This window comes from Lutra lutra, chromosome 8, assembly GCF_902655055.1.
Source record: "Lutra lutra chromosome 8, mLutLut1.2, whole genome shotgun sequence".
In the NCBI taxonomy this organism is placed as follows: domain Eukaryota; kingdom Metazoa; phylum Chordata; class Mammalia; order Carnivora; family Mustelidae; genus Lutra; species Lutra lutra.
In genome coordinates, this window is record NC_062285.1 from 96,600,201 (window position 1) to 96,744,379 (window position 144,179).

At 38.4% G+C, this 144,179-nt stretch overlaps 3 protein-coding genes, 2 long non-coding RNA genes and 2 pseudogenes across 10 annotated transcripts in view; 4 read left to right on the forward strand and 3 right to left on the reverse strand.

Annotated features, from left to right (window-relative positions):
- The first annotated feature begins 418 nt into the window (after positions 1 to 418).
- Positions 419 to 22,843, forward strand: LOC125106975 (mitochondrial import inner membrane translocase subunit TIM14-like; annotated as a pseudogene).
- A 12,424-nt stretch (positions 22,844 to 35,267) lies between these two features.
- LOC125106352 (uncharacterized) lies at positions 35,268 to 38,495 on the reverse strand. The gene is made up of 3 exons (XR_007129311.1): positions 38,198 to 38,495; positions 37,786 to 38,056; positions 35,268 to 35,407 (listed from the first exon to the last, which is right to left on the reverse strand). It is a non-coding gene; the product is annotated as an uncharacterized LOC125106352 (long non-coding RNA).
- A 455-nt stretch (positions 38,496 to 38,950) lies between these two features.
- On the forward strand, positions 38,951 to 69,510 carry CPSF6 (cleavage and polyadenylation specific factor 6). Of its 5 annotated transcripts, none has more exons than XM_047740246.1 (11): positions 38,951 to 39,104; positions 46,868 to 47,077; positions 48,599 to 48,702; positions 52,254 to 52,399; positions 53,278 to 53,451; positions 53,582 to 53,692; positions 54,169 to 54,673; positions 57,069 to 57,184; positions 57,715 to 57,868; positions 62,002 to 62,197; positions 62,278 to 69,510. In XM_047740246.1, exons 1-10 carry the CDS (start codon positions 39,045 to 39,047, stop codon positions 62,189 to 62,191), a joined length of 1,770 nt encoding a protein of 589 aa, XP_047596202.1. In that variant the 5' UTR covers positions 38,951 to 39,044; the 3' UTR covers positions 62,192 to 62,197; positions 62,278 to 69,510. The 5 variants fall into 5 exon arrangements, with proteins under 5 accessions (XP_047596202.1, XP_047596201.1, XP_047596203.1 ...); XM_047740245.1 differs by having other exon boundaries at positions 68,893 to 69,510; XM_047740247.1 differs by having other exon boundaries at positions 62,005 to 62,197; positions 68,893 to 69,510.
- Positions 69,511 to 110,828: 41,318 nt separating this feature from the next.
- On the reverse strand, positions 110,829 to 112,619 carry LOC125106976 (RNA transcription, translation and transport factor protein-like; annotated as a pseudogene).
- A 14,279-nt stretch (positions 112,620 to 126,898) lies between these two features.
- On the reverse strand, positions 126,899 to 128,403 carry LOC125107534 (uncharacterized). Its single transcript, XR_007129583.1, has 2 exons — positions 128,276 to 128,403; positions 126,899 to 127,178 (listed from the first exon to the last, which is right to left on the reverse strand). It is a non-coding gene; the product is annotated as an uncharacterized LOC125107534 (long non-coding RNA).
- On the forward strand, positions 128,276 to 132,736 carry LYZ (lysozyme). Its single transcript, XM_047742720.1, has 4 exons — positions 128,276 to 128,460; positions 130,194 to 130,358; positions 131,359 to 131,437; positions 132,218 to 132,736. The coding sequence occupies exons 1-4, from the start codon at positions 128,325 to 128,327 to the stop codon at positions 132,282 to 132,284; spliced, it is 447 nt and encodes a 148-aa protein (XP_047598676.1). The 5' UTR covers positions 128,276 to 128,324; the 3' UTR covers positions 132,285 to 132,736.
- A 9,513-nt stretch (positions 132,737 to 142,249) lies between these two features.
- The window catches only part of YEATS4 (YEATS domain containing 4), a 19,230-nt gene continuing 17,300 nt past the window's right edge, over positions 142,250 to 144,179 (forward strand). The window contains exon 1 of one of the 2 annotated variants that reach the window (XM_047742247.1): positions 142,250 to 142,529. In XM_047742247.1, the coding sequence (XP_047598203.1) occupies positions 142,479 to 142,529 (51 nt within the window). In that variant the 5' untranslated portion in view covers positions 142,250 to 142,478. The remainder of the gene's footprint in view (positions 142,530 to 144,179) is intronic. The other variant, XM_047742246.1, reaches the window with a different exon arrangement.

The window sequence follows — 144,179 nt, forward strand, 5'->3', positions numbered from 1 at the left end:
TGTTTCTCTTTGGAGAACCCAGACTAATACAATACTCAGCAATGAATGTCAGGGATTGACATTTTCACAGTTCAATAGTGAGAAGGCCCCAGACTTGTGAATTCCAGCATCCTGGAACTGAGTCCTGATTCTGACTCATGTGTTTTCCACAGAGCCACGTAAGCCATCTGAATCTCAGTCCTCCAGTTGTAAAATAGAAAAAGGAAATGGGGCTTGGTGTAGCTGCACGGAAGACCACATTGGGGAAAATGGCAGGAGAGGAGAAGCCTGAGAAGCCTCAGCAAGCTGGAGCAACCAAAGTAATGGAGGGGAAAGTTCCAGTCACAACACTGAGAAGCGATCCACTGAAGAAGAAGCTGCAGAACTCCCAAAAAAGCCTACAAAGGTCTACAAGTTTGGATTTGCCGTAGGCAGTCACATGGTAAAGAAAGCCTTGGCCATACCCATCAAACTCGGATCAAATAAGCCTAAAGAAATTGTTCCAATTCTTGCCCCAAAAACCCTGTCAGTAGAAGCAGCTTTTAATGAAGATGAAGATAGTGAACCAGAGGAAACGCCTCCAGAAGCAAAGATGAAGATGAAGGGATTGGAAGGGATACACAAACTTCAGCAGAACCAAACTCCTTCAGGAAAGGAAAGCATGGTTTTTCTGAAAGCCAGAAGGTATGGGAGCACAATATAAAATCTCATCTTGGAAATGTCCATGACCAAGACAATTAAATGATATGTTTTGAAAATGAGGTGTGGGGTGAGTGTAAAGTTAAAAGAAACAGTTTCCTTTTTTAAAGAATGGTAGAAAACTATATTTGGAGCCACCTTTTTTTTTTTTCCTTTAAGATTGAGTGGTTGGGGTACCTGGGTGGCTCAGTTGGTGAAGCATCTGATTTTGGCTCTGGTCATGATCCCAGGGTCCTGAGATCAAGCCATGCATCAGGCTCTGCATTCAGTGGGGTGTCTGCTTACCCCTTTGTCCCTCTCTTTCCTTCTGCCCCTCCCTGCTCTTTGCCCCTCCCCCTGCTCATGCGCACACAAGTGTTCTCTCTCTCTCAAATAAATAAATAAATAAATAAATAAAATCTTTTAAAAAAAAGATTGAGTGGTGCACTAATAAATGAGAGCTTGAAATTAAAAAAAAAGAAAGAAAGAAAAAGGAGATGGGACTAGACATACATTCCTTGCTCCTTGCCAGGTTGGTATCAGCCTCCAAAGAGATAAAGGATATAAAGGTATTTTGCACTTAAAAATTACTAAGATGTTGTAGGCTTTTCTGAGTGACTTTTAAAATATCACGGGAAATAACAACATAAATGCTGTTGGCAGCAAATACAAATCAGATTTGTGGGTCTAAAAAATACTCTGGTAGCTTGCTTTTTCCATTTATCTTCCTTCAGGAGGAGCACCTTGAAGCCATTTAAGGTCTTAAATGGCAGAAAGAAAGGAAGAAAGAAAGAAAGACAGACAAGGAAAGAAAGAAAGAAAGAAAAAGAAAGAAAGAAAGAAAAAGAAAGAAAGAAAGAAAGAAAGAAAGAAAGAAAGAAAGAAAGAAAGAAAGAAAGAAAAGAGAGGGAGGAATTTAGAGCCTTTTGTGTATAGTAGAATTCTCTTGTCTTGGGGAGGAATATCCACAAATGCTTGGGATAGTTGCCTAAGTGCAGAGATAAGCTTTTAGAAAGGGCTGATGGTAAGTTTTCTGCTAGGGTTTTCCTTGTTATTTTAAAGAGATAAGACATTTTTGTAGCGACTGTTTTCATTCTAGTTTATGACATTCTAAGGCATCTCTAAAATCTCTAAACCAATTACTTTTTACTTACTTGATGGTTAAAAAAGAAGTAGAGCTCACAGAGTATTTTTAGCAAACAGGTAAGATCACAGGGTCTCAAGGTCAAACAAATCATTTGATTCCAAGAACCCTGAGAATTACAGCTTGATATTGACTGAATAGCCGGGGCAATAGAGTGCATGCAGAACAGAAACAGCAGGCAGCAGAAATCACCAGAGTGGAGTCAGAGTTTGGGGAAGGACTGGACTAAGGTCCACGACCTCTGTGGCCAATAGAAGTAAAGAGTAGGTGAAGGTTTCCTAACTGTAGATAATCCAGACTTGGCTGGAGAGCGCAGTTCTCAGAAACTACCAAGTGAATTTCCAGGAATCAAGTGGCAATAAAGAATGCCATCACCAGAGAAACGGGTGGTGGATAAGGAACATGTAGGGCAGTGATTCTCAATTCTGGCTATACAGTGAGCCACTGGGGAAGATTTTTTCTTAATCATAGTATCAGTCTATCACCCCTTTAGACTCTTATTTATTTATTTTTTAAAGATTTTATTTATTTATTCGACAGACAGAGATCACAAGTAGGCAGAGAGGCAAGCAGAGAGAGAGAGAGAGGAGGAAGCAGGCTCCCTGCCAAGCAGGGAGCCCAATGTGGGACTCGATCCCAGGACCCCGAGATCACGACCTGAGCTGAAGGCAGAGGCTTAACCCACTGAGCCACCCAGGCACCCCTAGACTCTAATTTAATTGAGAGTCCAAGCACTCCCCATTTGTGTATGTGTGTATGTGTGTGTGTGTGCATGGTTCTGTTTTTTTTTTTTTCAGCATAACAGTATTCATTATTTTTGCACCACACCCAGTGCTCCATGCAATCCGTGCCCTCTACAATACCCACCACCTGGTGCCCCCAACCTCCCACCCCCCACCCCTTCAAAATTCTCAGATCGTTTTTCAGAGTCCATAGTCTCTCATGGTTCACCTCCCCTTCCAATTTCCCTCAACTCCCTTCTCCTCTCCATCTCCCCTTGTCCTCCATGCTATTTGTTATGCTCCACAAATAAGTGAAACCATATGATAATTGACTCTCTCTGCTTGACTTATTTCACTCAGCATAATCTCTTCCAGTCTCGTCCATGTTGCTACAAAACTTGGGTATTCATCCTTTCTTTTTTTTTTTTTTTTTTTTACAGCTTTATAAACATATATTTTTATCCCCAGGGGTACAGGTCTGCGAATTGCCAGGTTTACACACTTCACAGCACTCACCATAGCACATACCCTCCCCAATATCCATAACCCCACTCCCCCTCTCCCAACCCCCTCCCCCCATCAACCCTCAGTTTGTTTTGTGAGATTAAGAGTCACTTATGGTTTGTCTCCCTCCCAATCCCATCTTGTTTCATTTACTCTTCTCCTACCCCCTCAACCCCCCATGTTGCATCTCCTCTCCCTCATATCAGGGAGATCATATGATAGTTGTCTTTCTCCGATTGACTTATTTCGCTAAGCATGATACCCTCTAGTTCCATCCACGTCGTCGCAAATGGCAAGATTTCATTTCTTTTGATGGCTGCATAGTATTCCATTGTGTATATATACCACATCTTCTTTATCCATTCATCTGTTGATGGACATCTAGGTTCTTTCCATAGTTTGGCTATTGTAGACATTGCTGCTATAAACATTCGGGTGCACGTGTCCCTTCGGATCACTACGTTTGTATCTTTAGGGTAAATACCCAGCAGTGCAATTGCTGGGTCATAGGGTAGTTCTATTTTCAACATTTTGAGGAACCTCCATGCTGTTTTCCAGAGTGGTTGCACGAGCTTGCATTCCCACCAACAGTGTAGGAGGGTTCCCCTTTCTCCGCATCCTCGCCAGCATCTGTCATTTCCTGACTTGTTAATTTTAGCCATTCTGACTGGTGTGCATGGTTCTGTTTTAAAGTTTCTCAGTTAACGTTACTATGTAGCCAGCATTGAGAACCACTGGTCAAGGTTAGTTGCAGTTCCTAAGAACCAACAGGCTTAATCATCATAGCTACAAGTGTTTAACTGCTATGAGGAGGGTCATCCCTTCTCTAGGACATTCCCTTTCCCAGACAGTTACTCTAATAAGTTAATATAAAGGTGCTGTTGACTCCACTCTGATCTACATTAAGCACCATCCTTGCACCTGGGCAAGCAGAACCCGGAAACGGGGCCCCACCCTTCCTCTTTCATTGCAGCACCTTCCTCAAAATTTTCTAGACCCTGTCCGGTGCATGGAACCCCAGGCTAGACCAGGATTTGTGTGGATCCTAGTCCCCATTTCTATAATTTGGGCAACTCTTCAATACCATATCAGAGAGGTTGGCCAGATGCCCAGAAGAGCTCTGGTATCTGTACCTTTAGAGTCACCTTAGAAGCCCATGGATGGCTCCTGTTCCAAGAGGACAAATAGTAACCATATGGCCTACTGGCCAGCAGACATCTTTTCCTCTTGCAATCATGTGAAATTGGGCCACTGAAATGGTGCTGACACACTGATACCAAGTGACTCAGATTGAGCCATACATCTAGGAGTGGTCCTGCCCAAGAGAATCTTAACTCATTCCCTTGAAATAAATCTATGTATCTTTCTGAGATCCCTTATAGTTTCTCATTTTCCCAGCCTCCCTCCAGCCAAATTCCTTCTGGTATCTCATTCTCTGTAGAGTCTGGATTTCTTGCCTCTAAATCCCAGTGTCCTCATGACTGAGGCACTAATACCAGCTGATGACTATCTTGAATGCCAACTGTATACAAAGACCTGCAGATAATGGTGAATTAAGTCTGATTGACTGAGTCCCTTAAGTCCTAGATATCCAGGATTCTGGATTCAGTATAAACAATTGTTTAATGGTATTTCCATACTTCCCTCTCTCCTCCCATCCCTTTTACCTCCTTCTTCCAAGCTGATGTCCCAAGTTCAGTCTTGAACACATGTGTCCGGTGCTGGTTCCTGTGTTCAGACTTGCAGGCTTAACTGTGAATCCACTTCCATTCTGGTTCTGGTCTCTAGACTGCATGGATTGTCCCTATCGAAGACCATAATTATGACAGATGCTGTAAAATTCTGGCTAGAACAAGAAAAAGCATCCAAATATGGACAGTTCTAGGTTTCCCATAGCAGGTAATAAAGGAAAAAATGAAATAACTATTGTTGTGGTTTTTTTTTTTTTTTTTTTTTCTGAAATTACTGGTATTTGTAGAAGTTATGGCCCAAGGTAGTGATGACAGCAGGAAACTTTTATTAGTCATTTACTCAAAAATAAGTTCTGATGCTGAAAAAAAGAGAAAACTTTAGTATTTACTGACTGCTTACCATATTCCAAGTACAACCCCATGAGTTGGGCATTTTATCATTATCCCTATTTTTCAGATGAGGAAACTAAGGCAAAGAGAGGCTAAATAACGTGTGTGTGGTCAAATGGACCATCAGTAGTAGAGCTGAAGTAGGAGACCCATCTTTCTAACACAGAATTCCTGCCTGTTAACTCCTGACGAGATTAACTTTAAAGATTTAGTTATTTATTTGAGAGAGAGAAAGAGAGTGGGAGGGGAGAGGCAGAGCAGAAGTCTTCAGCAGGCTCCTCACTGAGTGTGGAGCCCAGCACTGGAGCTCTGTCTCATGACCCTAAGATCATGACCCTGAGATCAGGCACTGAGGCCAAACCAAGCGTCAGACGCTTAACAGACTGTGCCAACCAGGCACCCCCCCTTATGAGTTTTACTGTAAAAAGGCAACTTTCCTAGCACTTATACAAAATAAACTGAATATTTGAAGGATGGTGCTTTCCTTTTCTACTTCAATACGCAAATCCATAGGGTCAGTGAGAATTCTCAATCAAGAGTCTAGTGATACATGCAGAAAAATTAAGAATGAATTGTGCATTTAACTAAGAAAATTTCTGATAAGTGTTAGTTTTTTATTATTATATAGAAATGTTTAAAATATATATTAATAATTTAATTTTATTTTAAATACTAAATTCATTTGTGTGTCAGATGTCTTATTGTTCTGGCAACTGATGCCTATTTAAGGCTCCCAACTACTACTCTGGTAGGCTTCCTTCCTTTTTTTTTTTTTTTTTTTAAGATTTTATTTATTTATTTGACAGACAGAGATCACAAATAGGCAGAGAGGAAGGCAGAGAGAGAGGGAGGGAAGCAGGCTCCCTGCTGAGCAGAGAGCCCGATGCGGGGCTCGATCCCAAGACCCTGGGATCATGACCTGAGCTAAAGGCAGAGGCTTTGACCCACTGAGCCACCCAGGCGCCCTGGTAGGCTTTCTTCTGACAAAGAAATTCAAGAATTCAAGAATGATATTGGGGTGCCCTGCATTGGGCTCTTTGCTCAGCAGGGAGCCGGCTTCCCCCTCTCTCTCTGCCTGCCTCTCTAGCTACCTGTGATCTCTCTCTCTGTGTCAAATAAATAAATGAAATCTTAAAAAAAATGATATTGAAGCATATTCCCATCTTTCTTCTTCCTTTACACCTACTCCCCCGTATTATCCTCCCACTTAAACTTGGAATTAATCAGAATGTATCTAAATTCCAAGATCAAGGAGCAATGGAAAAAGTGACTTATTTTTCCAAGTCTGAAAGCCTGACGTTTATCTTTCCATCCACGGTAGCACATCCGGTCTAAGACAGACTCCCTCCGTGATTTATTTACGTAATTGAAGGATTCTTGAGAATTCCCATTACTGAATAGTCAATTAGGAGTTTGTTATTTTTGTAATCTAAAAAATTCCATAGTGGAACATTTAAACAGACTGAAGGAGAAGAGTGTCACTAAAGAATACTCTGTGGTAGATTTTAAATGATATCATTCGTTTAGTAACATGAATCAGCACAAGAATCACTTCAGACATAGCACAAAGAACAAAAAATGAGCTATTTTCTTCATACAAGAACACAGTAGCAACAGGACCGTAATCTTCTTACGGCTGGTACCTAATGGTTGAACAAAGTATCTAAACATGTAGGTTGATTATTTCTGAATGAATGTGTAATGTTATAATATTATTTCACTATTATTACTATGTCTATTATTATGTTATTTTATTATTTTTGATGCAAATATAAATTTCTTATTTGATGTTTCAAGGAATCTGGTGGATTTTTTTGAAGTCATTCTTGATGGACATATCATTTGAGAAGGATGATTTTATACACTTCTGGGCTCTGGCCAATATTGATTAAGCCTGCTGATAACTATTGAACTATTACTTTGAGGTGGTCGCTAAGCAAGACTTTCCTTGTTCTACATGCATATGCACTCTGTGTCTCTTACTGCCCTCTATTGGCTGGAGCAAGATGTGCTGACTTGAATGGAATTGTTGGTTCACGGACCTCAAATCTGTTTCCAGTAAATACATGTGCAAGGCACTTAATACAGGTTACCCTCCAGAACAGTCTGGTCTTAAGAATCGACACTAAGATTAATTGGCACCTACCATAGAGTATGATGGTGTGTGAAAACCCCGAAAATATTTCTAGGGATAGACCCAGAACACCGGCAGATGCATCGTTTCTCACAAACTCATCTTGCAAATACGGTGTAGAAGCTAAACTCCGCACGAATCTGAGTTCAAAGTTTGTGCTTGTCCCACATCACCATGCTGCTTCTCTTTCATATAATTAATGTGAGGTCCTTCTACCACCTGGTTTCTTCTGTCTAGAACTCTTTCACATTTCTAGATTAAAGAAACAGCTTTGGTAACTACACATTTTTCATAGTGGGATGCCACTAAATATTTTCTAACACTAGTAAAACTACAAATAGGAGATTATAGAGAGGTAACAATCAGGAAAATAAAAGGAGGAATAGTTAAAAGTGGTTATCTAGTGGAGTGGGGCTGGGAATGGGGAAGAAGGGAGACAAGAGTCTTTTACTTTGATTTCAGATTCTCTTGTACTGTTTAATTTTTGTACATGTGTATGTATCAGTTTTATAATTATCTTTCTAAACTTTAATTCTTTCATAATTAGTGTAGTTCGGAGACACCGGAAGGATTTCTGTGCCTGGGGAATGGTATGGTGTTGTGGTAGGTATATTAGTTAGGGTAAGCTAGCTGCTATAATAAATTAATCCCCAAACGTATAATGACCTAAACACCATATAAGTTTATTCTCTCTCTCAGAACAAGACAGTTCCAGGTGGTTGATTTGGGGCTGGAGGAGGAGGAGGGAGAGATGGTGTGTTGTACACAGTCGTTCATGGACCCAGAAGGCAGAGGCTCTGCTACCTTGTACATATGGTTTCAAAGGTCCCCTGAGAATCAACATCAGGTGAACAGAAGGGGAAAAAATATGGAAAAGTATGAATGGGAGGATACTTTTGGGCCAGGCCTGGTAGTGGTACACATTACTTCTGCTCACATTCCATTGTTGGAACTCAGTCAGTTGGCCACACCTAACTGCAAGGGAGGCTGGGAAATATGGCCAGCAGAATGCCCAGGAAGAAGAGAATGTGGATTTTTGGTTAGCAATAGCAGCTCTGTCACAGAAGACAATCATACTTACTTCAAGAGTTCTTGCTTCTGGGGGACCCATAGTCATGTCTAAAGATACTTGAATTAAAGGTTTCCCCCAAAAAGAAGATGTAGAAGATGGTTTGGGCACATCTCCTTAGCCTACCTCTGATGTCCACTGAAATTGAGCAAACCCCATGCTCACTGCCAGTGTCCCACATTGACTGCCCTATAACTCTTAGCTCTTCTGCCTCTGGGGTTTTTCTGAAGCCACAGGAGTTCCTTTTTCCCTTGTGCAGAACAGCCCATAAGTACAGGGGAATTAACATCCTGGGGACAAACCTCAGTCAATGGTGGGCAGAGTAGGTGGGTTCTAAGAAACATAGTACATGGATTTTCAGAAAGTTTCCACTACAGTTGAGCCCCCGTCACTGGGTGGTAACCAAGCCAGTAATAAGCCATTTACTGACTTTTTCCTCCTGCCCTGCAACACCCTCTGCTTGCTCCTCATTCCTGCTTCCTTAAGTCACCGGGCAAATAAACTAACTGAACTCAAGTCCTGGTCCAAGGCTCTGCTTTGGGGAAGAATGCCCCAAATTAAGACCAAAGAGTTAAATGCTTCTCCTGGGCTTCTCAAGAAAGGGACTCTAGAAACTTAAGAACCCACCCTGAGGAAGGACTGGGGAAGGATTTGTTCTCTGTTTTAGAGTCCTAGGCTAGAACCTGCTAGAAGGTGTTGCTGGCGCAGCTTCGAAGTGTCCATGACAGATTCCTGGCTTCCAAACACTTGGTAACATTCTCTCAAAGTGGGAATTGCACACTTGACAGAATAAGGCTCCCTCTGGGACTGCAAGAGCCATAGTCTAGGTGATTTGTTTGCAAGAAACAGAAAGCCTCTCAAGGTGGCTCAAGGAAAGAGATTCATTATGAGAATTCGAGGGACTTCCAAGGAACTCAATGCAGGAAGTACAGTCAGGTCTATGGTAACCAGAAATCGCTGAGCAGCCTTTCTCCTTCTCTATCTTTCTGGGGACAGTGTGTTCTCTCAACTCTGCTGTATGTCCACTTCAGTCTCTGGAGTCTGGCTTCTGGGTAAGGCTTTTAGTTTCTGCTCCTCCATAGCATCATAATTTTTTTTTAAGATTTATTTATTTGAGAGAGAGGGAGAGAGAGAGTTCATGTGCATAAACACGGTGTGCCTGATTGGGGGTGGGGGCAGAGAGAGAAGGAGAGAGAGAGAAGTAGACTCCCTGCTGAGCGGAGTCTGACACAGGGCTCAGTCCCACAACCCTGAGATCATGACCTGAGCCGAAACCAAGAGTCAGATGCTCAGCCAACTGAGCCACCCAGGCACCCCCCATAGGGTCTTAATTCATGTGGCTTTGCATCAAAAATGCATCAGCCTTAGCTTAAATGCTGTATAACCATACTTAAATGCCTTCCTCTGCAGCTGGGGCTTGGTGTGTGGGAGCGTTGGAGAGATGGAAGTCAAACTAGAAAAAGAAGTTGGTCGTGGCAGGGAAATTAAGATGGATATAGTTTTGAGGTGGAAACTTTGGGACAGAATGACCTCAGAAGAAGGGATCAATTTTCTGCATTTAAGGCCAAAGCAAGTTAGAAAGGGAGCCAGAGAAGGTCTGAGTGTTAAGTGTCTAAGGTAGAAGGCAAAATTAAAGCAGAGCTGGATAGTGAAAGGAACCGAAGCAAGTTATAGCACAAGTGTTAGGAGAACTGTGGGGCCATGCCAAGAAATGTATATATCTATAGCTGCAAGTGATAGAATGCCCAAGTGTGGCTAAAACAATAAGAATAATTATGTCACATTAGAAACCCTGGGATGGGTTGTTCCAGAATTGAATAATAAAGAATTTGAAGGTGTCAGGACTCTGGGTTGGCTTCTCTGTCGTTCTCTGGGTATTATTCTAAGACTGCCTTAATACCAAAATATCACATGCTCCCAAATGCAAGGCAGAGTTTTTCTTTGAAAGTCTCCCTCTTATCAAGGAGTAACACCTTTCCCAGATGTCTACAGCATGTCTCTTCAGGTACCATTGCCTAGAATGGGGTCACATACTTAGTCTCTAATCAATTACTTGCAAAGGACAATTTCACAACAGCAGGGACTTGACCTGTTTTTTTCACTGTTGCATCTCAGAACTGAGAGTATGTTTGGTATATAGTAAGGATTCAATAAATATTTGCTGAATGAACGGATTACCATGACTGACTTGGATCAATCTGCAATTCATCTCCTGAGGCCGGGGCCATAGCACATCTTCCCTGAGCATATTCTATCCCATAACTATACCTCATTTGGTTTTGACCCTTGTTTTACATCATCCACAAGATGGATTGTCCAACTAAATAAAAGGGTAAAGCAATAAAACTTACAAAAGAAAACATAGGAAAATATGTTAATGACTACCATGATCTTTTGCTGTATCAACTTGACTAAGTTATAGTCCCCACTCATTCAGTCAGACACTAATCTAGATATTGGCATTTTATAGATGTAATTAAAGTTCAAAATCAGTTGACTTTAAGTAAGGGAAATATCCTAGATAATGTGGATGAGTCTGACTCAATCAGTGGATGGTTTTAACAGGACTCAAAAAGCATGATTATAAAAGAAAATAACATGATAAATTGCACTTCATTAAAAATGCCATTAAAAGAATAAAAAGACAAGTCACACACTGGGAAAAGTTATTCCCAACACATATTTCTGACAAAAGACTTACGTTCAGAATATGTAAATAACTCCTACAACTCAAAAGAAAAAAGGGGTGCCTGAGTGGCTCATTCAGTTAAGCACCCAACTCTTGATTTTGGTTCAGGTCATGATCTCAGGGATGGAGCCCTGCATTAGGGTCTGCATAGGACATGGAGCCTGCTTAAGAGTCTCTCTCTCCTTCTACCCACCCCCCCACAAAAAAGAAAGGGAAAAAAAAGAACAACCCAACCAAAAGTGGACATACAACTCGAACAGGCATTTCACAAAATAAGGCAACCAAACATCCAATATGCATATGAAAAAGTGCTTAGCAATACTACTCATTAGGAAAGTGTAAATTTAAAACCATAATGAAATACTACCAGACACCAACCAGAATAACTGGGGTAAGAGGACTTATAGTGCCAAATGATGGCAAATATTTGGAAGAATGGAGATTCTTTACATTGCTGATGGGAGTGAAAAATGTTATAACTACTTCATAAGCCAACTTGACAGTTTCTGCTAAAGCTAAACACTGCCAACCCTATGATAGCAACTCCAGTTCTAGGAATTTACTCAAGAGAAAGGAGTACTGATGTCCACAAAGAATGTGCATAAGAATGTCCATCACAGCTTTATCTGTATTAGCCAAGGTGGAAACAACTCAATGCCAATCAACAGAAGAATAGATAAGTAAGTTGTGGTTTATGCATGAAGTAAAATACTACATAGTGATTAAAAGAAGAGAACAGGGCACCTGGGTGGCTCAGTGGGTTAAGCCTCTGCCTTCAGCTCAGGTCATGATCTCAGGGTCCTAGGATCGAGTCCCGCATTGGGCTCTCTGCTTGGCAGGGAGACTGCTTCCTCCTCTCTCTCTCTGCCTGCCTCTCTGCCGACTTGTGATCTCTGTCTGTCAAATAAATAAATAAAATCTTAAAAAAAAAAAAAAAGAGAAGAGAACAGACTACTGGTACATGCAACAACATGAAGTATCTTACAAATATTAAACTGAGTGAAAGAAGCCAAATTTAATGAGAATACATACTTGTATGTTTCTACTTCAAGTTTAAGAACAGTCAAAACTAGTAAATAATGATAGAACTGAGAATACTAATCACCTCCCCCATTGTTTTACAGTACAAATGTGGAAGAAATAAGAAGGCATCTTTTGAGATCCTGGGAATTTTCTACATCTCGATCTGTGTGATGACACAAGTGCATGTGTGTACAACAATTCATTGAGCTATGCACTTAGTATTGGTGTTTTTGTGTATATGTATTGTCCCTCCACAAAAATTATTTTAAGAAAGAAAGGAAGGAAGGAAGGAAGGAAGGAAGGAAGGAAGGAAAGGAAAGGAAAGGAAAGGAAAGGAAAGGAAAGGAAAGGAAAGGAAAGGAAAGGAAAGGAAAGAAAAGAAAAGAAAAGAAAAGAAAAAAACCCATGGGAGTTCTATTCCCAAGGAATCTTTGGGTAAGCAATGGGTATACCCACTTTAGGCAGTCTGAGAACAGAGGTTCCTACTCTTCCTACAATATCTCAAGTGCATTCCCCCCACTTAGCCTCCAAAGAAAGAGGGTTTCAGGAGCATTCTCCTAGGACATCTATCTAGAAAGCTGGTGGAGTTAGAGTTCTGGGAGCTCAAAATTCTAGTTACTATTCCTCTGATTGTTACTTGGCTTGGTGCAGTGGTGTATAAAAGGAAAGCAAAAGGATCAGATGGGATTTCTTCAAATTTAAACCAGTGCCTAAAATTCAATTTCATGAACATTGTAGGAGGCCTGGGTTTTTACTGTCAGAACCAGTAAAGAAGATAGATCTGGAGACATCATTATTTATGGTCAGCACAAATATACAAATATCTCAGTTGATAACTGGGAGGCCTCCCTTTCTTCCTGCTAGTTTCATGCAAGACTACATTGAAATTTCTAGTTTCTAAGGTTGGTACCCAGGAACATCTCCTCATGTATTCCATTTGGCTAGAAGGCTTAATTTAAATAAAGCAGCAGGTAAAGACTTTCTGCTATCAAAATTATGCAAAGCTTGTTCTAAATTACTTCCTTCAAAATATAGAGCCATCTGTTTGTTAAACATTCCACTTAAACTTTATGCCTATTTCTTCCTTAAAATATGTCAGACTGAGGATTTCTGGATTGATACTTTATACAAGATTCAATAGAGTTGCAAGCACAAATACTCTACTATTACTTAATGGAAAAAATTATTGAAAATAATAGGTGAAAGGGATTAAAAGTACGCTCCTTGTGATGAGCACAGAGTAATGTATAGACTTGTTGAATCATTATATTGTACATCTAAAACTAAGATGTCACCATATGTTAATTATACTTGAACAAAAATATATGTAATGGGTTATTAGTGACCTCCCATTCTTGAATTTAAATGAGTACGACTTTAAAACTTAAATAAATGAATTACAGAATTGATTTTTCCTGTTTGCCCTTAACTTACCTCTTTTCTGCCTTTACTCCTTTATTCTAGGCAAAGCTTCCTGAACACAGTATTAATTCCTAGTTATTGATTTTTTTTAAGATTTTATTTATTTATTTATTTATCAGACTGAGAGAGAGAGAGAGAGAGAGAGCACAAGCAGGCAGAGGCAGAGAGAGAAACAGGCTCCCTGCTGAGCAAGGAGCTCAATGTGGGACTCGATCCCAGGACCCTAGAACTATGACCTGAGCCGAAGGCAGCGGCTTAACCTACTGAACCACCCAGGCATCCCCTAGTTATTGATTCTTAACAAAAGCTGCATTTTAACATTTTAGCAAGAGTCAGTATCTGTCTTCAGATAGATCTATCTCCTGGAAAACCAGATAACTATACCGAAGGGCCTAAAGCAGGACTACATTTTTCCTCCTTCCCATACTTTCCTTTTAACTGTTCTTTGTATGATAAAAAACCATTCAGTGATCTGGCTGCATTCCCTTCCTGCTGGAGACATGAATTAGGAATGGCTTTCATGTTTAAAAATGAGCTTGCCACGGGAGCATTATGTAGCTTTTTCTATGGCTGTGATGAGTGATTGGAAAAGCTTCCTTGAAAATCTTCCATGCTAAGTCACTTCGCCTACATTTTATGATTAAAAAAAAAAAAAAAAAAAAAAAAACCTTGAAAGACTTTGATTTATTCACTTACTGAAGACTCAGAATGGGGTCCTTAAGAAAAATTCTGTCTTGGTTATAGGTACTCCCTTGGTGGACCTTTGAAATGAGGAGGGTGTGGCAGATCGTATTTGACAAAAATGGCTACAACAATACTTCTGGTGCCACATGCTCTTCCAAACCCTGCCACTTCCCCATCAATGTCTCTTGGAGTCTATTTCCTCTGCTCTTGAAACCGGGCAGATTTTCATGCATGCCTCAATGAATAGAATGTTGTAGAAATGACAGGGCATGACTGACCTCCAACACTAGGTCAAAAAAAGATAATATGCCTTCCATCTGGTTCTCTCTCTCCATCTTTCTCTTTCTCTCCCTCTTCTGAGTCCCTGTGTAAGAAGTCCAGCTATCCTGTACCCATGCTCTGGAGAAAATATGTGCAGAGTTGAGCATAAAGACTTGCCCATGGAGCCTCACTATTCCAGCCCCCGCTGATCAAGTCTTCTTAACCTGGTATCAAATGGGTGAGTGAGCAGGTCTTCAGATGATTCCAGCCCCAGGCACTGTCTATAACTATATGAGGAAAGCTGAGCAAGAACTGCCTAGTTGAGCCCAGTCAGCCCCTATAACCATTGAAGATAATAACAATTGCCATTGCTGTCTTAAGCCACTAAGTTGAAAGATAGTTAGGCGGCAATAGATAACTGGAACGGAGGGTAGCTAATCGACCATCCTGAAGGTTTGGGTTAGATACCTCCATTTTCATAAAAGCTTGTAAAAAATCTCATCTAATGATGATAGTATATATTGCTATTTCAAATGAATGACATAGAACAAGGAACTTTCAGGCCTTGAGAGAAGACACAAAGTCCAATGATCTGCTCCCAACCCTTGTGAAAGGTCTGGTTCAGAGAGGGGATCTCAGTGGGGAAGTGTCTGAAGGACTTGAATCCTCTGGGTTTCCTAGATGTGTTATACTTTTGATTTAGCTAAAATTTTAGAAAGTTTCAGTCTGACACCATATTTCCTTGATCTCCTATAAAATTACTTCTGTAAGTTGCACTATAGGACAAGCCTCAGGTCTTCATGCTATAAGACACAAGTTTTATTTATTTATTTATTTTTAAAGATTTTATTTATTTATTTGACAGACAGAGATCACACGTAGGCAGAGAAGCAGGCAGAGAGAGAGGAAGGGAAGCAGGCTCCCTGCTCAGCAGAGAGCCCCATGTGGGACTCGATCCCAGGACCCTGGGATCATGACCCAAGCCGAAGGCAGAGGCTTTAACCCACTGAGCCACCCAGGCGCCCCAAGACACAACTTTTAAAAAGCCCTATAGGATTTGCTGTAAGAATGTCATTGAGGACACGGTTTACTACATCACTCACTGTCCCAGATATAAATCTCCATACCAGAAACTTATTTTAGAGCTAAGTTCCAAGAAAAGCTTGAAAAACTAGAATGTTTTGCCTTTGTTGTCAAGAGAATCATTTTTGGCCTTCATTTTTTTTTTCAGCAGAAAACTCAGCTCTGACCCTGTGGCTCGGATAATTACATGGAGCCCTACTGCTTGCATACTCATTCTTCTCCACTGACTTGTCTTTTCCTAATGCATGTTTGTAATGACCCTGGCTTTATTTATTATTTATATTTTCTATTTGATCAATTGTATTCTTATAAGCTTTTGCAAATCCCTTGTGGAACAAGACATAACAGAAATAAAGTGAGAAGTAAATGAATATATAAGTAAATTATCCTTCTGGGACATCACCAAATTATAAACCTTCCACTGGCTTAATGATTCATCCATTTACTTCACAAATATGGATTAAGCATCGGCTAGGAGCCAGGCATTGTATTAGGTAGGGTCAGAGCTGAAAAGATCTTTAATTTTTTAGAAGATTTATTTATTTATTTAAGAGAGAGAGAGAGAGAGAATGGCAGGGAGAGGGAAGATCAGAGGGAGAGGGTCAGAGTCCCAAGCTGACTGTGCTGAGCATGGAGCCCAACTTGGGCTCAATCCTAAGACCCTGAGATCATGACCTGACCCAAAACCAAGTGTCAGTCACTTAACCAAACCCTGCCACCCAGGGGCCCCTGAAAAGACTTTTTAAAAAACCACAGTCCTTGCCCTCAGGAAATATAATGCTTAAGGGGTTTGGAAATGTGGGGCAATCAGCAATGTATCAGCAATCAGCAATTTCAAATACTGACCTCTTTGAGGTTCTGTTAGTCATCATAAAGCCAGAGCTCCTAAGCTTTTTGGTAAATAAGTCCAGGGGCTGGGAGGAGGAAGGGAGGGCTTTGGGAAGGTAGATAATCAACGAATACTCACCTTTAGATTCCTGGCCAGGAACTTGAAGACACCACCATCTCAAAAACTTCCTGTTTTGGAGAAATGGTTGGCAACATTTGCCCCTCAGATCCCGATCGCCACTTGTACACTAACCGATTGAATTCTCCCCTGTGAGACCAACGCTTGTAACTCTAGTTTGTGACTTGGCTTCTGGTTTCCCTTCTTAACTGAGTTTCTGATGCCTACTCAGGTCATCTATCTTTGTATCAGCTGGGTAAACTTTTACACCTGTCTTCCAGGACACACCAAGGTCCTCCAACTCTGCAAGTTCTTGGCTTCTCCGGCCAAGGATGGCAATAAATCTGATCTGCCTTGTCAACCTTAAGCCTTCATTTTTGACTCATTATTTCTGACAGCGCTACGTGAATGCCTTCATTTTGGTCTTTGCCCTTTCTTGCCAGCAGGGGGCTCTGTACTCTTGTGTCCAGGAGTCTTCCTACCAGTCGGGGTACTTTGTGGTCTTTTCCTAAAAGAGCCACCCCTTCTTATTCCAACAGTGGCTAATGCGGTTACTAATCCTATTATCCTAGAACCTAGATTCCAAAGAAGATGCTTGATTTGCAAATGCAAATACTTATAAGTATTTTATAATTAAATAATGAATCCCTTCTGGCCTCACGAAACTCCCAGTTGTGGGTATTTAACAATGAAAATAAGCCTGTTTTTCTACAGCCCTTCTCTATGGAGTTTGAACAAACTGTAGTACTCTGAGCTAAATTTAAATAGGTTAAAATATGCTCTTTTTGAAATATTCATATGCTGCCTTCCATTTATCTAATAAGAGATATGTGACCTCAACTAATTTCCCAGGCAAATTGCTTGTCAAAAAGGGTGAGTGTGGGGCACCTGTGTTGCTCAGTTGGTTAAGCATCTGCCTTCGGCTCAGGGGTCCTGGGATCGAGCCCCGCATTGGGCTCCCTGCTCAGTGGAGAGTCTGCTACCCTATTTGTACTCTCTCTCTCTCTCTCTCACTCACTCTCTGCCCAATTAATTAGTTAATTAATTGAAAAAACGTGTGAGTGCTCTTCCTGGCAGAGTCTTCATGGCTGCCATTTTTTTCTCAGTTGAATGGAAAATGGAAATAAGATTCTCCCTTCCACATAGAAAAAAATCATTTAGGGGTGACTTTAGTAATTGTCCACATCATCAGCCACTGAGCACTCTTTGCTTAATGATTATTTAAAGAGTCAGCTGCAGAATGAAACCACATTTAGGTGATGATGGCCCTATGACTTCAACACAAAACCTGAAGGCTGAAGCCATCCCTCATCAGTATGGTACATTTCATCCTGCTTAGGCCTCCGTTAACACCATCTACCCTCCTTCCCTCTAAAATTTTGTCAAAGAAATATCTGCCTGTAAGAATCATTTACCCCAGTTTGGCTACTGTTTTGAAGGATGAGGTTTGAAAAAGGCATTATTTTACATCCTCCTGTCCACCTGGTTGTGCATAGTAAGTCTAAGAGCAAGACCTTCATGTTGTGCTTCTGCAGAGAATAACTAGGTCTATCTCATAAACAAAGAGTATCTTATCCGCAACTCGCCGCATTTCTCTACCCAGAACACATTCTTTCACAGCAGCTGCTTCCACATTTGCTATTTACCCATACCTTTAAGCACCACCATTACCACCACCTGCTCCCCCCACTGCCCCCCCCACTCCGTGGCCAACTGGCCAGTACCTATAGAAGCCATTGACAGAAGCTTGCAGGAAATCTACCTATCTGCCAAAAAGCAACATTTTACTGCAGTGAACGCCAAAGAAATTTATTAAGGGGAGAACAGCATCTAGCTACTTTTCTTATGCAAATATATCATCTGCTCAGCTAAAACTGAGATGACCAGCACTGGGGTTCCTCCAGGTCTGGAAAAACATTGACCACATAGCCTACTCTTATCAGTCAGAATGTATTCTATTGCAAGTCATGGAAAATTATTTAAATGATTAAAAATGATCTAAACAACAAAGGCAAATTAGCTCATAACTCATGTAACTCAGAGGTCCAGAATGAGGCTGGCTTGAAGAGGCTTGAAGCTGCAGTGCAACTCATGTCACGAAGGACTGGGTTTCTCCATTGTCTCCACACAGTGTTCGCCTCATTCTTGGTCTCTATACCAGGGCCTTGGGGTAGTTCTAGAATCCTCTCATGATAATGAAATGACTGCAGAAGTTCTAGCACATTCCATCACACCGCACCATCCAGCCAGATACAAATAGTTCCTGAAGAATGAGAGACTTTCCTAAAAGTCCCAGCAAACATTCTTTGGGTCTCATCAGCTGTGACTAAAATACGTGACCAAACACTCGGCTCAGGTCATGATCTCAGGGTCCTGGGATCGAGTTCGGCATTGGGCTCTCTGCTCAGCGGGGAGCCTGCTTCTTCCTCTCTCTCTCTGCCTGCCTCTCTGCCTACTTGTGATCTCGCTCTGTCAAATAAATAAATAAAATCTTAAAAAAAAAAAAACAAAAACAAAAAACTGTTTCCCTTTTTAAAAAAATGACTAAAATATGTGACCAACCCTGAACAAATAATGTATCTAAAAAATGAGATAGTTGCTGAGTAAAGAAAACAAGATGAGGACTGGATTTGGGGGGTAATGGAAACAATGTCTATAAAAACTTCCTACACATGTGCATTTACCCTGTCTTGCATAACTCCCCACACTACTCGACACCAGTGAGAGAAAACTTTGTTCATCTTAAACTGATGTAATTTTTCTGTTTTCAACTCAGGTGACCACTCTCCCCAAGTTAGCTCATCCACTGCCAAGGCCTTAAATATCTTCCACATGAGAGTTGACTCTCAAAGCGTACCTTCAAGCCAGGAAGTTTCTCCTGAAAGTTAAAGAGATATATGTTCTACTCAACCAACTATCTACATTTGTTTTGTTCAAAAACATTTCAAACTCTCATTTTTTAAAAAAGAATCCTATCTCAGGGTGCCTGGGTGGCTCAGTGGGTTAAGCCGCTGCCTTCGGCTCAGGTCATGATCCCAGGTCCTGGGTTCAAGCCCCACATGGGGCTTTCTGCTCAGCAGGGAGCCTGCTTCCTCCTCTCTCTCTGCCTGCCTCTCTGCCTACTTGTGACTTCTCTCTGTCAAATAAATAAATAAAATCTTTTAAAAAAAATCCTATCTCTCAGAGATACATGCTGAAATAGTTATAGAAGAAATGATACGACATTTGGGATTTGCTTCGAAGTCCTCCAGTGGAGACAGGAAGCAGCTCAGGTTGAGCTGAAATAAAATGAAATGGTAGTTGTTGAAGCCAAAGGTGAGTATGCATGAAATTATTATACTATTCTTTCTGCTTTTGTGTATGTTTGACATTTTTCATAAGAAACTTCCTAAAGGTACTTCAAACTCAGCCTGTTTGTGAAAGTTGAGGTATAGATTCAGCCACACAAATAGAGACCAAAAATAATACTGGCTCTACAGAAGAAAAGGATCTATTTCTCCTTCATGTAAAAGTCTGATATATCACTCCACAGTGTCTGAGACCCAAGTTCCTCCCATGCTATTGCTCCACTATCCATCGTATGGAGTTCTTTTGGGCTCCATGGACCCAGGTGGCTCAATGTCATCACATTTTGAGCAGCAAAAAGGAAGAGAGGAAGAGAGTATGCCACTCCTTTAAGAGCTCACCCCAGATGGGGCACCTGGGTGGCTCAGTCAGTTAAGCCTCCGATTCTTGAATTTGACTCAGGTCATGATCTCAGAGTTGTGAGATGGAGCCCCACCTCAGGCCCAGTCAGGCTCCGTGCTCAGCAGGGAGTCTACTTCTCTCCCTCTCCCTCTGCCCCTCCCCAGGCACCCGTGCGCTCGCTCTCTCTCTCTCTCTCTGTCATAAATAATTAAATAAATCTTAAAAAAAAAAAAGTGCAGCCCAGAAGTCACGAACATTACTCCCACTCAGGTCCCATTGCCCATGACTTAATCATATGAAAAATTGAGCTGAAATCAAGCTGGGAAATTTATTGTCTTTCTGGAGAGACATGTGCCAGGCTAAAGACTTCTAATACCAAGAAAGAAGAGAGAAAGATATTGAGGGGAAACTAACAGTCTCTGGCACATTTCCCCACTGAGTCTCCCGAACTTCCTCTCTGGGGAGACAAACCACCAAAGTTCCATCCAGTTTCTGCATCCAGCTCTGGGTAATTCTCAGTCCTCTTTATCATGGTCCCATCATGGTCCGGTCGCCTATAAACTAAACTATAAACTAAAAGACAAGAGGGCTGCCCTCCAATCTTCCTGTTATAAATTGTAGAGCAGGAATGGGGTAGCCAATATGCACATACACTTTAAATCTACTTGAAAAAAGGAAGAATGGGAAGAAAACAGCAGCCTCTAGTTCATAGCAATCATCAAATCCCACAGAGCAGTAACTGCAAAGAATTCCTACCCTACTAGTAGAGTTAAGTTCTGAGGTTATCCCTAGGAACATCTGGCAGTTGGTATTCTTGTTGCCTGGGGGTGGGCGGTGGGGGGGGGGGGTCAGTGGAGACCTCTCTCCCTTCCCTTCCTCTCCATGACCCCAGTTTTTGCCTTATGGGAGGTTCTTCTTGTCCATTTGTCTCCAGTGCCACCCCTGAAATAGGATTGGCAGAATGTGCTCTACTTAGGTCTGCTTAGTTTTCAAAAGGGACTTCTGCGTACAGGAATGGGGGCTTTTGTGCAGTAATCAAACAGCCTGGGGGCGCCTCAGTGGCTCAGTGGGTTAAAGCCTCTGCCTTCAGCTCAGGTCATGATCCCAGGATCCTGGGATCAAGCCCTTCATTGGGCTCTCTGCTCAGCTGGGAGCCTGCTTCCTCCTCTCTCTCTCTGCCTGCCTCTCTGCCGACTTGTGATCTCTGTCTGTCAAATAAATAAATAAAATCTTTAAAAAAATAAGACACAAACAGCCTGTGGTTTCCTCTAGACATTTGTTTAAGTCTACAGACTGATCTTTTATGGAAAAGACATGGAAATAGACTCTTTCCTAAAGCCAGGCAGGCCCATTTCAGACTTCTGACTTCCAGTACTCTAAGATAATACATTGGGGTTGTTTTAAGTCACTAGGTTTGTGGTCATTGGTTAGAGCAGCCATTGGAACTAATACATAAGCCTTCTATTTATTAACATAGGGAAGCTGTGATACTACTGAACCGAGGGGCAAGGAAGGTATGTTGGTTGGTGGTGCCTTGGCTCCAGACAATCTGAGCACACATTCTCGGGCCATATGGAGGTACATGCAATAAAGCCTGCGTTAAGAGCTTCCAACCAGGTATATAGACAGGCCCAGACTGCAGGCTCTTCATCAGATCTTTTTTCTCCCCTCTTCTGTCCCTGGCTTTTCAATTCCTGGCACAATTCTCTGACTTCTAATATCTGCCTCTGACCTTCACCCTCAGTCTGAAGATCCGCAATTCTCTTCTGCAGCTCACCCAGCTTGGCAATGCATATACCTCTGTGTTTGACACACTCCCTTGATTCCTGAGACATTTACAATTTCAGGAAACAGACCTCTCCCACCAGCCCGCTGGTGCTTATGACTTAGGGAAGCAGGGATTCGGGGAAGAACAATGTTGTGATTGGGGTATCATGTTATGAAAGACTTTGCATCAAATAAATCACAAATTTGACCCATTAAATATAAAAAAATATAATCAACTAGAAAAGCCTGTAGCACCTAGAAATTGTAATAAGCTGCTCAAGTATTATAAAAGAGAAATAAATATCCTATCTGCATAGATTTCCTAAGAAGACCAACTACACTATGAAGAATATAATCAGAACATTCAATTCAACATTATTAAATCATACATTTGACTTACCCGGGGCAAATATGCTAATTATATACATTTTAATAACTAATTAGACATTCAATTAATGCCTTGCTGATGACTTCCTTGTATTTATAATAACTTTGATGGAAATCTAGGGGATCCGAATGTCATTAAAAATTATTCTGGAGAGGTGTGGAATGGGCGGCCGTGGCCTTTGGGCTGGGATGAACTGCACTCTCCGTGGAGGCCAGGGAGCTGAGCCAGAGCTGTGGCCAGCACAGTGGGAGCAGCTGGACTGATCACGGCTGCCACTGGATTTGCAAGCCATTATATTTTGCAAGCCATGAAACATAAGGAGCCTCAAGTAAAACAAGTTTTTAAAAGTCTACCAAAATCTGTCTTCAGTGGTGGCTATCATAAAGGTGGGTTTGAACCCTAAGTGATGAAACAGAAGCAGCATTAATAGTAGGCATAAATCCTACTGCCAATAAAGGGGAAATAAGAGATGCTCATCAATGAATTATGCTTTTAAATCACCCACACAAGGTTGGATCTCCTTATTTTGCAGCCAAAATCAATGAAGCTCAAGATTTACTAGACAGTCAAGCTAAAAAATGAAGTAATCATGTGGTGAATTTTAAGTTCTTATTAGTTTATGTATACAAGTGCCAGCTTTTATAACAAAATGTCTCAAAGATACATGCTTTAAAAAATTATTCTGAAATATGATTATTGTTACAGCATCTATAAGCGAAACAACTTAATACCATGAATAATTTAAATATTCAACAAGAGAACAATAACTAAGATGGTTATGCACAGCCATAAAATATCATTTGATCATTCAAATTTATCTTTAGAAAAATATCTTAGTAATATGAGAAATTGCTCATTTTATAGTAAATGAATAAAGCAAGATGGGAAATGATATACAGTATCATTTCAACTTTGTAAAAATATGCATTGAGAAATAGGGTAATGTCACACAAAGGTAATATATACCCATAAAAGTGATATAAAAGGATATTTATTGATATAAAAAGACAACATTATATCCTTGGGTGAAAAGGGGGCACACATCATGACACCATTTTTTAAAACATATGTATATTTCTACTTGCGCATCAGAATATCTGGAAAGATATACATGAAATGTAATAGGATTATCTCTCGTTATAATGCTAATTTTTACTTTCCCCTTTTTACTTTTCAGCATTGTCTACATTTTTCCATAATTATCATATATCAGTTTCCTATGGCATATAAAAAAATACACAGTTACTTCCAGTCAGGGAAAGAAGCAAAGGAAAATACTCAAAAGAAAATACCCAATATGTTATTAGTAGTTGCCTCTACACAGTGATTCTTCCTTTTACTTTTTTCTTTTTTATGCATTCCAACATGAAAGAAGATACATCACTAGGTACAGATTTCTAGTTATAAGGTAAGTAAGGACTGAAGATGTAATGTCCACGATGACTAGAGTTAACACTGCCTCGTGGTGTATTTGAATACTGTTAACAGAGTAGATCCTAAGAGCTTTTTTGTTTTGTTTTGTTTTGTTTTAAGATTTTATTTATTTATTTGACAGACAGAGATCACACGTAGGCAGAGAAGCAGGCAGAGAGAGAGGAAGGGAAGCAGGCTCCCTGCTCAGCAGAGAGCCCCATGTGGGACTCGATCGTGGGACTCGATCCCAGGACCCGGGGATCGTGACCCAAGCCGAAGGCAGAGGCTTTAACCCACTGAGCCACCCAGGCACCCCCTAAGAGTTTTTATCAGAAGACACAAACACTGCTTTTATTTTTTTAATATGTATATAAGATGGTGGATGTTAACTAAATTTATTGCGGTAATTATTTTACAATCTATGGAAGTCAAAGTATGATGCTGTACACCTTAAACTTACACAATGTTGTATGTCAATTATATCTCAATAAAACTGGGAAAAATAAAAAAAGAAAATACATTGCTGGCTTTATTTATTTTTATTAAATTTTATTTTTTATAAACATATAATATATTTTTATCCCCAGGGGTACATGTCTATGAATTGCCAGGTTTACACACTTCACAGCACTCACCATAGCACACACGCTCCCCAATGTCCACAACCCCACCCCCCCAGCCCCCTTCCCCCTATCAACCCTCAGTTTTTGTGAGATTAAGAGTCACCTATGGTCTGTCTCCCTCCCAATCCCATCTTGTTTCATCTACTCTTCTCCTACCCCCTAACCCTCCATGTTGCATCTCCTCTCCCTCATATCAGGGAGATCATATGATAGTTGTCTTTCTCTGATTGACTTATTTTGCTAAGCATGATACCCTCTAGTTCCATCCACGTCGTCGCAAATGGCAAGATTTCATTTCTTTTGATGGCTGCATAGTATTCCATTGTGTATATATACCACATCTTCTTTATCCATTCGTCTGTTGATGGACATCTAGGTTCTTTCCATAGTTTGGCTATTGTAGACATTGCTGCTATAAACATTTGGGTGCACGTGCCCCTTCGGATCACTACGTTTGTATCTTTAGGGTAGATGCCCAGCGGTGAAATTGCTGGGTCATAGGGTAGTTCTATTTTCAACATTTTGAGGAACCTCCATGCTGTTTTCCAGAGTGGTTGCACCAGCTTGCATTCCCACCAACAGTGTAGGAGGGTTCCCCTTTCTCCGCATCCTCGCCAGCATCTGTCCTTTCCTGACTTGTTAATTTTAGCCATTCTGACTGGTGTGAGGTGATATCTCATTGTGGTTTTGATTTGTATTTCCCTGATGCCAAGTGATATGGAGCACGTTTTCATGTGTCTGTTGGCCATCCGGATGTCTTCTTTGCAGAAATGTCTGTTCATGTCTTCTGCCCATTTCTTGATTGGATTCTTTGTTCTTTGGGTGTTGAGTTTGCTAAGTTCTTTATAGATTTTGGACACTAGCCCTTTATCTGATATGTCATTTGCAAATATCTTCTCCCATTCTGTCAGTTGTCTTTTGGTTTTGTTCACTGTTTCCTTTGCTGAGCAAAAGCTTTTGATCTTCATAAAATCCCAATAGTTCATTTTTGCCCTTGCTCCCCTTGCCTTTGGCGATGTTCCTAGGAAGATGTTGCTGCCACTGAGGTCAAAGAGGTTGCTGCCTGTGTTCTCCTCAAGGATTTTGATGGATTCCTTTCTCACATTGAGGTCCTTCATCCATTTTGAGTCTATTTTCGTGTGTGGTGTAAGGAAATGATCCAATTTCATTTATCTGCATGTGGCTGTCCAATTTTCCCAACACCATTTATTGAAGAGGCTGTCTTTTTTCCATTGGACATTCTTCCCTGCTTTGTCGAAGATGAGTTGACCATAGAGTTGAGGGTCTATTTCTGGGCTCTCTATTCTGTTCCATTGATCTATGTGTCTGTTTTTGTGCCAGTACCATGCTGTCTTGATGATGACAGCTTTGTAATAGAGCTTGAAGTCCGGAATTGTGATGCCACCAACTTTGGCTTTCTTTTTCAATATTCCTTTGGCTATTCGAGGTCTTTTCTGGTTCCATATAAATTTTAGGATTATTTGTTCCATTTCTTTGAAAAAAATGGATGGTACTTTGATCGGAATTGCATTAAATGTGTAGATTGCTTTAGGTAGCATAGACATTTTCACAATATTTATTCTTCCAATCCAGGAGCATGGAATATTTTTCCATTTCTTTGTGTCTTCCTCAATTTCTTTCATGAGTACTTTATAGTTTTCTGTGTATAGATTCTTAGCCTCTTTGGTTAGGTTTATTCCTAGGTATCTTATAGTTTTGGGTGCAATTGTAAATGGGATTGACTCCTTAATTTCTCTTTCTTCTGTCTTGTTGTTGGTGTAGAGAAATGCAACTGATTTCTGTGCATTGATTTTATATCCTGACACTTTACTGAATTCCTGTACAAGTTCTAGCAGTTTTGGAGTGGAGTCTTTTGGGTTTTCCACATATAGTATCATATCATCTGCGAAGAGTGATAGTTTGACTTCTTCTTTGCCGATTTGGATGCCTTTAATTTCCTTTTGTTGTCTGATTGCTGAGGCTAGGACTTCTAGTACTATGTTGAATAGCAGTGGTGATAAGGGACATCCCTGCCGTGTTCCTGACCTTAGCGGAAAAGCTTTCAGTTTTTCTCCATTGAGAATGATATTTGCGGTGGGTTTTTCATAGATGGCTTTGATAATGCTGGCTTTATTTTTATTAATGGTTAAATTCTCTTAAAATTTCTTGTCTGATAATAACATCACTATGACAGACTTTTTTCAGCTACTATTTTCTTGTCACATCTTTTTGTATCCATTGATTTTAACCTGTGAGTCTTTGCATAGGTGTGTCTCCTATGTGATGTCAAGATCATTTTGATTCTGATAATCTAGGTCTTTTAATTGATGAGGTTTTTTAACATACATTGTTTGTGTCCTGTTGTATTTGGACATAAACTACTATCTTGTATTGTGTTTTCTATCTATACTTCTGTTTTTCTTTCTTTTCTCCTTTCCTGGCTCTTGTTAGATGAGCAAAAAATTTCCATCTCCCCACCACCTTTCTGGTTCCTGATGTGAAGGTTATAGATCATGTTTCTCTGATTTGGGAGGCCAACTTTAATTTTTAAAATAACATATCTAGCATATATAACAACTCAATATATTTTTTTCTGACAGTGTCTGAAGTTATTCAATAGTTCTTTTTTAAAGATTTTATTTATTGAGCGAGAGAGCATGTGGGAGACAGCACAAGCAGGGCGAGGGACAAAGGGTGAAGCAGACTCCCCACTGAGCAGAAGTCTGATTCAGAGCTTGATCCTGGGACTCCAGGATCATGACCTGAGCCAAAGGCCAATGCTTAACTCACTGAGCCACCCAGGTGACCCTTCAATAGTTCTATCATACTCCAGAACAGAATCTTAGCACAGGCTATTTCCAGCATTCCAGCTTTATCACACTGGCTTTTGCCCACGTTTATTGATTCATGGTGGCAATACAATAGCCCTAACTCCATTAGGTATCAAGTTTACATTCAAAACAGTAAAAAGGAGAGGGGGAGAAAGGTTATAGCTATCCTGTTTATTAAGAAAGCAAAAGTTTTCCCATATTCTACTGTGGAAATTTCAGCTAAGTTGCATTGGCCAGAACCAAGTCATGATCCTATCCTTGATGCAAAGGAAGTTAGGAAAACTAAGGCAACAAAGTGTTTGCCAATAGATCAGGATTCTACTCTCACTTTAGGTAAAACTTGAATACAGCTCTTAAAGGGGGAAGAAAATGCATCCCTTATACCATGACCTGGAGCAAATCACTTTCCTCCATTGTAAAATTAGCACATTGGATTAGGTTAACTATATTGGATATTTGAAGTGATGAAAATCTCCATAAGGATAATAATAGCAGAATAGAAGATATCTGAGAAATATTGAAAAGAAGCCGAGCCTGGGTAAGTCAGTCAGTCTGGCTCTTGATTTCAGCTCTGGTTGTGATCTCAGGTCCACTGTTGGCTTGTGCTCAGCTCAGAATCTGCTTAAGTTTCTCTCTTCCTCTCCCTTTGCTCTTGCCCCTGCTTGTGCTTCTAAATAAATAAATAAATAAAATCTTTTTAAGAAAAGAAATATTTAAAGGAAAATTCAACAAGTCTGAGATTGAATGAACCTAGGCTTTTTAACAATTTGTATTTTTTTTCCTTTCATTTTTGTTTCAACACTACCTAGTAAACACTTAGATCTCAATTCCAATTTATTTCACTTGTTTATTCAAAGATTTGTGTGGTGGGACCAGCATTGTTTTACCACCAACCTGTTTAGCATTAGGTTTCTCCTTCTGTGGGGAGGAAGGAAGAAAGCAAGCAAGCAAGCAAGAAAGAGAGGCAGACAAACAGAAATAGAATAAAAGGAAGGGAGGGAGGGACTTGGATTCATAGGTCCTTCTTAGTTCTGAAATTCGTTGACTCTTTTTTTAACAATTCAATTCAGCCAACATTCATTAAATACCTTATTCAACTAAGGCATTCTTCCAGATGCTATGGGGATATAAAGATGAGGAAAATGTGTTCCTTGACCTTAAGGAATTCAGAGTATAGAAGGTATGATATAAGGGTTTATCATCATTATTATCACTACTACCATCCTTATCACCTATGTTCATTTTCTTCAGACCTGCTTCCTCCAAGGCCAATCTTAACTGTTGGAGCTGTTGAAGCTGTTGGAGCCTAGTGTAGAGATCGTTTGTAACTTCACCCCCGGTATTTCTGTTCCTGGATCCATGTAGTTGGGGTTGTTTCTTGATGAAGGGAGACAGCGTACAGAAAAAGGAGTGAGTGGCAGAATTAGCTTCATTTTTTGGAGTCAATGATAATGAGACGAGCTGGGGATACAACAGCCTGCCAGTCAGAACCCAAGCTCCTTGATAATAGCTTACTTAATGCAAGAGATGAAACATTTCTTCTTGACTCTGAGTGAGGAGAAGACATTTTTAAAAACTGGTAATGCTCACTATTGAACAATTTAATCACCGAACTGGCTATGTGGAAAGCTTAACCAGAGTTGACTAATACATTTTAAATCTTACCGCTTTTGAGCTTAGAATTCAGAACAAGGCTGGTTCTGAAGTAAGCCTGGCTTAGAAAGATGCCGTCTCCAGAGTCCCTGCTCTCCAAAAAGGTGGATGACAGCTTTTTGATACCACAGGTGAACATCCACGGGAGGCAACATTTGCTTATGTCTATACTTTCTGTGCTGGGTATTCTCTTTGCTTCTCCAGATCTATTTACCACCCTTTCTAACCCTGCTCTCTGCTCTAGTGGGTGATGTTTATTGGCCATTCCAATGGTACCTCCTCCCCTCTGACTTCCAGTTGAGCTGAACCAGTGGTAGGCCCCACCAAGAGATCTAAGGTCAAGGGAGATGTAACATTAGGATTTATTTTCCAAAATCTCTCCACTGTATGCATGAAGGCTACAGCTGATTCAGGCAGTCTTCTCCAACAGCTACAAATCTCTCTCTCTCTTTCTCTCTCTGAGTTTTAGTAATTGGTTTTTCCCTTTACCCCTCAAACTTGCCCTACAGTGCTTCATCATCTTCTGTTAGTTTCTCTTAACCCTGTCTAAACGCCCATAAATGGTTACTCTATTATATATTCTATTTCCCCGTTGAGTGTACCATCTCTTCCCTGCCAGGTTCTAACTGATACATATTCCCAGAGATTCCAATGTAATATCTGTACTTCTAAGGATTACCAGCTCCCCCATCTCTCATACTGTATATATACTTTCTAATTTGAGTTGATACTTATAAAGCATGTATCTCAGGGGCTGGCGCATAATACTATGTGCTCAATAACTGTTGGCTTCTTTCCATTCCTCCATTTGAGGTAAATACTATCATCTCTATTTTTTTCAACAGGTCCCATTGAAGTTCAGTAACTCTTGCCCAGAATGGCACAGTTGAGTCTCAAATGACAGAGCTGGGTTTCAAACCAAGATCTGTCACACTACACCTTACCATGCCACCTCTCACTACATGATAATGAAATCTTATTAACATTTGTCTTATTCATTTCTATTTACTATAGTAGCACCCATGCAGTAGTTGCAGTAAAAATATTTGTTGGATAGGAGAATAAATAAATTCTGTCATCATCGATACATTTATTTAGTTGCTGTGTAAATTGTTGGGAAAAAGGGTTAAGATTACTAATTTTGAGTCCCATTAGCTCCATAAAAAGCAGTTTTTGAGGTGCGTGGGTGGCTCAGGTGGCTTAGAATCTGGCTCTTGATCTCAGCTCAGGTCTTGATCTCAGGGTCCTGAGTTCAAGCCCGGGTAGGGTTTCACGCTGGGCATAGAGCCTACTTTAAAAAAAAAAAAAAAGCAGTTTTTGATATTGAAAAATACTTTCACGCATATTAATGTTATTATATTTGGCTGAAGTCCAGCTCTTCACATGGATTTTATATTCCAATTTCATCTTCAGTAATTTCCAGAAATGAATCATTCAAAACACAAAGATAAATGCATTTTACATAGCACAGAAAAAGACCACTTGTATCAAACAATACACCTTAAAACCATGATGAGAAATGTCTGTTTTTATTTTTATTTTTATTTTTTTAAAATATTTTATTTATTTATTTGACAGACAGAGATCACAAGTAGGCAGAGAGGCAGGCAGAGAGAGAGGAGGAAGCAGGCTCCCCGCTGAGCAGAGAGCCCGATGCGGGGCTCGATCCCAGGACCCTGGGATCATGACCTGAGCCGATGGCAGAGGCTTTAACCCACTGAGCTACCCAGGTGCCCCGAAATGTCTGTTTTTTAAACACAATTCACACAAGTGCTGAAAAATAGTTTATGGCAAACTACAGCTTAGCCTTCACAGGTTTTTATTTTTCAGTCAGGTGTGTGACTCATTATTATTACAGGTTTCTAAATATCAAGCCCCATCCTGAGTCCAAAGTATGGCTAAACTGCATTAAAAAAATCTTAATTTAAGGCTTTCTATTTTTTAAACATTTAATTTATTATTATTATTATTATTTTTAGTAGGCTCCATGCCCAGCATGGGGCCTGAACTTACAACCTGAGATTGAGACTTGAGCAGAGATCAAGAGTTGGCCCCTCAACCAACTGAGCCACCAGATGCCCCTACTATTATTTTTTTTTTAGAGTAAGCTCTATGCCAACTTGGGACTTGAACTCACAACCCCAAGATCAAGAGTCACATGTTCTACTGACTGAGTGAGCCAGGCATCTCTATGCTTTCCTATTATTAAAAATAAAGTTGAAATTCTGTCTTGATAATAAAGTTAATAAATACAAGCTGTAGCAATATTAAAAACAGAGAAATGTATATATAAGAAATTAAAATACTCATAATCCCATTATGAGTTCAAATATTAATATCATATCATTAATATCATTCAAAAATGGTATTAACATTTGAACATGTTTCTATGCAGTATTTTGTCTGTACATAATTGAGATAAACTTTTTTTTTTGGCCAGTTGCTAATCTCCCTGGAAGTATGTGCATGACCCTGTGCTATAATTTTTTTTTAAGATTTTATTTTTTCATTTGACAGAGAGAGAGAGAGCACACGCATGACCAGGGGAAAGGCAGAGAGCGAAGTAGATACCTTGCTAAGCAGGGAGCCTGATGTGGGGTTTGATCCCAGGACTCTGGGATCATGACCTGAGCTGAAAGCAGATGCTTAACCAACTGAGCCACCCAGATGTCCTGACCATAGGCTATAAATTTAATGTTGCAGCTCTGGACTTTGAATCTCAAGGGAATGTATAAAAAAAGAGCAACACTTAGAGTTGGTACGAGGTGACTGAGCTTAGTCAAAGATGTGGCATCTAGCAATGAGCTGAGCAACCATTAATGGTGGAGTTCAGTAGAGTGACGGCAATGGTCTAGCGGCAACAATGCCGGCAGTAGCTTCCTAAGCAGTTTATCTCTGCAGCATGATCCTGACTTATTTTGCTTCTGCCTATTTTCCAAAAGGGGTTCTCAAGGCTTGAGTCAATTTTCTGAGTTCACTGATATTCTCACAATGCATATCCTTATTGTTTAGGCCAATTTGAGTTTTGTTTCTTTTACTTGCAGCCAAATGCAATCCAAATGATATAACAGGGCAAATACCGTATACACAATGCCAATGATAATGCCAACGTTACACAATTTATGACTTATAAAACCTGTACTTTTACACGGTACCGTTTAAAAGAATTCGGTAACAGGGAGTGCACTGTTTGAAAGGTGGAACTGGGGCCACCTGGCTGGCTCAGTCACAGAGCATGCGACTCTTGATCTCAGGATTGTGAGCTCAAGCCCCATGTGCATTCAGCCTACTTAACAAACAAAAAAATGTGGAACTGACTGATTCAAGGAGTGGCAATCAAGGGTGTAATGCCCCATTTCTCTGGCATTGCAATAAGTCTTTCTTATTTAGCCATAGCAAATTGGTTTAACTAATTATTTGGTTTAAACCCATTGGTTTAAATAATTATTTCTGGAGAGTGCATATGTATTCATTGGGATATGGAAAGATAACAGAGTATATATTTTTATATTTTTTAAATTAATTTATTTTTTAAAGGTTTTATTTATTTGATACAGAGACAGAGAGCACAAGTAGGCAGAGCAGCAAGCAGAAGGAGAGGGAGAAGCAGGCTCTCTGCTGAGCAGGGAGCCCAATGTGGGGCTCAATCCCAGGACCATGGGATCATGACCTGAACCAAAGGCAGCCACTTAACCGACTGAGCCACCCAGGAGTCCCTATATATTTTATTTAAAAAACAGAAAAGTTAAGAGTAACTAATATTTAATATAGGAATAGTGTCCCCACTCAATTCATGTCAAATGACTTCATGTTATTAAGGTATGTGGCAGGCATAAATATAGGTTTCCTGGGGGTTGATATATCCATATTTGGGGAGATTTCTTAAAGAAAAATAACAAAAAATTATGAACAAAAAATAACATATAAAAGCAAATTGTTATTTAGAAGAAGAAAAGAAACAAAGGAATTTCAATTTCATGTGATTTTCTCTTTAAAAGAATATGTAGCAAGTTGAGGGGCACCCGGGTGGCTTAGTTAGTTAAGTGCCTGCCTTCCCCTTAGGTCATAATTCCAGGGTCCTGGGATTGAGTCCCATATCAGATGCCCTGCTCAGCAGGGGGTCTGCTTCTTCCTTTGCCCCTCCCCCTGCTTATGTTCTTTTTCTCTCTCTTTACCATGCTCTCTCACTCTCTCTTGAATAAATAACAAAATCTTTTAAAAAAGAATATATAGCAAGTTGATAATTTTATATGCCTCATTATGTAGTATATTCACGCTGGTAGAGAGTTCCATTTTGACAAAGCATTAATGAGAACCAAATTTTTCACTTGTAATTCTGAATGTCTCTTTACAGACTAATTTTCAAAAGAATAGTATCTAATTTCCATACATTTCAAACTTTGTTTCTCCTCCAGTACCCACATACTTCTATTGCCTAGCATGGTTGGACACACTCAGATCACCATATGACCTCTGGCTTTGTATTTTCCTATCACAGAAGCTGGATGAGTTGCAAAGTGGGAATAAAAATATTTCTGGAAAGCATTCCTGTGTTAGGATGGTTAACAATAACTTATACACAAATATTTTCCATTAAGTCCAAATTAAATGTAATCCCTGATTCGACTTCCACTCAGATGCAAAAATATGGCTGTTGCCACGCCAACCCCTATCTAACACAAAGGGGAGTATGTATGATAGAGAGGAAAGTGGCGTGGAAAGGAATAGTGGTTTTAGACAAATTATGGAAGGGGCCCATGAAAGCAAGGGATTTTGAATAATTAACATTTTTTACTTCCCACATAATTGCTCCTGTTGGAGGTAGGCCTGAGGAAAGACGGGGACTCTCTCCCCAACACAGAGGATTCTAAAGGGATTCCTTTATACAGGCATTCAGTACACTGCACTTGCTGTGTATTATGATACAGGGCAGCTTATGAGAGCCCAGTTACATAAACTTGGTGATTTTTATTTTCTCGCTTTAACTAAGTTGACCACTACAAAATGCCCAAGTGTTTTAAAAATCCTAAGAAACCATGGCTCATAACTAATACTAGTAATGGAAGTACATGTGAAAGACAAGAAAGTGTCAGAGCCAATACTTAATTCTGATATGAATTCCTGTCAGTCCCATAAGGAGATGAAAACAAGGATGATGTAATCAGATTTGATAAAAGCAGGACCCAAAATTTCAAGGCTATTTGAAATACGGATTTATATCCACTAATGATAATATGAGGCCATTATAACAGCCATGCATTTAAAAAATCTTATTTATTGGAGTGCTTGGGTGGCTCAGTCAGTTAAGCAACTGACTCTTGATTTCAACTCAAGTCATGACCTCGGGGTTGTGAGATTGAGCTCCACATCAGGCTTCATGCTCAACACAGAGTCTGCTTAAGATTGCCCTCTGCCCCTCCCCCGCTCATGCTCACTCTCTCTCTATAAAATAAATAAATAAAATCTTTTTAAAAACCTTGTTTATTTCATCCTTCAAAATTATATATTTGTATGGGTGTTTATGGTATAAAAATGTTAATATAAAATGCTTTATAAAGTAATATTTACATTTATGTATACTATGGCTGCATGTTTAAAATGTTAAGGGTATTTTTTAAAGTTTGGGGAGCAGGGGCACGTGGGTAGTGAAGTTGGTTGGGTGTCCAACTCTTGGTTTCAGCTCAGGTGGTGATCTGAGGGTCATGGGATCAAGCCCCATATCTGGCTCCATACTCAGCACAGTCTGCTTGAGATTCTCTCTCCCTCTCACTCTGCCCCTTTCACTCATGCTCTGCCTCTCAAATAAATAAATATTTTTAAAAATTTTTAAAAATATAAATTTGAGGAGCATAGAGCTAAATTATGACCTATAGTATGTTAAAACCAAAATCGTATTTCTATGGAGATTATGCCATCGACTGACTTGAAGTAAGTCACAATGATACATGTGTCAAATATTTATGGATTTGGATTTGCCTTCTCCAGCCATCAGGTCTTTTTCTATGTGTTGTCATCCAATAGGTGGAATGTGTTGGACAAGCCTTGGGGTATCTGCTTAGTTCAGAGCAATTGTCTTTTACTGACAACTGTCCACTCTTTCCTAACTCACAGAGTAGACTTTGTAAGCTGTGTTTTTACTCTATGACTCCATCTCCTTAGACTAACTTGATTGGACTAAAAGTAGACTCCTATAAAAATTGAGCTAATCAGTTGCTAGTTCTTTAGATTTTGTGACTGAAACTTAAAACAGATAGCCATTTTCCTGAATGGTGCTTGTTTGAACTCTGGAGCTGAGGTTGCCACTGTTGCATAGACATGTGCATGGAAAAGGAGAGAAAGTTCTTCTGTATAGAGAAGGACATGTACAGAACACCTTAGAACATTATTTACCTCCTCCCAACCTCTTTGGTACTCTTCTTAAATATTTTGATTTTATATTCTTTATATCGTTGGAACGATGTAATTGTGGAAAGGACAGGGTCGCAGACAAAGAATGTGGGCAGCCTCTAGAAGATGGAAAAGGCAAACAACTGTACTTGCCTCTAGAGCTTCCAGAAGGAATGCAGACCTGCCAACATCCTGATTTTGGCCCAGTGAGATCCATTCTGGACTTCTGATCTCCAGAACTATAAGATAATGAATTTCTGTGGTTTCAACCCACTACATTTCTGGTAATACCATTGTCAAGTTGCTCTCAAGGCACTGTGGACTTTGAATTCTGTGTAGATTTGAATAATAGAATTTCAAAACTGAGGGGGACCTTCATGGAGGACTTGAGGTAAAGGACTTGCCTAAGGCTACTTAGCTGGTCAGTTGTAAAGTCAGGATAAAAACCCAAATCTCTAATCTTTCATCTATGTACATTAATGACTTATAAGATGTCTAACAAAGAGGGTGGTATGTAGAAGCACTGATGAATAAGTGGAGAGTTTTTAATTTTTGTTATTATTATTATTATGCATTTTCTTTTGTAAACTACAATATTTCATTTCTTGAACATTGCTAAGTAAGCAGGTACCCTGTAACAACATTTTATTTTTTATTATTATTTTTCCTCAGAGAGAGAGCTGGGGAGGGAGAGAGAGAGAGACAATAAGCAAAGGGGTGGGAGGGGCAGAGGGTGAAAGAGAATTTTAAGCAGGCTCCATTCCCAGCCCAACACAGGGCCCAATCTCATGATCCTGAGATGACGACCTGAGCTGAAATCAAGAGTCAGATGGTTAAGGAACTGAGCCACCCAGACACCACTATAACATTTTAAAATCATCAAAAAGCCAGCCAGGGAGTGAGGAATTACCTGGTCAAGATGTAGAAAGGATAGGCCTATATATTCAGAGTGCTTTTGCATTTCAGATTCAAAAGAGATGGCTGAGAGGTTACCCTAATCCAGGGTGATCCATGAGATACTAATACTCATTAGTATCTGGAGATGCCTTGCAGAAAATAATGAAAATCCTCTATGGAAATAAAAATTATCCTAGGACTCATATTATTTCTTCAAGTATTTCAATTATGATGTCCTGCACACAATGATAGGTAATAAGACAACGTGAGTGAGAAACAGTGTAAGTAACACAACAAATAGGGTTGCCTCAGTGGCTCAGTTGGTAAAGCATCCAACTCTTGATTTTGGCTCAGGTTGTGAGATCTCTGGGTTGTGAGATTGAGCCCTGTGTTGGGCTGGGCATGGAGCCTGCTGAAGATTGTCTCTCTTTCCCCTCTGCCTGACCCTCGCCTCTCTCTCTTTCCAAACAAAACAAAACAAAACAAAACAAAACAAAAAAAACACAACAAATACCTAAAACAAAGGACCAACAATACACTCAATGGGACTCCAGATATTGGAATTAGCAGAAACCCAGATTGTATACCAACAATGACAACTACAAAGAGATGAAAGCCAGGACTCACTGTTTTGATAGAATGCTATAAAAATGAATGTAACAGATTTTAAAAAGAAACAGATAGAAATTCTAAAACTTAAAATTACCAAAAAACCCCACCCCAAAACCAAAATTAATAGCTAAATAGATGTCTGACATCATGGGAGAGAGACTTAGTAATCTATTTTTTCGTTTCTATTTTTTTTTTTTTTAACACAAGGTCTCTACCCCACGTGGGGCTTGAACTCATGACCCCAAGATCAAGAGTCGCATGCTCTACTGACTGAGCCAGCCAGACAACCCATTATTTTTTATTTATTTATTTTAATTTCTATTTGAGAATTAATCACCTAGAAAATATCTCAGAAAAAAAGCTATTAAAAATGAAGAATGAAGAGATTAAAAAAAGAGAAGGTAAGAGAAATAGTGGGTAGTATAGATTTAACATATATTTGTTGGAGTTTTAGAGGGAGAGAAGAGTGGGGCAGAAGCAATATTTGAAGAGGTAAAGGCTGAGTATTTTCCAGAACTCATGAAAGGCATCAATCAATGTATTCAAGAGGATCAGTGAGTCCCAAGCATCATAAATAAAAAGAAATGTACTTCCAAACATACATAGTAAAAGAGCAGGAAGCCAAAGTCTAAGAGAAAAAAATCTTAAAAGCAGCCAGAGCCAGGGGGAAAAACCCCAATGACCTCCAAAGAAACCGTCACACTGACCGCTGATTTTTCATAGGCAATGGTAGAAGTCAGAACTCTGGAATGATTTTTAAGTGTACTAAAAAGAACATAAACTGCCCCTACATCAAATCTCCCCTCTCCTGCCTCCTTTTTCACTTACAAGGACCCTTATGATTACTTTGGATCTACCAGGAAATGAAGGATAAGCCAAACTCCTTAATTTAATCATACCTGTGAAGTCCCTTTTCCAATGTAAAATAATAAAGTCAGAGGTTCTGGGGATTGGGATACAGACATCTATCATGGGCCTATGGTGCCCAATCTAAAAATGGGTCTCGCCCCTTCTCATGAGTTGCTTTTGTCTTCCATAAAGCCCCATGGAAAAAAGAGAATCAGTATTTCCAAGAAGTAGAAGAGGATGGGGGCATTTTGCATATTACCTCATTTATACTACCATCAACCTTCAACCTTGGTGATGTACATATTATTACAAGTCTGAAGATTCTGAAATTGAACATGAGAGAGAGGTTAGGGTCAGCGTCCGGACCGCAGCTGACCATCTAGCTGGTAAACTGACGGACTAGTAATTGGTATCCACATCACCACACTGGTCTGTAAGACTCCAACGAAGCTTCTTCCAACATACCAAGTACAGGTGGATCTTCTTTGGCTTATCATTGTGTGAGCAATTTCTGTATCTTAGCCAACACACTCTAATTTGGTGGTTTTTCAAATGGGTGAAAAAGAAATAGAGAAGGAGTAAGGCTTCTAACCGGAGAGACATCTTTGAATAAAATATTGGTGGCAGAAACTGGTCTCAATTGATCACGTGATCCCGGTTAAATCACTCACCTTCTATTTGGCCTCAGTCCCCTCATTTGAAAAATAGATGTTTGGAGCTAATGACGCCTTTTCCAGTTCCCTTCTCGCTCAGACATTCGATGGTTCTAAGAGAGAAGCCCCTTGCCTCAAGATGCCTCTATCGTGCTGGGTGGGCTCTAGGATGGCTGCATTCAAGTTGGAGGCGTTTGAAGTATTCAGAGAAAAACCAACTGCGATATGAGGGGGTAAAAATGAAGGGCAACGAACGGGGGAAGAGGAGATGAAAGGAGACGGTGACGGGAGATAGAGATGCAAACATAAATGGCATGCAAATAACCTAAGTAGCTTGCAAATTACCCAAGATAACAAGCCACGGGAATCCCGCGTTTACTAGGCAGATGAAACTGTGGGTCTCTGAGGATGCGGGGATAAGAACATTGTTTTCGCTCTCAAGGCGCTCACAGAATGCTGGGTTACACTCCGTATTTAATCACGGACATAAAACTTCCACCTCTCTAGAAGCCTTGGCTGTGAGAACCGTGAGAAAAACTGAGAAATGAAAATAGTATAAAACGTTTGAATGTGCCAGAGGCAACGTGAAAACACCGTCTCTGGAAAGAGCTTGGACGTGCCCCCCAAGCCCCAGGCCTAACCTACACACACAAAAGAAGCCGCCTCCGCCAGCAGAGACGCAGGCTTTTTCTCTGCGCCCGCCGAGCGGCCGGGCTGCAGAGAAGACCGCCGCCCCCGGCCACCCCCGCCTCGTCCCTCGGGCCTCGGAAGTGACGCAGAGCGCCCCGCCCCCGCCGCTAGATCCGCTGCTGCTGCCGCGGCGGGCAGACCTGCAGGAGGCGGCGGCGGCCTCGGCCGAGAGAAGATGGCGGACGGTGTGGACCACATAGACATTTACGCGGATGTGGGCGAAGAGTTCAACCAGGTACGTGAGGGCCCGTGCCCACGCCGCTGAAGCGGGCGGCGCTGCGGTCCGGACGCAGACCCGGGGCCCGCCGCAGGCTGCGAGCCGGCGCCGCTGCAGACCGTGCGCCCTTGCCGCCTTGTGGGCCGCGCCGTCCGACCCCGGCGCGGCGCCCCCCTCGCCCCTCGTTCTACCGCGTCGTTTCGCAGGCCGCGGATGATGCGGCCCGCCGCGGGGCCCGGAGCGCGGACGCGGGCCGCCGTGCAGCCGCCGCCGGCCCCTCCCTCGCCGCCGCCACCCTCCCCATTGTTGGCGGCCAGCGGGCGCTTCCCGCCGCGCTAGGCCCGGGCGGTGGGGCCGCGTGTGCGCGGCGGGGGAGAACGGGCCGCCGCCGCCGCCGCGCCCCCTCCCCCGCTGCCGGGCCAAGCAGGAAGCCCAGCGGGGCGCGCGCCGGCCGCCGCCTCTCCCCCGGCCCTGCAGCTCGGGCTCCGATTCCTTTCGTCGCTCCATTTTGTCTCCCCGGCCGCGCACGGTCGCCTCATGGAAGGCCGCATTCATGGCCCTTTGTATCCCGCGCGCCCAGTTTCCTGGGCTCCTGCTCGCGTTTGCGACAGGTTTCGGCGTGGCGTCTTCTTCCTCCTCTCCTCACACTTTCTGAAGGCGGCTTCGGTGTGGGCACGTTTGCAACAAGTCCTTTGACTTTTGCACCATCGTTCGTGCTTAAAAGTCGGTCCGCAGGCCTTGCCTCGGTGGTCGGGGTCTTGCAGTGCTTTTGAGGCCCAGTTGTTCTTGGCTTTTGTGATGAAAATACCTGTGAAGGTAGATGGCCTGAGCCGGGGGAAGACTTGGAAGCGTGTTGGTTGGATGGGGGGGGGGGGGGGGGTAGCTCACCAAGAGATAAGAGGGGTGATTAAAATAAAAGAACGTTGACCCGAAATTCTTTTAGTATAGTTTAAAGGGATGTAAATAAGACCTGATTTTCGGAAGCGAATGTAAAATGCCTTCCGAGGGATCTGCTAATTTAGGTTTTGGAAGGTTGGAGAAAGTGAGAATGGAAGGTTTTTCCGGTATCTCACAAGCCACAGAAGAACTAGCCGCGGAGCTGTGATGTCTGATGTTGGACATCCTTGCAAAAGATCTCGTTTGTTACTAGAGTAGTGACGTGTAAGCGCTAAGCCTGCTGTTCCCATCTTTACTGCCTTTATGTAGTAACACATTTTTAAAAATTAAATTGTGCCTAACTGTAGTGCACCTAAATGCTTTATTTTTTTTACAGTCCAGGTCCGTAAGAGAAGCTTGATATAAATTTAGTGGTTAATGTGTTTTTCTTTTTTTTTCCACCCACAACATTCAGGACTTTATTTCTGACTAGAGGCTCAAGATTTTTTTTTTTTAAGATTTTATTTATTTATTTGACTGAGAGAGATCACAAGTAGGCAGAGAGGCAGGCAGAGAGAGAGAGGAGGAAGCAGGCTCCCCGCTGGGCAGAGAGCCCCTGCGGGGCTCGATCCTAGGACCCTGAGATCATGACCTAAGCCAGAAGGCAGAGGCTTAACCCACTGAGCCACCCAGGCGCCCCAAGGCCTCAAGATTTTTTTAAAAAAGAGAGAAAGCTAGAAATCCTTAACAGTTCTTATTTTCCGGAATGACTTTGTGCTTTTCTGGTTTAAGTATTTGAAAAAGAAAAATATTTTTCAGTTAGCTGTAAATTGTTGCTACTCTGTTAAAGACTGGATATTGTAATCAAATGCTAAGTTTTAAATTTTTCGTTCTTTTTATTGTGTTTATATTTTGGATCGGTGAAGCCTGAGTTGTGTCAATGGCAAATCAGAAAATGATCTTGGGCACTGCAATCAGATTGTAATGCTTTTAAGATCAGTAGACAAAGACCTCTAGGAAATGTCTTTTTATTTATCAAATGGATAGAACATTCCATCCAAAAGAGAATGTTCAAGACTATCTTCATCAGGTTTTCTTAAAAAGAAAATGCATTTGCTTTGCTTTTTTCCCCATGATAAAAGAAGAATTGGGGTGCAGTTTTAGAATTTGAGCTTTCTTCAGGACCTCTTCATGAAAGATGTTTTTTAAAGCTTTCCCATACTTAATTTGGGATGACCGTTTCTTTAATACACATAGTTGGAAGGAGTGATGCTTGCTTATCCTTGTGCAGTAACTAGTGCTGACTGAGCAGGAGGTAAGAAGAGATTAAAATTTTGTGGCCCAGATAAGGAACTATTTTATAGGGTTCTCTTAAAAATGTAGCTCTCTGTTGATGTAAACTTAACAGCGTTTTGTCTCTCACATATTGTATAATTTTTCCAGTAAAATCTTTATACTTTTGAAAAGATTAATGGGATTAAATAGAGGCTTTGTTTTTGTTATTATTTTGCATATCATTGGCTTTTATAATCTGCTTGCTGTGGTAATTCCTGTACAAAATATGTCCACAAAAAGATAGTTGGTCGTTTTCAAGGTCCATCCTCTTTATAAAAATGTTACTGTTACTGAAATATTTTTCTGAAAATTGATCAAAATTAGAAGCAACTACAGAATTACTGATCTAATTTTCACTTTATTGTGAGCTGGTAACCTTATTTCTACTGGCTGCTATAGTAAACTATGACTCTTACTGTAGTTGGGTTAAGTGTTTTACTAATTATAACCAATCTTGTCTTATTTTGGCTTCTAAACTGCTGTAAACCTTCAAAAAAAAAAATCCTTGTTCTTCACTGTGAGCTGCAGATTTAATTGCATTTGTGCACTTTGAAATTCTCTGTAGTCTGTATTTTCCCTTTTAATTGGTACTTTATGAAGCTTTTTTTTCCCCCCAGGTGTGATTTTGGTTAAGGACAGATTAAACTTATATCAGAAAGTATGAGACAGTCAGCTGTCTTAGGAGAAGAAAATTTGGGAATGGGGTGAGAATAAATTTAGTGAAACTCTACGGTTCCTTTCTTCACCAGATGAATTTAGAATGAATAAAGTTGGAGAAAGAGAGAAGGCACAAGGGACTTGGCTATTCTTTATGGGTGCTCTTTAGTTCTTAAATTAAAGGTCTTTGGATATAACCAAATTGAGAACAGTTAGTTGCTCCAGTGGAAGGAGAATTTGAACTACTTCCAAACCTCTACATTACTTGAATTTGGAGTTGAGAAGAAAACAGTTCTGTTTCAGCCTCTGTAGTATGTCTCAGTACAGGTTGAGCTGGGATTTGTACTCTCATGGTAGTTAGCAACCCTGCTATTTAACAAATACAGACTTTTTAATTTTGACCAAGACCAAATAAAAAATTTTCAAACTCAGTTGTTAAAAATACATTTCTTGATTATCTATTATTATATGCCAACAAGGAGGTTTACAAAATTCAGATAGTCTCTACTCTTAAAACGCGTTGTAATGGGGGGTGAGAGACATCTACATAACTAAAACACTCTGACAGGTCGCATATTATAAAACTCCTTTGTATCCTTGTAGAATTTTTATTGATGGGGAAAGTAAAAAATACTAGCAACCTGAGGAAAGTTTACACTGTATACATTTAAGTGTGTGTTTTGCATGTTTGGAGATGAAAAGCTCTTACTATCGAATTTAGTTATTGATCTGTCTAGTGGTAGGTCACTGGTAACAGTGCTTAGTACTTTGACCACTGAGTTTTAAAATGAAAATGTATATAGGTTGTGGCTGGGAAAAAAATTCCTTTAGAAATTAAGGACCTAGACATCCTTGTAAGTCAACTTGCCTTTATTTCGTGAATCAGTATATTTTATATTTAATCATTATGTATCTATTCTAGCCAGTTGTCTAGCCGATTTTGGAAAATAAGTTTCTTGGGCAAATGTCAGTGAAAACCTTATTTTTGGTAAATTTATATTTAATAGAAAATCCTCTGAGATAAGGTTGTAAGGTTGAGAATGAGGTAGGTAGAGATTGACTCAGAAACTTTGGTAGAAATACTTAGGGGAGTAGAGCTCTTCCCATTCAGTTTTACAATTTATGAGGGTAGTTTATTCAACTGCCTGTGAATTGTCCACCATTTGTGGTTCATGTGGCATATTTTTAGTACCAGGTTGGCTTCTTTACCATTAGTTGACCTTTTTACAGGGATTACAAACTAATTTTCAAATGTACTCAGAACACAAGTAGATAAAGATCAGAAAACGATGTATTTTCTATAAAGGTAAATATGAATTAGATGATCTTCTACTGGATATTGCATGCTGGTATTTTTCTTCCTTGATATAGAATACATTTTGTAAATGTAAATGTAAAATGTAAACCTACCCCTTTTTATTTCTCCAAATGAAAATGGCTTATACGTTCCTTTCTCTCTTTTCTTCTCCTCTTCCTCCTTCTCCTCCTTCTCTTTTAAGTAGAGGGGCTTTGAAACAAGTGGCCCTTGCTGTACCATTACTGGTACTCTCATGTAATGCAGGGATGCTATTATTACAATTTAGGATCACCAAAAGCCATGTTGGGCTTGTCAGGGAGAATGAAGAGTTTTGTATGGTTATTCCATGGTCAGCCCAGCGGTGGTATACAGAATGTATGTATATACAGGACATCTGTGATACTAAAATTTTGTGGGAAGTGATTAAAGAAAATATGTCTAAATATAAGTGCTTGGAGGGAAGAAAAAACATTGCCTATAAAAGGGAGTTAATAGAATTTTGGTTATTTTACTATCCATGTTGTTTTAAACTGTTTTTTCTAATATGGCAACAGCTACTTGTATATCATGTAGAACATAATCTTGAAGTGTAAAATCTTAAAAGGATGCCTTGCCATTAGAATGATTGTAGCTATTTAGAGTGTAGGGAAGGAGAAATATTACTGGATTTTTTTTTTTTTTAACGAACTCTGAGAACTATTATTTTATTGGAAGTTACATGTTATGTGCAGCTCTATCAATAGATTAGTTATTATGAAAAGCAGATAGACTGGGCAGCATTTGGCATCTAAAATAGTTAGAGGGGCAGTGTTGATTTTTGTTTGTTTTTGAGTGCCATTAAAATTTCTTAAAGATGATAAATGAGAAGATTCTTTCCATAATAGAACTTGACACTGCTGACCATTTCTCTCTGACACAGTAGAAGCGATTTATTTTTTGTTCAGTACATGTTCAGAGCTCACCTTCTTTGTATATGACCTGTGATACACATTTTGCATAGTTTCAGAATATGTGTTTTCCCCCTTTTTAAAATGGGAACAGAAAGTAGATGTGTTCTGTATCTTTTTTTAATATGGAGGATAGATGTGATATGCTGAAGCTGAAAAGGAGGATTACTGATACCTCAAGAGTATGTGCTTTGAATTGCATTTTTAGTAATGGCAGCAAATGTATTCAGATTCATTAATATTTTTTCACCACGTCCAAATGCATACCGTTGGGGCTAGAAGTACAGGCTGTGGCCTTGGAACAGAGCGAAGCTAACTAGTCCACATGGATATCAAACCCCAGGACCCTGGTCTCAATTAGCATCATACTTCAATTGGAAGCAGTCCAACTACCAGACAAAATGGCTGATCCTAAATATTGGTAGAATCATATCAATGTGGAAAATTGGTTGGTGTCAACATAGGAATTCGTGGACGGACAAAAATAGTAAGTGATTGTGATTCACCAGGTTAGTGTAGCTGCGATTATGCTTGTAAATTATTGTCTACTTATGTACACATTTTCCTAGATTCACAACTAATGAAAAATCAAATGATGTGTTAAACCTGTTTCATGAAAGTATAAATTTAAATAATCCTTGCATTCTTTTTTACTCTCCCTCAGACCATATATTGTGATTATAGTCTCTACTGAGGAGGATGGAAACACAACTCCCTTTGAATAATAATAATAATTCCACTTGATGTACAGAACTGGATTGCAAGAGTTTAAAATGCCCACTGCCCCTTGTGGGAATCTTTTTAGTGTCTTAAGTGTATGGAACCACTGCTGCAACTACGCTACCTGAAGCTTCAGCTACACTGAAACTTCATAACAAAACTTAAACTCCTTTTTCCTAATTTTTACTGTCACTGCAATTTGAGCATGTTACTTTGTTTAACAAAAATTCAGTTATAAAATATTATTTTGATATTGCTGTACAAACAAAATAAAATCAAGGCATAATTTAGTTATTTGTGGTCTTAGTTTTTGCCCATTGCTAAAGATGGCTTTGTTCTGTGACTTAACCTAGAGATCTTGGATTCCTTATTAGATAAGTCTTACAGACATTCTACCTCATAACAAAATGTTATGTAAAGATGCTGTTATGTAATTAGTAAATTGGTTGACTCAGTTATGCAGAAGATTACCTGAAGATGACTTTGTAAATTTCAGATTCCTTTAGCTATGTGTATAATTGTTATTTTCCCTTTTAGGTTTTTTCCACTTTAAAAAAAAATCTTTACTGCTCTTCTGGATAACAAAGCAAAGCTATGTTCTCTTGGGGCCTATAATAACAATATTTTGTTGATCTCTTTATAGTCCTGTTACAAATGCTTTCCTTTGGGTCATTTGTCTAACACCTATTACTCCTTAAAACTATTAGAACTTTTAGCTCCTCCTTATGTGCCATTTATATAGCAGTTCCTCCTTAATAAATTATATTAATGAGAGGATATAACCCAGTATCTGGGCTCTCAAGTTTGTTGTTTTTTTATTGTAATTCTCTACTTTTATTATCTCAAATTTTCTACCTCATAAGAAAAATGAAATAGTTCACATTGATTTAGATACTTAGTGATGGAAGGTGAAGGAAGATAAAAGTAGTTTTTTCTTCTGATTCTGGCTAGTCAAGCCTGTGGCCCTTACAAAGGGCAGTTTAAATGGTGTTGAGTGTTCTGCCAGCGTCTGTATTTCATTTTTCTTGTAATTATTTATGGTAGAACCCTTCTTTTTCATTTTTCTCCTGTGTAGATTTCTGTTTCTTGTTTGCTTTCCTTTTTTGCTTGCTTACCATTCAGGCATGTAAGTGGCATCCACTGGCATTGTTTTTATCCTGCTGGTGATACTCAGTGGCAGAGCTTTACTAGATCCTTGTTCATATCATCTTTCTCTTGCTGATTGACTAGATATCCCTTGCTAAATTGACTAGAGATCTAAGCGGTCAGGTAAGCATTAACTCTGTTGACTGAGAAAAATGAAACTATTGCTGGATACTAATTTGGATAGTTTTATGCATATTTTATTTATTTCTCTTTTCCTTGTTCATTTGTAATGACATTTGGAATAATTTATGTACCCACATTTCTTCATCTCTTCCCTTTGGCTTAGCTCACTGTGCTTTTTTCTAAAACTAATACCTTTCACAGTGTTGGGAAACAAGATACTGAATACCATAGAAAATAATAGTTGTATTTGCCTGCAGTTAAATATTAAAGATTTATAATGGCTCTGACTTTTGTTCGTGATATTTTTGTGTCATTTTTTAAAAGCCCATCTCTTTGCATTCATTTATTGTTACTTCTACTCTAAGAGTATTGTACTTCCAAGGAAAGTTTTACATCACTACCTGTTTTGTCTCCATATCATTCTTATCCCTGAGGAATGTTATTTCCTATATTACAATATACGTAAGTGGGAAAATAGGATTTATTGTACAGAAACTCACTTTATATAGGTACCATTCAAGAAAACATCTGTGAAGTAAAGAGAAGATTTTTACTGAGATCTTTGGGGCTTTATCTTCTAGCAGATTTTTAAAACAAAATAGTTGAATGAGTTTGTATTCCAGTCTGTTTAGTGGTAGTTTGACTGTTGTATAATTTAGAGCATTATTTCTGTGTCTCAGGAAGCTGAATATGGTGGGCATGATCAGATAGATTTGTATGATGATGTCATCTCTCCATCTGCAAATAATGGAGATGCCCCAGAAGACCGTGATTACATGGATACTCTCCCACCAACTGTTGGTGATGATGTGGGTAAAGGAGCAGCACCAAATGTTGTCTATACGTATACTGGAAAGAGAATTGCATTGTATATTGGAAACCTAACATGGGTAAGTAAACTTAACATATGAATTAAATTATTGGTAGTTGGTTTTGAACTGTTCAAGTAGTTAACTTGTTCCGGTTTTATAAAATAAAAATTTGAAGATTTGATGTTCTGTATGCTTGTTTATGCAATGAAGAGAGAAATTCAAGTATATTTAAACATTATAAATTCTAAATCTAGTTTTGAATTTTGTGGTCATTCACCTTGTTTTGGTAGACATTCCAGTTAAATATAATTCAGTTATTTTGAGTTTAAATCAGATATTCTTTATATTTTACTACTTCTACACTTCTCCTATCCTAGTTTTACAAAGAAAAATACGTAAAGTCTGGAACCAGGATTCAGAACTCTAGGAACAACAGTTTGATCTGGGGTTTTTAAATTTTTCATTATTAGGCTCCTGGCTGGGTCAGTCAGAAGAGTGTGCAGCTCTTGGTCTCAGGGTTGTGAGTTGGAGCCCCATATTAGGTGTGGAGATTACTTAAAAAAGTAAAATCCTTTTTAAAAGAAGTTTTCATTATCTAATTTATATTACAAACTTACTGAATTTTATTTCTGCTTTTAAATTTGAAATCTCATTTATGGAAACACTGCTATATACTTTGTATTTTAATTTGGGTTTTTTTATGAGATTATTGATTGGGCGTTTCATTAACTGGGCATTCAGTGTATATTTATGATTTTATTAGCATTAAATCTTAAAATTCATTGAAACAGCCATATAGAATCTTTATATCTCTGCTTAGAAGCATTTAGTACATACATTTGAAAGTTTAAAAGTTGTCTAGAAATCAAAATCTGTCATCCTTCTTTCCTTGGTAGAATTTTAAAATGTTCACATTTAAAAAAAAAATTAGTCTCCAACCACTAAGTCTGAGCAATTTTATAATGTTGGAGAGAGTATCAGTAGTATCAATATCAGGAGTGTGATTGCTAAAGAAGACTGAATCTTAGATTGTCCATCTATTATTTTTGTGATCTTGGACAAGCTTTAAATTTCTCCACTGAACCATGTGTGAAAGGGGAATAGTGATAGGACTTACAGGATTGTTTTAAGAGTTAAATATTTGATATAAAGTATACATGATAGGTACTCAGTACATGTTAGTGTTGTTTTTTAATCTTACACTCAAACATAAGGTAGATTTATTTTCTGAAATAATTTCCTTTAAGGAAAGAAGTGGTAAGTGAGATTGGTTTTATTAAAAACTTAATATCATAGGAGTTTAAAGTTTGGAGAGACCAGAAAGTCTTTAAGAATTAAATTTTTTTTTTTTTTGGAAATGAATCTTACCTCCAAGGATATATACCTTCTGATTTCTGAAACTTTTATCAGGGGATGAAGTTATGTCCTCAAGTGCTTTTATACCATTTAAAAATTAAAGATTAACTGACAGTAACTCTGCTTAGATTTGCACTGAACATAAACTGTCTTGTTTGTTCTGAGTTTACTCTTAAAAACAAGTTTAAACAATACAAATCTTGGCTATGTTTTGATGGTTAATGAGGGGGAAATGTCTTGCAGTGGACAACAGATGAAGACTTAACCGAAGCAGTGCATTCTTTGGGAGTAAATGATATTTTGGAGATAAAATTCTTTGAAAACCGGGCAAATGGCCAGTCAAAGGGGTAAGAATTTTAATTTCATTTTTTCCCCTAATAAGTTAGTACCTAGTGATTATAATTTTGGGAGTAACTATTCTTAATGCTAACTGTGTGCACGCTTTATTATCCACATTGGCAAAAGGATCTTGGGCAGAGATTCCCTTCATTTCACTCATTTCATTTACCCTGTGTTCTAACTTAATAAAACTAGTGCAGTTGGAAGTGTGGACAGATTAGATTAGATGTATTTAATTTTCCTGGGTTTGAGTTTTCTCCATTTGTGGTTGAAATGATTATTGAAAAGACAGTTTGAAGAAGCATTATCCTGTGATTCAGGGATGGGGAAAGATGGGCAACTAGAGAATTATGTAAAATGAATGTTTTGTTTAATTTAACTGTTAAATTATATAAATGAGATAGGATCATTAGAGCAGCATTATAAAATATAGGTACCCAGAGATAGGAAAATAAAAAGCCACAAGGTCACCATCCATACACGATCACTCTTAAGATTTTAGTGAATATGCTTGTAGGTTTTTCCCTAGTGCTCATAGCATATATTTAGTGCAAAAAAAATTAAAAGAACAGGATTATAATTCACATGTTTCATAACATGAGTAAAACATATCCATAAATTCACTTCGTTGCTAATGTCATAATTCTTTCCATCATACCTTGTGGGTTTTCAGTCTTGCTATAAATAATATTCCAGAGGCATCACTATGTATAAACCTTCAGGTGCAGATATTGGATTTTTTTTTTTTTTTTTTTTTAGATTTTATTTATTTATTTGTCATAGAGAGAGAAGCGAGAGTGAGCACAGGCAGACAGAGTGGCAGGCAGAGGCAGAGGGAGAAGCAGGCTCCCTGCCAAGCAAGGAGCCCGATGTGGGGACTCTATCCCAGGACACTGGGATCATGACCTGAGCCGAAGGCAGCTGCTTAACCAACTGAGCCACCCAGGCGTCCCCAGATTTTGGATTTTTTTAAGATAAATTGCTAGATGCAAAATAATAAGGAATATGCCTTAGTCTGCTTTATGTTCAGGGTATCAGTTTACATTAAGAATATTTTGTAAATATATGGGGTATCCAAGCACTTCTTATGAACTTCACTTCTATTACCTGGTCCTGAGCCACTACTATCTCTTACTGAACTTTTGTAATAGCCTGGTGTTCTTGCTTTCACCCTAAATCCCCTGCAGCTTATGTTACTGCACAATGTAAATACTGGAAAAAAGTGACATCAATATTTGTCTGTTCAGGTCTTCTTCTAATGGTCCCCTCTCCCTTAGAGTAAAAGACAGAATCTTAACTGTGCCCTAGAAGGCACTGTGTGACCTGTTCCACCTGTCTGACCTTAGATCCTACACCATTCTTTGCCTTCTTTATGCTGTTTCAGCCACATTTATCTCTGCTGTTCTTCAGATATTCCTACGTAGGATTTTTACACTAGTAGTTTCTTATTCTTTGTTGGTTTTACCCCCAAATATCCACATGGCTCTCTTTCACTTCATTCAGGCCTCTGTTGACAGAGTTCTCTTTCCTCATCATTCTATGCAAAATATTACTTTCTGCTCCTTTCACTCTGTTTTGTTTTTTCTTTATTACAGTGTATTTTCCTAATTGGTCTCGTCTCCATTAGATCGTAACCTCTATGAGAGGAAGGATTTTGTTTTGATCACTTCTTGTGTCCCTAGCCCTGGATTGGGTCTGGGATATAGGTGGTGGTGTTCCATAAATGTTTGTTAAATTAATGAATTCATTAAATTGTTTCTGAGTGTTGTGACCCAGGATAATCTTGAGTCACACAGTAGAATTAGTTGACTAGAATAAGGGATCTAGTTAAAGGGCCATTTTGAACATTAGGAAGACCACCTAAGAGCCCTTCTGAGAATAATTTAGAATATCCTATAACTGTATGAAATTGGTAGCCATTTGGGTTTTTTTTTTTTCTCATTTTTTCCTTCTTTCTCTTTTTTTAAATTTTTTTAAAAATTTAATTGCGATATAATTCTTTTTTTAATTTATTTTTCTTAATTGAGATATAATTCACATCCATAAAATTTGCCTTTTAAAAATGTTCAGTTTGGGACGCCTTGTTGGCTCAGTTAGTTAAGTGTCTGCCTTCAGTTCAGGTCATGATCCCAGAGTCCGAGGACTGAGTCCTACATGGGGCTGCTTGCTCAGTGGGGATCCTGCTTCTCCCTCTGCCTGCTGCTCCCGCTGCTTGTACGTGCACACACTTTCTCCCTCTCTCTCTGACCAATAAACAAAAATCTTTTAAAAAATAAATAAAAAATAAAAATGTTCAGTCTGATGGTTTTTAGTATATTTATTATCACTGTCTAATTGCAGAACATTTCATCATCCCCAGAAGAAATCGCATACCCATTAACAGTTTATTTCTATGGTTTTGCTTATTCTAAACATTTCATATAAATAGAATCATGTAGTATGTGGTTCTTCATGACTGACTTTTACTCAGCATAATGTTTTCAAGATTCAGCCATGTTGTAGCATATATCAGTATTCTTTTTATGGCTGAATACCATATGGATATACTACATCTTTATTCCATCCATCATTTGATAGACATTAGGGTTGTTTCCACTTTTGCTATTGTCAATAATGCCCCTATGAATATTCTTTTACCAGTTTTGTATAAACACATATTCAGTTCTGTTAGGTGTGTGTGTTTATATATACTCAATAGTGGAATTATTGGACTATATGTTAACTCTGTATTTAACCTTTGAAGGAATTGCCACATGATTTATCAAAGTAACCATACCATTTTACATGCCTGTCAGTAGTGTATGAAATTTTAAATTTCTCCACATCCTCATCAACACTTTTTATCTTTTTGATTATAGCCATCCTAGTGGATATGAAACAGCATCTCATTGTGGTTTTGATTTACATTGCCCTGATAGTTAGTGATGTTGGGCGTCTTTTCACAGTGGCATTATTCATAATAACCAACAAATGGAAACAACCTAAATGTCTATCAACTGATGGGATCTTTTTTTTAAATGTGCTATATCCATATGAAATACTCCTCAGCTATAAAAACACATTAAGTAATGAGCCATGCTATAGCATGCATAACCCTTGAAGATATTATGCTAAGTGAAAGAAGCTAATCACAAAGGACCACATGTTATATAATTTCATATATATGAAATGTCCAGAATAGGCAAATTCATAGAGACAAAAAGTGAATTAGTGATTTCCTAGGGTTGGGGGATGGAAGAAAATGGAGTGACAGCTAATGAGTATGGAGTTTGATTTTGAGATATTGAAAATGCTCTAAAATTGCTTGTGGTAATGGTTGTAAAACTCTGAATATACGGAAAAAAAAAACCAACCCACTGGATTGTACACTTTTTAAATGAGTGAAGTATATGGTATGTTATTATTTTGAAAAAATTAAAGATGCAAATGTGAGCTTGCGTATTTTTAATTTAAGAAATATTTTCATTTTTCTTAGATAAAGGTAAATGCACATCATTTTCTTAACAGTAGTTTTGTTAATCTCTCCCCACCTACCCTCACTCCTTTAAACATCTTTTAGGTTTGCCCTTGTTGGTGTTGGATCTGAAGCATCCTCAAAAAAGTTAATGGATCTGTTGCCTAAAAGAGAACTTCATGGTCAGAATCCTGTTGTAACTCCATGCAATAAACAGTTCCTGAGTCAATTTGAAATGCAGTCCAGGAAAAGTAAGCAATCCCTCAGAGGCCTTTATTCAAAGATGTACATTTTAACCAATGTTGCTAGTATTTGTTAGATACTACACTAGAGAAGTCATCTTAATACTTAGTTCATTGGAGAATCCATTTTAGAAAGCCCATCCTTTGGTTTTAAGTCTGGTTTATGACTATGGTCCTGTGTACTGAAAACTCTATATATCTCAGACCCAGTATTCTACAACAGTGTGCAGGTTCTATAGCCCTTCCATTCTTGTCCTGTCATTCCCATCCTAGAGAAAGAAACTACATTCTAATCCTTAGATTGAAGGGAAGTTATGTGGATGTGTGTTGTGGTGGGGAAGAAACCACTGGTAATCAGAAAATACTTGTTGATTTTCTGCTTGGCACCAAGACCTTCCCCCACTTGGTAAAGTGAATATAGGAAAGATTTGCCTTTACACACTTAATGAATGCTATCACTTAAAGAGATACAGTGGATGATCATGCAGTTAACAGAAATTCAAGTGGTTGTTTTTCTTTTAATGTCTTAGCACTTAAGACTTAACTGAAAAATAGGATAAAAATAATCTATGCTTACTGAAATTCAGATTTCTATTGGGAGAATTTTAGTTTTGGCTGCTGTAGAGTACTGGTATTTTGAAATTAATTCATATTTACTTACTGGAAACACATTTAAGTCTGGATACTTTGAGACTTCAAAAGAACTTAACTCGATGTGAATGTTTTCTAACCAGTATTTCCTCATGTAGTGTGGACAGGCCCAAGACATCCGCAAGTTAGCCTATAGCATACATGAACTTTGAAATAGAGTTGTTTCTAATAGCAGTGGTTACATTTCAGAGGACTATTTTAATAAATGCTATTTATGAGTATTTGGATATTTGCAGCTACACAATCAGGACAAATGTCTGGGGAAGGTAAAGCTGGTCCTCCAGGAGGCAGTTCACGTGCAGCATTTCCACAAGGTGGTAGAGGACGGGGCCGTTTTCCAGGGGCTGTTCCCGGTGGGGACAGATTTCCTGGACCAGCAGGACCAGGAGGGCCACCCCCACCTTTTCCAGGTAAAATTTTTCTTAAATTACCATGGATAAAATGTGTCTACCTTAATACCTCTTTTCCTTTTCTCTCTTTTTCAAGTAATGCATTATTAATGTGACTTACTCTCCTTGTTATGCTATTTTTGGAATCCAGGAAATTTGATCAAGCATCTTGTTAAAGGAACTCGGCCTTTGTTCCTGGAAACTAGGATTCCATGGCATATGGGGCACAGCATAGAGGAAATACCCATTTTTGGCCTAAAAGGTCTTTATTTTTCTCCAAACTTGCTTGACTTATATATAGAATATTTACATCCGTCTTATTTTCTTACCTCTTAAAAAATCCTTTCAAGACCATTTTTCCTTGTTTCACTTTCTAGCTTGGCATCAGAGTAGAATATAAGGTGGGTGATTTCACTGTAAGAAATGTGTGTACGCTGAAAGATGGAAACTATCTCTAAGCATTGTAATCTTCTTTATTAACGTTTTTTGTTTCAATAATTTTTCTTAAGCATAAATTGAACTAGTTAAATTTGTAAAGATATACTGCACTTCTATAGTTGTTAGTGTAGCATTTACCATATGGGTTTCATTTAAAGAGAAAGAATCTTGGTCTATGAGTTGTGCTTTAAAAGTATATTCTTGACATAAAGGTTACAATTCCTTATTGAAGTGTTCTTTTCTCTCTCTCTCTCTCTCTCTCTCTCTCTCCTCTCCTCTCTTCTCTCCTTTATTCTATAGCTGGACAGACTCCACCACGTCCGCCCTTAGGTCCTCCAGGCCCACCTGGTCCACCGGGTCCTCCACCTCCTGGTCAGGTTCTGCCTCCTCCTTTAGCTGGGCCTCCTAATCGAGGAGATCGCCCTCCACCACCAGTTCTTTTTCCTGGACAACCTTTTGGGCAGCCTCCATTGGGTCCGCTTCCTCCTGGCCCTCCACCTCCAGTTCCAGGCTACGGCCCTCCTCCTGGTCCACCACCTCCACAGCAGGGACCACCTCCACCTCCAGGCCCTTTTCCACCTCGCCCACCTGGCCCTCTTGGGCCACCCCTTACACTTGCTCCTCCTCCGCATCTTCCTGGACCACCTCCAGGTGCCCCACCACCAGCTCCACATGTGAATCCGGCTTTCTTTCCTCCACCGACTAACAGCGGCATGCCTACATCAGATAGCCGGGGTCCACCACCAACAGATCCATATGGCCGACCCCCACCATATGATAGGGGTGACTATGGGCCTCCTGGAAGGTAAGTTATATGTATCTATGACAGTAGACTTGGTGTATTTGTTTGGTAAAAGATACTCCACACTGTCATCACCAAGGTTTTTGTTTGTTTTTTTAAATTATGGCCTTTTCCCCGGATATTTAATTTTTTGTATTATTTTCTCTCATTAGAAGAGGCAATAACATATGGTGAAAGACACACAAAACAGCTTTAGGAGTAATCCACCTCTGCCACTTGATAAAGCTGCATGATTTAGAGCAAGTCACTAAATCTTGGGGATTCATTTTCATTATTTTTTAAGTTAAAAGAGGTTAGTAAAGATAATTTAAGTGAGCAAATGGGATCCTTAAACTACTTATAAGATTATAAAATGAATCTCAATTTACCATTGGGGATACTACACAGAGCACTAAAGTTTCTTCATTTTAGGAATTAGATCAGTTTGTTATATAAGTACTATTGATTAGCTCATGCTGATCAGGAGTCCTGAGTAGCAAATTACCAACTTTTAATTAAAATGGAAACATTCAGTGATTTACAAGTATATTTGGGTAGACGAAGGGGCTTGTAAAACAGTTTTTATGGAAATTAGAATAATTAATGGTGATGCTTGAAGGAGAGCTGGGTGGAAATCACTATTGAAGTAAGTGATCTCTTAGCGCCCTTTGAAAGTCATTTAAAAACTGTCCATACTCAAAACATAATTTAGAGAGCTCGGTTTCTACTCTCCAAGAACTATTTGAATTTGCCCCTTTAATTTCTTCTGAGTTTGTATTTTTAAACTATCATTGTTAAACTACTTTGTATTTCATTTTGTCTGATAACATCCTGAAGGAATGGATTTGAGGTTCTGCCTAATTCCATGCAGTTACACAGACATATGGCAATAACTTTGATGTTGTAAGCAAAACTCATTGACCATTATCTGTTTGTAGAGGGTGCATCTCTTTGACTGTCAACAATGCTGTTTTGGGGCACCTGGGTGGCTCAGTTGGTTAGGTGTCTGCCTTTGGCTCAGGTCATGATCTCAGGGTTCTGAGTTCGAGTTTGAAGTTGAGCTCTCTGCTCAGTGGGGAGTCTGCTTCTCCTTCTCTGTCTGACCCAACCCCCACCCCACTTGTGCTCTCTCTCTCCCTCTCTCTCAGATAAATAAATCTTTTATTTAAAATGCTGTTTTCTTTAGAAAACTGTTAGAACTGTTGAACTAGTATATAACTTCTTCTGTTCACTTTAATTCCAGTGAGTGACTTCATATTAAATGTTCACAATTAGAATATAAGAGTGGGTTACGTGACTTGGTTTAACTGTTTAAAATTTGAGTTTCATATCCTTTTCCTAACATAACAGAATTTCTGCAGTAACGGGTTTTCAAGAATGGTGGGGATGGTTATTAATGACTAATTTTTTATCAGAAATTAGAGAAAACTTATTATTTTAACATGGCATTTTTTTTTAAAGGGGATAGAATTGGCACAAGTCGCGGCATTTAGTTGAAATTACACCTATATTTTGAACAACTTGTAATTTGCTCAGGATGTTTATAAAGTTTGGGGAATAACAATAATATTTTAAAAGCATGCAAAAAGTTAGATTAACTGTTTCCTCATTTCATTGGAATGAACTGCTACTGTGTCCCTCAACTCAGTGTCCTACCTAGTAACTGGTAACTCAGATGGCAAGAGTTTTTCCTTTTCCTGTACTGTACATGTACAGGTTTTTTTTTTTTTTATTGAAATATAGTCGACACATAGTTTACATGTAGTTTTTAAAGTTGTCAAGTAGCTTTAGAAAATTTTGGCACTTAATCCATTTTTTTCAACAGTTTACACTTACTATCTTTTATTTGCCTGATATTCTTCCAGGGATTCAGTGGTAAACAAGATGGTCTAAGATCTTGTCCACATCTGAATTTCTATTCATTAATCAGACATTTGTTATCCTTCTCTTGTAAGTTGGGCCCTGTGCCTAGAGGATCCAAACATAAATGTAACCAAACTCCTTAATTGTGTAGGCCTGTATTTTTTGTTGTCAACATTTAAAAATATATATAAATAGAAGATGTAATAATATATAACTATTTTGTGTTATATATATAGTCATCAGAACAATTTATTGTGTCTTCTTTTTGTATGACTCTGAAAAATACTATATTGTAGATATGTAAATACATTATCTCTGGCCTCCAAAAGGCAAAGTTTCTAAGTTGCTACTTTATTTCAGCTGAAAGATAGTGGAGTAAGAGAATTTTGCTTAGACTTACTCTCTTTGTAGGATAAATAGTATGCTTCACTCTGGAAAAAACAACTGCTAGCTCTGAGGCATTTGTCAAAAGCAACTAGTATGAATTGTTTTATACTATTCTGAATAACTTGGAAAATTTGTTGAGTGCAATTTAAGGTTTATATTTATTTTACAGGGAAATGGATACTGCAAGAACGCCATTGAGTGAAGCTGAGTTTGAAGAAATCATGAATAGAAATAGGGCAATCTCAAGCAGTGCTATTTCAAGAGCTGTGTCTGATGCCAGTGCTGGTTTGTGTATTTCTGTATTAATATTTCTTATTTATGTTATTAGGAATGGCCTAAAACTATGTGCAATCTTGAAGATTGGTCATTTGCATTTAGTATTTATATTCATATACCCAAATCATATCTGTGTTTATTTAAAAGACATTGAAGGAAGCTATGTGTCACAGTAATGAAAAAAATCCATAATTTTACATTTTTAGGTATAGATTTAAATTTTAGTCTTTACATTTAATGGCTTAAATTTGACTCTCATATTTACAAATTAATAACCTGCTTTACACAGCAATAATAATAACAAATTGTGCTAATTTCATGCACACAAAACGTTTTTCCAAATGTTATAATAATAACAAATTGTGCTAATTTCATGCACATAAAACGTTTTCCCAAATGTTTAGAAACACTAAAAAAATTAAGACCACTTCTGCAGTTATTTTGTTCTTTTATAAAATGATTTATTACTCTTACCCCAAATGGTTAGATGGTATTTTGGAAACAATTTCTTTGATTTCAGTCTCTCCTTTCCCTCTTAGGTGATTATGGGAGTGCTATTGAGACATTGGTAACTGCAATTTCTTTAATTAAACAATCCAAAGTATCTGCTGATGATCGTTGCAAAGTTCTTATTAGCTCTTTGCAAGATTGCCTTCATGGAATTGAATCCAAGTCTTATGGTTCTGGATCAAGGTAAAACTTTCCTGTCTCATGTCTATTTAAAACTGTTATTTTACAAACAAAAAATACTGTGTTTGGGACTTTAACATAGGACTTTGATTTTACTTATTACTGTTTATGCAATAGCTATATTGATTTTTTTTTCTTCTTTTCTTACATTGAATCAAATGTCAGGTTTTTGCTTGTTTTTAAAACCCTTCAAAGGTTTCCAGTTATTCTTAGAATAAGACTCTAAACATTGAGGCAATGTGTGATACCTGCCTGTCTTTTCAGCCTCATTTTGTACCTCACCCCTTGCCCACTATTCTCTAGTCATGGTGGTGGTCTCTCTTCTCTTTCTCTTGATCCATTAATACTTAATCCCCTCAGTGTTTTTATACCTGATATTCCTTCTGCTGGGAACCCTTTTCCCTGGCTCTTCACATAGCTCACTTCTTATTCTCCATTCTTTAACTCAATCTAACTTCTAGAAGAAGTCTTCTCCCAGGTTATTATGTCATGTTATTCTTTTTATTTTTTTCATAGTATTTACCATAGTCACAGTACTTACCATAGTTTTTTTTAAAAAAAGATTTTATTTATTCATTTATTTATTTGTTTGTTTATTTGAGGGGGAGGGAGAGGAAGAGGGAAAGAATCCAAGCAGGCTCTGTGTTGAGCACAGAGCCTGACATGGGGCTCATTCTAATAACCCTGAGATCACAATCTGAGCCAAAACCAAGAGTTGGACCCTTAATTGACTGAGCCACCCAGCTGCCCCTATTCTTTATTGTTACTCCACATTTCTTTTCACTAGAACACATACATGTTGGAAGATGGAAGGGGCCTTACCTGTCCTGCTCACTGCAGTATTTCTAATGACTAAACAGTGTTTGGTACAGAACAGGTGCTAAATAAATATTTCTTTGAACAAGGAAGTTAATGTCTATTCTTAGTTTTCTAATTAAGTAGTTCCTTTTTTTTAGTATTACAGCTAACTTTGAAATTTTACATATTTTGAAAGGTAGATCTTTAATCTTTATATGATATTCATAGATCTATCTTCAGTATACTTTATCTGGTGTTAGAATCTTAATTTTAAGTTAAGGGAAAGGACCCTGTCTTTGTCATGGTCCTCAGCTTTCTAATTAGTACCTTTCTGACCCAGTGTAAGTAAGGATTTTTGTATCTGAACAAATTTGTCATAGCTAAAGACCATAACTTACATAGTCTTCTTTTACATTTTTTAAGCCCTACTAAGTAAGAATTTCTAGGTATTTCAGCTTACAGGCAGTTGTTATTTCCCTATTGTGAATTTCAGAATTTAGCAGGATTTCTTTCTTTCTTTTTTTTTTTTTTTACATTTTTTAAATTTAAATTCAATTAATTAATGTATAATGTATTATTGATTTCAGAGGTACAGACCTGTGATTTATCAGTCTTATATACTACCTGGTGCTCATTACGTCACATGCTCTCCTTAATATCCATCACCTAGTTACCCTGTCCCTCCACCTCTTTCCCCTCCAGCAACCCTCAGTTTGTTTCCTATGATTAAAAGTCTTATGGTCGTCTGCCTCTCTGGTTTTGTCTTGTTTCATTTTTTCCCTCTTTTTCCTTATGATCCTCTGCCTTGTTTCTTAAATTCCACATATCAGTGAGATTATATGATAGTTGTCTTTCTCTATAATAAGAGAAAATAAGACAACTTATTTCGCTTAGCATAAGACCCTCTAGTTCCATCCAGGTCATTGTAATGGCAAGATTTCGTTTTTTGATGGCTGTGTAATATTCCATTACACACACACACACACACACACACACACACACACATCTTTATCCAGTCATCTGTTGATGGACATCTGGGCTCTTTCCATAGTTTGGCTATTGTGGACATTGCTCCTATAAACATTGGGGTGCACGTGCCCCTTCAGATCACTACATTTGTATTTTGGGATAAATACCCAGTAGTGCAATTGCTGGGTCATAGGGTAGCTCTATTTTCAACTTTTTGGGGAACCTCCATACTGTTTTCTAGAGTGGCTGCACCAGCTTGCATTCCCACCAACAGTGTAGGAGGGTTCCTTTCTCTACATCTGTCGTTTTCCTGACTTGTTAATTTTAGCCGTTCTCACCGGTGTGAGGTGGTATCTCATTGTGGTTTTGATTTGTATTTCCCTGATACTGAGGGATGTTGAGCACTTTTTCATGTATCTGTTGGCCATTTTGATGTCTTCTTTGGAGAAATGTTCATGTCTTCTGCCCATTTCTTGATTGGATTATTCTTTGGGTGTTGAGTTTGATAAGATCTTTATAGATTTTTAGATATTAGCCCTTTATCTGATAAGACATTTGCCAGTATTTTCTCCCATTCTGTCGGTTGTCTTTTGGTTTTGTCAACTGTTTGCTGTGCAAAAGCTTTTTATTTTGATGAAGCCTCAATAATTCATTTTTGCCTTTGTTTCCCTTGCCTTTGGAGATGTGTCTAGCAAGAAGTTGAGCAGTCAGGGTCGAAGAGGTGGCTGCCTGTGTTCTCCTCTAGGATTTTGATGGATTCCTGTCTCACATTTAGGTTTTTAATCCATTTTGAGTCTGTTTTTGTGTATGGTGTAAGGAAATGGTGCAGTTTCAGGGGTGCCTGGGTGGCCCAGTTGGTTAAGCAGCTGCCTTAAACTCAGGTCATGATCTGTGGGTGTTGGGATTGAGTCCTGCATTGGGCTCCCTGCTTAGCAGGGTGTCTGCTTCTCCCTCTATCTCTGCCTCTCTGTCATGCTTTCGTGCAGGTCACTGTCTCTCTCTTAAATAAAGAAAATCTTTTTAAAAGGGGGGGGGTGATCCTGTTTCATTCTTGTGCATGTGGCTGTCCAGTTTTCCCAACACCATTTGTTGAAGAGACTGTCTTTTTTCCACTGGATATTCTTTCCTGCTGTGTCAAATATTAGTTGGTCTTAGAGTTGAGGGTCCTTTTCCGGGTTTTCTGTTCTGTTCCATTGATCTTTGTGTCTGTTTTTGTGCCAGTACCATGCTGTCTTGATGATTATAGCTTTGTAATAGAGCTTAAAGTCCAGAATTGTGAAAAATTTAGAAGAATTTCTAAAAGTATTTTAAGCAGTATACTGTAGTTAAATTACTTGGTTTTTGTTTTTGTTTGGGGTTTTTTTGTTTTGTTTTTAAAGATTTTATTTATTTGACGGAGAGCATGTACACAAGCCGGGGGAGAGGCAGGGAGAGAGAGAAGCAGACTCCCCACTGAGCAGGAGCTCAATGTGGGACTTGATCCCAGGACCCTGGGATCATGACCTGAGCCGAAGGCAGACACTTAACTGACTGAGCCACCCAGGTGCCCTTGTTTTATTTTTGAAGGCAGCTCATGAAGTAATTCTTTTTATTGAGTAACAATGTGAATTATATCCCAGTGTTTTCTCGTGGTCATAAATTTCGAACTTGGGAGTTTTGAACTCACAAGTCATAAGTTTTGAACTAAGTTTTTTTTTTTATATATAATTTTATTTTTTATAATCATATATTTTTATCCCCAGGGGTACAGGTCTGTGAATCGCCAGGTTTACACACTTCACAGCTTGAACTAAGTTTTGAACTCTGCTTCCCACCATGCCCCCCAGGTCTCCACCACACACCCCCTGCAGCAAACATATATAAGAAAGTTTCTTAGTGGAGTGGGACTCATGAACAATCATATTCGGGATAGTTATAAATGTAAAATTGATATGTTTATCAGTTGTAAAATTGATAGGCTTAGGTCACCTCTTGATGGTAATTTTTATGTATTTAAGTTTCATAATTTCATGACTTTTATGTCTAAGAAACTACCTTCTGCACAATCTTTAGTTTGAAACAACATGTTCGTTGAAATTTTTTCTCCTTTACCTTTCTGTTTTTCGTTCAGTTACTACGTGTCTGTTTTAGGCTATTACATGTTATAGATGAAAAGATGTATTGCCCCTGTGTGTCTGGTTCTTAGTTTGGGGGTGAATATTTTTAAAAATGGAATTTCTAGTTCAAGCTTATAGGTGAGTTGGTAAATCGTTATTGGTAGTTCAGGATATCTTAAGTCTAAACTAGGTTTGTGAAGAATTTTTTGCCTTGGGTACTTTTAACCACTGCTATTCATTTACGGAGAGCATTAATCCAGTAATTTCTTTTAGAAGACGTGAACGATCAAGAGAGAGGGACCATAGTAGATCACGAGAAAAGAGTCGGCGTCATAAATCCCGTAGTAGAGATCGTCATGATGATTATTATAGAGAGAGAAGCAGAGAACGAGAGAGACATCGGGACCGGGACCGAGATCGGGACCGAGAACGGGACCGAGAGCGCGAGTATCGTCATCGTTAGAAGAAGGTGGGTATTCCTTGTTCCTGTTATATTTAGCATATGTATTATTAACAGTAATTATAACTCCAAGGCTATTGTTTATACAGTATATACCTACATTTTAAGTGGTCCAACTACTTGTTCTGAATTTAATCTTCTGGAAACATCTGAGACAAATGACAGGTGAGTAATGACAGGTAAAAAAAAATTTGACCTTTTATCCTTGAATATTGTATTGCTGAGTTAAAACTTTAAGATTATTGATGGTCTTTAGAAAGCAAGAAAACAATCAAGAGGACTCATGTCTACTTCTAAAATCTGAAAAAATTGGAATTGTCTTAATTATATAGATAGTTTGCATGTGGTTTGAAATACAAAATACGGGAAGTTAATTCATACACACGCGCGCACACACACACACACACACACACACACACAGAGTGCTTGGACTTGTAAAAGTAAATTGAAAGTTTCCCTCCTTGAACTGACTCCCTAAAATTTTTAAAGACAATCTAACACTATAATCCTTATAATACAGGAGGATGGTTTCTCAGCATTGAAAGAGCTTTTGTACTTAAAAAAAAATACTCTTTAGAAAAGACGCTTTTCTTGGCATCTGGTTTTTGTTTTAAAATAAAACATATCCTTTAATTTGCAAAGAAGATACGAAACTTAATTAAAATGGATTCAGGGTACTCCATATCTAAGAATTTTAAGTTGTATCAAATCATGCATCCCAGGTTAGAATAACCTTGAAATAATTTTCTTTGATGTTTCATTCATAAACCATAATCATGTGTCTTTTTTTCTGTATTTTAAAACTATTTCTTGTGTACATTTTTCATAAAGCGGGAAGTTGTCTGTTTATACTTCATTTTCACGTGTTTTTATTTTTATATTTGTGAACAGCATTTATTCATGTGAAAAGTAGGGGGAGGGCACTGTGAGGCTTGTGCATGTGACACAAAGGATATTCTGTAAACAAATAATTTTTCTTTATATGTTGGTGGTATATCCAAATTAAATTAGGCTTAAACAAATCCCTTACAGGTAACTACTCTTTACATAATTATTTTCCATAATCATGGGAAACCCTGAAGATTTAGTCATGGTAATTGTTATTATTTAAGTTGTTACGGGCAAAAGCAAAGACTTATCAAGTGAATGTAATTTTGTGGCAGAATAGCAGTTTCTTTAACTATAATAAGAGATATATCTTAGCAAATGAGATCCTTTTTGAATAATACTATTTATAAAATAAACATGTAAGTCTTATTTTTATGGTACATTAGTTATTACATTTTCACAGTTTTATGGGCTATTTGAAGTGAAAGGCCATTTTTAATACTTCCCTAGCATTTTGAACATGCATCTTAAATATTTATCAAAACTTGAATTTTAAAATAATTTTCCATGTATTGTATTATAGAACTTAATATAAATCCCAAAACATTTAGTATGAAGCAAAACATCTCTCACTTTAAAATGAGCTCATTGAAATTAATACTGCTTTTGGATGTAAGGGTTAATTAAATGTTCTGTCATGTAAATCTAAACACTAAATTTTAAAGATGTAGTTTTTTCCCCTTTGGGTTGAATAAATCTTAATCCCATTTTAGGAAAAAATTCTCAGTATCCATCAGTTGCTTAAGGTGAATTTTAGCCAACTTACTTGAAATGCTTAGCTGTATCAGCCATTTCATTTATGGTAAAGTACAGGTTCTATGAGTTATATCTTTATTTAGACTTTGCCAGTTATCAGCAAGCTTCTAATTATTGAGGGCATGATAATGAAACTTCCATACATTTTTAAACATCTCCAAGATTGGATGTGCCCATCAAGGAGCTTCTGAACCAGATTATACCCAATGTTAATGATTTTTCTTCCTGGTTTCAGTTAAACTAGCAGAGTCAGCCAGGTAAACTCCTTGAAAAGTCCACTGTTAATTTTAATACTTTGAATTAACTAACATTACATTCTAGTAATGGGTACACCTAACTATATCATGGCTTGAGTTTCATTACATTCAGACATTAACTATGAATTCCTAACTTGAAAACTATGGTTGACATTTTTTCCTAATCACTGATGTGTACCATATCAAAATTCCCATGTTTTGTTTGTACATTAATCAAAATTGAGTTGTAATATTGTTATGTGCCTTCATCCAAGCAAAATTTTACATAAGCATTTCTAGGGCAAAAAATTCTGTTATCCTGGAATATTGTACCTTTGCTATACCAAACAATATTTATTACGGATGTAGATGTGAATTTATAGGGTTGGGGACTAGGATTAAATATTTTCAAGTGAAAACTTCTAAACAAACAAGAAAACTATCTGCACATTTAATTATTATCATAATAGGGTCTGTTGACCTTTTTAGAAGTTTTTAAATATGAGTCCTTTTGAGCTTTCATGTAAATCTTAAATGGACTAAATGGAGTACAAGTAACTTGGAAGCTAACTTGAATGTCAGTAAGCGTGTATATAAATAAAACAATAATGTAATTTATTATTAAAATGATGAATGGCTAAAAGGGCAAGTTCTTAATTTAACTGGAAACTTAATGATGTCGGCAAGCTGTTAATGTCTGTCCCATCTTAATTTTTTTTGTGTTTGAACTGTTGGTAATGTTAATTGCATTCTCTCATTTAAAATATGTATTAATTTTTCTAAAAGCATTCAGTATCAAGTTCAAATAGGTAATATTTTAATGGGAATATCAGTATTGTAAATTTTCAATATGTAAATACCTTGTATTTCATATTCTGTAATTTCTGCCTCTATTCTCAGACCACTCTGAGCAAAACAAAAGTAGTTCAGTGTTTTAAAATTGTACACTTTTTACAGAAATAATTTTCACAGTTATTTTCTTTTAGATTGCATTCCTCTTATTGTTTGGAATAATGCCACACAGCAAATTTCTGTTAATGATTCAGGGGTGGTTTTTTTTGTGTGTACAAAAAATGAATCCAAATTATTTTTTAATATACTCTTTATTCATGCTTTTTCTCTCCCTGAAATGAGGTTTTACATATTTTCAAATCATTGTCCATTTCTTTGATAAAATTTTAAGCATCTTGTGTGGAAAAAGGATTAAATAACTACACTTTGTTGTAAGACTTAATCATAGATACCATAATCTCAGGTTGTGTTGTTATTGCACAAGATTTAGGGTGGTTTGGATTCTTAGTTTATAGTTTTTCATTAATTTAGGAAAAACAAAAAAAGCCAAAAGAATAAAAAGGTTTTTTTATATGCTAAGGTGTTGAGCTCTTTAAGATTTAGTGTTACTTTGAGGCCAATGTGAAAATTAAGTTCTCTTAACCATCTAATGAATGATACTGGTGGTAATGATACTTAAAAATTATTTCTGCAACTCTTAGGTCATCTGAGATCTGCCTAATATTATCCAACCTTGTGTTTGTGTTCTCCCATATGTCCTAACTGCTGTGCTTCATCTGGATATGCTAGTTTTCACTTCTTTTGCTCCAGGTTTTCTTGCTTTTAATATTTGTAAAACCTTACTACACAGCTATCTTAACTGAAGTGACAGGAGGGTAGGAAGTAATCCCGAGAATGGATGTATAGTGTGTTTTTTGCTCACTGTGGTTTAAGAATGGGTTTTGTTTACAATGATTAATGTTCCCTGTTAAAAGAAAATTCAGTGCCAATGTGAGTCACCTTGCTCTCACCTTCATCTCAGTGTGAAATTTACTACCATTGTTTTAGTTTGTAAATTAGATCACTTTGAATTAAGTAATGTTTTGAATGAATATTTAGTTAGCATTGTTTTAAAGAAAACCTAATAACCGAAAAGGGGTAAGTGTGCCATATATGCTATGCATATTTACTAATTTGCCTTCTGTGGTAGGGTGTTGGAATCCTCACAGGAAATTCTCAATCACATAAGTAGCTTATTTTGAAATGTCCATTTTGTGAAATTTGGAGGACAAAGATGAGTTTTCCTTGACTGTGGTGAGGTTTATTTCTAAAGTGAACTGCCCTAGAGCAACAATCTTGTATCTGTTTTATAATATAATGAAAGACTTTAGTTAAAATGAAGTAAGGTAAGTACTGTGACCACAGGTAGAAAGAAGGAAATTTACCAAATGTTGTAGTAGGAAGGGAAGTTTTGTAAATACCTACAATAAACAGAATTTTCATGTACTATGTTTTAGCCATCGCAAGAAGGAATTTTGATTTATAAGAGTTGACTTATATTCAGAATCTTCTATTTCTTTTGCCCGCTCCATCCCCATTCCTCTCATTAAGGAGAAATTTTCAGAAAAGAGAAACGTGAATTTTATTTCACTGAGTTAATAGAAGCACATCTCTAAAAGTATATTGGAATTTTTTTCAATTCAATATTCACTTCTTTTAATTGATTATTAATGTGAAAGCCTGTGAAAGAGCCATATCCGATACATACTTGAATCTTACTAGAAAGGTGAATTGGCCATGAGCATAGAAATACTGATGCTAACAAATTTACTTAGATGAGTTTTAACAGAAATGCTCATAATTTGAGCTGTTAGTATTGGCTTGATCTTACATTATCTCAAAATACAGGTGCTTCTCTGTATTGAAATTTTACTTAGTGCTTACTTTAGAGACTTCACTGGAGAGCTGTAGATTACATTTGTCTTAGTTTTTTAACAGGTGTCTACATAGATCTTCCTTTTATAATTGATAGCTAAAACTGTGTGACTTTGACATTAACATATTTGACTAAATGGTATTCTGAAAACATGAGCATTGAATGTATTTGTCACTTTTAAGCTTTTTTGATATCTTTGTTTATGTAGATGTCTAACTAGAAATTTGAGAGTTCCTATGGGATTGGATTATTGGAAATGGGTTGTATTGCCTTCAAATTTGCTTCCGTTTGAGATTGTAAAATTTGTATTTCCAAATGGATAAATGTAAAGTGTTTAGAAAGAGAAATAAAAACTGTCAGACTACCCCCAGAGTTTATGTCTGTATGGTAAAAATGAGAGAATTTTAATAGTAAAGATATATGAAGTATATTCAAGCAAAAGATGAGTGTATTTGTCCTGCAAAAAAGATGTGTGTTACAATTTCACAAACAGGATTCTCTGCAGAAAAAGTAGTAAAATTCTCCTTTGTGGAGTGATGAATAAGAGTAAGTTGCAGTGTATGCCACATGTTTTTTGGAAGGAATGGGTATTTTTTGTTCACTGTGACTTTACTTTTTCCCTCTTTAATGACCGATCTCTCTCTCTCGCATCACGACAAAAAGGTTAGGGAGATAACATACTTTTTGCAGTAAGATTTATTAATTTCCCAGCATCTTTTGTGGTTAGAACATATTCCTTATCTGTCTTTAATACCAGTTTTTAAAAATACATTGCAAAGAACAAAAATAAAACTTGTGAAAGCTGCCTTTCTAGATTTTTTCCCATGAAATAATTCCACCTAAAGCTTCATCAACATAAGATAAAAGTACAACAAAAGGTAACATTAGAAATGGCTTAAGTATCTCATTTAAAAATACGGGGAATAGAAACTATTTAAAAGAGAAAGTTCAGGATTAAAACATCTGGGGTTTTTGTTTTTAGTTTTCTTTTGCACTTGTAAAATTTAGGTTTTTACTGCTAGGCAGTGTGAGTGCATATGTGTATTGATGCTCTGAAGATGCTTACAGCCTAGTTGGGGAGGAAAGGACATAAAATATGACATTTGTAGATGTGACAGAATATTAATTACTCTTAATTATAAAGCAAAGTACTTTCCAATTTTATGGCAAGCATATCACTAAATATTGTGCCCTTTACTTCTTACTACATCATCTTATTAAAATGCTCTCTTGGAACTTACATTTTAAATATCTGGTGTTTCAGTGATGACTTACATGCAAGTTAATTGAATGTTTCTTTTGTGAACCTCTACCTGAAGTTTGCATATTTTTGTATTCTTGAAATTTTAGTTTACCAAATTGATTGGGTTTTTTTCGTTGTGTGAGTTTTCAATGAAATTTATCATTGTAGATTCTTTTTTAGCTTGTTTTTGGTTAGCTTATATACCACATTAGTTATTTCAATATAGGTGGAATAGAGTGAAAGTAAAGTAAATGTTTTAAATTTGTATTACGTCTAAAGATTTGTACGTGGATGTCATATTTATTTAAATGTGCATACTGAGCTATATATAAATTTTATTTATAAATTTTGTAACATGAAACAGTTTGATTTATAACATTTGCAGAAGTTCCTGTATGCTGTCAAATAAATACAACTAATTTGTAAAATAATTGCATTTTATATTCAGTTCACATTTAATTGTTAATGAGTTCTTTAGAATTGGTATGTGGGTGAATGAAAAATATTTACATTAAAATCATTCAAGCATTTTTCCATTTATTTTTGTAGTATGCATACTTTAGAAAATGACTTATAAATGTTTCCATCATCACAGAAACAGCAGCTGCTATATTTTCATTTTTGCTTGTCACTAAATTAATAAGGCAGTAATAACTAAGAAGCATGGAATCAGAATGTCTCAATTTTAATCAGCACATAAATTGGGAGCATTTCTCCACCATAAAGGCAGCTACTGTTTCAGTTAATGCTTCTTGTGTTAGAATACGTAACAGTGAAGTAGATGCACGACTTGTGTATGTATAGTTAAGCCAGCGTTTTTCTGTGTATTATGGGGAATAGCAAAATCTACATCACAAATTTTGACACATTACAGCTGAAGGAAGAGGAACACCTTCCAAGACAAAACAGTCTTCATGGGGGAAAAAATGACGCTTGTCCAGCAGTTTGCTTCTTGTGATTGAACTGAACCTGTAAGGATTCATGGATAAAATGAACAGGAATAGATCTGAATAAAGCAAATCTGCATAAATGGTAACCAGTAGCTCTACTTTTATTTTTTATGTTGCTTAACTGTTTTATTTGAAGGAAACCTGTGTGATTTAAAAAGTTATAGCTTTTGCAACTTTATTACTGGTTATATACATTTGGCCATTATAATGTGCAAGCAATTGGAAAAAAAACGTCAAGTAAATGCTTGTTTTTATAGTAGTTTGTTCTTGTTAAAAATGTTCATATGATAATGTCTGTAAACAGCACCACTTTGATTACAATAGATGTAGTGTTGTAATAAACTGTTTAATGGGGCTGATGTGTAAAGCTGTTCAAGTTATTTGATGTTTACACCTCAGGGAAAGTCTTGTGTTCAGCAATATCTAAAGATAATGTTACTATGACATTTATACTGTCCTTTAAAAAAGCATTGCAATAGCGTTTTTGGATATGCACCAATCTAATCTTGCGTTCAGTGAATTAAACATACTAATTAAGTGTCTCTTGCCCTTGATTTTGATATTAGAATAGGTGATTACATGGATATTTAATATTTCTATATTCTGCTTTTCTAGCTGTTTTTACCTAGTTAGCTTGTGATTTTGCTGAATGGTATGTAAACTTGTAAAATTTCACAGACATAGCAATCCAGTCGATGTGTTAGGGGTCAAAAAAAGTTTTGTGGTTTTAACATTTTAGTAAAAACCCATACGTTATTTGCTACAGTAATGCAGCTTAATTACAACACAGATGTACTGAAACGCTTAATTGTAAACTGCTAGCATTGAAGAAATATTTTGACAATTCTGATTGGATGCGGCAGTTATTTGCTGTTTTATATTAATAGTGCTTATGGTTTATTTTTGAAGCCATAGGCAGTGTAAATACAGCCGTGCAGCAGACAAATGGGAGTAAGGAGAGCATTAGTTTTATTTTCTGGTTACTATAGATTTTGGAAGGGCGTGATGCTTACTAATACCGAGTTGTAATCTCCTGTATGTGTAATGGGTGATAATAGGTGTACCCTGTCACCAGTTCAAGGAATCTTACGTGTATTCATGCAACCTTCTGATTCATGCTAGAGTTACTTAATCAAAGATTTTTTTCAAAATCTGCCTTGCGTATAGACCCACATTAAAAGCACTTGGCTGGCATGTGTTCTTAATTACAAAATTAGCATAGGCAGGGTGACAACTTGATTAGATACTTTTATAGGAAGGTCATTCCGAATCACTATTTCAGAATTTGAGTTTGAGTTGAAATCCTAGGCAAGTTTAATTTGTTTTTGATCTGATTATCTTTTGAGTGATCTGATAATACACATTGGTTTTTTAAAAATACAGCCAAATTTTAGGGCAATGCTTAAAAGTATTTAGTTACCCTGAATATTATGTCATGTGCAACTTACAGAAGCCCTCCAGAGATTTGCAATGCAGTTCTTCCTTCCGTTTTGTCCACTATCACACTAGTTCTTACAAAATTAGCTATTTCAAGTTATTCCTATTATTGCTAGTTTTATTTTAAAACATTTTGTGATTAGAGTATTTGTGCATGGGATCACTGGTGTTTATCAGAACTGTTTGCTCTCAGAAAAATTTTTCAAGTGTTCTGTCTTGTTGAAAATGCAGTTGCCTTTTTAACATTATTTGAGAGTTGAATCAAAATCAGTTTTCTTGTTTTGTGTGTAGGTGTTTTGTCATTCCTTAGCTTTTTTATATTTTAATCACAATACCCTAATGTGAAGAAGTATGGACATAAATATATTACAAGGGAAATTAGTTAATAGTAAGCTTAAAAGGTAAGTAAATGTCCATGAGAATAAGATACTTTCTGACATTTTAAAAATGGAATTCTAAAAATCTAACCGCTTGAACTTGAGATGAAACTGGAAATTTTGTACTAATTAAATCATTTATCTTTTCGGTTTTTTTTTTTTTTTTATCAGTGGAACCCTTTAATTGTTCATTCTATATATCACTCTTCTCCCTACGTGGCTGATTTCATTACATAACTTTTGTTGCAGACAATGTGAGTGTCCTAGAATTGTTTGCTGCTAGTCCGTTATTTTTAAGTGTTGTCAGAAGGAAATACCTTTTTGGTTTGTCCATTAATTTTTACAGTCATCTTCTACCTTATAACACACGAATATATAGCACTAAAGGTGAAAATTGCAAGCCTTGTTTTATTCTTCTTATCCCTCTGTCATTTTTGAGCTAATGTTATTTGAAAACTCTTTCTTTTTTTTTAACATGTAAAAACAATCCAAAGAGATAAATCATTACATAGACACCAAAAAAAAAAAAAAAAAAAAAAGAGAAAGAGAGTTTCAGAGACCTTTTAATTTCTTTTTACTAATAATTGTAGTGGACATGAAAACAAATTTGAGTTTAACTGTAAACCATAGGCATTTATTAGTGCTATACGGTCACATTCCTTTCAGCCAGTAGTTACGAATGAGTGATGCAGCACCTCTGTGGTATTGGCTTCTGAGGCAACATTTTGAATCGATTTTGCTGCTTATAGTTAAAGGATATATGTTTTGGAAAGGATATTCCAATGTAAATTTGGAAGTGTTTATTTTGTCAGTTTTCATAGACAAGATTTGGAGTAAGTTGCAGTGGCTGTTGATCATAGTTTAGCCCATTTAATGGCCCCTTTACCTAGAATATTCTTAAGCAGTTAACTACAATTTGGAGTTCACAGATAACTTATGGATTGTAGCTTAAGGTATTATTTTCATTTAATTCTCCTGTGGAGAATACTGCTTTGTTTTTTACTAGTTTAAGGTCAGTTCTTAAAATAAACACGGGATTTTAATGAATGTTGTATAACATTTTATAGTGAAAGGGGAAAATTGTTGGAAGGGTAAAGACTTTCTCTTTCCCTTATGTATTTAAATGTGCCAATAACCTAAATACATACTGTTTTATACAATGAAATGCTACTATGAGACTTTCTGTTGGAGTGCTCTCAACATTTTGGTTTTCATACCTGAATGATCATTGCATTTTCTGTATTTTATAAGATGGCTTCAATTTTGTGTTTTAAGCTTCAGCCTGTTATTTTAAGAGGAAGTTTATGTTCTGATTCCTTACTGAGAATACAGTATTGAGAGTCTTACTGTTTTACAGATAACTGCCTTTTAAATTTTATTCATTAAGTTCATTTGCATCCCATAGCCGTCTGTAAATGTTTCCAGCAGTTGTATGTACTTAAATGCACGCTTATCCATTGTACATATTAGATGTTTTTGTGCTAAAATATATTAAGTGGGATTTTTGTAGCAAAGCATTCTATTTTTCTGTTCTTACTCTGTGTGTGTGTTGTTTTTTTACATTAACCTTCAGTTTAAACACTGGAGTATTTATTTCATTTTTTTAGCAACTTGACTCTTAGAAGCCTTAGACTAATTTTTTAATAAATATTCAACCAAAAATTATAAATTTCCTAAGATGTGGCCTTACATATAGCATTCCTTGTGTTTGTAATGTGAGATTTTTGACTAGAGAAATCAAAAGATTCTGGATCAAAGTTTCCTTGTAAGTTGAAATAGAAAATGTGTTAAAATGTCTAGGCTTCTGGGAGGAAGTTCTTACACTCTTCTTTCTTGGCATTAGAAAGAAGCAATATGAATTTTTACAAATATTCAAGCAATTGTATCCAGTTTAGATTGATTTAGGTTTGTCTTAACCAATGTTTCTTTAAAATTTCAGGTTGTTGGCATTCACTCTGAGTATGCAGCTACTGTGGTTTTTGTATGGGACATATAAACACTTGGTTAGGTATAGACAGATTTTAATGTTTTAAAGACTTCCTGCTATATTAACATATTGTAATAGGAGTCTTAAAATATTAGGTAGCATTTAATTGAAGTCACACAAATCCTGAAATGGTATCAGCGGATAGTAAATACTACAAAAAGTTTTTCATGTGCGAGCATCCTAAAATTCTGCCATGGGTATAAATGTTTTGCATTAATTTCATAATTGGACAGACCCTGCATTAAGTAAAAACACTTCATTTTGAAGATGTTTTCTTTTTGTCACACTGTTACTTCATAACACTTCTCAGCATTCTGTAAGTTAAATTATTTTAAAAGACAATGGTGAATTCGTGTTTATTTTTTTACTTTGAAAATTGTAGTACTCAGGTGGTATTTAATGGGAAAGGATCCTTGGGGTAAATCATAATGTATTCTAAGGAATGCATCTATAACATTGATGACTTTAGCCTTAAAAAAAGGTCTATTCTTACTCTTCTTCCTCTTCATCCCATGGTATATTAGCAAAGTAGTTTACAGCCTTGTACAGCCTTACAAAGTTGTTTTACAATTTTTAATGGAAAGCCCTTAACAAAAAAATTGTATCATATACCAGTATCCATGAATTAACTAAATCACGGTTTGTAAATAATTTGTCTAATACCAGAAGGCCAAAGAAAGTCTTAAAATTTTAGCTATTGACTCTGGTGACTTCACAATAAGATTTCTGTGCAAAAGGTAAGGTGATATCTGATCAAATAGACATCTTTTTGGTGTCCATGAGAACTAGACTTCCATATTAGCTTCTATTAAAAAGCTCATTCCATTTTATTAAAATGTTTGTAATTGCAATTTTGTGTTTAATGTTTACTTTGTCTTTTCTTTCTTCAGCATTTAGGTGACTGTTCAGCAGTTTGCTATATGGCCATTGTTGGCCCTAAACTGCATTAGTAACAAGCATGGTATTTATCTTGTATTGAAAATAAAACACAGTTTTGATAATACTTTACAGTTTGTCCTTTTTATTTGGTTCATAATTTAACCATTGTGTATGCTATGAATAATTCTTATCTATTGGTAACATGAGTATAACAGAAATTGGACTGTTGTCTGTATTTATTCTTTGAGCCAGCCTCCTAACCAGTGGTTATTTTCTTCTGTATTGAATGTTGATGGTCTTTAAAGCAGATGATACCTAGCTTAAAATTAGGCTTTAAAACATAAAAGCAGCTCTAGGTTGTTTTATTCTCAAACCTTAGGTTCAGAAAACATTTGCTTAGTTTTAGAGGATTATTAATCTTAGTAGACTTGAATCAAGGAAAAATGTTTCTAGATGACAGCAAAAATATTTCACCTACTAGCTTAGAAACAACATAGAGTACTTTCAAAACAGTAACATTGGGATTTCAGTAAGGATTTATATGCCAGCTATTATAATCAGGCCCAGGATTTCTCACCTGTAGGCTTCAAAGTATGGTGAAGGTAACAAGTCTGTAAACAGTAATAACCATATGAGAAATAATAAGTTATTACTATTCCTAGGACCCTTTTCCATGCCCCACTAAAATTGTGGTTCAGGCTTTGTTGCCCTTACTCTGTTACATGTTTACATTTTGAAGAAGATTGGATTCGTAGATCCACCTTTCACTGAGTTAATTGAGACTCCTGCAGAGAGTTTTTGAACGATTACTAGGAACTTTTTTTTAACCAGATGCCGTACAAGACTCCATAGCAGTCAATCAAGGCCTGATGTAGTAAAAGATAGATTTTTTTATGAAGGATTGATAGAATTTATCTGGTCTCCTAGTTTGATTACCTAATCATTACTGTGAAACAAGAAATGTTATTAGAAATGGTTTCCAATGCTTCTTGTTCCCATCTTGTCTCTCTTTTATATTTCACTAACAGAGCTGTTGGATTTTTATGTTATAACAGTTCCTGCCAGCCGCTGTTGTCCATGCCCGATAAGGGATAAATATACATGATCTTAACTTTAAAAAATATGTATTCGGCTTTATAGGAAAACTTTAGGAAATAGAGTTTACTTCCTTAATGATAACACTGAGACTTGAAGAACAAATAAGACTTGGTGAAGAGGGAAAGGACGTACCTTCTAGTGAGAGACCATTGCATAAAAGGGCTTTTGTGTCAGGAGGGAGTGTATTAATAGGAATTGGAAGAATGCCAGTTTGACTGAAGTGGGTAGTGAGAAACATTGGCCTTTATGGGTTTTAAGAAAAGGCAAAGCCAAGACTGGGGCTTGTAAATCACATAAAAGATTGTCCCAAGAATGAATGATGTGAAATCATCCAAGTGTGTGAAGGGTTGATTGTTAGCATTTCAAAAACCTTACTGGCTGTAAGTTTAAGTCAGGAAAAGAATAAGGTAAGCCAGTGAAACTATTACAGAAGTCTTTGACTATAGGGAGATAGGATAATAGACATAAAGAATCTAAGTTGATTTAGTGAAAGACTTAGGAAGCTAAATTGCAAACACCTAGTAAGTTTGGGTATGAGGTGAGAAAGGATGGCTTTTAGAGCTTATGTAATGGTATACCATTCCCCAACTCGGGAAATTTTGGGGAAAAAATGTGGAGATAGTGTGAATTTTGTGCCTTTGAGAGCCAAGAAATGACTAAGTAGTGACTAGTTATATGGCTTTGGAGTTTTGAAGATTGGGGGTTAAAATCATAACTTTGTAGTAACAGTCAAAATAGAAAAGAAACCATCAAAACATGGGGAGGCAGGGGAAGTGAGGAGTCTGGTACTACTTCCAGGCTTTTGGTTTGGGAATCTATGCTCATTTATCAGTATTATGAGGAGAAATAGCTTTGGAGACTTTTTGTTTAGTTTTGCTTTAAAGTATGCTCTCTGCCCAACATGGGGCTTGCACTCATGACCTCGTCATCAGGAATGTGTTCTTTATCTAATGAGCCAGCCCAGTGCCCAGAGAGGAAGTAGCTTGGGGTTAGAAGAGAAACACTCCTTCCTCAGGAGGGAAAATGTAGATAGATAAAAATATATGGAGGTTTGTGAGCTGAAGGTAGGTGGTAGTCTTAAGATGTTCATCTAGTGACTTTAAAACAGTTGAGGGCATTGTGGTTTGTGGTTTAAGTTTGGGAGAATGAACTGAAGTTGATTGGTTTGTTGGGACTTGGTTAGTCTAGCTGTAAGAGACTCCGTTTTTTGTAGTGGCAGTCCACTTCACACATTCAGTCACCCGGAAGGTAGGTAGATCAAGCTCCCGGATGGGGACGGCATTAATAATTGTCATCACTTTCGTGTTTAAGGTTGTCAACCCACCTGCAGAAAAGTCACCCACGCCCTCTTGATGGCTGGTAGTTTTGATGGTGGGGAAGGGATGATGACAGCATTTTTAAAAATTGCTGTTGTACCTATTCTCTCAGTTTCTTAAGTCACCCAAAAGACAGTATTCTCCTTTATCTAGTGATCCAGTAGGCTCTGAAGAGTTAGAGGACTCCTAGCAGAATGGTGAGTCAAAGTTAGAATGTGTTCGTGATTCCAAGTCTGTTTTTTTTCAGTTACTTGCTGAATGTCATCAAACTAAGCACCCCCCCCCCAGTCCCACACTGTAAGTGCTAACTTAAGCTTTATTGATAGCTGAATTGTAAGAATTTATTAATCTATTACTTTAAAATGTTACACTTCCACAAATAAAGAGCTGCCCACTCTGCACAAGATACTGTGCTGGATACTTCTGTGTTAGATAGGCCTTAGTAATTTAGTGGTATATATTTCTTTAAAACTTGACTGCTTGTGTGGGTTCTACCTCCGTCATAATTACTATAGCTATCCTATTAGATATAAGAGAGATGCATATATTTGTGGAAATGTTAACATTCTGGACAATTTGGACATTAAGAAGTTGGGCTTCACCCTGGTACAGTATAGAAACTTGGATACAAACCACTGTGTACCACTTTAGTTTTTTTCATCTCCCAAACTGCCTAAATCATTTTACATTATTTCCTCTTTAGATTTCCCCAGCTAGGGGGTGGGTTGGATGGGGAATCACCTTAAATGAAAACACAAAATACAAAAAATTTACCAAAGCATCTAACTTATCCCAAGAAGATGCTCATTATATTAGAAGGTGATTTGCAGAATGTGAAGACGAGAGGTAATCATTACTCAGTGAATTTGAGTAACAGTGATGGCTGGCTTTTCAGTTAATAGTATATCCTTGTTGAACACCTGTCCAAGTTATTTCTATGCAACTTGGAAATTATTCCAGAATTGCTAGCAGCCATTCTACCCCAAATGTATAAATTTATGGGGCTCCTGGGTAGCTCAGTCAGTTAAGCACCTGACTTAAGGCTTGGGTCATGATCTCAGGGTTCTGGGTCAGCTTCCCTCCCTCTCTTCTGCCTCTCCCCCCACTTGTGCATGTGTGCTTTCCCTTTCAAATTAAATATTAAAAACCACAAACAGTAATCATCATAAAAGTAAAAAATGGGTAATTCGACCCATAATAAAACTTAAAATGCTAAAAAATGTGTAAATTTAAGCTCTTTAATATTATTTCACATTACTTGTGAACATGCTGTGTATATCTATGTGTGCTGGTTGACTGCCTGTCTAAAGGTTATTGCAATCTGTTCTGTGTTGTCCCTGATTTTCTAAATGATAGTATATAAATGGACACGAAACAGAGGATAGAAATAAATGGCACAACTTCTCTCATTTTGAGGACACCCAGGCAGTAATCTGTCTAAACTTATCTTCTATCAGTTGTTACCCCTGTTCATGTAAATACTGAGAATAGAACATGCCCCCATATCAGTTAACGTAAGTAGGCAGATAAAGTAGAGAGTTAAAAATGAAGATTTTAAATTTTACTTTTCCCTACATCCTTCTTAGTCTCCTTTGCTGTTTTTCTTCCCTAGATCTTTAATTTTGGGGTACTCTGAGGAGGCTTAGCCTCCCTGCATGTCTTGGTGCTCTTTTCCTATCTCTTAGCTTTAGGTGTTAATATGCTCAGTTTCTAAGTTTATATTTCCAATTCAGACCTTGTCCCCAGATTGTCTACTAGACACCTTAAGTATCTAATAGGCACATCAAGCAGCATGCTGAGCTCTTCATCCTCTCACACTCCCCTACCATCTGCTAAGCCCACAGTCTTTCTCAGTAGGCAATACCCAGTACCATCATTTCAATTGCTTAGATGCAAACTTTGAAATTACTCTTGGCTTCAACATCTCACATCCAATACATCAGGAAATCTTTTGTTGTTGTTGTTAATTATCAGAAAATACCTAGAATCTGGCCACTTGCTATTTCCGTGACGTTCATCATTTGCCTGTTAAATTACTGCAATAGGAGTGCCTGGGTGGCTCAGGCCATGATCTCTGGGTTCTGGGACGGTGTTGGGCTCTCTGATCAGCAGGGAGCCTACTTCTCCCACCCCTCTGGCCCTCCCCCCCTGCTCTCTCAAAAAACAAACACAAACACCTTTTTAAGAAAACAGATTACTATAATGATTCCTATAGTTCTCCCCATTTTCTGCTCTTGCCTTCCTTACAGTCTTCCCAACACAACTGTCAGGGGTTTTTTGTTTTGTGTGTTTTGTTTGTTTTTATCCTATCTCTTCAAAATCCTGCAGTGGCTACACATTTCTATCAGGAAAACTCCAGTCTTGAAAAGGTTTCTCCATAATTTGGCACCTAAGTGTCACCTCTCTGACCACATCTCCCAATACCACTCTTCCCTCTCCCTGCTGAATACTTTCTAGTCACTCTGGCCTTTTGTTTTTGTTTTTTCAAACAAGCCAGACATGCTTCTGCCTCTCACCCTTGCAGGGGCCATTTCCTCTGCCTAGAATGCTTTGGATATCTACATGACAATGTCATCTTAATGAGGTTTATTTTCACCTTTCTGTTGAAGGGCGGAGTCTGCTAACTCCCTTATTCTGCTTTATTTTCCCAAGTGCTTATTAACATAATGTATAATATGCTTCCCAACACAATGTATGGTATGTTTGTTGTCTGTTAGAATATACAGGCCCATGACTTGTTTCTTTTTTTGTTTTTTTAAAGATTTTACTTATTATTTATTTGACAGAGATCACAAGTAGGCAGAGAGGCAGGCAGAGAGCCTGATGCAGGGCTGGATCCCAGGACCCTGAGATCATGACCTGAGCCGAAGGCAGAGGCTTTAACCCACTGAACCACCCAGCGCCCCGACTTGCTTATTTTCTAGTCCTAAGTTCCTGCATCAGCATGTGCCACATACATGTTCATTAAATGAATCAGTGAATGTCTTCTAAATTCGTATCTCTACCACATCATCTTGTTAGCTTAAGCTTATGGTATACAGGTATCCCTGAAAACAGGCACTGTTTTCAAAAGTTTGCATTTATGTCACTTCTATGAAATTTTACGAGTTAGTGCCTTGTTTTTGCTAACCAAGAGAAATCTGAAGAGGATTTTTGGCATTTATGGGAAAAGGCAAAAAGTAAAAGTCATGTCAAGCACTTTGTTGACCACCAGCTGTTACAGAGGCTGTGTGGACCCTGAGCAGTGAATGGCACTACCAGGCTCCTTCCCTGGAAACTACTCAGCGTCAAACCACCATGGCTTTGCACTGTGAGCATCTGAGCTTTATCTTGATTTATTTCGTACACCCCTTAGCAAAACGTGTCCTAACGTATTAGAAAAGCCTGAGGTTATTTTGGGGGTCTACTTTTGGTTGGCGGGGAAACCTGTAATAATAGTTTTAAGAGCTAATTCACGAGCATCTTTTAAGTGGTAAAACATGTTTAAAATGTCATTTTAACCATTTTTAAACGTATGTTTCAGTGGCAGTAAATACATTCACAATGTGCAGCCATCACCACCATCCCTTTCCAGAACTGTTGGATCATCCCAAGCAAACATTGTACCCGTTAAACAATAATTCCCCATTCCTACTTCACCCCCAGTCCTTGACAACCTCTCCCATACTTCCTGTCTATCAATTTGCCTATTCTAGGTACCTCATATAAGTGGAGTCATACACTATGTGGTCTTGTGTGACTGGTATATTTCACTTAGCATAATATTTTCAAGGTTCATCCAGGGTGTAACATGTATCAGAATTTGATTTTAATGGGTGACTGACTGATCCATTGTATGTATATACCACCTTTCATCCATTCATGTGTTGGTGGGCATTAGGGTTTTTCCATCTTTTGGCTGTGGTGAATAATGCTGCTGTGAACATTGGTGTATAAGTATGAGTCCTGCTTGCAATTCTTTGGGGTATATACCTAGCAGTGGAATTGCTGAATCAGATGTGGTGATTCTGTTGAACCCCAAGACTTTCCCATAGCAGTTGCATCATTTTATATGCCCACTAGCAATGCATAAGAATTTGTTTCTCCACACCCTGACCAACACTTACTTTTCATTTTTCTGATGGTAGCCGTCTTAATGGATAAGAAGTGGTGTCATTGTCAACTGTGATTTTTAAAGTGAGTCATCTTTATTGAGTCTTTCCAAAATATTAAGCTTAGTTTTCATTGAACCAATTCTATTTACACTCACTTCACTGATTTATGTAATAGCCATGAAATCACAGGAAAACAGTACTAATGACAGTTTAAGAGCAAACACAACTGAATAGTAAGAGCAGAAGTTCTTGGGCAACTGGCTGGCTCAGTAGGAAGAACATGTGACTCTTAATCTTGGGATCTCAAGCCTGAGCCCTGTGTTTTACAGAGAAAATGTACAGGTAGGTTATATGGGGGCCACTTGAGTGCTAACACAGTATCAACATTTTCTTATTTAATGGTCTAAAAACTACTAAAAACGTGGTCTATAGCCTACCAATGTGAGCATCACATGAGTGGAGAACTTGTTAACGAGTGCTGAATCAGAGCCTCCATCCCAGACTTAGGGAATCAGAATTTGCTTTGGGACAAGATGCCCAAGTGAGTTATATACAGTAATGATCAACATATTGGGGTTTTAAACTTTTAGTGGCTACCTGGTATTTCAACTTACAGTTTTAATCAGTTCTTGTCATTGGGTATTCAGGTTATTTCACTTGATTTTTTACTAGTATGAAGGACAGACACCGCAGTGAATATCCTTGTAAATAAATCTAAATATATATCTCTGTTTTCCAAAAAGTAGTTTCTTAGAATGCTTGATTAAATGAATATGAACATTTGAGGTTTTTTTGACACATGATGTTGCCCTCTCATTTACCTTCACCCCAGCTGTATGTGAAAAATCGTATTTTCCCACATACTTTGTAATAATGGTTTAAAAAATATATATTCATTTTGGAGGTGAAAACTCATTTTTAAATATCTTGTGATTTTTATAATGACTTAAATAGCATAAATGTTTCAATATTTTAAAATATTTTAAACTGAAAAATATTTTAAAAGGTTAGTATGCTGCCATCTAGTGATAGCTTTATGTAAGAAAAGGGTAAGTCATGATTGAGTAATTGAGTTCAGTGTATTCATCAGCCCCAAACTAATACGACTAGTAAAGAGCAGACACAAGAACTGAAAGATCCAAGCCAAGTTCCAATATCAAGAAAGATCTGAAAGATTCTTTTCTAATCCTGTATCTCTGGTAAGTCACAGCAGTATGGTCAAACCAGAATGAGGTAATAAAAATAATACCCTGATTTTTCTGATGGAGTTCAGTTATAAAACCAGTTAATAAACTAATAAAATCTTTTTCATGCCCATCCCTACACTGAAAATACTTCTGAATTTGCTCAGTGCACACAGTTAAGTCATTGGAAGGGAAGGTATTTTGTACCTGCAAATTTTGTACTTCTACAGAGACTGTTACTTTAATTAAGGAATATATTTAATGTTTTTTGAAGAGGTGTATACAGTATCCTAATGTCATTCTAAACAGAATTCTCATGGTAGGTTTAACGGTAGACTTACCTTTATTTAGTTACATAATACTGTTTTGTTTTTTAAACCCAGTCCTTTGGACTTGAAGGTTCTTTTTTTTTTTCCTTCAAAGATTTTATTTATTTATTTATTTGACAGACAGAGATCACAAGTAGGCAGAGGGTCAGTCAGAGAGAGAGGGAAAAGCAGGCTCCCCGCTGGACAGAGAGCCTGACGCGGGGCTCGATCCCAGAACCCTGAGATCATGACCTGAGCCGAAGGTAGAGGCCCTAACCTGCTGAGCCACCCAGGCGCCCCAATACTGTTTTTGTTTTTAACCCTAGGTGAAAGCCTATCTTTTTTAGAATTTGAGTGCCTGTTCTCTGCTAAGTATGGGATTCAGGAATGAATTATAAGCCAAGGAATATTCCTTCTGTTTTTGTGAGCCAGGAAATAGAATAATTTCTATTCAATGAATACTCAAAATTACTGCAATGTGCAAAATACCTTGAACATAAAAAAAGCAACGTGCTGTCTGGAAGAAGAGAGTTGATGAGAGTAATATATGCTGGCCACTTCCCATGTGTTATTTCATGTAAGTGTCAAAACAGTATTATTGGGGTTCCTCATTTTATAGACAAGGAAACAAATTTAAAAAGATTAAGTAGCAAAGCAGTGATCTCCTCTACCATGGAGTCAGAGGAGCCACTCTAGAGAATGTAATAGTGGGTCTCATTAATGGTCATTATTTCCAGGTGATAGGAGATGATATGAAAGGCTGAAGTTAAATTATTAGAATTAATAGGTTAGCAAGTTCTGTGAACACAAAATACAGAAATTAGATGTAAAGTAGCTAGTATTAAATTTCATCAAAGATGTGGAAGCCCTCTTTTGGAGAGTTTTAAACCTTTACTGGAAGACATTAATATAGATCCAAATTAATGGACATACCATGTTCATGAATAAAAAGTATTATAAATTTGACAGTTCCCCCAAACTGATCTAGCATTAGTACAAATTCAATTAAAATTCCAAGAGGTTTCTTTCTTTTTGTTATTGAACTTGATAACCTGTTTCTCAGCCTTATGTGGAAATTAAAGGCAGATGATGAACAACAATGAGATGTGGGAAGACGCCCATCAGTCAAAACTTCTAATAAGAGAGTGCAGTGTACTAAGTCATAGTGCAATAATAGATAAACAGACTATGGAACAATATACAGAGGCCAAAACCACATACATGAAAGCTAGATTTATGCTAGAATGGAAATTACTATGGACTATTCTGAGAAAAACTAGGATTTTTGCCTAATGCTATATGTAAGTACCAGTTCTAGGTGGATTAAATGTGGACTGAATCTGAGAGGCAAAGTTAGAAAATACAAGAAAATCTAGAAAGTAATTTTATGACTGTAGATTAGAATTTCTTAATGCAAGGTACAAATCGGCAATATTGATAAATGTGAATACATTAAGAACTTCTGGTCATTAGAAGATACCACAGAATGCAAAGAGAAGCCGCAGTCTGGAAGGACTAGTATCAAGAATATAAAAACCCAGATCTGTAAGAATGACAAAACCCAACAGAAAAATGGGCAACAGACATGAAGTGACATTTCACAGAACATTCCATAAGTATGTGAAATTATTTCTAACTTCATTAGTTATCTAAGAAAAGCATATTAAATTCACAGGAGTCATTTCAATTGAAATATCTGCAAGATAGGCCAAACATGTTTAATTGGTTCTAAGTATTAGCTAGGATGTGATCCAATGAAAAATACTGCTGGAAGGGGTGTTAATTGGTATATCCACTTTGGAAGACAGTTTAGCACTACTTTTTAAATGTGTATATATACATTAGGAAAACTTGAATCTTTGCACTAGAGGCATATAAACAAAAATGTTTATAGCAACATTTTTAATAGCAAAAAATGGAACAGCTCAGATGTCCACTGACAATAGATAAATAGGACATTTGTACAATAAAGTACTAAAGCAGTGGGGCCGCAGCAGTGTCCACATTAACCAACCTATGGGAAGAGCCCAGATTTCCACTGACAGATGAATGGATAAAGAAGATGTGGTGTATATATATACAGTGAAATACTATGCAGCCATCAAAATCTTGCCATTTGCAAAGACATGGATGGAACTAGATGGTATTATGTTAAGCAAAATAGGTCAGTCAGAGAAAGACAAATATCATACGTTCTCACAGATATGTGGAATTTAAGACACAAAGCAGAGGATCATAGGGGAAGAGAGGAAAAAATGAAACAAGACAAAACCAGAGAGGGAGATAAACCATAAGAGAATTTTAATCTTAGGAAATAAACTGAGGGTTGCTGGAAGGGAGGGGAGTAGGAGGATGGTGGACATTGGGGAGGATATGTATTGTAATGAGCACTAGGTATTATATAGGACTGATGAATCACAGACCTGTACACCTGAAACAAATATGTTATACTTAACTGAATTTCAGTTTTAAAAAATGGAAAAAAAAAAAAAAGTAAGGCCAGGTGAGATCACCAAGAGGGTGATGATAAAGAGAAAAGGTCAGCAAACTGAAATGAACTCTAGGGTGCTTCTATGGCTAGAAATAGGGAAAATGGAATGATGCAGCAAAGAATACTGAGATGGGGCAGACTGTGAGGTGAGAGAGCCAAAAAAAAAAAAAAAACAGAAAGAAAGGGTCCCCTGAGTGGCTCAGTTGTTAAGCGTCTGCCTTGGGCTCAGGTCATGATCCCAGAATCCTGGTAAGAGGGGAAAGAAAGAAGGGAGGAACAGAAGAAGAAACAAACAGGAGGGTGTCTCAAGCCAAGTTTCACAAAAGAGAGTGTGAAGTGTGTCACATGCTACTGAAGGGTTCAGTAGGATGAAGACTAAATCGACCATTTGATTTGACAATCCAGAATTCATTGGTGTTTTAGAGTAGTGTGATTTAGAGGAGTGGTGAGCATAAAAAGATGAGTGGAATGAACTTGGAAGAGAGTGGGAGACAAGAAAGGAGATAGTCTATTTTTTTAAAAAAATTTTATTGTTTTTCTTTAGAGGAGATGGTCTTGAAAAGAATACTGTGAAGAGCAAATAAATGGGGAAGTAGTTGGATAGGGATGTTACTAATTGATAGATGTTTGGAGTGTTGCACAAACCCAAGTGTCATGATGATTTAGAGTGACCAAGCCCTCTGCACTTGTTTGAAAAGCCCCTTGCCCTGTTGCCTTATATAAACTTGAAGCCCCCAAGAAGTACACAGTTTTGCAAGATAGATATTTTTTAATGAGCTGTTACTGGTCAGGGAATAGCAGAAGAATCTAAAGTTCTAGAGTTGTGACCTCTATGAGGCTTCCATCATCCTAACAATGGAGCATCCCATTTCTCTCACACAATAAGCTTGTGTCTCATATGGGACTTAGAAGGCATAATGACTTACCAGAACTTAACTGTACATCTACCTATAAAGAGCCTTTGTTCCCAATAATGTAAGCCCTTGGCAAGGACACAAGCTCACAGTCACTCAAAAGTCTTCCATATTGCAGTCACACTTATACTGTGGAGAAGTTTATTTGCTTCCATGTATGAAAATACTCCTTGTATATATTTATTCAGGATCCTTTGTAGGTTGGTATGCGGAATGGGAACGCATTCCTTTTGGGGTAATCATGTAGGGAATTCTAGTGACAGAGTTCTTTTGTAAGTGTGGAGAATGGTGGGCAGTGAAATTTATGACAGCTTAGATCCAAAGTTCCTTCCACCTTCTAGACACCTACCAGAGCAACAAGCGGGCAGGAGGGACAGCCTGCATAGTATTTTCCTAGCGCTGCTTTCATGGAGTACCATCACTAAAACAAATTTATTGACTCACAGTTCTGGGGACTAGAAGTTCAGAATCAAGGTGTTAGTAGGGCCATGCTCCCTCTGAAAACTGTAGGGCAGTACTTTTCTCTTCCTAGCTTCTGGTGGTTTGCTAGCAATCTTTGGCACTCCTTGGCTTGCATTTGCATAACTCTAGTCCCTGCTTTCATTATGACATTCTGCCTTAGTGTCTCTGACTTTTCATGACTGTAAGGACACTAGTCATATTGGATTAGGGGCCCACCCTACTCTAGTGTGACTCAGTCTTAACTGATTCTATCTGCAATATTTCTATTTCTAGACCCTATTTCTAAGGTCACATTCTAACCTACCTGGAGTTAGGACCTCAACATATCTTTTGGGTGGGGTAGTTTGCAGAAGGGGACAGACAATTTGACCTGTAAATCTGGAATATAGACCAAAATCCACAAATGGCAAAAAGATGTAAGTGGTATTGAAAACAAGTGCAAATGGAGACTATTGGAGTAATGGGGGAGAAGGGATAGATAATAGCTTTTAGAAAGAGCCAGCAAACATATATGGTGTGAAGTATTTGGCACTGCACTGATACAAACATACTAAAGAGAAAAATGCGAGTAGAGCAGTAAAACTTGGCATCAGACCAAAAAAAAAAAATAATAACAGAAAAAGTTTTGTGCAGAAGATGAAAATTATAACCAAATTCCAGCACCACCCATAGATCTAGACAAACAGAGTCCCTGTTCTGGGTCCCACACTTGAGAGGGACCCACATATCACAGGCACACAAATATATTAAAGAACACACAAGGCAGCACTGTCACTTTGACTCCAATGCTTAGTGCCAACGCAGTGCAATTAGTAACTACACTTCTGCTCTTGTGAATAACCACATTTAGACCCTAGGGAAACATTTCTCCATATCCTCTGCCTAGTATCTTCAAAAGACAACCGTGTCCAAATATGCAGGTTTGTGGGTTGTGTTGCTACAGACATTGCTTCACGGAGCAAGGAGGATTTGAGTGTCTGAAGTTTGGGGACACAGAAAAGACTGTCAAGTTCTTCCTTAGCACAAGTGTAAAAGATTCCTGCATAACAAAGCAGTTTCCCACTAAGGGCCAAGTATTGATTTTCTTCTCTTTATGTTCAAATTTGTACTCTACAAATTTGGTATACTTTGAATAAGCTTATGTTTAGGGTGGGCTGGGTGATGGACATTGGGGAGGGTATGTGCTATGGGGAGTGCTTTGAATTGTGTAAGACTGATGAATCACAGGCTGGTACCCCTGAAACAAATAATACATGTATGTTAATTAAAAAAAAGATTTTGTTTAAATTCATAGTCTTGAAGATTGTTACTGACAGTGAAATGTAAATTATGTGGAAATAGGATAACATGATTAATGATTGTGCTGAAATAAAGGCAAAAAAAATAAAATTGATGGGATAAGTAATGTAATTTATGAAAAAATGTGCTTATTTTATGCTGTATGCAAGCATTGCTGGTCCCTCAAGAGAACACTAGACAGGTACAGTAATAGTTAAATATAGTTATCTGGTGTTTACTGAATTTCAGTTATATAAAAACCATAGCTTTACACATCTTTAATTGTTTTGAAAGTATATTTGTTTGAGATAGAAGGGTTGAATATATTTTATTTCATCGTTTTAAGGTTTAATAACTCTTAAATTTAGACATATAGTTAGGGGCTCCTGTTTATATTCTTGCCCCAGACCCTGCAAATGAAAGGAGTCAACCAGTCAAACATTTACTATGAATTAAAAGCTGCAGTCAATGAAGCAGTTACTACTGTGGTAGAAGAAAACAGTGTCAAATACAAAAATACAGATGGCCAGATAATAGAAGATGAAATATGAAATGACAGGATGAAAAAAGAAAAAAAAAACCCCTCATAGAAATGAAAATAAAATGAAAAGAAGCACAATAAGTGTTTTTTAAAGGTTTAAAAAATAATTGCTTTATTAAAATTACAGAAATAGGAAGGCAGGCAAAAAGCCTAACATAATTGAAGTTCTAAATAGATAATCAACATAATTTTCTGAACTGAAGACACCAATCTCTACATTGAAAAGGCACACTGTGTACTAGGTTAGTACAAAGAGATTTCTGTTTCCACTGATGGCAGACTGAATGGCTTGGGCCTACTTTCTCACCTAAAACAACTGGGAAAGCTGGAGAAATTATAAATCTATTTGAATGCATCAAAAGCAAGCATGCATGAAGAATTGCAGGGTTAAAATCGAGGAAAGGAGTTATGAGTCTGCCATGTGAGATTCTGAAAAACATTCTAAAATTTCAATTCTGGAAGTAGAGCCCAAGAGGACTAGAAGCTAAACACAATTTTTAGCATGCATGGGGCTAAAGGAACACAAATTAGAATTGAGGGCTGCAAGGAAAACTATACACATCAGGTTTTTATTTGGGATCCCAGAAAGCTTATCCAGCTTCAAAATTGTCTTAATCCCTATTTGAATGAAAGGTGCTGCAAGTAAGTCTGCCTGCCTGCCAGAAACAGAAGTGAGTTACCTGGAGGAAGATTGACATCATCCAGAGTTTCAAAGTCTGCACTCGAGTGCAGTTCTGTCCCTCAATCAAAAATAACCTGATTTACCTACTGGAAGACAAAATATGAACAAAAGAGAAATGACAGATAGTGGAAACAGACCTATAAGGGATCAAATGGTCTAAGCCAGGGACCAGCAATATATGACCCATTGGTCAAATCCTGCCCCCTTCCTGTTTTGGTAGATAGATGTATTGGAACAGACCTACATGCATTCATTTATGTAAGTTTGTGGCTGCTTTTGTACTCTAACAGCATAAAGAGAACTACTCGATGGCTCACAAAGCCTAAAGTATTTACCAGGAATATTTACAGAAGTTTGCTAGCTGCCAGTTTAAGCTACCTTGATAAGATACCAGAACAACAAGAAATTTTAAAAGGAATAGAAGGCAATTGTAGAGATAAATGCAGAACTTAGTAAATACTAAACAGAGAATCAACACAGTCAACAATTGGTACTTTGAAAAGGTAATTAAAAAGCTTAGCCCTTAATGAGACTGATAGAGTTTGAGAAAGAAGGTAAAACTAATCAGCGTCAGGAATGAAAATGGGAAAATTAGTACAAGTTCCGCCAGGCAAAAACCAATTTACCAAAACTGAATTGAGAAAAGTGAGTAGTCCTTTGTCTATTAAAGAAATCGAGGGGCACCTGTGTGGCTCAGTCAATTAAGTGTTTGACTTGTGATTTCGGCTTGGGTCATGATCTCGGGGTTGTGAGATCGAGCCCCACAATGGGCTCTGTATTCAGTGCAGAGTCTGTTTGTTCCTCTCCCTCTGCTCCTCCCCCTCCTCGCACACTCTATCTCTTTCTCTCTCGCAAATAAATACAATCTTTTAAGAAAAAAAGAAATTGAATTTCATAATTCCCACAAAGAAACCACTAGATGAATTCTTCCAAACATTTAAGGAAGAAAAAACACCAATGACATAAAACCTTCCAGAGAATAGAAAAAGGCATCCTGGTCTCACCTGAGCAGGATGAAAAGGGGCTCCCCAGTAGCTGGTCTAGTATGTGATGCAGAGCCAAGCAGGGTGATGAGGCTGCCCACATGGGGGCAGCCTTACATAGGCTGTTGGAGCCCAAGTGCCATTAGCAGTGCGTCCATATGGAAGGGAAGCCTGGATGGGGTGTGTGTGTGGTGTGGGGAGATAGGGAGGCGAGGTTAGAGTCCAAAGTGCCCACACTGTGGAATAGCCTTTTGGAGTATAACAGCCCAAAGTAAAAGAGGAAAATGTTCATGATGGGCTAAACCTTAGCATGGAGAGCCAGATCCTGAGGAAGGTAAAGAATGCCTGTTACGGGTTGCCACAGCCTGTATGATTAGGAGGGCATCCATGTATGGAAGTAACCCAATGTGGGGAGTCAGAGGCTAAGCAGATATGAGGAGGGCATCCATGCAGGAGTGTGGACTGGTGTAGAGTGGCAGAAGCCAACCAGGGAGATGAGATATTTGTGTGCATAAGAGTTGGTAACAATAGAGATGGGAGATTAGTTATATGTAAGGGAACTGAGTAGACAGGGAAAGGGAGATAGAAGACAGGTTTCTCACTGTCTGAGAAGGGAGTTAAAAATACAGAAAGGATGAAATACTGAATGGACCCTGTGTTTGTTTTTTTTTATTGGAGTTTTATGTAATATATTTCCTCTATCTATCCACTCAGAGGGCCTGGGAACAGTGACACTTTAATACCAATGAGGATATCTAGCATCTGGATCTTGACTTCTAAATGTAATCCACTAAAAGGAATTAGGGCTGCTTAGAGAAATGACTGGTTTTGAGGCTGTTACAGGCAAAGTGAATCAAAACAGAGTAGGGGTGCCTGGGTGGCTCAGTTGTTCAAGTGGTCAACTTTTGTTTTCAGTTCAGGTCATGATCTCAGGATCATGAGCTTGAGCCCTACTTAGTGTTCTGAGCTGAGTGTGAAACCTGCTTAAGATTCTCTCTCTCCCCCTCTGCTCCTCCCCATCCCTGCTTGCGTGCACACGCACTCCCTCTCTCAATAATAATAATAATAATAATTGTAATAACATGTCAAAAAGCAAGGAAGTTCTCAGAAAATGGAAACATATCAAAATGACCCAGAATCCAGTAAGAATAGGTGCTCCCCTGGCCAAATTGAGAATAATTTGGCAACAACAACAAAAAAGTGATAGTACAGACACATAGACCAATGAAACAGAATAGAGAGTTCAGAAATAAACCCTCACATATATGGTCAAATGATTTTTGTCAGGGTGCCTAGACCACAATGGGGAAAGGACAGTTTATTCAACAAATGGTACTGGGAAAACTGAATATCCACATGCAAAAGAATGAAGTTGGACCCTTATCTTACACCATATACAAAATTTAACTCAAAATGGATTAAAGGCCTAAAGTTAAGACCTAAAACTATAAAATTCCTAGTTAAAAACATAGGAGAAAAATTTGATGGCACTGGATTTGGCAATGATTTCTTGGATATGATACCAAAAGCCCCGGCAAGAAAAGCAAAAATATGTTAATGGGACAACATCGAACCTAAAAACTTCAGCACATTAAAGAAAACAATAGAGTAAAAGGACACCATATAGAATGGGAGACAGTTGCGAATCAGATATGTGATAAAAGGTTAATATCCAGAATAAATAATTCTCAAATATCTCTCAAAAGAGCAATTAACCCAGTTAGAGCATGGGCAAGGGACCTGAATAGACATTTCTCCAAAGCAGATATGCAAATGGCCAATAAGTATATTAAAAGATGCTCTATATCACCAATCATTAGGGAAGTGCAAGTCAAAATAACTATGGGATATCGCTTCATACACATTAGGATCGCCACTATCAAGAAAAACAAAATACAAATGTTGGTGAAGACGTAGAGAATTTGGAACCCTTGTGCACTGCTGGTGGGAGTATAAAATGGTGCAGCCATTATGGATATCAGCATGGAAATTCCTCAAAAAACTGAAGATAGACATACCATATGATCTGGCAATTCCACTTCTGAATATATATCCAAAATAGTCAAAAGAAGGATTTTGAAGAAATATTTGCACACCCATGTTTATTGCAGCAGTATCCACAATATCAAAGAGGTGGAAGCAGCCCAAACATCCATCAACAGATGAATAAAGCATGGTATAGGTACACAGTGGAATATTAATTCAGATTTTAAAAAGAAGGAAATCTGTCACATGCTACAACGTGGATGAACCGGGAGGACATTATACTGTGTGAAATAAGTCAGTCGCCAAAGGACAGATATTGTATGATTCCACTTACATGAGACATCTAGAGTAATCCCCAGTCACAATCATGATTCCAAATTTCCAGTTACAGTTGTGGAAACAGTAGAATTGTGGTTGCCAGGCTTGGAAGAGAGAGAAATGGAGAGTTGTTTACTGTGTGTATAGACTTTCAGTTTTTCAGTTTTGCAAGATGAGAAAATTCTAGAGGGGCACGTGATTGGCTTAGTCTGTAGAGCATGTGAGCCTTGATCTCAGGGTCGTGTGTTCAAGCCCCACATTGGGTATTGAGCCTACTTTAAAAAAAGAAAGAAAGAAAGAAAGAATTCTAGAGATCTGTTATACAAAATGTAAATATAGTTAACTCTACTGAGCTGTACACTTAAATTTTATACTATGTATTTTACTATAATTTTTTAAATTGCAAAAACAGTGATAAAAGATTTTAACACATTGTAAACATAAGAGTGAGCCTATACAGATATAAACAAATAAATTGAAGGGTGAATTGATAAAGAATGGGGTATTTGCATAATTCCAAATATCTCCCCACAAATTACTTACTAATTATAAAGGAGAAAATATTATTTTCATAGTGATGATGCCTTGTGGACATGACCATAATCAAATGATCAAGTGGATATTATTAGTAATGGGACAAATGGATACCATGTGCCACCCAGTGGGATGCATTGAGAAGAACACAGTCTCGTATCTGTAATATTCCTGCCAAAGATACATAATCTCAATCTTGTCATGAGGAAAAACCGGACAAGCCAAAATTGAGAGACATTTCTACAAAATAAGTTACCGTGATTTCAAAAATTGCCAAGACCACAGACATGAAAAAAGGACTAAGGAACTGTTCTAGCCTAAAAGGACTAGAAAGATGGGACAATAGAAGTCAATGTGTGATTGTAAACGGAATTATTTTGCTCTACAAGATATTATGGGGATAATTAGTGAAACTTGAATGAGGACTGAGGATCAGATTAACATATTAGTGTTAATTTTCTAATTTTAGTTGTGGTAATGTAAGAGAATGTCCTTGTTGGAAAGAATACACCTAAAGTGATGGACATCTCAGAAATTTATTCTCAAATGATTCAGGGAAAGTTTATAATATTCTTTCAACTTTCCTATAATCTTGTAATTTAAAAGGAATTTAATGGTGTATTAGAGCTTTATCAGCTATTAGGGAAAAAACATGCTGCAGCTTCACGATTCGGTTTCTTTTCAAATCTTTGAAAAATATATTTTGGAGGCCTTAAAATGTTTTTGAGCCCATGTTGCAAAGTTTGAACAGCTTCATCATGGGCAGATCATCTAGTTGGCTCAGGTATCTTCAAAATCATCTGTGAGATGAATCTGAAAAGAATACAAACAATAGTTGCGAAATGTTGTATCCAAGTCAGTAAATCCCAGTAGCAAAGAAGCCATATTTTCTCCAATGAGATTTAAAAAAATAGCTTGACAGAGCACATATTGTGTGCTTACTTCTGTTTTTATAGAATGCCTTGTTCACACCTGTCATTACAGTTGTGTTCTTATATAACTGATCATAAATGTCTTTCAACAGTAGGTTCCCATCATCCAGAACTTGCTTCACTTTGTTGAATAAAGCCACAGTTGATAGTTAAAAATTATGCCTAGGGTTTAATTATATTACTATAATAGTCAGCAGTTGACCAGAGTTGTCATATCTGAAAATCTCCAATAATTCCCTATTAATTTCTGCTAATTTGTTACATTAGCAGAATTTAATTAAGTGTAATTGTTACACCTAATTTTATACATACTTTCTCATTTTTAAATTAACTCTTAAGTAAGTTTTTTTGTTAAATGCTAAATTTGTTTTTCTCATTTTAATATTTTTTCAAAGGCTCATGGATTAAAAGCAGCATTATTTTGATGACCTTCATGAAATTTAAGAATGCTAGTGTTCAGGGCGCCTGAGTGGCTCAGTGGGTTAAGCCTCTGCCTTCAGCTCAGGTCATGATCTCAGGGTCCTGGCATCGAGCCCCGCATCAGGCTCTCTGCTGAGAGGGAAGCCTGCTTCTCTCTCTCTCTCTGTCTACTTGTGATCTCTCTCTCTCTGTCAAATAAACAAATAAAATCTAAAAAACAAAACAAAACAAAAAAAAAAGAATGCTAATGTTCAATATGAACTCTGAAGGGGAATTCTCTATTTTGTTTTTAAAATCTTAAGAACCACAACTATTAGCACTTCAGAATAATGCTTAACGTTCTTTCTTGTCTGTGTTATAACACTCTGGGCTAGTGCATTTTTATTTGATTTATGTGTAAACCAAAGAAAGATAAGGAGACATGAAATCAAGTGTAATATGGTGTCCCAGGTTGGGTCCTGAAACAGAAAAAGGACGTAAAAGGAAAAGCTAGAGAGATCTAAGTACAGTGTAAATTTAGTTAATAGTAATGTACTAATGTTAGTGGGTTTTTAAAAATTTTTTTAAAGACTTTTGTTTATTTATTTGACAGAGAGAGACATCGAGAGAGGGAACACAAGCAGGGGGAGTAGGAGAGGGAGAAGCAGGCTCCCTGCGGAGAAGGGAGCCCAATGGGGAACTCCATTCCAGGACCCTGGGATCATGACCTAAGCGGAAGGCAGACGCTTAATGCCTGCGCAGCCCAGGTGCCCTGTACTAATGTTAGTGTTAACATCTTACATAACTCCAGTTGGTTTGTCAAAACTAAGATATTAACATTAGGGCAACTTGGTGATGGACTTCTCTGTTCTATCTTTGCAGCTTTTCTGTAAATATAAAAAATGTTTTAAGGGCACCAAGGCAATGTAGAGGAAGGATAGCTTTTTAACAAATGGTGTGTTGGGACAATTAGACATCCATGTGCAAAAAAATTACCTTGAACCTATATATCACACCACATACAAAAAATAATTCAAAATGGATCACACACCTCAATGAAAAACCTAAAACCATAAAAGTTTTAGAAAAAAAAGATAGGAGACAGCCCTTGAGACCCGGATGTTAGGCAAAGACGTCTTAGAGCACAATCAAGAAAAGAACAAATAGATAAGTTGAACTTGAACATAGTTTATATATTATGATGCTTTTTAAAAGACACTGCTAAGATAATGAGAAGACTGGGAGAAAATCTTTGCAAAGCATATGCATGCTGAAGGGACACAAGGACTGTTTGGAGGTGAAGAATATGTTCACTCTCAACTCTGGCTTGTATAGATGTACATCATGGGTGTATGGATATGTACAAACTTAACCAAATCGTATACTTTTTAAAAAAAATTTTTTAAAGATTTTATTTATTTGAGAGAGAGAGTGAGCACAGGCAGGGGGAGGGGGAGGGGCAGAGGGAGAGGGAGAGGGAGAAGCAGACTCACCACTGAGCAAGGAGCCTGATAGGGAACATGATCCCAGGACCCTGGGATCATGACCCAGGCCGAATGCAGACACCCAACCGACTGAGCCACTCAGGACCTCAAAGAGAGTGTTTTCAACAAATGGTACTGGAGTAACGGGATATCTCTATGGACAAAATTGAACCTCTACTCTCATACCATACATAAATACTGACTCAAAGTACATTCTAAACCTAGATATAAAAACCAAAACTATAAAACTTCTTGGAGAAAACAGAAGAAAATATCTTCAACTTTAGGATAAGCATGGATTTCTTTTTTTTTTTTTTTAAGATTATTTATTTATTTATTTGACAGAGAGAGAGAGAGATCACAAGCAGGCAGAGAGAGGAGGAAGCAGGCTCCCTGCTGAGCAGAGAGCCCGATTCGGGGCTCTATCCCAGGACCCTGAGATCATGACCTGAGCCGAAGGCAGCGGCTTAACCCACTGAGCCACCCAGGCGCCCATAGCATGGATTTCTTAAATAGGACACAGAAAACACATTAAAAGTTGATAAGTTTTACATCATAAAAATTAAGAATTTGCTCTTTGAAAGACACTTTTAAAAACAAGGCAGACTACAGGCTGGGTGAAAGATTCCCAGCACATACATCTGGCAAAGGGGTATTATCGAGAATTCTTTAAAAACTAATCAAAAGCGGGGCGCCTGGGTGGCTCAATGGGTTAAGCCGCTGCCTTCGGCTCAGGTCAGGATCTCGGAGTCCTGGGATCGAGTCCCAAATCGGGCTCTCTGCTCAGCAGGGAGCCTGCTTCCTCCTGTCTCTCTGCCTGCCTCTCTGCCTGCTTGTGATCTCTCTCTGTCAAATAAATAAATAAAATATTAAAAAAAAAAAAACTAATCAAAAGTAAATACCCCAATTTTAAAGTAGGCAAAAGATTTGAACTTGCACTTCCTGAAAGAAGATATATGAATGACAATACCTGAAAAGATGTCTATCATCATTTGTTATTAAAGAAATACAAATTTAAAACTACAATGTGGGGACACCCGGGTGGCTCAGTCAGTTAAGTGTCTGCCTTCAGCTCAGGTCATGGTCCTGGGGTCCTGGGATTGAGTCCCTGCAACAGGCTCCCTGCTCAGCAGGGAGTATGCTTCTTCCTTTGTCCCTCACCCAACTCGTGCTCTCTCTCTCTCTCTCACTCTCTCTCTCAAATAAATAAAATCTTAAAGAAAATACAATGTGAGGCTGTAATATACACACTAAAAAGGCTAAAATTGTGAAGTCTGACAATATGAAATATTATGAGTTGTCAATGCTGTTGGGTGTGTAAAATAGGACAACCACTTTGGAAAACAGTTTAGCTCTCTTTTACAAACATATACCTGTGTACCAGCAATTCTCATCCTAGAGGAATGCAAATAATATCCACACAAGACTTGAACAGAAATTTTTGTAGCAGATTCTTTTATAATAACTAAAAAAATGGAAACTATCCAAGTGTTAATTGATAGGTGAATGGATACATTATGGTATAACCACACAATGAATTACTACTTAGCAATAAAAGCAATGAACTCCTAATACATTCATCAACCTGGACAAATCACAAAAGCATGCTGATATAAACTAAAGAATCCAGATATAAGAGTGTCTATGGTATGACTCCACTTCTAGGAAACTCTAGAAAAGAAAAAACTGTCCTTAGTGACAAAGAGCAGGTCAGTGTGTACCTGTCTGTGGCCAGGATCAGAAGGTATGGACTAGAAGGGGCAGAGAACTCTTTTGGATGATGAAAATGGTTTATATTTTCACTGTGATGATGATTAATCAGGTGTTTACATTTGTCAATACTTATCAAACTGCATTTAAGATGAGTACATTTTATTTAATGCAAAATATGTCTTTTTTTTTTTTTAAAGATTTTATTTATTTGACAGAGAGAAATCACAAGTAAGCAGAGAGGCAGGCAGAGAGAGAGGAGGAAGCAGGCTCCCTGCTGAGCAGAAAGCCCGATGCGGGGCTCGAACCCAGGACCTGGGATCATGACCTGAGCCAAAGGCAGCAGCTTAACCCACTGAGCCACCCAGGTGCCCCGCAAAATATGTCTTAATATAATTAATTTAGAAAAAAGAAAAGTAGAAAAAAATCTTCACTTTCTCATGTTCCTTTCTCTCTTTAACACTTCAGCCTGGCTTATATCACCAGGACTCCCTAAAAATTAATCCCACAAAGATCACCAATTGCTTCCCAATTGCAAATTAAATTTCTTGCCTTACATGACACCACACTGTTCTCACATACTTTTCTGCTCAATCTTTCTCAGTCTCTCTTAAGAGGTTTTTTTTTTTTAAGATTTTATTTATTTATTTGACAGATCACAAGTAGGCAGAGAGGCAGGCAGAGAGAGAGGAAGGGAAGCAGGCTTCCTGCTGAGCAGAGAGCCCAATGCAGGGCTGGATCCCAGCACCCTGGGATCAAGACCTGAGCTGAAGGCAGAGGCTTTAACCCACTGAGCCATCCAGTCGCCCCATCTCTTGAGAGCTCTTGATAATAATCCGACTGGCTGTAAATGATGTTTCCCAGAGTTTTTCTTAGGCTTCTCTCCTTTGACTTTCTTTGGGTGTTCTCATCTACTCTTAGTGTTTCAAAGTTGCCTTATAAGAACCCTGAGATGTTCATTTCTATCCTGGATTTCTCTCTTTCCAGATCCTGATAGAAACCTCTTCTCTTTGAAATCCCACAAGCTACAAAAATCAACATGTCCAAAACTGAGCTCATAATATTTATTCCTAAATCTATCCCTCTCTCTCAGTGATGATACTCTGTCTCGTTAATATCATCTTCATTTATCTAAGTGAGAGAACCAAGAGTGACATCTGCCTTTCTTTCATTTCCCAAGGCCAACTGGAGAGCAAATCGCGTTTAGTCTACCTTCTTAAAGTTTCTAGTATCTCTTTTGATCTTATTTCATCTTATTCATGCTTGCCTTAGTTACCAAAGTCTATGAATTGTCCTCCCATGACTGCATCCCAGCCCTTCCTCTTTTCCAAACCATCATCCACACTTCAGCCAAGGAAGCGCCGTATCTGACATGAGTAAACCCACACAAAAGTTCTTGAGTGAATGAATCGCACTTCCTCTTCCATGGTTATTCATGGCAGTAAGAATAATAATAACCCTTTAGGAATACTGAACAATGAATGAAAATTACGGACTCTCTCCCTAGAAAAAGTGTACATTATGCACATGTAATATTTTGCATGGAGTTTCACAGGGGCTCATGAAACTCTTGATGCTCATGTAAAATCAAGGATATTATAGGATAAAACGGATACTCCTTAGCCCAACCCTTTATCGTCTGACCCCACTATATTTCAGTACCTTCTCTGCCTGTGCCCCCTTTGCATCCTACCCTCTAGCCATGTAAACTACTGGCATTTCACTAAATGAATTGAGCTGTTTAAAGTCTCTGTGTATTTACATCGTGCTGCTTCCTTTGCCTGGAATAAACCAAGATGTTGTTACAAATATTTTGACGCTCCTGTGCCACAATATTAAAACCTTAGTTTTTACTAGCAAACATTTACTGTAACAGATATCTATGATATGAGCTATTTGGGGGATGGGAGTGGTGAAAGATGGTGTGAGGACCAATACCAATGTGAGCTCAAACGTGGAATCAGAATGGCTTTTTTGGGAATATATTACTTTAAAATAAAAAAGATATAATGAAACGATTTATGAGTGATATGAAAATATTTAGGCAAATGTATCTAAACTTTTACAGGTGCAACAACTATAGAGTTTGACGCCAGGGCTAGAATCACTTTCTAAAAAAATTTGAAATAACGAATGATATTGGCAGCATTAGGTCCATTTCTGACAGCAAAGGGCTTCTATTTTGACATGCAGGTGACTAATCCTCTGGTTACATTTGTATTCTGACTCCTGGGAAAAAATTTCCCAGATGGTCTTGTGACTATTGGTTTCAAACCTTGTTTCTCTTACCCATATACTTATGGTGCCACGTGCGGTAGGACATGTGCATTGTGCAACATAACTTCCATCCCTGCACCTTCTTATTGCATTGCCAGATGCACTGGTGCAGGGGATGAGAAGAGTATATCTGGAAGTTACTTCCAACACCAGATCAACTAGCAGTAATCTAACTGCAGGAAGTGAGGGTTATCCACAGAATCCAGCTACAAGTATCTCTTGAGTCTACTTTCCCTTAACAACATTCCCCAAATGTTTACAGCTACATTCCTGCTTCTCCCTCCCCCACACATCGCATAAAAGGGAAGTGAAAGGAGGGAAGTTGGAGTGGAAAGAACCAGCAGGATTAACTGTTTGAAGTTAACATGTCTCATTGTTTGCAAATTTTACAAAAACATATGGCCATGTAAACATATTATTAGGGTCCCTCCTAGGGCCTTATGAAGGGCCCAGGTAAATGAGGGGTCCTAAAGCTTAAACTTCATTAACTTTTAGTAAATCTGCCTATTAAAACTGTACATGGGGGCGCCTGGGTGGCTCAGTGGGTTAAAGCCTCTGCCTTCGACTCGGGTCATGATCCCGGGGTCCTGGGATAGAGCCCCGCATCGGGCTCTCTGCTAGGCGGGAAGCCTGCTTTCCCATCTCTCTCTCTCTCTCTCTGCCTGCCTCTCTGCCTACTCGTGATCTCTGTCTGTCAAAAAACCCCAAAAAACTGTACATGGTACTAAAGTCAAAAAGTGCAAAAAGATAATACAATGTAAAGTTTCTTCGAAATGTGTCCCTCAGATATTAGTTCTCTATCGCAGACAAAAAGAATATTCAGTTTCCTGAGTCCTTCCTGAAATATTACACATAGGTAAGCATTTTGTGCTGAATATTTGGTCACCCCCCCCCCATCTGTTCTTACACAAATATTAACCTGCTACATATAATGTTTTGCACCTTGCTTTTTTTTTTTTTAAGACAGTTTTATTGGACATAGTTCACACTAAAATTTACTCCTTTAAAGTGTATGCTCAGTGGTTTTTCATATACTCACAGATAAGTATATCCATCACCAAAGCTGATTTCAGGACATTCTCATCATCTAAGAAAGAAACCAGATACCTTCTAGCTATCACCTACCTATCTGTTAACATCTCTCCCTGCCCATGCCTACACAACCACTGATCTACTTTCTATCTCTTTCTCTGGTCTGGACACTTGATATGGAATCATATAATACGCAGTTCTGTGACTTGCTTCTTTTTTTTTTTTTAAGATTTTATTTATTTATTTGTCAGAGAGAGAGAGAGAGAGAGCACGCGGACAGGCAGGCAGAGAGGCAGGCAGAGACAGAAGGAGAAACAGGCTCCCTGCCGAGCAAGGAGCCAAATGTGGGACTTGATCCCAGGGCACTGGGATCTGGACCTGAGCTGAAGGCAGCTGCTTAACCGACTGAGCTACCCAGGCGTCCCATGTGACTTGTTTCTTTCACTTATCATAATGTTTTCAAGGCTCACTCTTGTATCAGTACTTATAAATCAGCACATGTACGAGAATTTAGTTATTTGTGTCTTCTTGTTCTTTTACTTCGTTAGTCTAGAAGTTTATCAATTTTATTGACATTTTCAAAGAACCTGATTTTGGTTTTGTTGATTTTCTCTATTGTATCCTTGTTTTCAATTCCATTGATTTCTGCTCTAATTTATATATTTTTCCCTCTGCTTACTTTGGGCTTAAACTGTTCTTTCTCTAGTTTCCTAAGGTGGGAGCTTAGATATTTTATTTTAGATACTCCCTCCTAATATATGTGCTTAATGCCATAAATTTTTCTCTAAGCACTGTTTTCACTACATTCCATAAATTTTGATAAGCTATTTTTTTCTTTTTTAAAAAAAATCTTAAAAGATTTTATTTATTTGTCAGAGAGAGCACAGGCAGGGGAAAGGGACAGCAGGCAGAGGGAGAAGCAGACTCCCTACTGATCGGGGAGCCTAATCCAGGGACTCCATCCCAGGACCCTGGGATCATGACCTGAGCTGAGGGCAGACTAACCAACTAAGCCACCCAGGTGCCCGTGTATTTCTTATTTTTGTTTAGTTCAAACTGTTTTTAAATTTCTCTTGAGACTTCTTTTCTGACTCAAGTATTATTTAGAAGTGTGATGTTTCACATTCATTTTTGAAAGATATATTTCTGTATTTAGAATACTAGATTGAAGATTTTTGACTTTTAGGAGTTGAAATATATTGTTCCAATGTCTTCATTATTTGTATTGTTTCTGACAAGAATTTTGACATCATCTTTTGTCCTTTCATATGTGACAAGTCTTTCTCTTTGCCTACTTCAAAAAAAAGAAAAAAGTAACAGCTTTACTGAGACACAATTAATATTCCATATATACACTGGTTTAAAATGCATCAACTGGGGCACCTTGGGTGGCTCAGTCAGTTAAGCATCTGCCTTCGGCTCAGGTCATGATCCCGGAGTCCTGGGATCAAGTCCTGCATCAGGCTAGGAAGCTCAGAGGGGAGCCTACTTCTCCCTCTCCCTCTCCTGCTCCATCTTCTGCTTCTCCTCTCTCTCCGTCAAATAAATTTAAAAAATCTTTAAAATAAAATAAAATGCATCAATTGATGGGCATTTGAGTTGTTTCCAGTTTTTGCCTATTACAAATGATGCTGCTATGAACATTTGTGTACAAGTTTTTGTGTGAACGTGTGTTTTCATTTCTCCTGAAATGAAACCTGAGAGTTGAATTTCTGGGTCATAAGGTAACTCTAGGTTTAACCTTAAGGAACTGCTAGACTATTTTCCAAAATGATTACACCATTTTATATTCCTACCAGCAGGGGGTGGAGGTTCCAGTCTCTCTAGAGTATATTTACAGTTTGAACAAATAACAAAATTGCCAAAATTATCTTATGGAGATTGTATCAATTCACTCTTCCCCCCAGTAATGCACAGGAGGGTCCATTTCTCCACATCATTGCCAATATAGGGTCTTATCAAGATTTTTTGTCTATGACAATGTGATTAAAAGTGGTATCATTCTTTAGTTTTAATTCACGTTTCTTGTATTGAGTGTCATTAAGGATCTTTTCAAAGTTTAAAATCCATGTATATTTCATTTTTTGATGATTTTTTGTTACTCATTTTTTATTGGGTTGTTAGTCTTTTTCTTATTGATTCATAAAATCTCTTTATAAATTAGGAGGTTAAGTGCTTTATTTGGGGTATGAACAGCAAATATTTCTCCAGTTTGTCTTTTGTCTTTGTCCCCAATGTTTTTGCCATGCAGAAAGTATGTGTATGATCAAATTTTTCACCTTTTCTTTTAAGGTTTTTGAATCTCCACTCAGAAATGTTTTCTATTCTCCATAATTATCTTAATCCTTTCTTCATATTTAATATTTAAGTATTTGATCTGTCTGTAACTCAGTTTTATTATAAACTGTAAAGTATGGATCCAGCTTATTTTTCCAGATGGCTCTTCAGTTGCCATCTTTCCTCCTATCGATTTGAAACGTTGCCTTTACCATATACTCCATTTTCACATGAATGTATGTATTTATAAACTTTCTATTGTAATTCTTTGATCTGTATGCCCATTCATATGCTGGTAACATACTGTGCTAATTAATGAAGCTTTAGAATATGTTTTACTATATGATTAGGTTAATTCCCTTTTATTATTCTTTGTTTTTAAGATTTCATGACTATTATTACTTATTCTTCAGGTTAGTTACCTATTGCTGTATAACAGATTACCCCCAAATTTAGTGACTTCAGTGGTAAACAGCTACTAATTGCCCCATTTTTGTGGGTGAGGACCTTCAGGGCAGCTTAGCTGGGTTCTTCTGGAGCAAGATCTCTTGTGAGGTTGTGGTCAGGATGTCAGCTGAGGCTGGAGTCATCTGAAGGCTTGATGGGGGCCGAAGGATTTACTTCCAAGTGGGCTTTGACAAAAGACTTCACAGTTTTTCACTACACAGACCTCTCCATAGACCTTTTTGAGCATCCTTACAGTGTTGTGGTTGATTTCCTCCTGAGCAAGTGACGTTAAAAAAAAAATAAAAGGGGGCGTCTGGGTGGCTCAGTGGGTTAAGCCACTGCCTTCGGCTCAGGTCATGATCTCAGGGTCCTGGGATCGAGCCCCACGTCGGGCTCTCTGCCCAGCGGGGAGTCTGCGTCCCCCTCTCTCTCTGCCTGCCTCTGCCTGCTTATGATCTCTCTCTCTCTCTCTCTTTCTCTGTCAAATAAATAAATAAATAAATCTTTAAAAAAAATAAAAGCAAGAAGGAGGCCACATAGCATTAATGACAGTCTCAGAAACGACACACTGTCACTTTGTCATGGTCACTAGAGGTCTGTCAAGGACGGAAGTTAAGCTCCACTTCTTAAAGAATTTGTAGATATATTTTAAAAACCACAGCTCATTTTTCCTGTATGAACCTTGGAATTAGTTTATCTGCTTTCCAAAAAATAATATTAATGGGTGTAATACTAATATATTAATAATATAGTAATAATATTGATTAATATTAACATTTTTATTATAATACTTTGATTTGCAGGCAGAGAACTTCCTTTTTTAAAGACAATTCTATCACATTTTTGCAACATCTCTGTTATTTTTTTTACTGTCATAAAATAAAATAGGGATGCCTGGGTGACTCAGTCAGTTAGTTACGTGTCTGACTTCGGCTCTGGTCATGATCTCAAAGTCCTCGGATCAAGCCCATGGTAGACTTGGCACTTAGCAGGGAGTCTGTTTCTCCCTCTGCCCCTCCCTCCTGCTCCTGCACTCTCTCTTTCTGTCAAATAAATAAATGGAATATTAAAAAATAATAAAGAATAAATAAAGCATGGAAACAATATTGAGGTCCAAGCAACCTGCACTATGCACAGGAAAAACTTTAAAGATAAAAGTTACATCTTCATGCCCAGCTTGTTGTTTTCTTTTTCCTAAATGAGAGAATGTCCAGCCCATTTATGGACACCTGGAAACCACAGAAGTATACTTCTCACTGGCCTGTTTTATCCATACCAGCTTCTAAATTGTCAAAATAATTCTGTTGAGAGATTTTCAATGGAAAGAAGAGAAGGAAGTGGGTTTTAATTTCAGGAAAATTTAACAGATATAAAACTCTTTTCAGTATATCTTGCAAACCTATTTATCAGAAATAAATTACATGTATTTTAAAGGTTCATAGTAGCTTTTAAAAAGCTCTTTATTTTGAGATAATTATAAATGAATTGGGGTTTGCAAAGAACATACAGAGGAACTCTATGCAAAGGAACAGAGGAATTCCATGCACTTGTCCTCTAGCTTCCTCCAGTGTTCACACTTTGCACAACTACAGTACAACACCAACATCAAAGCTGTTGAAACTCATACCATCTGTAGAGCTTATTTAAATTTCACCAGTTACACATGTACTTGTGTTTGTGGGTGCGGCCTGATGCTAAGTTCTTTCTTTCTTTTTTTTTTTTTTTTGTTAACTCCAGGAAGAAATTTTTTTATTATGTTCAATTAGCCAACACATAATACATCATTAATTTTGATGTAGTGTTCAACAGTTCATTAATTGCGTATAACACGATGCTGTTTTCTCACATAGGACCCTTGGACAGTCACCACCACAACCCTGATTTTCAACTGTACCCATCACCACAAGACTCCTTTCCTGTCACCACATTATAGCCACGCCCCTCTCTTCCCTACCATCTCAAGCCCTTGACAACTACTACTCTATTCTGCATCTCTATTATTAGGTTATTTCACCAACCTTCAATAAGTGAGATCATCCAGTATGTATCCTTTTTATTTTTTTATTTTTTTAATTTTTTTTTAAAGATTTTTATTTATTTATTTGACAGAGAGAGATCACAAGCAGGCAGAGAGGCAGGCAGAGAGACAGGAGGAAGCAGGCTCCCTGCTGAGCAGAGAGCCCGATGCGGGACTCGATCCCAAGACTCCGAGATCATGACCTGAGCCGAAGGCAGGGGCTTAACCCACTGAGCCACCCAGGCGCCCCAGTATGTATCCTTTTTAGATGGACTCTTTTCATTCAGCATAATTTCCTTGAAGTTCCCTCAAGCTTCTGTTGTGTGTATCAATAATTTGCTCCTTTTTTATTACCGAGTAGTGTTCCACAGGGTAAGACATGCCACAATTTGTTTAACCATTCATCCTAGAAAAGAAATTTGGGTAGCTCACAGATTTTGCTATTAGGAATAAAGCTGCTATGAACATTCATGTACAAGTTCTTATGTGGAAATAAGACATTTCTCTGGGATAAATACCAAGAGTGGGTTGCTGGATTGTATGATAAACCCATTTTTGATTTTGATAGGAATTGCTGGGCTATATTCCAAAATAGGTGTTACATTTCATATTCCCACAAGCAATGTATAAGTGAATGAGTTTCTCTGCATCCTTTTCAGCATTTGCTATTATTACTATTTTTGGGCTTTGCCATTCTTTTTTTAAAGTTCATTCATTTTTAAAGATTTTATCTATTTATTTGAGAGACAGAGAGAGCACAGCAGGGGTGGGTGTGGGTAGCAGAGGCAGAGGAAGAAATGTGCTCCCCGCTGAACAGGGAGCCCAATGTCGGACTCAGTTGCAGGATCTTGGGATCATGACCTGAGCCAAAGGTAGACGCTCAACCAACTGAGCCACCTAGATGTCCCCAGTTTTGCCATTCTTATATGTATATAATCATATCTCATTGTAGTTTTAATGTGTATTTCTGTAATGGCTAATAATGTCAAAAAATCTTTTCATGTGTATATTTGCCACCTGTACATTTTCTTTGGTGAAATGTCTATGAATGTCTTTTCTGTATCAATATCCAGTTTTCTAATTGGATTATTTTTTGATGTTGAATTTTGAAGGGTTTTTTAATATATTCTAGATAAAAAGCTTTTGTGTGGCAGATGATCTGCAAATATTTTCTCCCAGTCTCTCATTTGTCGTTTGATCCTTTTAATGGGATCTTTGGGATAGGAAAAGGTTTTTATTTTGATGAGGTCCAATTTATCTATTTTTCTTCTTACGAATTACGCTTTTGGTGTTAAGTCTAAGAACTCTTTACCTAGTCCTAGGTCTCAAAGATTTTCTTGTATATTCTTTTCTACGAGTTTCCCTGTTATACATTTAGCTTGTGATCCACTTTGAGTGTGCTTTTGCATAAGGTGTGAGGTTTGGGTTGTGTTCTTTTTAAAATTTACTTATTTATTTTGGCTAATGGATGTCTGATTACTCTGACACCACTTATTGAAAAGGCTATGCCTTCTCTGTTGAACTGCTTTTGTTCCTTGGTCAAAAATTAACTGAGTATATTTGCTTTCTGTTTCTGGTTCTCTAGTCTGTTCTTGATCTATGCGTCTATCTCTTCTTCAATACCATACCAATCTCGTTTACGATGATCAATTTTTAACAGCCATGTTTTCAGCTGTATCTTCTTATTGTTTTTTTTCCTCAAAAATTTCTAAAATTACTTAATAAATAGATGCCATGAGGGTAACAAATTTTCTCTGATTTCTCTCATTCTTATTCTAGTATCAGATTGAGTCAACTGTGATAAAAATCTTTTCATCTCATTCGTGTTTATTTGGATTTGTGGTTTATTCAGATGGTCAGGAGAGTGTTATATGTAAATTCCATGGCATATAATATACTCAAAGTCTGGAATTTTTCTCAAGAGGTTATTAAATTCGTAGACTCATGAGATCAGACACATAAGTACTTAGAATAGTCTGTAACGCATGGTATGTGCTCAGTTTATGTCAGTGTAATTGTTCTGGTTATTTTAAAATAACTTATATTTATAGTTTGTAGAAGAGAGGGAGCTGGAGTGGGGAAGAGAAGGAGTTGTCACTTCTTGACTGTTTAAACTTTGCCGTAATCTTCCTGGTATGAGTTAACAAAGTACAAAGCAAACATAGTTAGTACTTCCAGTGTATACAGGAAGAAATTGAGCTTCAGAGAGGATGGATAACTGGCCAGGATCATACAGATGGGTGCAGTTTCTTAATCTTTCTTTTGGAGAGGTTACTTGGGCAAATATGTACTCTGTTGGTGCTAATTCAGCAATGGCCAAACTCTTCATGGTAAGGTGAGGTTGAAAAGAAAAAATATTTATCAAGTACCTGGGTTTCATAATTCGATATTCTGAATGGCGTCCTGTCTTAGCACCTTGGGAAAGCACCCTAGACATTGAGTGGAGCTTTACCACTTAAGGTTCTACTTGGTCACTTTGACAGAAAATTATGTTGCTGTCTTCTATAAGCATCTTCTTTTATGTTTAAGAAGACCAAGGACACTTATTCACTTTGGAGTATATATCCTGTTTACCCCTACTTCCTCCTGAAGTTGGACAAAAAAGACAACTCAAGAAAATAACCTGTTCATCATAGCTATTGCTAAGCCTTAGTCCTTCTGGAGGGGAGACTAACAGGTTGTCCCTTTTGCCAGTATGGAGAGCAGTTGTTGCTGAAAGATACGGGCAGCTTAGTCAAAGGGAATAGATTTTCTGCCTGTCTTCTCTATTGCTGGGATGCTGATGCATAGTGACCCGTGACTGACATCCCATGGGACTTCAGACTAGGACTCCCTTTCTTTCAGCTCCAGAATAGGGATATCTATCCCTTAACAGTTTGGCCCCTGACAGTCTACTGTTATTCCCTGCTCTTGCCCTCCAACATGGTCTAGAAGGACTTCTTCTTAATAGGGCACTAAGCCTTACTCAGGCAAGGTGCACCAATTGTGGCTATGAGAAAAAAGTCCTAGATCACCCAAAGAAAAGTGAACCATCTTCAGAAGCTGCTGAGGTTAGAATGGGGATGACAAAGGAGGGACTATGAAAGAGAGAGACAAGCACTCTTAAAGCCTATACTCCAGGGGCGCCTGGGTGGTTCAGTGGGTTAAAGCCTCTGCCTTCGGCTCAGGTCATGATCCCAGGGTCCTGGGATCGAGCCCCGCATTGGGTTCTCTGCTTCGCAGAGAGCCTGCTTCCTCCTCTCTCTCTGCCAGCCTCTCTGCTTACTTGTGATCTCCGTCTGTCAAATAAATAAATAAAATCTTAAAAAAAAAAAAATCCTATACTTCAGTGTCCAACTATGAAAATCTGGAGATGTGTCAGGAGTCCTCACAAGTACTCCAGACTTCCAACTATCAAAGCCTGAAAACTTAGCAGGTGGGCTGGGAGAAAACCCCATGGGCATTCTGGACCTTTATGGAGAGAAGAACAGTTTCCCTCCAAAGGCCAGAGGATGGGCATAAGACTGAAGGAGATCTCTAAGCACAGAAGGAAGCTAGACTGAAGAACAAAGAAACCTACCAATAACTGGCAGAGATAACCCTATAGTGCTAAAAACTGATGACGTGGTTATGAAGCCCAGGTTGTTCTTTAGGATCTTGTTAGCTTTCAGGTCCCAGGCTCTGCTGAAAATAAAGTCCTGATCTCACTCTTATAAATTTGAAGCCAGTGATGAGCTGAATCACACGAAAACCATAACACAGCCAGGCACAGTTCAGCTACAGATCAAATTAATTTCCAATAGCCTGACAGAGAAGAGGAGATGCATCTGGAAATGGTCCTCAGTGGCCATGACCACCCAGAAAGAAATTTATTTTTTGAATTATAGTTTTATCTCTGGAGGAGTACCTATGTAAAAAAGAAAATCAGTTTGGGTTCATACATTGTGCCACATCACCATATATAAAAATCATCCCAAAATGGATCATAGATCTAAATGTGAAACGTAAAACTGTCTAGAAGAAAACAAAAGAAAATCTTGGACCTTAGATATAAGATCAAAAGCACAATCCATAAAAAAAATTGATAAATTGGACTTCATCAAAATTTTAAAAAGCTGTTCTTCAAAGGACCGTATTAGGGTGCTTGCTTCGGCAGCACATATACAAAGGACCATATTAGGAAACTAAAAGACAAGCCACAGATCTCAGATGTGGAGATAATATTTACAAAGCAAATATCTGATAAAGGACTTGTATATAGAGTATATAAAGAATGCTCAAAACTCAGCAATAAGAAAACAACCCATTTTTTAAAAGGTGCAAAAGAATTCAGCAGACACTACCAAAGAACATGTACTAAAGATGGCAAATGATCACAAGAAAATATATTCTATCTCACTAGTCATTAGGGAAATGCAAATTAAAAGCAAACTGAGATACCACCACATACCTATTAGAATGGCTAAAATTGAGAAGATTGACCATACCATGTATTGGCAAGCATGCTAGCAGTGGGAATTTAAAGTGGTAAAACTGTTTTGGAAAACAGTTTGGCAGTATCTTTAAAAGTTAAACAAAGGGCCATGCGGGTGTCTCAGTAGGTTAAGTGTTGGACTCTTGATTTCAGCTCAGGTCATAATTTCAGGATCCTGGGATCAAGTGTGCATCAGGCCCCATGCTCAGCAGGAAGTCTGTTTGAAGATTCTTTTTTTTTTTCCTTAAAGATTTATTTATTTATTTGACAGACAGAGATCACAAGTAGGCAATGGGGCAGGTGAGGGGTGGGAGAAACAGGCTCCCTGCTGAGCAAAGAACCCAATGCAGGGCTCAATCCCAGGACCCTGGGATCATGACCTGAGCCGAAGTCAGAGGCTTAACCCACTGAGGCACCCAGATGCACTGTTTGAAGATTCTTTTCCCACCCTCTCCCTCTGCCCCTTCCCCTACTTTCTCTCTCAACTAAAAATAAATACATCTTTAAAAAAGAAAAAGGTTGGGATGCCTGGGTGGCTCAGTTGGTTGAGCGGCTCCCTTCCGCTCAGGTCATGATCCCAGTGTCCTGGAATAGAGTCCCACATCAGGCTCCTTGCTCAGCAGGGAGCCTACTTCTCCCTCTGCCTCTGCCTACCACTCTGCCTGCCACTCTGTCTGCCTGTGCTCACTCTCTCTCTCTCTGACAAATAAATAAATAAAATCTTTTGAAAAAAGAAAAAGGTTAAACATACAACTACCATGTAATCCCAGCTTTTTTAAAAAAGATTTTATTTATTTATTTGACAGACAGAGATCACAAGTAGGCAGAGAGGCAGGCAGAGACGGTGAGAGGGGGAAGTGGACTCCCCGCTGAACAGAGAGCCCGAAGTGGGGCTTGATCCCAGGACCCTGGGATCATGACCTGACCCCCCCCAGGTGCTCCTATTCCTGGCTTTCTAATCCTAGGTATTTACCAAGAGAAGGAAAATAGATATTCATACAAGGACTAGACAAGAGTGTTCATAACAGCTTTTTTTTGGTAATAACCCCAAATTGGAAATAACCCAAATGTCCATCAACAGATAAATGGAATAGCAAATTGCGATATAGCCATATGATGGAACAGTGCTCAGCAATCAAAATAATGCACTATTGATACATGCAATGATAAAGATGGATGTTGAAATAGCTATGTTGACCTAAAGAACTTAGACAACAAAAAGCACATATTGTGGGGATTCTATTTATCTGAAACTCCAGAAAATGAAAATGTATAGTGACAACAAATTAGTGGTTGCTTGGAAAAAGGAAGGTGAGGATGAGGAGAAAGAAATTACAAAGGGGCACAGAAAACGTTTGGAGATGATGGATATGTTCACTGCCTTTGTGGTGATTATTTCATAGGTGTATACATATGTCAAAATTTCAATTTGGACATTAAAAATGTGAAGTTTACTTTATGTATGTTATACCTCAAAAAATATGTTAAAAAAAAAAATGAGGGGCTACCCCTGGGTGGCTCAGTCAGTTGAGCATCTGGCTCTTGATTTTGGCTCAGATCATGATCTCAGGGTCATGGAATCAAGCCCCCTATGGGGCTCCACACTCAGTGGGGAGCCTGCTTCTCTCCTTCTCCCTCTCCCTCTCCCTCTCCCACTATCCCCATTCACACTCATTCTCTCTCAAATAAATAAGTAAATCTGAAAACAAACAAGACAAAAAAATGAGATCTACTTCCTACCCACCAGATAGACTACAATGAGAAGGTCTGGTAATATCAAGAGTGTGAGAAATGGAACGTTAATCACTGCTGATAGGTAGCCTGGGTATGCACAGCTATTTTGGAATACTGACAGAATTTACTAAAGCTAAACAAACAGCTGCGCTGGACCCAACAATTTCCTTTCTTGGATGCTACTCAAGAGAACTGAGTGCATATGCCTACCAAAAATATGTACAAGAATGTGCATAGCAACTTTATTCATATTTACACAAAACTGAAAAAATAACCCACCAATAGTAGAATGGACAAGTTGTGGTATATTATCTCCCCACCCTCCTGAACTTAATGAAAAAAAAAAAAAAAAGATGGTAAATCCTGAGAATATTGCCAATTTTCTAGAATTCCTCCCTCGAAAATGGGACATTTGATTTCCAAATGCATGCTAAAGCATACAGCATTCCCAGTCATTTTAAGTAGGTGAGAAACTAAAATCTTTCAGCGTTCATCTTCCAACTTTCCCCTGTCTGTGGTCTGTCTTTGGATCAGCCATAATTGCCTGCACAGCTACCATGGATGGCTTTATGAATTTTTTGTCAGTAGCTCTTCTCTATGCAGCAACTGCAGTATTTGGGCAGCTTCATGAAGAACTGCATCTCCTATGTCAAAACTAAGAATATGTTTGTCTCAAGCAATAGGCAAGCCCTCTTTTGTTTGATTTACTTTAGCACCTTCATCCCGGGTCAGGTGCTCCTGGATCAAAACACGGTTTGCCTTAAGCATTACCAGGTAATTATCATGACAGCTGAATCTGGAGAAGGTTAGCCAAAGCCATTACACCAGCCTTGAAATTGGGATTGTTTACATTCAAATGGTCAATGGCTCTGCAGTTTTAGCTGTATTGTCAGCATTTTTTGGTATTATTAGTTACCAAGTCCTTGTATTTTTCAGCATTATCTCCATATTCAAGTCTAACAGCTAAACCAAGAAGCCTGTCAGTTGCTTCTTGTTGATCTTGAATTTTGGTTCTCATCCAAGATGGTGGAGGAGTAGGAGACCTTAGTTGTTTCGGGTCCCAGGAATTCAGCTAGATAGCTATCAAATCATTCTCAACACCTGCAAACTCAACTGGAGAGCAAAGGAAAGAATAGCTGCACCTCTACAAATAGAAAAGTGACCACTTTCTGCAAGAATGACAAGACAGATAAACTCATTAAAAAAGAGAACAAGATGCAGTACTGACTGCCAGGGACCTAATCAGTATGGACATAAGTAGGATGTCAGAATTAGAGTTCAGATAAAGATACTAGCTGGGCTTGAAAAAGGCATAGAAGACACTAGGGAATCCCTTTCTGGAGAAATAAAAGACTCAAATCAAATCAAGTCAAAATCAAAAAGACTATTAATGAGACGCAATAAAAAATGGAGGCTCTAACTGCTAGGATAAATGAGGCAGAAGAGAGAATTAGTGATATAGAAGACCAAACGATGGCAAATAAGGAAGCTGAGAAAAAGAGAGATAAACAACTATTGGACAAAGAGGGGAGAATTTGAGAGATAAGTGATACCATAAAACTAAATGATATTAGAATTGGGATCCCAGAAGAGGAGGAAAGAGGGAGGGGGGCAAAAGGTATATTGGAGCAAATTATAGAGGAGAACATCCCTAATCTGGGGAAGGAAATAGGCATCAAAATTGAGGAGGCACAGAGAACTCCTCCTTGAAATCAATAAAAATGGGTCAACACCCCAACATATAATAGTGAAACTTGCAAATCTCAGAGACAATGATCTTGAATCTTGAGTTAACTCTCAGTTAACTGATGTCTCGTTTAACATCTCTGAGATACTCTTCAAAGAACTTGAGCTAGTCACTGCTGTGGATATTTCTTAAATTACCTCTGTCTTCAATCTTGTAGTGTCTGATTCTCTGGTCTTCAAGCCAAACAATAAAGTTCCTAAATTCTCATTCGTCTTTGCAGTTGAAGCCAGCAGGGTTGTGGTATTCAAGGGCTGTGAGCTTGTGTTGTAACATGGTCCCCATATCTCACTCTGGTGCCCAGGGCTTCCACCAGGAGAGGAGAGGTGAAGAGGAGCTGGTGATGTGGCAAGAGGGCCAAATTGTGGTATATTTATACAAAGTAATATTACACGGAGAAAATGAACTACCACAACAAAGTGACTCACATGAATGAATCTCAAAGACATACTGTGAGGTGGAGCGAGGTGAGCCACACATGAAGAAAACATACTCTCTGATTCCATTTTTATGAAGCTCAGAAAAGGACAAACTAAGAGATCTAAATAGTGGCTAGCTTTGGAGAAATATTGATTAGAAAGAGACATAAATGAACCTTCTGGGTTGCTGGGTCTATCCTATAAATTGATCTCTGTGTTGGCTACACAGAAATATGTAAAAATACCTTCAGTTGTACACTTAAAATGTGTGAACTTTGCTAAATGTAAATTATATATCAATAGAGGTATAATAAAAACGTTTTAATTGGAACTCCTATTTATTATTTTAAATGAAAGAGAAATCAGACTATATTATGAATGTTTTACTTTCCTAAGTTAGGAACTTATAGCTCCAGCCCAAGACCCTCTTTATTGAACTGAAATATCCCAGGATCCAGCTGTCTACAAGGCATATCTACTTGGGATCTCAAACACAACATATTCAAAATTAGACTCATCATCTCCCACCTACCCCATCCTCCTCCAGATTTATCCACCATCATGCATTTCCCATATTCTGTTCACCAGAAACTAAAAATGTCAAGCTAGCTTTTCCACTCTACCTTGTAACTTCCATCCAAGCAATCAAAAAATTCTGCTGATTCTGAGCCTTTGATATGTCTCATCTGCTGTCTCCTCTTTGTACCTCCTACCTTCTTCTATCTTAGACACTTATTTCTCTTAAAGATTGTAACAGTGGTCTCTTAAAGAATGATTTGGTGTCCATGGTCCCCCTAAGAGTATGAATTGATAAAAACTGAATTTTTTTCTTCATTTTTATGGACTAACAATGCACACTCACAACCTGAATGCTAAAGTAGATGTATATACCATTCCACCAAACTTGGTTTTTTAAAAAAATGACATTTCATCCTAATGACTCCATTCTTTTTCCTCAGGAAAGTGGTAACAGTATGGTAAGGTAAGTTATGGGATCATTTCTTTCTCTTGCAAAGTGGACCATGATCAAAAGTTTTTGAAGATCACTGTCTTTGTTATCATCTTGTCTTTATTCCTGCCTTTCTTTTTTTCAAACATGCACACACCATCATTATAGTCTGTACTACCATAAAAATGATTTTTATGCAAAAAATATAATTGTGTCATTTTTCTTGCTCAGAATATTTCAGAGTATCTACATCACCTTCAACAATGATCATTAACATATTTTAGGTACTTTTCCCCTTAAGAACAAATAAATAATAAATAAAGCTTTTGACTGCCTTCTGAGGAGAACATACATATAGACAACATAATTTCATAAAATGTCAGAGGTTTTGTAATAGCCCTGAAACCTATCCATAGATTTTCTAGAGATTAGTCACCCAGCCTATACAATTTAAAAATCAAATCATTGAAAAGCATAAAAGATCTTTTACTTACCTACCCAAACTCTTCATCTCCACTCATTTTATTTTTTTTTAAAGATTATTTATTTATTTATTTGACAGACAGATCACAAGTAGGCAGAGAGGCAGGCAGAGAGAGAGAGAGAGAGGAGGAAGCAGGCTCCCTGCTGAGCAGAGAACCCAATGTGGGGCTCAATCCCAGGACCCTGGGATCACGACCTGAGCTGAAGGAGAGGCTTTAACCCACTGAGCCACCCAGGTGCCCCCTCACTTTATTTTTTTAAAGATTTTATTTATTTATTTGACAGACAAAGATCACAAGTAGGCAGAGAGGCAGGCGTGGGGGGGGGGGCAGGCTCCCCGCTGAGCAGATAGCCTGATGTGGGTCTCGATCCCAGGACCCTGAGACCACAACCTGAGCCAAAGGCAGAGGCTTAACCCACTGAGCCACCCAGTGGCTTTAAAAGGAATTTCCAGAACACACTATGCTCTCTCTTATATCTTCTTATTTAAAAAAAAAAATTAGAATAGTTGGAGATTTAGGTAAAAACTACAAGATAGTACAGATAATTTCAGTATACTCCATGCCCACTTTCCCCTATTACTAACATCTTACATCAGTATGATTCATTTTTTATAATTAATGAACTAAGAGTGATAAGTTGTATTAACTAAAGTTCATACTTTATTCAGATTTCCTTAGTTTTTACCAAATGTCCCTTTTTCTGTTCCAGGATCCCATGTGGGGTACTACATTACATATCGTTGTTATGTCTCTTTTGGTTCCTTTTGGCTATAATAATTTCTCAAACTTTCCTTGTTTTTGATGACCTAGACAGTTTTGATGAGTACTGATCAGGTATTTGATAGAATGACCCTTAATTGGCAATGACTTATCTGATGTTTTTCTCATGATTGGGCTAGGTTTATGTATTTTGGGGAGGAAGACAGCAGATGGAATGTACCATTTTCACATCATATCTAGGATGCATGCTATCAATGGAATTTAGCACTGTTGATATTAATCTCGATCCACTGGCTGAAGTAGCACTTGTCAGATTTCTCCACTGGGAAATTAATCCTCTGTCACCTCCCCCACCTCCCACTTCTTCTATGCTGCATTCTTTGGAAGGAAGTCACTATGCACAGCCCACACTTAAGGAGGGCACTTCCTGGAGGACACAAAGTTTTTTGGATGGGCAATTTGTCTATTCTTCCTTTGTTTTATTTTTAACTGTGTTACCTCTATCTGAAATGCTGAAATAACAAAACAATCCCCAAACTTTAATGGCTTAACACATGATTTATTTTTTTTGTCTGTGTCATAATGCCTATCATGGTTCAGCAAATGGCTCTGCTCCACAAAGTCATTCAGGCACCCAGGCTGACCGAGTTTCTGCCATCAGATAACTACACCTTCTGACACATAAAATGTCACTAGTTGTCAAGGCAGATAAGAAGTACTGGAGTGTTTTGCACTAGGAATTAAATGTTTCAGCTTAGAAGTGACACATGTCATTTCCTCCCATAGCTCACTGATGGAATTAGTTACATAGTTTTGGTTAACTACAAGAGTGGGGAAATATAATCCTCTTCTTGAAGGAGAGAGAACCTGACATGAGTGAGCACTGAAAGTTTCTAGCATGGGGTGCCTGGGTGGCTCAGTCAATTAGATGTCTGCCTTTGGCTCAGTTCATGATCTCAGGGTCCTGGAATCAAAACCCTCATTGGAGTGGAGCGTGCTTCTCCCTGTCTGTCTACTGCTCCCCCTGCTTGTGCTCTCTTGCTCTCTCTATCAAATAAATAAATAAAATCTTAAAACAAACAAAGTTTTTACAAGTCTCCTAATCCAGCTGCCCACCAAATATAATCCTATTCTTCCTCTAAATCTTATTTAGCTGAAATGCTGTAAAGCCATTACTGTCTCTTCCTCACAGACTTCAGCTCCCCTCCACACTCCATCAGTACTTTGTACAGACCAACATTAGAGCAACTATTATAGGGACACCTCGGTGGCTCAGTCGATTAAGTGTCTGCCTTGGGCTCAGTTCATGATCCCGGGGTTGTGGGATCAAGTCCTACATCAGGTTCTTTGCTCGGTGGGGAGCCTCCTTCTTCCTCTGCCTGCCACTCCCTCTGCTTATGCTCTGTCTCTCTGACAAATAAATAAATAAAATATTTTTTAAAAAGCAACTATTATATTGGATTGTAATTGTTGATTTTCATGTCCTGTAGAAGAAAACAATCAACCTGCTAGCCTCAGCATGATACAGTGCCTCTTACATAGAAGATATTCAATCAACCCTTATTAATTATTGAATTAATTGAAGGACAAATTATTAAATTTTATCCTCAAATGTTACATAGGAACTTCTTACATAATTCAGTTACTAATATATAATTTTTTGGCAAGTGAAGTGGAGACTTTTTCCCTAACTTTAAGTGTTGAATCATACCTTCAAAAATGTTTTACCTACATTGACATAAGGAATCCTGTGTCTCAAACATATGGTCTTATTTCTAATTTATTCCAGCTTTCAATAAAAAAAAATCCCTCTTTTTAAAATTCCAGCCTTTCTAATTCTTCTCTAGAATGTTCAAGAAGAACATCCTTTTGTAGTTTGTGGTTGGCTTTTAATTGTAAGTGTGTGTTACTTGCATGGTTTGTAATGTCAGAAACCTGTTTTAACATGTGGTCAAGAGAGGAGAGTAACACCTTAATTGTAGGTGGAATGCACTTTTTACACAGTGAATTTATCAATCGTGTTGAATGTCTATATTGTACATATAAGTGTGCTTTCCACTGAAAAGGCAGAGGAGAAGCCTTGTCAGGTGAGTAAGCTCTTAAAGAGCTCATGATGGTGAATATATAGACAATTTGACAGTAAACCACAACAAAGTCATAGATAACATATGATTGACAAGTGTATGTTACAAACACCAAGTCTTCTGAGTTCAAGGCTGACATGTTCTGGGTGCAGAGTGGGTTGGAGAGGAGAGAATCTGGAGGTTAAGGAGACTACTGAGAAAGGCTTGTCAGTAGTCCCAGCATGACATTTAGGTCTATATTAGATCTCATACACTGCAGTGCACAGTGTAACTTGTATTGATATCTTTTTTCTTTTCTTTCCTTTTTTAAGATTTTGTTCATTTATTTGCCAGAGAGGGAGAGGGAGAGATCGAACACAAGCAGGGGGAGCGGCAGGCAGAGGGAGAAGCAGGCTCCACGCTAAGCAAATACCCCCCTATGTGGGACTTGATCCAGGATCCTGGGATCATGACCTGAGTCAAAGGCAGATGCTTAACCAACTGAGCCACCCAGGTGTCCCACATTGATTTCATTTCTTACATAAGAAAGATATTTTAAGTGCAGTTTCTCTATATTTAGGTTTATTTCCATTGTATTTTCACAAAAATTAGTAGTCTCATATGTGGGTGTATGTCAACTTTTTTATTTTAGAAGGTAGTATACTTATGAGGAAACTTAAAATATCTTTAGTTCCTAGATATTAAAACATTTACTTTTTCTTCTTTTTCTTTCTCTTTTTTAAAAAGAGAGGGAGCACGCACGCATGCATAAGCAGGCGGGTGGAGGAACAAAGGGAGAAGGAGAGAGAATCTCAAACATGCTCCATGCTCAACATGGAGCTGATGTGGGGGCTCAGTCTCATGACCTGGAGATCATGACCCGAGCTGAAATCAAGAGCCAGATGCTTAAAGGGCTGAGCCACCCAGGCACCCCTTACTCGTTTTTTTTTTTTTAAAGATTTTATTTATTTATTTGACAGACAGAGATCACAAGTAGGCAGAGAGGCAGGCAGAGAGAGAGGAAGAAGCAGGCTCCCCGCTGAGCAGAGAGCCCGATGCGGGGCTCGATCCCAGGACCCTGGGATCATGACCTGAGCCGAAAGCAGAGGCTTTAACCCACTGAGCCACCCAGGCGCCCCCCCTTACTCGTTTTTTAAAGCAGTTTAGAGTTTACCATCCTATATTTTTATAACATTTCTAACATTTTTTGTAACATTTACTAAGTTACTCTTTAATTGCAAATTATTTTGACTCAGCAGTCAAGGAAACTATTTTCCAAAATCAATACATAAGACACTAATATAGCCCTCATTATCTTTTCACTCGTCAGGTCATTGTGAGACCCATGTGTAAATGGCACTATGTTTGTGAGCAGTTCCTACTTGACTGGGTTGGAAACAGACTGTTTTCATGCAAGCAACCAGCTACCTGGCGGAGGCAGCTGACCTGGGGGTGGGAATGGAGGGATGAAAAGATCGTATGGCTGCATCCAAGACACCTTGGAGTGATGCCAAAGGGAAGAAAGAATTGCATTATCTTCCATTACATGTATACACATAAATTATTGTCAATTTGTTAAGCATATTACCTTATTTGCTTGCTAAAGGTAGCAATAAAATGTTAGTTTGTCAAGAGATGAGGAAAGTACAACCCAAGTAGATGACCTCATCCTCATATTTGCAACAATTTTTTCTCCTTCTCCAATGTTTTGTGATTTTACAGAGCTAATTTACAGGTTGAAATCATTGGTTTCTAGTCCAGTGAAAGAAATTTTAATGGCATTGGCACAAATGAAAAATCACACAGAATCTTAACCCCAAAGATTAAAGAAATGAAATCGGAATGCTCTTCTGGAAAGCGGAAATCAAAACGGGAACATGTCTTTGCAAATAAGACTAGATTTTATCACACATTGGAAAAGTCAGTTCAGTATTTCACCATAATTTCTCAATGCTGAGTGCCCAATTATTGTGTAAATTGAGAAAAGATTTTTGTAACTTGACCAAAGTGGGAAGGAAAATAATTGTTTCTAATGTGAAACAAGGAAGTGAGATCCAGCCAAAGTTCTAACTGTATTTGTGCTGGCAGCTTAAAGATAGAAGAAATAATAGTGTATTCAGAAAGTATTCACAAAGAATCAAAAGCCATCCAGAATTATTCTATTAGTTGTTCACACACCAAACATATTGATTTTTAAAATAGCTTCTAACTGTTCAATGGCATCTAAGAGGTGTTAGACCAACTTCTCAGAGATAACTCATACTTTAAAAATAAATGTATAAAATAGGTTTGCCAAGCTATAAATGGGTTTGCAAAACTATATCAGGAACCAAAATTAGACAAGGGATAGACAAAGAATTTATGGCTTCGTCAAGGGATGAGAAGTGGGTCTCAATATTTAGTTCCTTCTCTTTCCCCCTCAATTTTTACAAGGTAGAGTGGTACACTGAAAAGGCAATGGAAATGAGCTGAGTCTAACTCCCCACTCTGTCCTTCTTTTTTTTTTTTTTTTTTTAAGATTTTATTTATTTATTTGACAGACGGAGATCACAGAGAAGCAGGCAGAGAGAGAGGAGGAAGCAGGCTCTCTGCCGAGCAGAGAGCCCGATGCGGGGCTCGATCCCAGGACACTGGGATCATGACCTGAGCCGAAGGCAGAGGCTTTAACCCATTGAGCCACCCAGGCGCCCCCCGCTCTGTCCTTCGCCAGCACTATTTCTCTGGGCAAGGGACTTTACTTCCCTGGGACACATATTTTTTTCAACTGTAAAGTGGAAATAATACCTACCTCTACAATCCCTGTAAAAATTACAGTTAGTGTTTATTTCGAGTGATTATTCAAACCTTTGGCCCCCAGTTGTCTCCACCCCCCACCATTGTCTGCCATCGGAATGAACTGGCCATTCTCTAGCAACAGTCCCTGAGTCTAATCTAGAGTGATTTTTACAAAAGACTTTGATCCTATTATTCTCCAGTTTAATACTCAAAAACAGTCTCCCCTTGTCTTTCAGATTATGAGCTAAATCTCGCTGTCTTTGGGATGAAGCCCCTGTCTGGCCCTGCTCACCCCTCGAGCCTCATTGCTCTTGGCCATATTTCACCAGACATCCTGGCCCTTCTTTCGGGATCTGCACAGCAGTTTGCAGAAATGGTGGCATGGAGGCAGAGCAGAGAGTGAGTGCACAGCAAATACCAGGGACGGCACGTTGCCTCTGTAACTGCTGGTAGCATATATGGCAGACCTTCCAAGGCCAGCCCTGTTTATTAGACCTAGTGATGTTTCCATACTCGGTAACTCATGCCTCTGTCTGTGCTAGAGCCCAGGAACTAGAGACTCATGTAGCACAGTATTGGCACTACAGTAGAAATAATTCTCCAGTGTATGTTAAACATTATTTCCTCTCAGTATGGATCAGTTACCTCCCTCAAAACACAGCAACAGCAAGGCCATAGAGTAAATTAAGTGCAAAAGTTAAATGATGTCCAGAGTTTCGATGGTGTCAGGAGACCCAGGAAAGAAATTATCTTGCTTTTTGATCTTGCAAATTGCAGGAGCTTAAATCACAGGGATACTGAGAACTAAAGGAACAAAAAGTGATCACCAAGCCACGGGGGAATAAATACACTGGTCTAGATTAGGCAAATCCAAATTATTTACCATTTGCCAATGACCCAGGGATTCAGGGGCCAGCAAAATGCCACTTTTGGATTGGGGCCAAGCCCCGCTCCTAAAGCAGGAAATGTTCCCACAGGAAATCATGCTGCGCTGTGGATAAGCTGTTGGACTTGCAAGGAGCAGCTGCTAGGGCTCCTAGGCCCATTGCCCAGAGTGTTGTGCAGCTAGATGATGCCCCACTAACTGAATGAGAAAATACTTCACCTTAACCTTTCAGCCTTGCCCCTGGAACGCCTGGTGTGTTCTTGCCCCTCTACCTCCCGCTGCTTCCCTTCCATCTCTCCCATCCCTGCATATTCTCCTTAGAGCCATGCTGCCCCAGCAGAGATAAGACTAGGTCCTCTGACCCCTGGGCCAGACTCTGCAGAGACAGCATCAGCTGAGTAAGGAAGCGAGTACAGCTACTCTGCTCATGGTCCCCCAGGGTCCTTCCCAGCTTCACGGAAATGGCCGTGTTTCACTAGCAAGTGTTACCTAACACCCTCTGACCAAACCCAGGCTAATGTCTTCCTCCATTGATATAAACAGGTTTTTTTAAGTATTAATTAATTTATTTAAGTAATCTCTATCCCTAATGTGGGATTCAAACTCACAACCCTAAGATCAAGAGCTGCACGCTCTTCCAAGTGAGCCAGCCTGGTGCCCCAGTAGGTTTTGATTTACCAGTGTCTGTTGCTTTCTGAGGCTAAATCATTTTTTAAAAACATTTATTTATTTTTATTTAAAAAAACTTTTTTTTTTAAATTTTCCTCCCACCCAACAGGGAGCCTGTTGTGGGGCGTGATCCCAGGACCTTGAGGTCATGACCTGAGCCAAAGGCAGATGCTTAGCAGACTGAGCCACCCAGGCACCCCTGTGTGTTTATTTATTATTTTGCTAATGGCAAAAGTAACAATTGCTGGAGGAAGAAAACTTAGAATACGCCAAAAAAAAAAAAAAGTAAATAAAAATTCTGTAAGGTTTTCATAAATAACCACCGTAAACATTTTGGTGTATGTCTTTTAGTTCTTTTTCTCACACAATATACTTTTTAAATTTCACTTTTTCATCACAAAATATATGTGTTTATTTTTTATTTATTTTTTTTAAGATTTTATTTATTTATTTGACAGACAGAGATCACAAGTAGGCAGAGAGGCAGACAGAGAGAGAGGTGGAAGCAGGCTCCCCACAGAGCAGAGAGCCCGATGTGGGGCTCGATCCCAGGACACTGGGACCATGACCTGAGCCGAAGGCAGAGGCTTTAACCCACTGAGCCACCCAGGTGCCCCTATGTGTTTATTTTTAGAGTAAAATGAAATGTTATAAATTTAATGAAAACTGAATGAAATTAATTGAATTAATTAATCAACTTCAATGAAAAATTGCCCTAATCTTTCTCATCTAATACCCAACACTAGGGTAATCTCTTTTTAACTTCTTTAGCTATTTATTTTTTCTAGCATTTACTGCCATATATTTCAAGAGCATGTTTATTCTACTATTTCTTGATTTTCAATCATAAACATTTTCTCTTTATCTCCACCACAGAAGATAAAGATTTAGGTCTCTCTCAACTCTCCCTTCCCTTGTTGTTGTTGTTTTTTAAGATTTTATTTATTTGAGAGAGAGAGAGAGAGAAAGAGAGGGAGAAGCAGACTCTTCGCTGAGCAGAGAGCCTGATGTGGGGCACCATCCCAGGACCCTGAGACCAAAGGCAGTCATTTAACCAACTGAGCCTCCCAGGCACCCCTCTTCCCTTCCCTTATTGTTCTTCTTTACAAGCAAGCACCAACACTTGCAGATGACTATAATATGGTACTAATTTTGTTTTGTTTCCATTCTTAAGTGTTTTGTTTTTCTTAGTATTAACAATTGCTTTGTTTTTCTGTTTGCTTGGTTTTTCATGTACTTATTCATGTATTAAATCATTACCCAAAATCTCAGACAAAGTTGTTAAACTCCCTTCAATAGGTTCAGACATTCCAAGCCATCTCTGAGTGTGGTTCCCCCCTGGAGTCCACACTCCTGGAGCATTTCACGCTCTTGCTATAATCTGAAATGGCTTCTCTTTAACCAGTCGCAAGGCTATTGTTGTTGGACTGGACAACACTTCTTCTTTTGTCTTGTACCTTCCTTCATCTCTCTCCTATGTTAGATCCTTGTTTCCTAGATCCCACATCTTTTTTTCTTATTTGCTCTTTCCTAACACATCTGAGAATGTTTGGGGGTCTTTTCCTCCTCTCACGCTGGATGGTTTGACTGCCTGTAGGACTATAGGTTGAAGATCACTGCCCTTAAGTATTAAAATTTTCTCTTTATCCCTGTTGTTCTGAAATTTCATGAGGATGTGTACTGGTATAAATTTTATTCCACACCACTATGTCAAGCACTTGGTTGCCTTTTGATGTGGATATCTGTGTCCCTCAGCTTCGCACATTTATTGTATATAGGTATACATATTTTTTAAGATTTTATTTATTTATTTGACAGAGAGAGAGAGAGATCACAAGTAGGCAGAGCAGCAGGCAGAGAGAGAGGGGGAAGCAGGCTCCCCGCTGAGCAGAGAGCCCGATGCTGGGCTCAATCCCAGGAGCCTGAGGCCATGACCTGAGCCGAAGGCAGAGGCTTAACCCACTGAGCCACTCAGGCATCCATATATATATATATATATATATATATATATATATATATATATATGGCCTATTCAGCCAGAGCAGCCCCACCCAGTTGAACTGCCATTTTGTTGTAAAACTTAAATTAACCTTGCCCCCCCCCCAGGGGAACTTACTTAAAATCAAATCCGGGAAACCAGTCCCAGGTAACAAAGTCCAAATACATGGGTGGGTCAGGCCAGGTGGCAGTATTCAATCAGTGGGGGTGCATACTGTCTCCTAGCTACCAAGGAGTATGGGCCCCGCCCTTTGGGCACCTTTTGGGGGCCAATTCTGAACTAGGTGATAGGCTGGTTCAAATGTTTACTAGGGTAAATTGTAATTCAATTGGTCACCTAGCATCACTGTGGAGTTTCCTGTGTGTGTGTTACAATCTCATTGGCCACCTGTGTGTGGCCAGGCCCAACCACATGGCCTTTGCTCTATAAAAGTTAGGCTGGAAAGTAGGGAGGGGTTGTCCTCTCTGTAGGGGCGGCCCCGACTGCTCTGTTTGACAGTCAGTCTGATTCCTGACACTTGGCGTGAAATAAAGTTTTGCTTGACCTTCGCTTTGTATCAGTCTGGCTCCTTTAATCACGGACCCATTATTGGGGTACCCAATTTTGGGAGGACCCAACTATATTTATTTATTTAAAGATTTATATATATATATATATATATATATATATATATATATATATTTAAAGATTTTATTTATTTGACAGAGAGAGAGAGCACATAAGTAGGGGAGGAGGAGGCAGAGGGAAAGGGAGAAGCAGGGACCCCAATGCGGGACTCAATCACATGACCCTGGAATCATGACCTGCTCTGAAGGCAGCTGCTTAACTGACTGAGCCACCCATGTGCCCTATTTTATACTTTTTTCTTCTGTAATTCCTTTAAAGAATTCCTATTAATTGGATGTTTGATTTCTTCATTCTCTAATTTTCTCATCTTTTCTCTCCTGTTTTCATCTCAGTCTTTTTATTCTATTTCTAATAATATTTCTCAAATATATCTCATAATTTTTCTATTAAATGTTTTATTAATGTGGTCATATTTTTTAAAGTATTTATCTATTTATTTGAGAGAAAGAGTACACATGCTTGGAAGGGGAAGGGCAGAAGGAAGGGGAGAGAATTCTCAAGAAGACTATGCTGAGGGCGCCTGGGTGGCTCAGTGGGTTAAGCCGCTGCCTTCGGCTCAGGTCATGATCTCAGGGTCCTGGGATCGAGTCCCACATCGGGCTCTCTGCTCAGCAAGAAGCCTGCTTCCCTCTCTCTCTCTCTCTGCCTGCCTCTCCGTCTACTTGTGATCTCTCTCTGTCAAATAAATAAATAAAATCTTTAAAAAAAAAAAAAAAAGAAGAAGAAGACTATGCTGAGCATGGAGCCCAAGGAGGGGCTCGATCTCACAACCCTGAGATCATGACCTGAGCCAAAATCAAGAGTAGGATACTTAACCTATTGAGTCACCTAGGTGCCCCATGTGGTCATATTTTTAAATCTCAAGGGTTCCTCTTTTTAAATTATCTGATTATTTCATTACTATATATCCTCTCTTGTTACATAGATATAATATTCTCCCCCCCCCCTTTTTTTTAAGATTTTATTTATTTATTTGTCAGAGAGAAAAAGAGAGAGCACAAGCAGGGGAGTGGCAGGCAGAGAGAGAAGCAGACTCCCTGCTGAGCAAAGAGCCCAATGTGGGACTCGATTCCAAGACCCTGGGATCATGACCTGAGCCAAAGGCAGACACTTAACTGACTGAGCCACCCAGGCATCCCAGAGAATCATTTTTTATTGTACATTTTGTTCTTTGGTTGAATTTATAATTTTATAATCTCAAATAATTAGTACAGATGGTGTAAGCTAATTTAACTAGCCTTAATTTATGTAAGTATATATATACATATTTATTCATTTGTTTTAGTGCTTATATTTTCTTTAAGCCAATTAATAGAACTCTTCCACAAGTTAGTTTTTAGGACTACCATCCAGAGGGAGAAAAATACCATATATTATGTGACATGCATACATTGCCACACATAAACATCCAGACAGATGCAGAGATCTTGTAGCTTTCATTTAAAAATTTTAGCCGCATATCAAGTACAATAATACGAAACTCATTTAACTTAAAAAAAAATAGTTCTATCTAAACAGTGTTTCTGGCAAATGGAATAAGTTATGTTTAACTGCTTAGATAGCTAAAGATTTTACCAATATTTGTGGAGAAAACTTTTAAGATTTTTGTTTGTCTCTAGTAGATAATTCTATGGAGGCTGTGGACTAAATTTTGGGCCAGGAGCCTATAGAAATATCAAGTAGCTGGTTGTTTTTTAAAAACCTATTTTTCCAGTCTCAGGAGTTGCTTTAACAAATTTTCTCCGTGGATACTTACATTTCAAAACATGGTAACATGAATATTTCCAAGGGACTGAGAAAGGATATGGGGGTTATCTAAGAAGGAAATCAGGGGTATATTTGCCTACTATCAAAAACTGAGGGTCATTACTGTGTTTTTCTTTCTTTATTAAGGGTAGGACAGTCCGATGAATTTTTTTTTTTTTTCCTGCAGTGGAGGCCAGAAATATGGGAAGGCCTAGACCTCGTAGGATCTGCTTACAGAGTAAGGAACAATAAATCAAGCCTTCTTGGGCAGAAGGCTTATGTACTTTTGTCAAATCTAATTCTTGGCTATCAGTATTTTCATGTTTCATATCTGCTTGAGTGTCATTTGCAGTTTTTAACACTTGCTCTGAGTCTGATCTTTACCTCTTAATCTAGTTAAGGAGGTGTGTGGGTTTTTCCCCCATCATACTAGCCAAGGTTTTCTTCTGTATCTATTTCTGTCTTTCCTTTTCTTTCCTTCCTTCCTTCTTTCTTCTTTCTTTCTTTCTTTCCTTCTTTCTCTTCTTTCTTTAGGTATTAGGTATTAGATCTTCCTATAGGTATTAATAGGACATTTGTTTAGAATGAGACTTCTCTTAAAAATCCTTTTAGAAATAGAAGTCTAAATCTTCAAAGGTATATCTACTTCAACTGTGACTCCAAACCAGTAAGACTTTTATGGCTTAACCGTGGACAGAGAGAGAGTGCAAATGAGGTGCCCTCTTGAGGTGCAAAGCCTCCCAAGATGGCTTAAGAAAGCAAAGATCTTCACTGTCACAGGTGGAAAAGAAAGTTCTGTCTCCTACAAAAGAGACACTTTAATTCACAGATCCACTAATTTTTGCTACCAGAAAGTGACACTGGAATAGGAATTTTCCCAGCAAAAAAGAGGAAAGGAAAACAGAGATAGCAACAGCCCCCTAGCCTGCTGGCCCACAACCCCTTGTAAGCCTGACACAGTGCATTCCCTTCACCTCTTACTCCCACTGTGCAAGTGGAAGAGACCAGAGAATATTCTCATTAGTTACAAAGCCAGGTTCTCAGTACCGGAAACAAGACAAATGAAGACTCTCATCTTACTATTTTCTCCTCCTTAGGACAAATAATACCGAAGTCAGACAAAGGAAAACATGACTATTTGGGGGAGGCGAAGAATTAATAACCTGTAGGTACCCAAAGCTAAATTTACGAGTGTCTGGATTTGAGACACGTTTTTAGAAATGTTATTCTCCTCCCATGATGAATTTGGAGAGGAAGGGAAAAGGAGAAAGTTTTATACTCTTCTCTTGGCTGGAAACTATAGTCAGAGATCTGGGAGGCTCACATGGTAAGAACTCGTACCTTCTGCTGGTCTGTTGTCAGTTACCCCACAAGTCAACTGCAGTCTTTGTGGAGAGAAGCGTTTTCCAGCCTTCTACTCTCCCATCCTCATCACTAGAAATGACAGGAGGAGGAAATTCTTTGTCCTTCTACTCTTTTAGGGTTTCAGCTGCGGCTCTGTAACAAGAGACAGATTAGCAAGAGTAAAATCAGTTTATTAACATGGGTATCTCATATATATATTTGAGAGAAATGCAGGCATGAATAACTCAAAGAGGTGGCTAAAATTTGGGCTTACATACCATCTTAACCAAAAAACAATATATTTTTAGAAGAATGACAAGACAGCGGAAAAGAGTTTTAGGCTTCCAAGGGCCACAAACCGTGGGAAGATAAATAGTGGCCACTGGAAGATAACAGCTAGTGTGTAAAATTGTTATATAACGTCCTGCAGTGCTTTATTGGGGCTGATAAGCCTGTAGGGTTGTCAGTGATTAATGACTGTACAAAGCTAGGTTCTGTTTTCAGGTATATAGGGGAAGGGCAGAGAGCTTTCCTGGATCTGCTTCTTCTCATTTGCCTTCAGTTCAAAATAATCCTGATGCCAAAAGGGAAGATTTTCAGGTGCCATATTCTGCTATTCTTCTTAAGGTTTGATTATAAAATTCCCTTGCTTTATAATGACCCCTTATATTCTAAGATTACAATGTAAGATTAGGCACTGTTAAAAAGTTGTCGAAAAGCCATAAGGCTTATCTGAAACAGTAAAACACTGATTTATAAGCAAAATGTATAATAGCAACAAAAAACTTAGAGTGGAAATATGGCTGAGCAATATGGTATGCTGTATCTATACCCATTAAAATCATAGGCAACATGTTATGTGCTTTTGGGGAAAGAGTATAGAAAATAATTTTAAGTGAAAAAGATAAAGACAACATAGTGAATGCAAAATCAAAAATTGGAGCTCTTTTTCTGTTGTGTGAAATGTTCATTCGGGATTTTTTTTTTCTTTGTATTTGTTCAAATTCATAATAAAATAGGAGACAGTTCCTGGTTTGGAAACCATCCTACTTCCCATTTCTTCCTGAGCCAGGTCTACTGTTTCCTGTAGGTTAATTCTTAGAACATCAGAATAGCTCTTTTCAAATGTAAAAAAAAAAAAGAGCTTTTAATGTCAGTGAACCAATAAAGAGTTCCTGTTTTTCACATCTCCCAAAGGGTGGAACCCCCAAACCACCAGGAGAAAAAGGAAGTTAAAAGATGTTAAATACCGAGGACTGCTCTCCCTGGTCAGCCTGGAGGTCTGGCTTCCCAGTCAACATGAAGGCTCTCCTTCTTCTCGGGATTCTCTTCCTTTCCGTCATTGTCCAGGGCAAGATCTTTGAAAGGTGTGAGCTGGCCAGGACTCTGAAAGGACTTGGGCTGGGTGGCTATAGAGGTGTCAGCCTGGCCAACTGTAAGTTAACTTTTTCCTACTTGCAAATGGTTAGCCAGGTGTGGGACAGATAGAGGATGAATAGTAGTAAAGAGGCTTTGAGTAAATGGGCTTCTTTTATTTCTTCTGAGGGTCTGTATACTTACAGTGGTGAAAAACATCAACTTGTTTCTTTAGAATCAGATACACCAGATGAAGGGATGAAGGCAAGGGAGGGCAAAAGCCTCTGCCATTCTAAGGACAGCAGAACCCCTTGTGCTCTTCTGGTGCTGCAAAATTTGTCAGTTGCCTCAGACTCCATGGCCCATGTGGGCTGACTGGAAGGTCTGTCTGAGCTCCTGGAATATCTATCAAGTCCTTGGTACTTGACGACAGGCATTTCCTGTTTAGAACTTGGTTCCGAGGGTAATGAGTCTAGAGCAACGAATATTTTTCTCTGCCGTGACATTGGATTTTTAGCAGCAACCCTATGTTGAATTCTCTGTGCAAGGGCAGTTGGAAACTATTTCCCCTTTAATTACTGTTTATATAAGGACCCCTGAAATGCAGCTTGTAATGATCTTTTATTATTCTTTTTTTAATGATTTTATTTATTTATTTGGTAGAGAGCACAAGCAAGGGGAGCGGCAGGCAGAGGGAGAAGCAGGCTCCCTGCTGAGCAAGGAGCCCGATGTGGACTCCATCCCAGGACCCTGGGATCATGACTTGAGCCAAAGGCAGATGATTAACCAACTGAGTCACTGAGGAGTCCCTATTATTCTTAATATAGTTTATTAACTATTTTTCACTCTCTTCCACATAATTCAAGATATGTCTGAGCAAAAGTTACTGTATATTTTAGTTCATATTTGTCAATGTGATCACTGTATTTTCCAGGTTGAATTCAAAAATTTCCTCTCAATAACTACTTTTGAATGAACGAGTGGATGGATGGATGAAATAGTCTTTCCTATTTATATCTCTCGTTTTTTAGATTCTTGATTTGATAACCAAATTCACCTTTAGATATCTTAAGAAAATTTATTTCTCCCAGAAAATTATTATTTTTCCTAATAAAAAGCATGTTTCCATCAGCATATGTATATATCTGCTATTAATTATAAAATCCACTCAACAACTCTGTTGATTTTTCTATTCTAGGCTAAATCTTGCCTGAGGGATGGAAGCAGGGGAAGGGTAATGGCAAAGGAAGAAACAGCTATTTTAATTTTTTAAAAAAATATTTTACTTATTTATTTGAGAAAGAGAGAGAGGGAGAGCAGGAGTGCAGTAAAGGGCAGAGGGAGAAGCAGACTCCCTGCTAAGCAGGAAGACTGACATGGGGCTCAAACCCAGGACCCCAGGATCATGACCTGAGCCGAAAGCAGACCCTTACCTGACTGAGTCATCCAGATGCCCCTATTTTAATATTTTAAAAGTATGTTATCTAGTTCATCATTATTACAAAACGATCTGCTAACAAAAGGATTCTCCCTAAAGTGTTAAAATATATTTGGGGGCACCTGGCTGGCTCAGTTAGTGGAGCATGCAACTCTTGATCTCAGGGTTGTTAAGTTCAAACCCCATGTTGGGTATAGAGATTACTTAAAAAAATAAAACCTTAAATATAGATATATTTTTTTACAAGGAAAATACACCTTTCTACTTATAAAATAAGTCATTAATGAAATAGAATAGCAAAATAGAACGGATTATAGTCTGTGAAATACATAATGTGGTGTTGATGTTTCTTACTAAAAATACGTTTTTTTCAGGGATGTGTTTGGCCAAATGGGAAAGTAATTATAACACAAAGGCTACAAACTACAATCCCAGAAGCCAAAGCACCGATTATGGGATATTTCAGATCAATAGCCGCTACTGGTGTAATGATGGCAAAACGCCCAGAGCCGTGAACGCCTGTGGCATACCGTGCAGCGGTAAGAGACACTATGTCTGAGTGACGGCACAGGAATCAATCACAATTATGAGAACAGAGGTTCAGTGCAAATGAACAAGTCTTAAAAGATTCATCAGGGTCCAAGAAAAACTTTATTTTAGTGCCTAGAAACTCTTTAAAATTCCTTTCCTAATTACTTAAGAAATTAAATAGCTGATGATATCATAAAAGTTCATGTTTTCCAATGTACACCAGCTTCTAAAATGATCTATTAATTTATCGTAAATGAGCACATTGATGCTTTGTTGAAAACAATGCCATTTCTCCCACTTTCTTTGGGGAGGTTTAGGGATAATTTGGTTGGGTGGCTCTTTTCTAAAAATTGTTTTTACTTTTTATTTTGAGATGTCCTAAACATATAGAAATTTTGGGACTTTAGTATAAAAAACAGCCATATGCTCATCACATACTTTAACAGTTGTTAACACTTTGTCATTTTACCTTTTTTATATGTATGGTGGTGGTGATGTTGTTTTTTGTTTTTGTCGAATGATGGGTTTTTTTTTTTAAGATTTTATTTATTTATTTGACAGAGACACAGTGAGAGAGCCACCCAGGTGCCCCATTGCTATGAAACGTCTTGTGCATACATCTTTGGGTGCATTTTTAAATCATTTCTTTAGGCTAGATTTCTGGTAGTAGGACTCTGATTTAAAAATTGCTAGTCTGCGTTTGGTTTTTTTGTTTGTTGTTTTTGTTTTTGTTTTTACAGTGCCTAGTGAACAGAGAACCTTCTGTCACATTAGTTAACAATTCCAGAGCTTCCCATGACTTTGGTAAATGAGAAACAAAATGTTTTGTTCCATGCCAAATGGGATGGAATGAAGAAAAAATTTCCCCCAACATCTACAGATAAATGGACTCTTGGAAAATAATTTTAATGTTCTTTCCTCCTCCTAAGAGAATAAAGCTGACTAAATCTTAACTTACAATGAAATTTCTATGGCAGTTGTTTTCATTCCTCACCACCTCTTTTTCAGATTTGCTGAAAGATGACATCACTCAAGCTGTAGCATGTGCAAAGAGAGTTGTCAGGGATCCAAATGGTATTCGTGCATGGTATGTTTAAGCATTAAGATCCGGGGATGAAGAAGGGGGTGGTGTAGAGAGGGAGGGTGACTGGGTGGCTCAGCTGGTTGAGCTTCCGAAACTTGATTTCACTCAGGTCATGATCTCGGGGTCCTGGGGTGGAGCTCCATGTTGGGCTCTGCACTGGGCATGAGCCTGCTTAAGATTCTCTCTCTCTCTCTCTCTCTGCCCTTCCTCTTCCCTCACTCCACTCTCTTTTTCAAAAGATTAAATAAGTAAATAAGGACAGCTATTTTGCCCTAGTGGTAAGAGAGAAGTGAGAGAAGATTTTCAAAGACTGAAGTATGGTATTGAGAACTGAACGTTGCAGCTTTAGACTTGACCCTAAACAATAAATTAGGTAGAAACAAACTGTTTCATCTGATTTAGAATCTTAACTCTTTTCCTCTTCGATTTATTTCAGAGGATTTCTGGAGTTTTTAAGATTCTCCACATTCTACCAGTTCGTTGTCTTATCTTGAAATTACTTTGGGAGTTAAGTAAATGTGGAAAGGACTTTGCAGTCACTATTATAGAATGCATAGATCAACGTTCATGTTCAGCATCCTGTTCTCTAGTGAGGGCTTTGAGGGGAAGCGACATACTTGGTGTACATACCTCCCTTTAATAAATAACAATACTTGAATCTATCTGTAGCCTGTTGTCCCTTTACCGGCAAAACACTCTGTTCTCCCAGAGGATTTGAAGTGTATCTATTACAAGGAAGATATGTTTTAACCTTACCAGCGTTTATTTCACTTTTCTCCACAGGGTGGCATGGAAAGCACACTGCGAAAACCAAGATGTCTCTCAGTATGTTCGGAATTGTGGAGTCTAACTGTGGAGTTTTCCTTCTGCAGCTCATTCTGTTTCTTTTTCATATTAAGGGAGTAGTAGTAGTTGAGTGAAAGGTCACATTACCATCCTGTCAAACAATAACACTTCTACAGAAGCAGTAACAAAATATGGTCTTTCTTCTAAAAGGCTTCATGTTTAAGAAATGTGTTTATTATTATTTGATAGCCTGTAATATTTTTCAGTTTGCTAATAGAAATAATGCTGGTGAAAACTTATCTAAAGTCTTGCCTATCAAATACATCTCCAGTATATTCAGTTCTTAAAGAAATAACCCCAACTTAATCGTTAGTACTCCCCAATAGTTCATAAAAATGTAACAAAAGATTATCTTAAAAACAAACTGATCTTAGGCAAAACTCTAGTTGAATAGGCATCTGTTCGGTCATCTCCAAAAGCAGTAAAAAACAAAATGAAACAAAACAAAACAAAAAACCACAACAAAGCAAACTGAAAAACTACAAAACAAACAAAAAAACACTCTCTGTTGGGCAATATAAAGTTTAAAAAGGAGCAGAATGCCAAATGGCTAAAAGTGAAGACAGCCTGAATTAAGAATTCTGTTTTTCTAAAGTGTGACCTTGGTTTAAATATTTTCTCAGAAGTGTTGCTTTCATACTGCTTTAAAAATAAGTTGACAGTTTATACGTCAATCTATTTTGGCCCTTTAAAGAACTCTTCTATGCATCTTTCTGATCATGAAGGAATATAAAGAAGGATTAGATGAGCTGTTGCTGTTCTTTGATTTTTTTAACTTAGATTTGTGCATTATGACTAAATGCTAAGGCAAATGACTTTGCAAGTATTGAAATAATTGCTGATTAACCACAGGTATAAAATTACGCATGTTATAAAAATAATACAAACATTATCATTAAAAGTTTTGCAACTCATAACTTGTCGTTCTTTGTTTAGACCCAACTAGTGTCTATGAAGAAAAAAATATGTGTATTCAAAAAAGAATTATTTGGTACTCTTAATATACCTTATATCTTTACCTATACCCAAACAGCTGGATATTGCTGGGGGAAAATTCCACACGCATTCTGATGGATCTCACTTTATTTTTTTAAAGATTTTATTTATTTATTTGAGAGAGAGAGTGAGAGAGAGAGAGCAAGCATGAGCAGGGGCAGAGGGGTGGCCAAGGGAGAGGGAGAAGCAGACTCCCTGCTGTATCGGGAGCCCCACTTGGGGCTCGACACTGGGCTCGACCCCAGGACTCTGGGATCATGACCTGAGCCAAAGGCAGATGCTTAACCGACTGAGGCACCCAGGTGCCCTGGATCTCACTTTGATAACCACAAATCTTACATGGGCCCTCTGTCTGCAAGGTCATCTGAGTCACTCCTCTGCACTCCTGTGTTGGTGTCCCCACTCTCCAAAGGGGAGAGTTTTACTTCTCTTCCTCTCTCTTCAAAGCCCCGGCACACACATCCAACTGCTTAGCTTCCACCCTCTCTGTTCTCAGTAGATGACCTGGCCTCATACTACGCTGAGAAAATAGAAGCAAACTCATACGAAATTCTTCCCTCCTTCCCACTGTGACAGCGGTCACACTTCCCCTGGGCCCAGACTCTCTTCCTTTGCTTTGGCCAATGGCAGAGTCTCCACATGCAATCTTGGATTGCATCCCTTTCACAGCTCCTTTAGTGGAGTGTATCCTGCACCCTGAGTTTCTCTCTCTTTGCTGGATATCCCCTGCCATTGTACAAAACGTGCTGGAAAACTTGCATCTTAAAAAACCTCCATTACCCCCACACAAGCGTCTAACTACATCACTCTGACTTCGGGGATGAGAGATCCATGCCACACTGACTGCATATCCTCATCTCTCATTCTCTTTTCGAACCTTCTTAACCTGGCTGCTGTCCTCAGTCAGCTGAAACCTCTCCTTCAGCGCTCCTCCTGTGACTCCTTGGGGCCAATTCTAGTGATCTTGTTCATCTCACGTGATCTTACAGCAGCACTTGGCTAAGTGAACCACTTCATCCTTCTAGAAAGCTTTTTCTTCCTTACCTTCTCCTCCTTCTGGTTCACATCTTGTCCCACGGATTCCGCCTTCTCAATCCTTGGCTGGCCTTTCTTCTGCTATTTAGTTTCTAACTGAGGTAGTGCCCTAGCACTCAAGACTATAGCCATTTGATAGACTACATGTCTTACTCATTTATTTATTTGTCGTCTTTTTTTTTTAAAGATTTTATTTATTTATTTGACAGACAGAGATCACAACTAGGCAGAGAGGCAGGCAGAGAGAAAGGAAGGGAAGCAGGCTCCCTGCCTAGCAGAGAGCCCGATTTGGGGCTCGATCCCAGAACCCTGAGATCATGACCTGAACCGAAGGCAGAGGCTTTAACCCACTGAGCCACCCAGGTGCCCCTCATTTTTAATTTTAATAAGGTTATAAATTCTCAATATTTACAGAGTCAGATAGTTCCACAAAATTTATGAAAGATGTACCTCCTCATTTCTTCCCCCTTACATGCAACTGCTTTCTACTCTTTTAATGTTTTTTTTTTTAAATATTTACCATCATGCTTTTAAGTATTAGGCTTATATTGCTTTTTCTTGATTTTTCTATTATCCTGGACTATTAGGATGCTGACTTTCCACTGTGGAAGTTAAGGATTAGGCTCTATTTCCTCCTCCTCCTCAATCTCCATCATACATGGCACCCTTCCCCAATGCCCATCCTTCCAATGTAATTATACATTTTTGTTAGGCAAATACTCAGTATTTACATAGTCACAAATACAATTATTTTCTTATCTAGTGAAAGATTGTATTTTCCCTAGAGCTAATAAGTGCATGGCTCTTAAATTTGCTTAGTATTCTATGTATCTCATTGGTTTACTTCCCAAACTCTAGGTCTAATATTTAAATATTAAGTATTAAGTATTTATTTTTTTTAAAGATTTTATTTATTTATTTGAGAGAGAGAGAGCATAAGAGAGGAGAAGGTCAGAGGGAGAAGCAGACTCTCCGTGGAGCTGAGCCTGATGTGGGGCTCAATCCTAGGACTCCGGGATCATGACCTGAGCTGAAGGCAGTGGCTTAACCAACTGATCCACCCAGGTGCCCAAGTATTAAGTATTTAAATATTCTCTGAAGGCTTCAATGCAGCTAGAATTTTGTCAATTTAATCCTTTTCTTCTTGTATTTATTTATTGAAGTTATCTCTACACCCAGTATCGCCTTGAACTTATGACCCCGAGCTCAGAGTCACATCCTTTTCTGACTGAGCCAGACAGAAACCCCAATTTCATCTTTTTGAAGCAGTAATTCCCAAAGATTTCCCACCAAATCTAACTGGAACTGGTTTCTGTCTGTGCTATCATCCTGGCCTTGCTCTTTCAGCATCACCTTGGGATTCTCTTATCTCCGTATTTGACATTTATTGTGTTTCCTGTATTTCATAATTGCCTCCTTAGTTTATTTCTTCCTTTTGGTGGGTCATATCTCCAGAGTCTTCCTGAGAAAGGGTTCATGAAAGGTACTTTTTTGAGACTTAGCATGTTTGAAATTGTCTTTGTTCTATTCACACACTTGGTTGATAGTTGGCTGGACATGGAATATTAAGCTGGAATTAATTCTCTTCAGAATTTTGAAAGTGGTCTATTGAAATGGGACTACTTGTAGAACTGAGTCTAGGGAAATCTGTTGCTCCCTTAGATTACAGGGTTGCTACTGAGCCATCTGAAGCCATTCTGAATCTATAACCTGGAAGTATCTATGATCTCTTTCTCTTCAGTGTTGTGAAGTTCGAGATGATGTGCCTAGATGTGGATCTGTTTTCATTTTTTGTTCTGGGTGTTTGGTAGGATCTTTCAGCTTAGAACCTCGTAACAGGAAATGTACAAGAAAAACTTTCTTGAATCATATATTGATTATTTCTTTCCTTCCAGTTTCTTCATTCTCTTTGGAATTCCTAGCCCGGTCATCTGATGTAGTTATACTGAATGAATCGTATCCTTCTAAAATTCGTATGTTGAACGCCTAAACTCCCTGTGACTGTATATAAAGATTAGGACTTTGAAGAGGTAATTAAGGTAATTAAATGAGGTCATAAGGCTGGTGTCCCAATCCAGTAGGCCTTTATAAGAAGAGGAGGAGATACCAATTATGTGTATGCACAGATAAAAGGCCATATGAGGACATAGCAAGAAGGTCACTGTCTGCAAGCCAAGGAGAACGGCCTCAGGAGAAACCCCATCTGACAATGACTTGATCTTAGATGTCTAGCTTCTACAACTGTTAGAACATAAATTTCTGTTGTTTAAGCCACCAAGCCAGTGGTATTTTGTTATGGCAGCCCTAGCAAACTAATACAGATGTTCTTGTGTTTTCTTCCCTCTTTTCCATTTCTTGGTTTTTTGTTCTACTTTCTGAGAGATTTCTTTGATTTTATCATCTGACCTTTTCTTTTTTAAATTTTATTTGTTATTTGTTTTTGTGAGCGAGAGAAAGCAAGCACCTGTGGGGGGTGGGAGAAGAGGGGGAATCGCCGAGGGAGAAGCAGACTCCCTGCTGAACAGAGATCCCAATGCAGAACTCAATCCCAGGACCCCAGAATCATGATCTGAGCCAAAGGCAGACACTTAACTGACTGAGCCACCTAGGCACCCTACCATCTGAACTTTTAACTGATTTTTTTTTTCATTTCTATCATATTTTAAATTTCCAATAGCTCTCTTTTGTTCTCTAAATGTTTTGTGTCATATTTACTATTTTTTATTTTATCTGAATATAGTAATAATAATGGTTCTGTTCTGTTTGTTTTTACGTTACTTCCCTATGTTTCCTCTAATACACCATTTTGTTTATTTTGAATTGTATCTTTCATATTAGAGGCATTTCTCAGTTATTTGGTAATCCTTGGTTATCTGCTTATTAGGAGTGGAAAACTAAAAGTTTAATTTTGAGTTCTAAGAGCCTATATGGATTTGACTGTGCATACTTTGCTGAAGGATGATCAAGCTGTTTTGAGTTCGTTTCATCAGGATCCTTAGATCTCTTCTCTTAGCCTGGTCAGATTCCCCAGAAAAACCTCTTCCTATTGCCTGCTAGAAAACAAAGGCCTGGTTGCTAGCATTTTAAAAGTTAAGTGAAGGACAGAGGTCCTGGCCTGGCAAGCATATGTTTCATTAGTCTACCTATTTTCTGCATGGTATTCCTCCTTCAACTCTACCTAGTGTTCTCCAAAACAGAGACCATGTTTTTCCTGTTTTATTCCTCGGTGGTAAGTAAATAACAGGTAACTGCTTAATTATATTAATATTTCTTTTTAAAAGATTTATTTATTTATTTTAGAGAGAGAGGGAGAGACAGAGCACACGTGGGAGGGGGCAGAGGGAGAGGGAGAGAGAATCTCATCTAAAGCAGACTCCACGCTGAGCGTGGAGTCCAAAGGGGGGGCTTGACCTCCAGACTCTGAGATCTCCACCTGAGCTGACACTAAGAGCCTGAGGTTAACCAACTGTGCCACCCAGGAAACAGACTCTCAATCCGTCTTTGTTAGCTTCTATCTTACATCTCCTTCCCCTCATCTCCAGAGATTCCCCACAACTACAAATTCTTGAGACTTGGTGGGGAGGAGGGACGGTAATTAGCTTTGACTGCTCAACTCTCAGAACTGCCCTATACCACCATTTGTAGTCCCGATTTCAAGATTTTGTTTTGCCTTCTCTCACATTCTTCTTTTTTTTTTCTTTTTTCCCTTCATTCCTCTTATCCTTATAGGTTTATGCATTTTTGAAAGTTTCTTCACTTGCTTTAAAGGAGTTTTGGGAGGAGGCAAAAGTTGTGTATTCAATTCATTATCTTTTCACCAAATTTCCCAATATGTTTTATGTATTTGCTTAATTTTGTTTTGTTAAATGTTATCTTACTTCAAACATACTTAGGGTAAGATTTTTAAGCAAAGAATAAAAAATCCTCTGAGAAACAAGAGAAAAGTGGAAAGAAGAAAGCTAGAGTAATAAATTTAAAGGGCAAATTTGGTTTCCAGAGATCACATTCTGATAGCCATAGTTTGAAAAAGATCAAATTCAGGTGAGGGTACAGGGGACAAAAAAATCCTGTATTGTGATGTGAAGGATTTTGTAGGACAGTGTGCTTTAACAAATCTCACTGGTTTCAACTACCTTTGGAAAGTAGCCTCAAGTCTTCTTGACTTCTCAATTTTTCAGTTATTTACTATTCAACAAACTGATTATTAGGCACAAGAAATGTTCACTAGGGCATACGAATACTAAGGTGAATAAGATACAGTTATAGTCCTCAAAAATTATTGATATAGAACATGGTAAGTGTTACAATCCTTAGCCACTATGGAAACATAGAGAAGAGAGTGACTAACCATCTGGAAATCAGCTGTCAGAGAAACAACAGAAAACCACAAAATGGTCATCACAAAGGGAAGCAGTGGATAGCAGAGTCAAATCCTGCCAGGAAGTCAAAGGAATTAAGGGAAAGTGGTTGATTTACTAATAGAGAGGTCAGTAACTATGGTTGGAGAGGTTTCAGTGAGGATGAAATTCAGAACGTGATGGACTGAGGAGCATATGGAAACAAATAGGAACTATCGAGAGCCTTTTCAAGGTTGACTTTTAAAGATAATACAAAAATAGAGATAGGCAGGATTAAAAATGGTTGGTTGGTTTTTAATAAGAAAAGTTTTTTTCAAGTTTTTATTTAAATTCCATTAGTTAACATACAGTGTAATATTTAGAATTTAGTGATTCATCATACATACATATATTATACATACACACAATACCCAGTGCTCATCACAAGTTCACTCTTTAATACAATCATCTATTTAACCCATCCCCTGCCCACTTCCCCTCCAGTAACAGTTTTTTCTCTAGTTAAGACTCTGTTTCCTGGTTTGCCTCTTCCCCCCATGCTCATCTGTTTTGTTTCTTAAATCCCACCTATGAGTGAGATCATATGGTATTTGTCTTTCTTTGACTGACTGAGAGGGAATGAGAGTGAGCGTGTGTACACAAGCAAAAGGAAGAGCACAGGGCAAGGGAGAATGAGAATCCTGAAGCAGACTCCCTGCTGGGCATGGAGCCCAACAAGGGCTTGATCCCAGGACCCTAAGATCATGACCTGAGCTGAAATCAAGAGTTGGAGGCTTAGAGGACTGAGCCACCTAGACACCCCTATACCACATCTTCTTTATCCATTTATCAGTTGATGGACATCTGGGCTCTTTCCATAATTTGGCCATTATTGATAATGCTACTGTACACATCAGGGTGCATGTATCCCTTCGAATCCATATTTTTGTATCCTTTGGGTAATACCTGGTAGTGCAATTGCTGGATCTAGGGTAGTTCTTTCTCTTTTTTTTTTTTTAATTTCTTTTCAGCGTAACAGTATTCATTGTTTTTGCATCACACCCAGTGCTCCATGCAATACATGCCCTCCTTAATACCCACCACCTGGCTCCCCCAACCTCTCACCCCCCGCCCCTTCAAAACTCTCAGGTTGTTTTTCAGAGTCCATAGTCTCTTATGGTTCACCTCCCCTTCCAACTTCCCTCAACTCCCTTCTCCTCTCCATCTCCCCATTTCCTCCATATTATTTGTTATGCTCCGCAAATAAGTGAAACCATATGATAATTGACTCTCTCTGCTTGACTTATTTCACTCAGCATAATCTCTTCCAGTCCCATCCATGTTGCTACAAAAGTTGGGTATTCATCCTTTCTGATGGAGGCATAATATTCCATAGTGTATATGGACCACATCTTCCTTATCCATTTGTCCGTTGAAGGGCATCTTGGTTCTCTCCACAGTTTGGCGACCGTGGTCATTGCTGCTATAAACATTGGGGTACAGATGGCCCTTCTTTTCACTACATCTGTATATTTGGGGTAAATACCCAGTAGTGCAATTGCAGGGTCATAGGGAAGCTCTATTTTTAACTTCTTGAGGAATCTCCACACTGTTCTCTAAAGTGACTGCCCCAACTTGCATTCCCACCAACAGTGTAAGAGGGTTCCCCTTTCTCCACATCCTCTCCAACACACGTTGTTTCCTGTCTTGCTAATTTTGGCCATTCTAAGTGGTGTAAGGTGGTATCTCAATGTGGGTTTTTTTTTTTTTTTTTGGTTTTTTTTTTTTTTTTTAATTTGTCAGAGAGAGAGAGAGAGAGAGAGAGAGCACAGGCAGATAGAGTGGCAGGCAGAGGCAGAGGGAGAAGCAGGCTCCCTGCTGAGCAAGCAGCCCGATGTGGGACTCGATCCCAGGACTCTGGGATCATGACCTGAGCCGAAGGCAGCCGCTTAACCAACTGAGCCACCCAGGCGTCCCTCTCAATGTGGTTTTAATTTGAATCTCCCTGATGGCTAGTGATGATGAACATTTTTTCATGTGTCTGATAGCCATTTGTATGTCTTCATTGGAGAAGCGTCTGTTCATAACTTCTGCCCATTTTTTGACATGATTATCTGTTTTTTGTGTGTTAAGTTTGAGAAGTTCTTTATAGATCCTGAATATCAACCTTTTGTCTGTAGTGTCATTTGCAAATATCTTCTCCCATTCCATGAGTTGCCTCTTTGTTTTGTTGACTGTTTCCTTTGCTGTGCAGAAGCTTTTGATCTCGATGAAGTCCCAAAAGTTCATTTTCGCTTTTGTTTCCTTTGCCTTCAGAGACATATCTTGAAAGAAGTTGCTGTGGAAGGGTAGTTCTATTTTTAACTTTTAGAGGAACCTCCATACTGTTTTTTTCAATTTTTTTTTTCAAGATTTAATTATTTTAGAGGGAGGAGGAGAGGAAGAGAGAGAGGATCTCCATCAGACTCACAGCTGAGCATGGAGCCCAACACTGGGGCTGGATCCCACAACCCTAAGATCGTGACCTGAGCCTAAACCAAGAGTCAGGTGCTTAACCCACTGAGCCAGCCAGCCCCCCTCCCCCCATACTGTATTCAATGAGAAAGATTTAAACCTAACTTTTATGGGAAAAAGCCAAAGTAGAGGAAAAGCTGAAGATACGGGTGGAGTGGGTATGATTGATGGGGAAAAAAATCCTTGAAGAAGCAAAAAAGACTGAAGAACTATTTTTAAACTGAAAGAAGATTCTCTCTTAAACAGAAGAAAAGGGATGGAAGATACTGAGCAAACCAAAGCTTGTGTTTAGGTCTTCTGGTGTGGAGGTTTGTTTTCTCTATGAGATTACATGCAGTCATCTGATAAGAATGAGCGGGTTGATGTCAGAGTTGGAGGTTTGAGACTGGGTAAAATTTTAAAGTAACTAGGGGATAAAAAGGAGCGAGAACTTCTGGCAAGCATCTAAGGCTTCAGTTGATTTGACTTCATTAATTTAGTGCAGGTAATCTGCGCAGTTATGGGTGCCACTGAACAGGCTATAGGGGGAAGGTTTGTGTCAAGTTATGGACCTTGGACAATAAACTCAAGAGTGTCAAAGAAAGCAAAGATAAAGGGATTAAATAAGAAGCCATTCAACCCCAGAGGTCTGGATGAATACAATGAAAAGCTGTGGGCAGGCGAATAGAGTTTAACTTTATTTCAAAATACTTTTTTTTTTTTTAAATTTATTCAGAGAGAGAGCACAAGCAGGGGGAGAGGCACAGGGAGGGTAGAAGCAGACCCCCCCTTGAGCTGGGAGCCCAACTTGGCGCTAGATCCCAGGCCCTGAAGATCATGACCCAACCAAACGGCAGACGCTAAACCATCTGAGCCACCTAGGCGCTCCCTAAAATCCTCACTCTTTAGGGATGATAAGGTATTGGCTCCAAAAGCCGACTTCTCGGTTGTTCCATATCCAAGTTATCCAGCGGGTCCTCACGGTAACCCCACCGCCCGGCCTCCAGCGGTTTCCCGCCACCGAAGCCCGCCCTCTGCAGAGCCCCGGCCGGGCGCCTGCGCCCTCCGCGCGCCACCTCTTCGCGCCTGCGCACGGCGCCACCACCGCTCCTTCCGTTGGGCTCTACACAGCGCGGGACTAAACGCGCTTCCTGGACGCTGCCCGCCGCGAGGAGTTGGCCGTTCCTCAGCGCCGCGAGCCCCGGAGACTCGCCCTCACTCCGCCAGAGGCCATCCGCCTGGGCCCGCACGGGAGGAGCGGGGCCTCTGAGGGGAGCGGCGACCCCGCCGGCCCCCGTCTCTTTCCCTGGCGGCGGCGGCTTCTTCCGTAGGACAATATGTTCAAGAGAATGGCCGAATTTGGGCCTGACTCCGGCGGGAGAGTGAAGGTCAGTGCCCGGCACGCACCTCCCCTCCGGGAGTGGCTCTCAGGTTCTGGCTCCGCCCTGCGCTGCGTGGGGAGGGCACGGTGGCTTCCCTCTCGCGCCTTCTCAGCTCGGGTTCCAAACGGTGGTTTCTAGATGGAGAGCCAGTCAAAGCCGCTGCGGGAAAATCAGTGTGACTTTTGGCCGCGATTTGACCGCCTCTCAACCCCTTTCCCTCCCCGCCCCCAAAGCCAGTGGTGGCTTGGGGGAGAACTGGACGTTGTTGCCGAGGAAAAGAGCTCCGTTGAGGGCTTGGTGCTCTTCTGCCAGCCCAGGTCACCGGTGAACTGGGGGTGCCATCCACCTGATTGTGAGGGTAATAACAGCAGACACTGGATTCTGCGCTTAACCGTGCCAAGCACAGTAGCCAAGCGCCTTACCCGATTCTGTGACTCTGTCCTTGCAGCAGCTTTAGAAAGGCTTGCCCTCATAACACGTGCAAGTGCGAGAACTGAAGGAACTGCGGGGTGGGGGAGGGGTGTAGAAAAGTTCAGAAAACTTGCCCGAGTTCATGATGTCCACAGAGCCCCAAAGGTTCGGCCAAGGTATTAAGCAAGGCACGCAGAGAACAAACACTGGCCCGCACATCGAGAACATTCAGTAAATGTGAGTTTTTTGTTGTGAAAGTTGTTAACGTGGAGCCTAACATAATGTTTGACACTGACACATTTCCCTCCCACTTTCCTACATCCCCTGGCACATGAGTTTTTAAGGCAGGGTTTTCGAGTTCTTGATAGAACACCTGTTTTTACGCCTTCTGATTTTATATTTACTGCAGAAAGGAAATTTTTTTTTTAAAAGAAATCACGCGCGTTTGCACCAATCTAGTTACTCTTATCAGTGTCCTTATCAGTGTCACACTGTTTTTACATAATTTTGACTCTATGTGTATACAGCTATTATGCACAGTGCTTTAATACCACATGCAAAGTAGAAGTTTTTGGAAAATTTCAGAAACTACCAAAATTTAATAGAACGGAAAAGATGTCAGGTAAAACTTACAGTACCAGAAACTTAATAAATACATATCTTGCCCAAACTTTGGGCAAGGTTTTGGACTGATTGGAAGGGGGTTGGGACATTAGCTTTTGGAGAACTTGTGGAACTTTCTCTACTTGTAATTGTGTAAGGTTCAAAAAGTCCAAAGTGATTTGAGGAAATTAGGCTTGTAATCTTCAAATGCTTTTCCACCAAAAATGTGTGTGAGTTAGTCCTGTAAAGCTTTAAAGTTCGGGATTTCTCATTCTTGATGATTGTTATGTGGTTTTGTAGGCATCTTTTCCCAATTTAGATTAATTTCCTTCAGTGAGAAAGTCTATTGACAGATGAACCCCGTTTGCATCACGTGAGGAAATCCACTCAGCAACACAGTCATAGCTGCAGGATCTCTTATCTATTCCCCACACCAGTGCTCCTTATGCTCATTTATTCCTTCTTGCCTCATTATCCTTATGCCTTGAATGTGATGCCCCTTCTGTTGTTGCCACAAGTGTCAAGTAGCACTTACTGTGATTATTTAAATTCTCATACAAACTGCTTGCTTTCTTCTGAACTAACTTGAGGCTAATAGGGACTGGATTTGTTAATTTTCCAACCAAAATGGAAAGTTTTTCC

Coding starts and splice junctions, on each gene's coding strand:
- CPSF6 (XM_047740246.1), top strand. CDS start 39,045: ATGGCGGACGGTGTGGACCACATAGACATTTACGCGGATGTGGGCGAA. Junction 54,674..57,068: donor GACTATGGGCCTCCTGGAAG/GTAAGTTATATG, acceptor TTTATTTTACAG/GGAAATGGATACTGCAAGAA. Junction 57,185..57,714: donor TGTGTCTGATGCCAGTGCTG/GTTTGTGTATTT, acceptor TTTCCCTCTTAG/GTGATTATGGGAGTGCTATT.
- LYZ (XM_047742720.1), top strand. CDS start 128,325: ATGAAGGCTCTCCTTCTTCTCGGGATTCTCTTCCTTTCCGTCATTGTC. Junction 128,461..130,193: donor AGGTGTCAGCCTGGCCAACT/GTAAGTTAACTT, acceptor CGTTTTTTTCAG/GGATGTGTTTGGCCAAATGG. Junction 130,359..131,358: donor CTGTGGCATACCGTGCAGCG/GTAAGAGACACT, acceptor CCTCTTTTTCAG/ATTTGCTGAAAGATGACATC.